At 35.9% G+C, this 144,179-nt stretch overlaps 1 long non-coding RNA gene across 1 annotated transcript; it reads right to left on the minus strand.

Annotated features, from left to right (window-relative positions):
• Window positions 1-12,961: 12,961 nt before the first annotated feature.
• Window positions 12,962-113,124, minus strand: LOC138702198 (uncharacterized). The gene is made up of 4 exons (XR_011332798.1): window positions 112,872-113,124; window positions 72,007-72,202; window positions 41,101-41,204; window positions 12,962-14,219 (listed from the first exon to the last, which is right to left on the minus strand). It is a non-coding gene; the product is annotated as an uncharacterized lncRNA (long non-coding RNA).
• Between the last annotated feature and the right edge of the window lie 31,055 nt (window positions 113,125-144,179).

Below are 144,179 nucleotides of genomic sequence, written 5' to 3' on the forward strand. Positions count from 1 at the left end.
ATTCTCTAATTTTTCTAGGATGTAGTGCAATAATATGGAAGAGGCATTAGTAAATTGAGCATTATGGAAGCAAATACATTTCAAAATGTCCGGTAATCTTTCTGGAAAATAAATATGAAACATTTTATTTGAACTTATAATTAACTAAATTTGCAGCATTTGTTGCAAAGCCACTAGTAATAATTTAAAATTAAATTTAGATACCAGTAATGGTCTTCCTACTCTATTATCTCCTGACTTAGTTGTCTCATGAGTGATGCCTTATTGGTGTCACTTGTGAGGTTCAAACTTGTCTACGTACAGTTGACTAAACAACAATGGATGAAATAATGTATAGCACGCGAGAGTAAACAGATTTATGCGCTCGTGGAAATTATCACCCTTCGTTTGCCACGGGGGCTAAACTTTCCACTCACGGATAAAATCTAGTTTTACTCTGCCATAAATATATTTAAAAAATTATACTTCTGAAAAGTTACATAAAACACAAATATAGTCTTCCCAGAACAGAATATCAGTATGAAATAATTATTTTTTTTATAGTTTCTACCGAATAAACAATAGTTTATTTTCTTCAAGCCACATAATTTACAGATTTTTGTAACCGATCATCTAATCTATAAATTTATAAATCGAAACGATTTGATACGATAAGTGTCTGTTCCCAAGACACGTTTTCAGAGTTGTGCAAGTAAAGATTATACTACTACGTACAATTTGACGTAGCATATGTGAACAGCGCTTTATGACTTCATAATTCCAACGGTAGCCTTTTTGTCTACCATTGTACAGAGTGTTCTTTTGACTCTGCGTTGTACCTCTGTGATAGTTGGATGCCTGTATGCTGATTTTTAGTTTTATTATTTTTAAAAAGTAATAAATAGGCCTAATCATTGTTAATTAATTGCTTTTATGCTCGACCATGCCGAAATGTAGTAATTATACACCTGGTAGTAGCCCTTTAATGCACCTCATTATAATTCAGTTGTTCAGCCAATGAGAAATCACATTGTACCATTATAAAACCGCAAGTATCGATTATTCTCGGATATGCAATCGAAAGACAATTAGCGAAAAGTCACGGAGGCTGGAAATCCAATACTGTCGCAGAAGGTTATGTTCTGTTACTATAATAATTAGCGTTAATTGTAAATAATATTGAAATAAATTCAATTTGTCATCTCGTTTTTCAATTCTAAATCAATTTCCAGGTTATATCAAGACTAATCTTCATGTTATTCTCTAGATTATATCAAGGTCAATGACATTCGTGCCTCGGAAAAAAAATCAATACTTTCGCGTCTGCGCACATCTCACAATTCAGGTCAGTTCCGCTCCTCATTTACATAACCATAACATGAATACTTATGAATAATTTCAAGTTAGAAATATGGTCGAGCATAAAAAGTCATATGAAACTTGCCTATAATGGTAATTAAGACGCTCGTATGAAAATTATGAAACTCGCTTGCACTCGTTTCATAAACAAACATACTCGCGTCTTAATTACTACCATCATAGGCTCGTTGCATAATGTACTATTATATCAATATCATGAATTAAATAATTAATATTCAGCCTTTTAAATTGTCTAAAAGTTTATTTAACTTTCATATGATAATTTAAAATAAGATAAATTGAGGCGGTAGCGGAAAATGGGTCCATAGGTCTATAGGCCCTTCTTCGGGAGAATGTTTAATTCGATTTTTCGTTTTAAAATCTGCTTGCTTACGTAGTTTCGTTTCAGTATCTTGTAAACAGAGGGCAGGATAGCTAATTGAATGAATCCATGCACCTTTGCGTAGTTATGGAACTCAGCAACATTAGTGAAGATGATCCTCAAAGTGAGTGTGAGTCCATCCAGGATGTGCACTAGAGTGTAAACTGCAGTCTGAAGATAAACTTTGAAGTGAGTGTGAATCCATTCTACATTAATACTAAATAACCTGTATTCCATATTCTGTACCCAACAGGTATTCTTCATTTTTACGTATTCGGTACAATTTATGACGTAACTATGAGATATATGTAATAAATATAATTTTACCAAAATGATTTTGAACTTTTAAACCTCTGCAATGTGTGCCGTTCAATGCTGATCTTTAAATTGTGCTAAAATATTTTCATATTGAAAGTATTTTGATAAAGTAAACTTGTTCTCTGGAAAAAGGGCCTATAAATGCCCTAAATATATATTTATGCTCGACCATGCCGAAGTAATTATACACCTGGTAGCAGTCCTTTAATGCATATCATTAAAGTACACCTATTCATTAAAGTTCAGGTTTTCGATTATTCTCGGATATGCAATCGAAAGAAAACGAGGGAAACGTCACGGAGACTGGAAATCCAATACTGTCGCAGAAGGTTATGTTCTGTTACTATAATAATTAATTGTAATAATATTCAAATAAATTCAATTTGTCATCTCGTTTTTCAATTCTAAATCAATTTCCATGTTATACCAAAATTAGTTCATGTTATTCTCTAGATTATATCAACGTCAATGACATTATTGTTCCTCGGAAAAAATCAATACTTTCGCGTCTGCGCACATCTCACAATTTACGAGCTATGCACAAGGTCACTTCCCCTCTTCAGTCAGATGCGAATAAAATGAATACTTCTGAAATATGGTCGAGCATAAAAAGTCGTATGAAACTTGCCTATAATGGTAATTAAGACGCTCGTATGAAAATTATGAAACTCGCTTGCGCTCGTTTCATAAACCAACATCCTCGCGTCTTAATAACTATCATTATAGGCTCGTTGCATAATGTACATGCTATTATAACACTATTAAAGTTGGAATGCATTATTTAGCAAAATACTTGTAGACAAATATTATTGTAAAAGTATGCAATTATTATTTTGATAAAAGTGCATTCAAATCGCAATTACATAAAAATAAATCTTTCAAACTTTGTTTTCTCGAAACGTGACTTTTGCTTATGGGCCTTTTTTCCGGCTATCGCCTCAATTGTTCAAAAACGAAATCATGTCTATCAGACGCAGCGTGACTTTGGGCTAAATCTGAATTGCGCGCGACTAAAGTAGGCTTAATTTAAGTTTTGCAATTATCATTATTGTATGGGCTTCTCTTTTTAAAGCTATGGTAACTCACCTGGTAGGAAGCCTGTGTAGCGTTTAACGTTTTGCCATTATGCAGACGATGTGTTAATGTTTCAGCTTTCAACATCTTTGTGTCTTTATATTCAGAGCGATTAGTATCACGAACTCTGCGAAGTTCAGCAGGAATAGAATTGCTTGATAACACTTTGTTGCACAAGACACATACGGCTCTGGGGGAAATTTTATCACTGTAACCGGTATGTAAAACCCAGAGACAAATAGAAATAATCTTATTTATGGTTTTTGTTACCTTGTACATAATTGCCGATACTTGGAATACTAAGACGTCTGGTAATTCATAATATTCGGTTGTGTAGTTGAATGAATAAGCCCTTTTGTGTCCCACAAAGTGCGAGAAGTGCCTTCTAACAAAGGGGGAAAGCTCAACATGGTGAGAAACTCGACGTAAGTGTGGTGATTATACAAGCTTTTGGAGTCTTACTAGTACATTTCACAGTTTTTTTGACGTGAATAGCCTACGTTTTTAAAATCAGGTCGATATATGAGATAGCAAGACGGAAACGGCGATGATTTTCAAAGTATCTTTTATCCCTTTAAAGCATTTACTGTAGGGGAGAAGTGGGTACAGTGAGACAGGGAGAACAGTGAGACATTTTTTATTAGATGGTAAATTTTGATGTTGAAATGTTTGTAACAGTGGAGTTGCATGTTGCATGAGTAAAGTAACAGTATTTTCATACTCGATTTGATTCTAGTTATAAAGGTGAGTGATGAAAAAATAATTCGTAATTTTTCACTCTAGAAGTAAAATTTTGACTTGTGTTTCATGAAGGTTATATTGGATATACAAATTAAATAGAAATATGAATGTTTTGTTACCTAATACTATGGTATTTTACGTTATGTTTTGCCAAGTTTCGTCTTTCTTATTTTAATTTTGAAGTGATGGCGCAATTTTTAAACGAACTATCCGTAAAGGGAACAGTGAGACATGCCATTGAAAGGTACACTGAGACGTCTCACTGTTCCTATTTACCAATGATTTGTAAAAATAAACTGTAATTATATTACATTTACCGGTAACTAACATTATAAATGAACAGACTAGTAACCAATTTAGGAACTATAGCTTAAAATAATGGATACATTACATTTTAATGGTTTTTTAAATAAAAAATTATTCACAAAATGAAAAAAAATATTAAAAAAATAATAAAGAATTAAATTAAATTCTTATAATTATAAGCTTTGTTGTGACCAAAAATTCATTTTATTTATTTTTTTTTTTTTGCAAAAGTTTTAAAAGTCATGGAAAATTCACTTTTCTAAATGTTCCAGATATTTCAATGGTTTCGAAGTCAGACATCAAAATGATTCTAAATAAGTCTACAGAACGTGGCAAGATAAAGAGACAGCAAGCTTTCTTTTCTTTTGAAATAAATGTAAATCATTTCAATGTCCGTTAATAGACACTGGTGTCTCACTGTACCCTCCTGAATGGGAACAGTGAGACATTTGCATTTTTTTGACAAACACGCATTGTATATTATGTCCTTTATCTATTAACATTTCTGTTTATGTATTATTGTACTCCATGTTTTAATGTATATTTCTATTGCACTTGATTTTAAAAATACTTGAAATTTCACTTGCATACATATGTCTTAATATTTTGTGTCTCACTGTACCAGCTACTCCCCTATATGTGTGATCAGGGATATTAGTCAATGACATACTGAATGAAGAAAAGTTGTCTAGAAAAGAGGCAAATTAACTGTTATTTTTTTAAATTATAGCCCGACATTGTGAGTTCCAAAATAATTTTGTCCCTTCAGTAAAATATTCGTACAAAATTGCGTACGACTTAGAGTTCGGTCGTACCTCGTACAATTAGTCAAAATAGTCGTAAAATATAGGTTTGAAGTGAAAAGACCAGTGGGAAGACGCAGAGAACGGTGTATGGATGAAATAAGAAAGAATACTGCAACACTACTAAAAACTAAGCAGTGGATGGGGATAGTAACATGGGACAGATAGAAGTGAAAGCAGATAATACAGGAGAGTAAGGCTCGATTTGGACTGCAACGCTATGAATTGATGGATTTATTTTGCGCTCATATGCAATATTTGCGACTTTATTGCATTATTCCAGTATTATTTTGTATAATTAGAAAATAGCAGTGTTTTGTATCCAGTTTAGAGGAAATTTAGAGATTTTGTAAACAGTAGTGTCTCGTTAATCCGAACTAATTGGGACCAGACCTATTCGGATTACAAGATTTTCAGATTAACCGAAATATTTCCTGTAATGCAATGCATGCTATTCACGAGCGCTGAGAGACGGTGGTGGGAGTACCCTGTTGCTATTTTTAGAACCACAACCAACAGATTCACTTCATTACAACAACAGAAAATTACTGATTTTATGAACATGACATGTGTAAATTATGTACAGAAAACACTAATTGAAGGGTTCAGAACCATAATGGACCAAGCGCCATTTATTAAATCCGTAGAAAACAAGGGTTAAAATGAAGTTATTACCATAATTCAATGAAAACATATAGCAAGTGATATAAAGTATACACATTAAAACTAAATGATATGTCAATCTTCATTAAACTATGGTATTCACTTAACTTTTACCCTTGCTTTCTCCGTTTTTAATAAATGGCGCTTGGCCCACTATAGCTCTGAACCCTTCAAGTACCTTTGAATGTGCTGTTTTCATAATTTTTTAAAGTAAAAGATATTGAGTGAATTTATACATTTTTTTTTTCTTTTCGCTACTTTGTACTATTACAATAATTTTAGTTTTTTTTTCTTAAAATAATTTTGTTCGGATTAACCAGATTTTTGGATTAGCGTAGTTCGCATTAACGAGACTCTACTGTACATTATAAGTACTACTGTCTGGTCATTATGAGGATGTGGAATTATTTTTATAATAGAAATAAGAATAAATATCGGATATTTAGTGTAGGGCTTAATATTAATATTTACAACTTTATCACTGAAGTTCTTTAACTACGGTTGTTTGCCTTACCTGAAAAGATATGCAAGTCTACTGCCTATTGTATTTTGACAAAAACATTTTTACTGAACGAAGTTTACAAAAATGTAATAAAATAGGTATGGCGGATGGGGAGCTTGTTTACGCACGTCAATGGCAGACCACAGAATGAATGGAGAAATTAATGAGCTGACGGGTACTGGAAAAAGACGTAATATCAGAGTCTAGTATATACAGTCACGAAGCGTGAGTTGTGAGGGTGCTAGGAACAATAGACTGTGCTAGTACTATTTCACATTGTCTGTAATGAGGCGATATTAGCGATCCTAGTGGTTAGCAACTATCTATGGATGCATATTTACTACGTATTGAGCTTCGTGACTGTATATACTAGACTGTGATAATGTACTGTTTATATATTTTTTTGTTCAATGGCAGGACCCTTCACTTCGCCGTTACTCGTCCTGATTCTGCGAACGTGCTCACAGATGTTGCTAGTGTCGAGAAGCTAGACCACTCAGTTCGTTAGAGACCATCCAGAGTGCACCACAGGTGGTGGGTTTACGTTGAACCCGTAATGGATGATGATGATGACGATGATTATGAGTTGGGATGTTGCAGAGGAACCGAAGTGCTCAGAGAAAACCGTGTTGCCTGGACCACAGGCGTACCAACACAACTTATAAATTCACGGTCTTACTAATAAAAATATACAGACGTTTAACTGTCTTATATTTATACAATGAGTAGCTCGTTTATAAGTCGTGAGTAAATTCCTTACTAATAATCACTACATACGTCGTGTATAACAGTATAACTGTTACACAGCTACGTCATAGTTTCGTCATTACTTCGTTATGAAAGGTAATAGAATATCTGAGGTTCTCTACTGGATCCGGTAGAGCGCTCTAGTGTGGCGTGTTAAATATCGATAGTACAACTGGCTCTAATCGATTACCACACTACATTTTGGTCAAAGAGTACAAGCTATAGCAATATTATTATAATAATTCTATGAACTTTGGTTTGTTCTTCTGTGGTTACAAGGTAAACATCATCATAAAATGACAGTCGATACGAACAGCTGTTAAAGGGGCGGCCATTTTTTACCTATATACAACGCTTAAACAAGGGGTTTCGTGTATATAACTACTGCAAAGCAATTCCCATTGTATAGTTACAGCCTGTTTATACGTCCATAGCTTATTCACGGTTTATTAGTAACGTTTTCTGTCTCAACTCTGCATAAGTCTCGTATAAAAACTATGCACGGTTTATTAGTAAGACTGTCAGGGTAGAGCGGGATTTGAACTCGAACCCATGACTTATAAGCCCAACGCGCTAGAATTGATCTATCGTGGCGGATCGCAATCTAAAATTATAGTGACAGTTTTGTATCTTGCAAATCGCTCAGATAGCTTTAAGAACAGTCTAGCATTAAAGGGAACTTTGTCATTACAAGAACGCACTTAACGTTGGTTTGCTTACTTACGCAACTATAGGAATTCCCAGCTCGTTGCATGGCGTGACTGAAGCAATTTAGACTTTGACATCAGTGCTTGTTTCCGTAATGCTTAAAGATCAATCGTCTTCTCTTCGCAATAATATTTTAAATATCAGGAAGTAAACAAGTTACTCTAACGGAATCGTGAATGCTACTTTCATTCGTTAGTATCACTCTGAAAGAGGTTGAAAAATGGAATACGACTACGCTTTATACAACCCATGGGTGTGTACTAGTTTTCTCACCAAGACTTGGCCAGGAAGATCTCCGGATCTGAGTGGATGGGAGTGTTTAAATTTGTCTTCCAGAATCGCCCGCGTAAAACAGAAAAAGTTAAAGAACGCATACGAGAAGAAATAAGGAACATTAAATATGAGGTATTGCAGAGTGTAATGCACAGACCTACTTAAGTGGAAAGCTACATAAGCTTTTAAATTGTAATAGAGGATATTTAACTTAAGTTATTTTAAAAAAGTGAACAAGATAACTAAATTGCACATTTTGAAGGTTTCATTTTTAAAATACAGTTTACTTTGTTCAAATCAAGCTTTCAGGTATAACTTCCTGTAAAGTAGATTTGAATAATTTCGAGGGAAAAATTGTTCCGGGGCCAGGCATCGAACCCGGGAGCTTTGATTAAACGTATCAACGCTCTACCAACTGAGCTACCCGGGAACTCTACCAGACAACGTACCGTTGGTACGTTTAACCAAAGGTCCCGGATTCGATGCCTGGCTCCGGAACAATTTTTCCCTCGAAATTATTCAAATTTACAGGGAGTTATACCTGATAAATTGATTTGCATAATATACATCACTGATAGTTAACAGAAAACCACAAATTAAGTCACACAGAATTAGTGTGCACTCAATGTTGGTTGTTTGAAGGTTGTCAGCCCACTTTGAGGTCTGTGGCTATAGAGGGAACAATTGGATCGGTGTCTGGTAGAGTTTCCGAGTAGCTCAGTTGGTAGAGCGTTGGTGCATTTAACCAAGGTCCCGGGTTCGATGCCTGGCCCCGGAACAATTTTTCCCTCAAAATTATTCAGTTTACTTTGTTTGAATTCCTATGGTTTTAATGAACTATTTAAAATTCATATTCGTATCCAGTTGCTAATTCTGTATAACAAAAGTAGGCCTACGTGTTTGTTACAAAACTCGTTGCAGGAAACAGTAGGCATGTTGCTAAGCAACAAATTCATGAATTTGTTTATTAAATGAAAACGCACCTTTATAAAATAATAAATTGAGAAGCTTATTTTCAAAACGACCCTGTCGATTCCCATAACTTTGTGGGAAATCGAGAAAATTTCTTACCAGCTAGGCAAGAGGCATTATGAAACCAAAGATGTTGGGTGGATTTAGAAGCAAATGGGAATGTGAGACTCTTTGATTCCAAAGTTGGAACTAATATTTTGTCGCAATTTTGATGAGACAAGAGTCAGTTTGATTCCAATAGTCACTTTTAACGCAAGATTTGAGTGGTTTAGAGGGCGTTCTGAAGCCAAATCATGACATTTGTGTGTACAGTTATACCTAAAGAATGCATGGACACAGGAAGCTCATTTTCGTTATCAGGTGGACAAGAGACGGTTTGAAAGTGAGCTCCTCAAATTATCGAATTTTTTTACTTGGTTATTTAACGACGCTGTATCAACTACTAGGTTATTTAGAGTCGATGGGATTGGTGATAGCGAGATGGTATTTGACGAGATGAAGTCGAGGATTCGCCGTAAATTACCTGACATTCGCCTTACGGTTAGGAAAAACCTCTAAAAATCAAACCAGACAATCAGCCCGAGCGGGAATCGAACCCGCGCCCGAGCGCAACTCCGGATCGACAGGCAAGTGCCTAGCCGGTTGAGCTACGCCGGTGGCTTATCTAATTTTAAGTATAGTAGTAGCAAAGAAAACCGGACTGACCCTTGTAGCTGATTTCAGAGCCTTGTTGACTCCGGAGCACGATAGACTGGTAACTAAGACTTTCGTGGTTCGAATCCTGCCTGGAAACTTTTTTTTGTTCCTTATTCAAATTTATTCCCAATACATTTCGATTGCAGCGATATTTTATTATTTAATTAACTTATTATTCCCAGAACATGAATTTTACCAGCACTCGAAAAGTATTGGGAATAAATTTGAATAAGGAACAAAAAACGTTTCCTTCCCAGGCAGGATTCGAACCACGAAAGTCTTAGTTACCAGTCTGTCGTGCTCTGGAGTGAACAAGGTTCTGAAATCAGCTACAAGGGTTGGTCCGTTTTCTTTTGCCACTACTGTACATATTGTAGGTTTTAGTAGGCCTACATAATACTGTTGATCTAAATGAGGGGTTCGAAAGCAATGGTGAATCATTAATGTTTAGGTGAGGGGTTTGGACTTTTTCCATTGCTGGTTGTCACAATAAAAAAATTAAGACACAACGTTTCGAAGGGTGGTTCTCCCTTCGTCTTCAGGTGGAAGGAAGGAGAGAAAGGAAAAAACCTACTGTTGGAGATACTGCTAATGACTTCGGGTTTTTCTTAATTAGAATCAACACCGAAGCCAGGAATCAATCGATCAGTCATACAGAATAGCTGTACGTAACGATCCCAACAGTAGGTTTTTTTCCTTTCTCTCCTTCTTTCCACCTGAAGACGAAGGGAGAACCACCGTTCGAAACGTTGTGTCTTAATTTTTTGATTGTGACGACCAGCAATGGAAAAAGTCCAAACCCCTCACCTAAACACTACATAATACTGCCTAAAATTTTATTAAGCAAAGATTAAATCCTTCCTATATTTCATTCCTAGAGCGCCAGATAATTGCGTCGCTTCGGATTCGATTCCCTGCATCTGGATTGACATTTATGATGGACGAAGCCTGAGGATGAGGTTCTTTGAAAGGATTTTCTTCAACCTCGCAACATCACAAATTTAATTCTAGCAATTCGGCTCGGTTAGAAAAGCCAACGTACTATTGTAGGAACGATCATGATTTTAAAATCAAATGTAGGAAACAGAAAACGGATGTAGGTAAATTCTCATTTTTAAATAGAACTATAAATGATTGGAATGACCTACCTGCAGCGGTCTTTGAGGACTGTCCTTCCTTAAGGAGATTCAAGAATAATTTAAAGAGTTGTGTATAAAGTGAAAATTAAAATTAAGGTGACATTCAACATTTAATTTTTTAAGGTGGCATGTATTTATCTAGCCTGACGAGTTTACTTCCTTGGTTTGAATTGTAAATTATTTAAAAATAGCGTGTAAGAGGGCCTTAGACTAGAAATGTTTAGTTTAAATGTAGTTCTGTTTATAAGTATGCATAAGAATGCAATTATTTGACTTATTTGAACTGTTGTATCAGTGAAGCGAGGTGAGTCAGTGAAGTTATGGTTTTACAGTGCAGTGAACAGTTCCGATCAGTGATAATTTATAGCGTCAATGAAATGTGTTCTATAGTGTCAGTGAAATGAGTTACAGAGTGTCAGTGAAATGTGTGCTAAAGTGTCAGTGAAATGCGTCATAGTGCCACTACAGGGAATGAGATGAGAGTAAAGTGAAAGACTATTCAAAATTATGTAGGACCTATACATAATTATGTAGGTTGTGTTGTAAAATTAGGTGTTTTATTTTATGTTTTATTATTATTGTGTTAAATTGTATTGTGTATTCTTATTGTATTGTGTGTAAAATTGTATATGTGTTGTAAATTTTATTATGTATTGTAAATTTTATTGTGTATTGCTTATCATTTTAACTGTGTATTGTTAATATTGTATATACCACTGCCACCGGGTGCTTGCCCACTTGCAGTGTAAATAAATACATACATACAACACTATCCAAGAACCCATAAAATTAAGTAGTCTAGCTATAATTTGGCACTTCCACTGTGGTTAACGTGATTCGAAGTTTCTGGATATTTGTACTATCTCAGATATAGAGACAACCAACGTTTTTTCGGTCACCGGCGTGACTCAGGCGATAGCGCATTTACCTGCTGATTCGCAGTTACGATTCCCGTTTGGCCTGCTTACCTAGTTGGTTTTTTCCGAGGTTTTTCCCAACCGTTAGGGGAATGTCAGGTATCTATGGCGAATTTTCGGGCTCATTTCGCCAAATAACATCTCGCTATCATCAATTCCATCGACGCTAAATAACCTAATAGGCCTAGTTGATACAACATCGTTAAGTAACCAACTAAAAAACAAGAAAACAACCAACATTTCGGAACTATTTGTCAGATACACACGCATTCACTCGAATGTTATGCGCATAAACGTTTCACCTTGAAAAAAGTGAAATGAGCGAAATGAAATGAGACGAGACAAGTTTGAGTCGATTTATGGCACAGAAACATAACGTCGCCAGATAGACGAACAACTCTCGTATATCGTCCTACAAACTGAATACTCCATCTAGCAATGGTACTTAGTCATGAGCAGGCTTCAGTCCTGAACACAGAAACACATGAAGTTCAGAACGCACGGACTATAGTGTTGTGTTGGTCGAATGGAGTGGGAGATGGAGCGCGCTGTTACTTCGTGTCTCAACATGTAAACAGTCCGTCACAGTACGGCACAAAATATATTTCACTCTGTACAGATGTAGTATATAAAGTACATTCCTAGTGTAGACAATAAATGTCTACCATTAAAGTATTAACGTGAGTTGTAACCTTCAATCAGGTGTCCCTACGCCGAAGCCTGTTACACGTACCGCAGCCAAGCAGCAATACACACAACGGTAATGCACATTACGGACCCACCTGTGCTGTTGCAGTCGGGTGACTGCACACGGGTCATGACGTCATTTATACTCCGTGTACTCTAAACCTCATACTGGTTACTCTTTGTCCCTAGGCCGAAGCCTGGTCACGAGTTATATAAAAAGAGAAAAACGTGTAATCTGACTGCCACTTTTTGGTATAACACAAGCTCGCTATTCAGTGCCAGTTTCGCTTTTATGATATAAAATAATGGGAGAGAAAGTTTGCATGGGAAGGTAGGCAAAGGAGTACGGTGAAACCCACTTATGGGATTCTTCAGGACTGGACATGTAGAAATCTGATCACATGTTCTATTAAGTGAGATTGTCATACATTTTTGAACTCGTCTTAATGTGTGTAATCAAAGTAACACGATTAAAGTATGTATGTATGTATTTATTCACACTGCAGTGGGTATATACCCGGTGACAGTGGTAACTAATTACACTCAATAATGACAATAATAAACTTATTAATTAAACATACAATTAATAATAATACTAACAATAATTAATAATAATAATGATAATAATAATAATAACAACAACAACAACAACAGGGAATATACTAAATTAAATGAAACGATCACTTAAATATAATAAATTTCTAAATTATAGACATCAGCTCAAAGAATTTTGAGTGACCACAAGGGTCCTGAATACAATAAACATGTACAATAATGTGATGTGATACATTAAAGAAAAAAGAAAGTTAATTGTTGAAGGCAAATATAAGTTGATTAATTGAAATAGAGATGATGATGTAAATAAATCTAATTCGTATCTTAAAACTAAGATCGAACTAAAACCCACGAGTATGATATGTTCATATCTGCACAAGTACCTTTCAACATTACACTCATTTCGCTGTCAACTCACTCACTGCAATGGAACTACTTCACATTTCACTGATTCTATCCTGATTTCACTAACACTTCAAAAACATTTCACTGTTCAAATACTATGCACTGCCACTATAAACTATAAAGCTTCACTGACAGGAACACGTTTCACTTACACAGCACACTTCACTGACACGACATACTTCTTCACTGATACAACACACTTCACTGACACAACATAATTCTTCACTGATACACAACACTTCAATAACAACATATCATTTACACCCTTTAAATACTGTGTATAATTACCGTCTATTAGTAAGGTCCTTAAGCCTATTTTTAAATACATTTTTGGTTGTTGGTAAAGCCTTTAGTAAGTCTGCAGGTAAAGCATTCCAGTCCCTGATAGTACGATTGAGAAAAGAAAACTTTCCAGTGTCCGTCCTCTGCCTAGTGCTATTTGAAAAATTGACGACGTCACGTGTATCTTGTACCATAATGTAGTTAAATGCACCAAATCTCCACACATGTTACTCCCTCGTTCTAACATAACGCTCAAAAACAAAAATTCCAATGATGAAAAGCTTCACTGACACGACATACTTCTTCTGGAATGCCTATCCAAACAAAGTTGTAACAGGTGCACAAGATAAATGGGACCCTGTATATAAAATGTGTTTAGCAATGTGAACAGAAACATTTTCATAGCGTATATTATACTTATGCTAACATGGACAAATGAGAATTAAATACTAATTCGAATGAGATTTTTTATATTTGGTAGGGAGAGACTGTAAATATTTCTAAGCTGAAAAATTCAGATATGCCACACGCGATATATAAAGTGCATATGAATTGAAGCTTTTACGTTGTACGGAACCCCTCGGTTGTGAGTTGGAATCTCACCTGGGACATACATGTTTCTCTGTTAAGTGATCCCGCGTCTTTGTCATCGTGTCAACCACGTTCTCGGTAATCTCGCCACACGTCCGTCCACTGCGAGAACGACATTATCTGAAAATACAAAAGGCCTGTTTGTAAGAAGGGTAAGATAACAAAGAAGTAATAATATAGATAGGAGATGATGTGTTTAACTTAGCAAATACTCTAGGTAATAAACTAATAAGCATAATAACAAGATACTTTTAATGAAATAGGCCTAAAATGGAAATCCAGACCACAGTCTAGTATATACAGTCACGAAGCTTGAGTTGTGAGGGTGCTAGGAACAATAGACTGTGAAGATACTATTTCGCATTGTCTATAATGAAGCGATAATAGCGATCCTAGTGGTTAGCAACTTTCTATGGATGCATATTTACTACGTATTGAGCTTCGTGACTGTATATACTAGACTGTGTCCAGAAGACATCATCCACTGGACTAGAGAGAAAGAATTCTCTTGCAGTTGAGAACAGGGCAATGAACTTAAGTTTTGATGCAATTAGTTTTAGCCCTTAAATTGGAAGGACTGTAATGCCTCACACTGATATTTCTAAAACCATGACGGACTGCAAAGAAAACAACTAACGCAATGTCCGTATTATATTTGTTGTATAATATTATTTTGTAATTTTGCTTAACTTTATATTTTCCTGCCAATTTATTTTCTGTTATTTTATTAAAATTATAATATAGATGAAAATGTTGTATTCTATAGGATACTTCGTCAATTTAAGAGTTAATTAGTGAGTGCGAAATCTAGGGAATCGTGTACAACCATTTTCAAAATTCTACAAACAATGCCTATGGCTTGTCAGTATATTTTTTTCATTAATAAATCTTCCTCGTATATAATCGTTAAAATTTTGTAACTAATTCAACAGTTCATAGCATAAATACGCGTAAAAATGACTTTCGCACACCATCGGCAAGTCTATCGTGCTATCAAAAAGGAGTGCGTTATATGGCAGTAAAGATTTTAATAGTCTCCCTATGGAAATAAAAAATGAAACTCAAAACATATAATTATTTAGGGCCAAATTAAAGAAGTGCCTAATTTCTCACGCCTTCTATTCTATAGGTGAATTCATGACATTCAACAATGCTTCATGAATATTTCTGTGTTTTAAGTATTGATACTAAAACTTTGTGTCATACTAGAGTCGACGGAAATTCGGAAGGCGGTAGTCTGCTAGCGTTTGCGTCGAGAGAGAGGGAGAGAGAGAGACAGAGAGAGCAAAGCAGCGTACAACATTGTCACATCGTACTTCACGCGCACGTGCAAAACAAATAGCACAAGAGAGAATTTGAATTCTGAAAAGACAGTAATGACCTTAGCCGTTGACTACAGTAAGCATGACACCAAACAAGCCCTCTTTCCTTCATTAACATTCTTTGCACGTTTCTCAATCACACACCACATGCTTCTGCAGTCGTTTCTTGCGCATTGGCAACGTTGCTGCCAGCATCAAGATGGCCGGCAGCGTTCTGCTCGTCAACGTTTTTAAAATAATTATACATCTTAAACACTATTTTCCGCGTCTGCCTGTGCAATATTTGTCTTTTTACAGTCTCTTCTTCCATTTATTTATCTTACACACACGCAGTAAATGTTAGCTTTGTTATTTAATGTATTGAAACACTCACACGTGAACACACGAACTTAGGAAGTACTTGTTATAGACTGATTCCGATTGGTTCTACTGTACAAGCTTGTGACGTCACATACCAGAAATGCTACGGCGCATGTAGCAGCCGAGCGCTTCGGAAATGCCGTCTAGTCTAGTAGATTATATTGTAAAACTCTTCTGTGCATATTTCAACTAGACTTGTGACTATAATTAAGACTTTATAGTACTATTAAGATTTTTTTTTTTCGTTTGACATCTTCCATATTCTACCTGTGAAGTGATGTACGAATATCATGTAATGTAAATAAATACAATACAATACAGTACAATACAATTTAGATTTTTGTCCGTGAAATTTCGTAGAGATCTAAATACAGAGTTCTGGAGATAGGCATTTGTAAGCTGAAAAGTAAACGTACCATGCATGAGATTCTTTACGCGTGGAGTGTGAATGTACTTAAATGTCTTAACAGTCTGCCGTTAATGCTCAGTGACAGTGTCGTGTTGAGAGCATTGACATTTTACTATTTGTGTCGGATAAAAATTCAGATACACGATAGCCCACTTTATCTGACGTGTAGTAGCATTGAAATTATCATAATTTAAATATTGCAGTCGAGATTATAATTGAATCTGGATCTGGGTTATTACGTGAGTACACGTTGAATTATTTATGTTGAAGTAGTGCAACCGATTTATTATTAGCTTCATTTCTATGACTTCTCTGTTGCATAAAATATTGGATTATTTGGATGCAAACCTGCTCTTTTTAACACACACTTAAGCATCGATCTTTTAAAACAATATACAGCGATATCTTTTATTTTTATTTCAATTTTTATTATACCTGAGTTTTTGAATGTATTTCACTCCTACTCCTTCTACTAATGAAGTTCAACCGTCCTCCACACAGATCCAAGACCGCATATACAGTCATAGTAAGTAGCCTTACGGTCATAGTAAACAGTACGTTCCAAAAATATGTTCGCGTTTTCCAGTGACGAAAGAGCTTTCAATATTGAATCATTTTCGCACAGGTACTGTCGTCCATTTGCCTACGTCGTATCCCGGTTTCCCCCACCAGCTTTTATTCGCCAGCTAGTGGCTGGGCTGTCTTAGCTCTTTTCTGAGAACATTAATTTCTGTTAGGAATTGGACGTCTAAGTAATATTTTACAACTGTTGAAAAAATAACTTAAATAAAAGGGCTTCGTTAAGTAATTAACTGTCACGTGATTTCCTCTCTTTCTACGACCCTACGACATAACCACTTGGACGGACAGTAGATAGTATGTCTGAGTAATTTTATCATTTCGGATCGGGCAGAAGTGAAGATTGAATTTACAGTACTTAAGGTACTCTCTTAAAGAGTAAGTACAGAATTATTTCAACATGAGTTACTAGTACGAAGAACGAAAGTGGTAATTGGGATTAGGTACAATAGTCTATAGTGCGATAATATGCACATTTGAACTGAAGCCTGTATCGAAATGAGCGGCCACCATTTTAAAAAAAGTGTATAAATATCCATATTATGATTATTTTTCAATTTAACTTCATTCTCTATATTGTACGTTAATGTGCTGTAGACGTATAATATACACTGCATAATGAATACGTCCACATGGACAGCTCAGTTCGTGAGTAAAAACACTTATTGTTAATACAGTACTGTATTTGATTAAACAAAAACCTAATGAAAAAGATCAAACTCAAAAGCGCAATATTTCCTAGTTTACGTAAATGGATGAACTACTTTTCTTCCCTCCTATACCTAGTAAAGTGGTTTGTTTGTTTATTACATCAGTATCATCGAGCTCCAGTCGTGGAAGGGGGTAGCAAACGGCGTTGATCCAGAGGTATAGGCAAGTTAATGTTAAAAATGTTAGTAAAAATAAAATGATGTCCCTGTAGAACTATATCGTGCAATTTTAGACGCTGCCATGAATAATTTCAATTGTAGGTATTCTCATACTTTTGAATAGCCCTAATTATTCGTTATATAAAAGAAGCTTTTGTATGTGTAAGAATGCTACTTAAAATAGAATTTTCTTAATTTTTATTGACTCACTGAATGAAGTATAAAAGTATTGTGATTCTGTCTCTCTTTGTTTTGCTGCAAAAACGGAAATAGGCTTACACGTTTTTACTGCGATAATGGAGTGACTATTTTGACATGCCTTTTGTCTGTCTAGCCATTTATTTAAAACGATTTGCCCTAAATACTGAACTATTTGATGGACTTCTTGTTTTATTATCCAATGTAATGAACCGTATTTCACCCTGAGGTATATTAGGGTTATAGTTGGCATCAAGATACATATTTTAGACCACACCTGTGGAGTAACGGTTACGCGTCTAGCCGCGAAACCAGGTGGCCCGCGTTCGATTCCCGGTCGGGGAAAGTTACCTGGTTGAGGTTTTTTCCGGGGTTTTCCCTCCACCCAATATGAGCAAATGCTGGGTAACTTTCGGTGTTGGATCCCGGACTCATTTTACCGGCATTATCACCCTCATCTCATTGAGACGCTAAATAACCTTAGCTGTTGATAAAGTGTTGCAAAATAGCCTACTAAAAATATATATTTTATAACCAATAAACATTAGTAAAGTGGCAATACAAAATAGTGGTCACAGTTACAAATTACATGGATTATGTAGAAGTATGTTCATTAGTGAAAGATTGACTCCTATTAAAGATTAATTAGATATTTGAGGAATAATCAATGCCAAAGATATACAAGAATGTCTAACTGTTTCAAAGTACTGTAAATACACATCTTTAAAAAGATAATCAATAGCAGACTGATAAAACAATGTCTGGCTTTCAGTTTCATATTAATGCATAATTCTTGAACAATAAAACAATTACGAGTAGTGATGGGATATTAAAAGCGTTGATTTACGGTTACAAATTACATACATGATTCAGGAACATTTACAATAAATAAACACTAAACTGGAGAATTTGCTACGGTAGCTTTGAACCGTGCCGTTACGGTTACGACCAAATTTAACTAAATACACAATGTCGCCAACATAAGGACACGACGTTGATCTGTGGCGTCGTTAGAAAGAGAATTTTTTTCTACCTCCTTCGTTCTGAAATTACTTAGAGATAGCAGCACTGTTAGCAACTATATATATTTGCGTAAATATTGCTAGTAGATTACGTTTGTGAGATGAGAGGCCGCTATAGGAACAGTTTTGCCCTGGTGCATGCGCGGACCTCTCATGCAGTGGCAGCGTGATCCTTCACTTTATTTTGGTGTGTACATTCCAGATCAAATCAAGAAGATCCCTTCTTGCTCCGGTTACACATCTTGCATATACGAAGGTTAGGTTTGGTTAGTTTAGGTTTTTATTAATCAAGTCCGCGCATACGCAGACAGCCAAGATGATCATGTCGGTCGTGGCCCTTATGATAGTTTTTGTTTCGTAATATTCATAAATAATAATATGATGAAAGCGGTGAATAATTTCATGGCCGCTAAAAGTTTTCTTCGTAAAAGACGAGGTATTTTCTATAGACCACAAATAAAACGGGAACGCGGTCATAATTACGTACTTAACGCTTTGGCGAACATTAACCGGAAATTTACTTTTCTTCATTTTAATGATAGGACTATTCTCTAAAATACACCTCCCCCCCCCTTTATTTCGGTGTGATAATCTCCTTTATGATATTACTATATCTGCATTTTCTTTTGCTGCATTCAAAACACCGCCGCTGTGCTGCACAAACCTTACACTTGACTAATGGAGTGAATTATTTAATAATATAGTCGCGAATTTTACTACCACCATTTTGATTGTCTTTTGTTTGACACGACTCGGTACGGCCCGGTGACGAGTGGCCAGCGAGCAACGTCGACTGCCGACGTTGGTATGCCGTGCGTATTATCCAGTTGTTCCTAAATAAAATATAACACAAATAGTGACTTATAGCTAACGAATTTGATTAATTTTGTTGACATTAAGTTTCAAAAGTTAATAGTCCTAAAATTCTGGGTGTTTATTTAAAAAATAATAAAGGTTTATTGAACATTAGCTACAGCAATGTTCTTGTCAATTATTTTACGTTGAATAACGTGATCGTATTCTTCCAAAATTGTTTGTGTTAGAGTATTGTGTCTTCAATCGAAAATTTTCTAAAAAAAATGTTATGTTTTCAAAAATATTTGCGTCATTCACGATAATAAAATTATTAATATGTAGAGAGTTTCAACTCCAATATAAATTTCATACAGAAATATTAGAATTTAAAAATGCCTGCATGAATTACTTATAAAATAAGTTTGTTTAGTCCTCTATCATAAAATGAAACAAAGGAGAATAAGGGTCACATAAGATAGTTTCATAAAAGAGTCTTGATTATTTTGGGCGATCTTCCAGGTGACTTGGATCTGTAAAAAGCCATCTCTCTCTTTCTCTTGCGTTTTATGGTAGACTATTTCACTCATACTCTCATTCACCAATGGTGTGTAAGAATCTTCAAATCAGAGCTGTGTAAGACAATGCAAAATTATGGCACATAACTGGCACTTTTTAAAAAATCATAAGCAATGAAAAAGCCCATTACAGTCATAACACTCATTGAATTGTAGTGATTTACAAAACAAATATGGCTGTCCGATCGGAAGAAGATAAAGAAAATATATTTACAAGCGCAAAGCCTTCTCAATTTACATTATTTGTTGCTTATTTACGAATGGTTTTACATAATTTCTTGTTATTTATGAATTATCTTCCTGCAGTTGTATTTCAATAGCTTTTTTTTATCGAGTTCATTTGAATGTATTGTTGTTACGTGATATAAATTAAATACTGATTTTCCTGCGTTGTATATTAAGGTAGATCAGTTGTAGCCAAAGACTCAAGATCAATTGAGGACCGTTTTTGCAAAACTTGCTAACTTGAAAAAATTAAATTTTACAGGAGAGACAAAAAACTGAATGGAGACAAGTAGGTTATAGGTGCAACCATCAAACTTTGACACACTACAATGAAGAGAAATAATTCAATTTTACTAAGATAACTTTAACATCGTGTAGAGGCCTGCTTTATGTTAACGAATCCACCAAAATCTCAATTTTACAAATTTTACAGTTAGCAAGTTTTGCAAAAACGGTCCTCAATTGCACTTCACATCTAGACCTAACTACCTAATATTGTGATTAAATAGAACAGCTTTCGGCAATGCCATATGAACTTCTGAACAACGAAAAAATAGTGAGCTAGGTTATTAAACATGTTTACATCTGGTGGCGTCTGACATCACAGAGACACGAACAAACTCGAATCATGTAAGGTCGGCGACGATAAGTTGCATTGAAAACAAAATGAACGTAAAGGAAGCGCGTGAGTTTGTTACTGCACTTAATTTATTGTTTTAAACATTATTTAGGCTATATGTCTTGCTTATTACTGTTGTTATATATTATTATAGACCCTATTTGTGAAATAGTCTAAACAAATACCACTGCACTGCTCCTAAATTTATCGCCGAATGAACAGCACTCGTGGTATTGCCTATGATTATTTATTTATAAACAAGTCGCCTATTATATATAGTGATACAATAATTATTTGTAAAGGAAATTAGATGCTACTGAAACCATAACTTCCATATGCAAATCTGGCTTTCAGGTAGAAGTTCCCTGTGAAGAGGGCTTGAATAATTTCAAGGGAAGAATTGTTCCGGGGCCGGGTACCGATCCCGGGACCCTTCGCTTAGCGCACGAATGCTCTACCGACTGAGCTACCCCAGAAACTATACACAACACCGTCACAATTCTTCCCTTTTTATCCACACAACTCAACTGAGCTGACAAGACGCCAGAACCCAACTTTGAGTGCACACAATTTTTCCCTTGAAATTATTCACAACTTCCATAGTTCAACATCGACAAAACTCGAACAACCATATAGCAAAAATAAATGCTCTAAGTCCAACCAAATTAATTCTGAAATACTTGTCAAAAGGAACAAGAAATTTAAGAATACCCCTCCTCCCAAGGGATTGAAGGAAGTATATACGAGTAATAAAATTTTGTAATATAACAGCTCCACAGACTTGTCAATCGACAGGGTAAAGGTATAATCATAAAAAAGGATTGTAAAATAATGAATACTTACAGTTTGACTAAATACGAGATGGTTCTAATTACATTTTTACTTATTAGGCTGACCAGACGTCGTCGATTTCCGTGGACAGTCTCCGTTTTTGTCCTCAGAAATTAATTTTGTTCCCAGAAGTTTTGATTTTGTTTCAATGAGATTTTACACGTAAATATTTAAGTATCGCGATGAAACTGCTACGATTCATGCACGTTTCTGAACGGTTCTCAGTATGAGACACAGTAGGCGATAAGAAGAACATACCATCTTTGTCTTCATTCGCGTTCTGCGGAAGCGTTAGAACTGCCGCAGCATCCATTTTTAAGTATTTCAAAAAATAAGAAATTTTGTGACATACCAACAGGTGAAAATTGGTGTGATGTTTTTCAACATCTATTCCATTTGAAAATCCTCTCTAAATAGTGTCATTAATCATGTGTCTTTCAGTCAGTAATTCAACAGTTGAAAGACTTTTCTCCACAATGAACTCAGTCTGGACTGATGAAAAATCAAGAATGAAAATTGAAACAGTTTTGTTATAAGTGAAGAACTTAGTGTGGAGCTGTATGGGAATGAACAGATCCTTAAAAAGATATATTCTTCAGACCAGTACTTGTAAAATGTGTGTATTAGAGTTCAGTGTATACAATATTATGTGAAAGACTTCCATGCATGCGTCAGTAGCTACTGAAATTGAATTCTTAGTGGCCATAATTATGTATAAGAGTTGTGTGTTTATTCATTTAATAAAGTTAAGATACTGTACAAATTTAGTGTGCAAAGTTCTATAATTATATCTACTGTTACATGTATTGTCTGCAACATTTCAACGGATAATGATTAGAGAAGTGCTTGTGGTTTTTCTTGAAATTGCCGATGTCCCCTGCTGGACCATAAAAAACCTGGTCAGCCTAAAAGTACCAAATTTCTTATAAGGAAAATAATATTACAGCAAACTGTTGACTTTGTCCCTTGATCCCTTGCAAAAGCAGAAGGTTAGGACTCCTGACCTTGGACTATCCTGTAGACTGCCGTGTAGACGTAGCGTGATGGAAGACACTTCACTGTTCCGCGACAGAAAATTTGAGAAAATAGCCACCGTACAGCAGGAGAATTTTTGGAGTTTTCAAAAGTGAACTGGTAGACACAGTGCAGCATGAATTTTCGTCGACGTTACGAAATACTTGTAGATTCACTGTGTACTGAGAATATCCTTCGGTGATATCAGCAATTCAAGGAACAGAGATCTGCGTAAAGGCAACAGCACAGGACGGCTGCATGCATCTGAGTATAACGTGCAGCTAATCAGAGCATCCAACGTAGTCCGATGAAGTCAACCAACCGCACTAATCGAGAACTGGAAATTCTTCAGATGACTGCTTGGCGTGTTTTGAGTTGGCGCTTGATTATTAAGCCCCACAGATTGCAACTCTTTCAGGCTCTAAGGCAGCGACGACCAAAACTCGATCTGCAGTGGTTACATGCGACAGACAGATTATGAAGTAAGGAGACGGAGGAAAGGTACTTGGCATGAAAACTACAACCAGTGGTGGTTCTGTACTAACATCTTGATCAATCCCGCGGATAAAAATCTCGAGCTTTGCTGTATCAGTAATGTCACTGCTGTCATCAAGAGCCAGTGAATAATATACGATTTTTCTTGCTTCTTTTTTTAACCTTCCTCTTGAATATAATTAGGAATTTTCTAAATTCTTCTCTAGATACTTGGTCGAGAAATTCGTAGTTTTTCAAAATTAAAAACTTCTTATGTACAAGTTATTTAAGCTGTTTTAATCATTACTCTTTTGTGAAATTTTGTTCTATTAAAAGGCTTTAGAGCATGAGATATTTCAAACCTCATTAGGTAGCTGACTTCCTTACATTTATTTATGTTATCTTTCTCCTCCTGGCTATGATTTAATACATGTCAATTCCTGGCGTTTAACAATTCGTTAGCATATAATATTGAATCAGTTTTTCTACAGTATTATTATTAAATGAATAATTAATAAATAGTTATCATCTAAAGATTAAAATTGAGATAAAACCTGATAATTTTATCCTGCTAAGGAGAAGATCTAAAAATATCAATATTCATGCACGTACAGAAGAATTATAGAAACACATACTTAGGGGTCAGTAATAATAATAATAATAATAATAATAATAATAATAATAATAATAATTATATATATATATATATATATATATATATATATATATCCGGCTTCACAACGAGAAGGGTCGCTCTCCGGACCCTAGTTGCCATCTTCTTTGTCCTCCCAATCTCCGTCTTGTAACTCTCTCTGTGACATAGCATTTTTAACTCCTTTAATCCATGTATCTCGCGGTCGCCCTCTTCTTCTTCTTCTTCTTCTTCTTCTTCTTCTCCTTCTCCCATTTGGAACCCATTTCAAGATAGTTTTCGGCAAGTCTTTCGTTTTCCATCCGCTGAACATGTCCGTACCAAATTAATTCTCATAATAATAATAATGCATTATTCAGCGTGGCAATTAATGTTTCTATATACTCCTAATTCAACCGCTGAGCATAGTAAACATATTACATTTTGTCGGACAGAACAACAAAAAGTTCTCCTTCTCATTCGTTACGAAACCACCTCTTACTGCTTATAGAGAGAGAGAGTTTGTAGAGCGACATGATACCGCCACTGCTTGCCTTCAGTACGTGAATGAAAGACACAGCAGTGTACAGGATACTCGTCGTACCCATTTGAATGTCTGTGGTTGCACGATGTAATCACGATACCCGCTTTGGTCACCGCTGCTCTAAGGCCAAGAGACAAATTACGAGTGAAGTGACGGAACTTTTGCAGTCTCATGTAAAAGAGCATCGAGAACTATGATTTTGCTTCCCGTCTGGTGTTCAGTGACGAAGCATCTTCCATTTAAGTGGCAAGGTGAGCCGTCACAACCTTCGGATATGAGTTAGGGAAAACCCACATTCACCAATCGAGCACGAGTGCATCTTCTGTGTCATTTCCTCGCTTTATGGCCTTTTCTTTTTATGGAAAATACAGTGACTGGTCACTCCTATCTAGATATGCTGCAGAACTGGCTATTTCCTTAAAGGAACAAAGATTCCGGCGACATTTTCGAACACTGGTGGCGTCGCCTCATTGGCCTTTGGATGTTTGCCACTTCCTCAACGAATACTCCCTCGTCAATGAACCTCATGACTTGGTTCTCTACAGCTGACTCTACGGCTCTTAAGTTGTTAGGCTTCTTCTTTTGGACGCTGTGTACAGTCCACCGTTGACCATATCTCTAGATGAGCTCAAAAATCGCAATGTTACTGCTGTGGAGACAGTGACAACGGATATGCTTCAGCAAGTTTGGGAGAATTTTTATAATCATGTCGACGTTGCTCGTGTAACTATGGGAAGTCACTTTAAGCACATGTAAGGTGTAGGACAAAACTCGGAAAGTTTTTCTTTTGGTTGATGTAGGTCTATTATTAATCACTGTGTATTTGTAAACTTCAATGAGTGTTTATTCAACTGTTCGAAGACAGGTCTGAACCTCGTAAGTGATACCAACATGACACCAATTATGAGGCAACTAGGCCAGGAGCTAATGGGGTAGGGTGGGTAGTTACTTTCCCCCTCCATTGCCTACATCGCCGATTAGCTACATATTACACTAATCAGACATCAGATGTATACAAACAATTGTTCTTCCTCTGACACACATCTTCAAGTGAGATGTAATACCTGATAATAGATGTACGTATCAGCCAGAACCTCAATCAGAGGTAACTTCAATGATTTAGTAGGTTAATTTGGAATCGGAAGAATTATTTTGAATAACCTTGTATTTTCTCATCATACATCGTGCAATGAGAAGGCAAACATTAATTTTTTCAGATCTAAATCAAGAATTTGAAAGAGTATTGAAGTTTGTGGACACAATACTTAATGTTATGTTTTATTTAACGACGCTCGCAACTGCAGAGGTTATATCAGCGTCGCCGGATGTGCCGGAATTTTGTCCCGCAGGAATTCTTTTATATGCCAGTAAATCTACTGACATGAGCCTGTCGCATTTAAGCACACTTAAATGCCATCGACCTGGCCCGGGATCGAACCCGCAACCTTGGGCATAGAAGGCCAGCGCTATACCAACTCGCCAACCAGGTCGACTAATACTTAAGTAAAAGAGTATGAAATCACTAGGCTTTGTATTAAAATTTCAAAATTGATTTTTTAAAATAAAATAACACTGAATAACCTGAGTTGTAAGGTCACGACGATTGTGGCAATCTGATAAATAATTATTGACGACTGCTGGGAAAGGTATAGACATTCAAAATGCTTAATTTGTTTTGTTACCTCTGAAGTTTAATTTCATTATCTGAATTCCATATATTTATACAGGATGAACCGTAAGTAATGTCATTAATTTCAGGGGGCTATTCTTTCAGATATTTCAAACAAAGAAGTTTAATACAATTTTGCTTGTTTTTGCTTCCATTACGAGATAAAGTTGTTTTATATTAAACATTTCATAGGCCTAGTGTATTTCAGGAAAGTCATTGATTTAATTGCCAATATACTCAGTCAATTTAAGAGAGCAGTGTATTATGATAATAAATAAATAAAAGAATTTTAGTTTTGTCCTTTAAATGTGCATAAATTTGATTCGTACAAATGTAATATTTTGAAATTCCTTTTCAGAACGAAAAGTTAATTTATTCGGATCAAATTTCTGCATATCTAAAGGACAAAACTAAAATTATTTCAATTATTTACCATAATACATTGCTCTCTTAAACTGATTGAGCTTATTGGGAATTAAATCAATGGCTTTCTAAAACACGCTATGAAATGTTCCATATAAAACACTTTTTTTATCTCTCGAAAAGGAAGCAGAAACGAGCAAAATGTATTAAACTTTTTCTTTGAAATATCGCTGACTAAATGTTACAAGGGTGTATGTAGTAATATTTCTGATATAGACACAGAACCTTGTAATATTGAGCCAGCGATATCTCAAAGAATAACCTCCTGAAATTAATGACATTACTTATGTTTCACCCTATATATAATGCATGATTTACAGCATGCATTTTGTCAAGACTCTCGCGATGCGCAGTAGGGAAACAACGTTTCTGTGGAGGGGGTAGGAATAGAAGGGAAGGTCGGGCGTGTGTCTACCGAGTTCAAGGCAAAAGCTAACCCATTCCCCTATAATTTGTTAGTAGACTCATCCGATCTCGTGCGCAGCTTTGTAGGAAGAGGGGGGGAGTGTCTGGACATAATGCATGAGCTGTACCACTGAAATTATTGCTTTTCATTTTATATTTTGATTTTTCTTTTACTAAACTTCACGAGCCACTGTCACTGGTGGTATGCAAAAAAAAGTCTCAAATTAATTTTTTAATAGTTACATTAACGTTGTTGAGAGATTATTTTGTAAGAAATAAAGTTTCAAGATATTAGTATACAAGGACATAAGGTTAATCGTTGTGCTAAATAAATGAAGTTCTTGTGATATTTTCTTTGCGAGTGTTTCAGAAATATTTATCTAGTGTAGGCCTACAGTAAACATTTCAATTACTGTATTAATGACTGTGTCCGCCGCTAAGGCTCAGTGTGTAGAGCGTGCGCTATATAATCAAGCGGTCCGTGGGTCGATTCCCGGCGTGGGTTAATATTATCTACATTTCATGGGACTGGTTGTTTGTCTCTTGTCTTATGCTTGCCCTATTATGTCTCTGTCACGGCCTTGCAGCGTGCTGGCCACACTGTCAAGGAGACCCAATATGTGAGATCGTCTGAAGCTGATTGAAAAAATGCCAAAACTTCTAATTATGGTGATGATGTAGCATTTCAAGAAGTACTAGTGAATGAAATACTAACATTGACGGAGTATTTAAAGAAAACGCGATGCATGCGTTAAACGTCTTTATTCGAATTAAAGGAGGGCCTAATGAAATACAGTGTGTACTTTCTTTAACTCTGTAGTGTATTTTATTTCATATTCATATAAATATGTAACACATATACTTAGTATTTATATTACTGTTGTGTAGAAAACTTCACGAATAAATAAATAAATAAATAAATAAATAAATAAATAAATAAATAAATAGATAAATAGATAAATAAATAAATAAATACATAAATATTTATTTTAGTAGGTTATTTTACGACGCTTTATCAAGATCTTAGGTTATTTAGCGTCTGAATGAGATGAAGGTGATAATGCCGGTGAAATGAGTCCGGGGTCCAGCACCTAAAGTTACCCAGCATTTGCTCATATTGGGTTGAGGGAAAACCCCGGAAAAAACCTCAGCCAGGTAACTTGCCCCGACCGAGAATCGAACCCGGGCCACCTGGTTTCGCGGCCAGACGCGCTAGTCGTTACTCCACTGGTGTGGACACAAATAAATAAATAAATAAATAAATATTTATTTATTTGCTTCTTTGCTTGTTTATTTATTTATTTATTTATTTATTTAAAGTACAAACAATACTCTTCGTCCGGGTTGTTACGTTACAGGGTCATTATAAAGAGGGAAATCACGTGACAGTTACTTAGAAGGGTCATTTTCTTTAAATTATTTTCAAAAGTTGTATAATATTACGCGGAAGTTCTATTACTTACTTACAGATGGTTTTTAGAGAACCCGGAGGTTTATTGCCGCCCTCACATAAGCCCGCCATCGGTTCCTATCCTGAGAAAGATTAATCCAGTCTTTACAATCATATTCTACCTCTCTCAAATCCATTTTTATATTGTCCTCCCATCTACGTCTCGGCTTCCGAAAAGGTATTTTTCCCTTCGGCCTCCAAACTAACACTCTATATGCATTTCTGGATTCACTCATACGTGCAACATGCCCTGCCCACTCAAACGTCTGGATTTAATATTCCTAATTGTCAGGTAAAGAATGCAATATGTGCATTTCTGCGTTGTGTCACTTTTTCCATTCTTCTGTAACGTCATCCCTCTTAGACCCAAATATTTTCCTGTTTTATAAATTCTAACTTTCAGCTTTTTTAAGAGCTGACTGGATGACAAAAGCTTCTCAATCGAATAATAACAGGTATTTCCCATATTTATTCTGCGTTTAATTTCCTCCCGAGTGTTATTTATATTTGTTACTCTTTCTCCAAGATATTTGAATTTTTCTACCTTTTCAAAGCATAAATTTCTCATTTTTATATTTGCATTTCGTACTGTGTTCTGGTCACGAGACATAATCATGTACGTTGTCTTTTTGGGATTTACTTCCAGACTTATCTCTATACTTGCTTCAAGTAAAATTCCCGTGTTTTACCTAATAGTTTGTGGATTTTCTCCTAATATATTCACGTCATCCTCATAAACAAGCAGCTGACGTAACTCGTTCAATTCCAAATCCTGTCTGTTTTCCTGGGAAATTTTGATATTATCTCTAATGTTTTCCCCACACGCAATTAACATCTAACTCCTTCTTAACTTCGTCGGAACTTCCTAAAACGGGAAGCCTATTTGAAATTTCGACCTGATAATGTTGCTTAGTTTTCTCGTCTTTTAATTTCTGAATATTGAATCTCCTAACATTAACATATTACTCTACTCGCTTGGCTACTCATAGTTTTTTCTTAAGTCTCTAATTACCAAATAGTGGTCAAAATTACAGTCTGCCCCTCTTCGTAGTTCGAATGTTTACTATACTAGTATGCCTTCTGTTATCTATCAAGACGTGATCTATTTGGTTGTATGTCATTCCATCTGGAGAAGTGCAAGTATATTTATGTATATAAAAGTCCAATTCCGAACAGCAAATGTTTTCAGAAAATACCTAAAATTGGCCAGCACTAGACTTAATATAGGGGTCAGCAGAAATGGGTGGGGAAAAGTGGGTTGCGATATAACCAGTCGGACGGACAGTAGAATCAGGTAGCCAGCTATGAAGCCGTTAGTCCTGGTATCTTGCAGTTCATTTAATCCCCTGATTGAATGAATGAATGAATGAATGAATTAATTAATTAATTAATTAATTAAAGAGGAAATTGGAGGAGAAGCGTTTAAAAGTGCTCGATAGCTCGTCCTTTCAAGGGAAATTGGAGCTGAAAAGAAGAATCTATGATACTTCAGGCCTGTTGGCCACTTGTTTCATTCCTATTTTGGCCGTTTCGTTTGAAGGAACGAGGAGGGAAGGATATCGAAAGCCCGACAGAACAGCATCAGGGAGAATTGCAGAAGTTGTTAAATGCCTGGGCAGAGCGAGTGGAGAGAGGGGGAGGGCACCGCAGTCCTCTCAAGAGAAGGGCTCCGAGTCCTTGCACTGTACGAGAGTCACTTGAGTAAGCTCGCCCTGAAACCGGCTTATTCAAGGCGACATGTGAAAACCAAGGCTTTAAGGCTTTAATTTGAAAAATGCCGAAATTTGTTTTGGGGAAGATGTAGTAGGTCTGTGGCCAGTTTCTTTTAGGACTCATTTCAACATTTGTCTTACTTATCAAAGCCAAGGAGAACCACAGGCAGATGAGTTGTCTCAATTTAGGAGACTGGCCAGTTGACTGTGAGATGATTTTAATCGCGTTGAAATGTCTGTTTCCATGGAACTACGAGTGACGTCAGAGTGAAATTTTCATATGAAAACATTACAATTTTTTTTCTTTCGTACCTTGAACATAGACATTTCACGTGAAGAACTGGAAAAAAAAAGTGATGAATACCTTATTTTTGTCATTAAGCTTTAGCGCTTTTGCAACTACAATGTTGGTTAAATAGTTTTTTTAATTCATTTCAATTATTTCCCTTAAGTCGTAGCAAAACATGGGTTTATTAGTGAATGTGAATGTACGTAGCTATAAAGTTCAGGTCAGTCCGTATTGCTTTTATTGCTTTCTGGATTATTTCTCTCAACTAAAATCTCCAAAACTATTAGTCTGTTATTGCTATCGTTTCGTTGCTTTATTTAAAATTAATTACTTCAAATAATTATGTTTAATGATTATTATTAAGGGACTGAGTGGGCTAGCGGCGTGGTAGAGGGCTGGCCTTGCATTCGGGAGGTCCGGGGTTCGATCTCAGGGGCCGGCAATCCAACTGAGGTTTTTCATGGTTTCCTCAGTTATTTCCAGGCAAATGCCGGGATTGTACCTCTTGAAAGTCCGGCCATGGACGGCGATCCTTCCCTTAATCCTTTCATATGTGTGAGTGAATGCTGTGTAATGTCTTAAATGTTTGTGTTGTATCGGAGGTGGCCCTGGCATTGAGCTAATCCCTCATCCGGGGAGGCCCTCCATGTCCTTGTGTGGTCAAAAAAGTATGTATGTGATCCATAGATTAATTTCTCTCCCGACAGGTCGCGGCCCTGTAAGGCCCGGGTGGCGTGGGTCGTGTAAAATGAACCTAAAAGGGAGAGATTAAACTAAGGGAAAGAAGAAGAAGAAGATTATTATTAAGGACATTATTTAATTTCAACAACAAAATTCATTACTACATAATCTAAACGACTGTTCTAATTGTCTGAATTCTAGTTATCAGTGAAATATATATATATATATAAGTGTAATAAATTGTTAATAACCTGACATACGAATTAGGAACATTAAATCCAGACGTTTGAGATGGACAGGGCATGTAGCACGTATGGGCGAATCCAGAAATGCATATAGAGTGTTAGCTGGAAAGCCGGAGGGAAAAAGACCTTTGGGGAGGCCGAGACGTAGATGAGAGGATAATATTAAAATGGATTTGAGGGAAGTGGGATATGATAATAGAGACTGGATTAATCTTGCACAGGATAGGGACCAATGGCTGGCTTATGTGAGGGCGGCAATGAACCTCCGGGTTCCTTGAAAGCTATTTATAAGTAAGTAAGTTATAAGTAGTTACTTTATTAATTACAACTGAACCAGAGAAAATGCCAACATCCGTTGACTTGTTTGCGACACGATGCTAGACAGAGCCACATTTTTAAGTAATCTCAAAGAATGCTTATGCAACGAAAGAGCCGCGTTCACAGTTATTCAAGTAGGTGATTCGACTCATCAAATCATGTCACCCACTTCGACTCGAGGCACTGAATAAGTCCACCATGCAGTAGGCAACGACCTATTGCATCACTCAACGCACGGTCAGTGACTTTAGAGGAAAGTTTACATATTAATTAATACACGGATCACAATCATACAGAACAGAAGAACAGAATCTCAATGAATATAGCGACAGGGTAGAAAGGCGCTGGTTCGACTTCGGTCAAAGTAAGGGGATTATTACAGGAATCATCAGAAAAGGAAAAAAAAAAAAAACCGTAGGACGAAAGCGTGATACTAAAGAATCACTCGTTTTTTGTCAAGCGTGGAAATTCTACTTTCGTGGCTCCGAACACCTTCATATTATATGAGTAACTTCTACTATTACTACTATGGTGCCCACACCTGTGGAGTAACGGTTAGCAAGTCTGGCCGTGAAAGCAGGTGGCCCGGGTTCGATTCCCGGTCGGGGCAAGTTACCTGGTTGAGGTTTTTTTCCGAGCAAATGCTGGGTGACTTTCGGTGTTGAACCCCGGGCTCATTTCACCGGCATTATCACCTTCATCTCATTCAGACACTAAATAACCTAAGATGTTGATAAAGCGTCGTAAAATAACCTACTAAAAAAACTACTATGGCGCTACAGTCCGATTCAGCCCTTGTCCTCCTGAATCTAGCCTCTTCAAATCTGTCTGTGCAACGTCTTCATTTTTCAATTCCTCTACATCTACAGACTTTAATATGATTATATTTCATCTCACTTGGTGGTTGTAGTGACAATAATAATCATAATCATTATCGCAGCATCTTTTTAATCATTGTAGCACCCCCTTAGTCATGTCGTACTTTGATAATAATCATAAAACCTTCATAATTATCGCAATGTCTTCATAATCATTGCTGTATCTTCACATCATTGTAACAACCCCGTAATAATCGTAACACCTCCATAATGATCGTAGCATCTTCACATTGGTCTTAGTATCTGCATTATGTCTCGATATTCAGTTTTAGGCCTATTGTTTTCCCGATAAGTTACTAAGTGTAATTTTTATTGTAATTTTTATTTACACTTGTGCTTTTTTACAGTCCAATAACTTATCAAGTATTTAAAAAATCACATTAAAATAACGAACGTTTCACCGTTTCATGGCATCTTCAGATCGTAATATAAGATAAATCTTAGAATACACAATCAAAATACATTTTTTTTAAATATATCAGTTACAAATGAATTACATTATTACCACATTACCAACCTCTATTTATGTACACCATGGCTCATTTAATTAAAGAGTTGAATATACATATTTAACTTTATCATAAAACAGTAATGTATTCTATAATGTTAGCACTTATGCACATTAGTAGGTAAATTTTATTAAATATTATTATCAGTTGTATTAACTATATTTGTATATTGAGGTATTCATATTTTTAATGCTCTTAGCATATTTATAATGGTCATAGCATCTTCATAATGGTCGTAACACCTCTATAATGGTCGTAGCATCTCGACAATGAGCGTAGAATCACGGCAATGGTTATAGCATCTTCATAATGGTCGTAACTTCTCGATAAAATGGTCGTAACATCTCGACAATGACCGTAGAATCTCGATAATGGCCATAGCATCTACATAATGGTTGTAGCATCTCGATAAAATGGTCATAACATCTCGACAATGGTCATAGTATCTTCATAATGGTGGTAGCATCTTGGTAATAGTTTAACTTCTCCATAATGATCGTAGCATCTCGATATTTGTCATAGCATCTTCATAATGGTAGGAGCATTATGATAATTGTCGTAGAATCTTTATAATGGTCGTAGCATTGTCGTAGAATCTTCATAATGGTCGTAGCATCTCTATAATTACTGTAGAATTCTTATAATGGTCGTAGCATCTCGACAATGGTCATCGTATCTTGATCATAGTCGTAGCATCTTCATAATGGTCGTAGCATTTCGATAATTGACGTAGAATCTTCATAATGGTCGTAGCTTCTTCGTAATGGTCGTAGCGTCTCTGTAATGGTAGTAGCATCTCGATAAATATCATAGAATCTTCATAATGGTCGTAGTATCTCTATAATGGTCGTAGCATCTTCGTAATGGTCGTAGCATCTATATAATGGTCGTAGCATCTTCATAATGGTTGTAGGATCTCTATAATGGTAGTAGCATCTCGATAATTATCGTAGAATCTTCATAATGGTCATAGCATCTCTATAATGGTCGTAGCATCTCTATAATAGTCGTAGCATCTCTATAATGGTCGTAGCATTTCTATAATGGTCGTAGCATCTTCGTAATGGTCGTAGCATCTTCATTAGGGTAGTAGCATCTCGATAATTAGAATCTTCATAATGGTCGTACCATCTCTATAATGGTAGTAGCATCTCGATAGTTGTCGTAGAATCTTCATAATGGTCATAGCATCTCTATAATGGTCGTAGAATCTTCATAATGGTCGTAGCATCTTCTTAATAGTCATATCATCTCTATAATGGTCGTAGCATCTCTATAATAGTCGTAGAATCTTCATAATAGTCATAGCATCTCTATAATGGTCGTGGCATCTCGATAATTATCGTAGAATCTTCATAATGGTCGTAGCATCTCTATAATGGTAGTTGCATCTTGACAAAAGTCATAGGGATTTTCATAATGGTAAAAGCATCTCCAGAATAGTCGTAACTTCTCCATAATGGTCGTAGCATCTTCATAATGGTAGTAGCATCTCTATATCTTCATAATGGTAAAAGTATCTCCAGAATAGTCTAACTTCTCCATAATGGTCGGTGCATCTTCATAATGGTAGTAGCATCTCTATATCTTCATAATGGTAAAAGTATCTCCAGAATAGTCGTAACTTATCCATAATGGTCGGTGCATCTTCATAATGGTAGTAGCATCTCTATATCTTCATAATGGTAAAAGTATCTCCAGAATAGTCGTAACTTATCCATAATGGTCGTAGCATCTTCATAATGGTAGTAGCATCTCTATATCTTCATAATGGTAAAAGTATCTCCAGAATAGTCGTAACTTCTCCATAATGGTCGTAGCATCTTCATAATGGTAGTAGCATCTCTATATCTTCATAATGGTAAAAGTATCTCCAGAATAGTCGTAACTTATCCATAATGGTCGTAGCATCTTCATAATGGTAGTAGCATCTCTATATCTTCATAATGGTAAAAGCATCTCCAGAATAGTCGTAACTTCTCCATAATGGTCGTAGCATCTTCATAATGGTAGTAGCATCTCTATATCTTCATAATGGTAAAAGTATCTCCAGAATAGTCGTAACTTCTCCATAATGGTCGTAGCATCTTCATAATGGTAGTAGCATCTCTATATCTTCATAATGGTAAAAGCATCTCCAGAATAGTCGTAACTTCTCCATAATGGTCGTAGCATCTTCATAATGGCCGTAGCATCTCTGTAATTGTTGTAGGATCTGCATAATGGTAGTAACTTCTTCAAAATAGCTAAATTTCTTAATAATCGCTGTAGTATCTTCATAATACCCGTGACTTCTTCATAATTGTCGTTGCACAATCACAATCTTCGTAGCGTGTTCATCGCAACATTACAAGTGTAATCGTCATGTTTATTATTAAGGATTGAACATATTGGTCCGTTCGTCTTCAATCTTCTGAGGTATTAATCAACGTTATACATTTATAAATAGTGGCAATCCTGAACAATATGGTCAGCAGAGCGCAAGGTTATCACTTGAATACAACATAGGACAAAATAATATACTAATGAAGGATGCACGGATGATTTCCATGGAAACTTCTTATTATGAGGTCATTATAGTGTAAACAAATACAGTTGAACAGAAGATACTGTTACGTCTAGTGATTTAAATTTAAATTATGGTTTATTTAACGAAGCGCGCAACTGCAGAGGTTATATTAGCGTCGCCGGTGTGCGGGAATTTCGTCCCGCAGGAGTTCTTTTACATGCCAGTAAATCTAGACATGAGCCTGTCGCATTTAAACACACTTAAATGCCATCGACCTCGGCCGGGATCGAACCCGCAACCTCGAGCATAGGAGGCCAGTGCTATACTAATTGCGCTACCGAGGGCGACACATCTAGTGATGAAAGATGTATTATGGACATTATAATTAATTCACAGTAAAAGTCATTGTATATAATGTATATGGACAAAATTTCTTGTAGACATATTTGTTTGTGGATTAAATGGACGTTATGTTCAGTGGACAAAACGGTTGTGGACTTTACGTGATTATGGACATTTTTTCTTTGGACTTGATGAAAAATGGACGTAACTGTAGTGGACCAATCATCCTGGAGCCTAAAGAAGTATTTTATAGAGTACAGATAAATGTGCAGTTTGGAGCCATCGTCTACTATATTAATTATTGTAGCTGAAAGGGCTATCACATAACTAACTGATGGATATAATTTATTCGAATTGTATAATTTTCAGAAATTCATAAAAGTCTTCTGTAAATAAAGATTAAACCTGAAATCATTCTCAAGAAGTGTGAGATAATACATACCAGTAGGACTGACAACCCTTGGCTTTACCAGGGCCGGATCCTTGCACTTAAGATTGCTTTGACCCATTTATGGCTCTATTTTACAGTAGGTTCGTTCCAACAAGCGATTCATGGATCAGTTCATGTACGGTTCCTTTATCATCTTATGCGCATGCGCTAGTTGAGCACCTGCTATGGGATTGAAACTGGACTGTACGCTGTTGGAATGCTTTCGCGTATCGTTATGTACTAAATCCAGAGATGCTATAACTGTGATTATCTTTGCTAAGAACGGGATGCTTATTATTCTCGTTTCGCAACTAATTCTAATTTCGAACATTTTCTATTAAAAGATGACAAAAAATATGGAAGGCAAGAATTCCGCTAATTCAATGTTGTGTACTGGGGGACTCTCATCTAAAAATGGTTAATTTTAAATTATTAATGTATGTACGTTATTTATTACACCTTCAATCAAAGCTGCATGTTGAAATTGTAATACACTATTTCAACACCCAAATAATTTCCATTCCCTTTCTTTTTGGCGAAAATTTAAATTAAATCTCTAGTTTTATTATTCGTCTGTACTGTCACTTTTCATCTTTAAACTCATTGATGTGAACAGTCGATCATGTCTTTCTTCAGTGTCCAGGAGACGTTGGTGAGCTTATGCGCATGCGCGTCTTGCGTACTCTTCCGTACATGCCTCAATCCGCGGACTATTTCTGACCGTTCCGAACCTGTGTCAAAAGCTTGTTGGAACGCCCGATTGCAGTACATGTTTCCGGTTCAGGACTGGTTCGGATTGTGTTGGAACGCTTTTTCTGTACTGCGCATGCTCACGATGGTTACGGACGGTTCCTGACTGTTGTTGGAACGAACCTAGTATATGCGATGACACAAGTTGATTTGAAACGGCGAAAATCGGAGCGATACAGGTGGCCAATAGGCTTCGAGTTAACATAGACATTCTTCCCAACCCCTATTTCCTTTTCAAGGACGCGTTTCCATGATTTTTTTAAATGTTTCTTCTCCCATCTCCTTTGTTCGTCCGTCCCTCCAACCGTCCATCCATCCATCCATCCATCCATGAGCAAATTTATTCTCCCATGAATACCGGAACCAGTGCTCATTCCGTGTCCAGGCATGTCGCCTTAAACCACGATCCTACAGCATCGTGCCAGAATACAGTCTCTTTTTCGACGGTGGACACTACATCGTTAAGGGGAGAGGACGACATTTTTTAAAACTTTTTTCCTATTTGGTGTAAAATATAATTTTTTTTTTTGTATGTAGAGAGCTCATGGCCTAAGAGTTGAAAAAATGTACCAAATGCAAGATTTTACTAAAACCGATATATCTTAGCCACTTTTAAAGATAAATTCAAACAGTTTGTTACAATTTACTTATAAAAGCATGCTCTACAAAGTGTCTGTAACAGAATTTTGATATTAGTCCCTACATTTCTAAAATAAATAATTAAAATTTAATGACACTTTTTTTATTTTCTTTCTTGCAAACAGACAGACATATTTTTAAAATGAAAGCAATTAGGAAAATTCTGTTACAGAGAAAAGTTTCCTAATAGTCTAGAGAATATGTGTTCTAAATTTCACGCATGTATCTTTAATAATTCAGAAATTATATCGATTTTTGTCTGGAAATGTAGCAAAAAAAAAATGAAGTTCCGGAAACAACAATCAAAGGGTGATGTGATTTAAAAATCCAGAGTGCAGGAAATTTAAAAATAGCGTCTCGATGTCCGATAAGGGCGCAAATACCCACAAATGTTATAACTTACAAGTATTCTACACATAGCCTATCACAGAGTATTTTAACGTTTTTTTTTTTTTTTTTTTTTGAAAATTTGCTCAAGTTCCGGAAACAGCGATTAATGAGAGGTGTGATTTGAAAATCCAGAGCGCAGGAAGTTTAAAAATGGCGTCTCAACACCCTATAAGGGCACAAATACGTCTACCCACAAAATATTATACGATGTATTCCACATATACCACAGAGTATTTTAAAGACATTTATTTTTTTGAAAATTTACTCATTTTTTCACCAAAAAATACCGTCCTTTCCCCTTAAATCATGAATTTTAAAAATTAAAGGCTGGTTCACAATAAATCGAGGACGAAAACGACAACGAGAACGAGAACGGAAATATTATTAAATACATTTATTTTAATATTATTTCCGTTCTCGTTCTCATTGTCGTTTCCATTCCCGGTTTAATAATTTTACGAAGAGTGCTATAGAAATTAGTATCATAGTATAAAAGTTCAGTAATTTATAGTGGTCTCCTATTTTTAATATTACATAATATGATCCTTATTTTGAGAATTATGAGAAACTCTTGATTAAGGGAAACTGTTTATTTCTGTAGATTGTTGTTATGGACGATTAGACATAATAAATTTGAAGGAACGAATGCGATAGATGCGGATAAATGTTACAGTCGAGTTAACATTCTGACTTGATATGGCTCGAGGCAGTTATGTTGAATAAACAGACTCATCTGGAAAATGTTCGTGAATGTTAAATATAGGACTACTGGACTCTTACTTCTTATAATTTCTTTCCGTTTGACCTCAGTTGTCGTCTTACTTATTTGATTCATTAAAATCACGCATGCATTGGGTCACAGTATATTCGTAGCATATTATATCTTGTTTGATTTCGCTTTTAGATGTTGCTACAAAGTCAATCTGTGATCTGTTACTGTTACTAGCAGAATAATACTACCTGCCAACACGTAAAATTAAAAATAGTAATGTTTTAACTATATAATCAGGAATTAGCAGTTGTGTGTGTTTTCAATATAGCCAAGTGTGATAATACAGAGACTGGTCAATCTTCAGGATTTTTCAAGTTGATGGATGATTTCCCTTATTCACCTTGAACTGTATTGGCTTTGACCAACAAGTGGCGGAATTTTGAACCTTCGTTGTATAGATAGGTATAGTCGAGAAAACATTCGAGATATTCAATTGTAAGTAAATCTCCGTTATTTCGGGAGATAAAGAAAAATCGTTCCAATAGATGTTTCAGATGTTGCATTTCACGATACCAAACTTCTCGGATTCACCCCAATTACATGTCAATAATTACTAGTATTAAATTATTTGAATGAATAAGCAAAAATGTTTTCAATCGAATTAAATTGATAATAAATTGTTATAGGAGGTAAAATAGTTATTTAGGGTACAAGTGTTAAAAATGATATTTTATCTTTAAATGGGGATGTTGGCGAAACGAGGCCGCAGGCCGAGTGTAGCAAACCAACAAGCGAAACATCATTATTTCTAACATGTGTGTCGTACACTATATTTTAGACAGTCTTTCGTCCGTGCTGGTAACATAGAGACAATTATTCTATCATCTTATCCACTGCTGTATTCCCTCCATTGTAATAGTGAAACTTTATTACATTAAAATTAGGCGGTAGTATAGTTTAGTGGTAGAGTATTCGACTGCAGATCGAGAGGTCTCTGATTCAAACCCGGATACCTCATAATTTGTTACACTCAACAGTTATATTTAATTCTTAATTGGTTTATGTAATTATTAGTCAAATAGTTGTTGAAGCATTTTATTTAATTTGTGTACCTACTTTTCTTAATCAAAAATAGACATTTTTAAAATTAGGTCTGTAAAGGCTCATTCACAATGAAAATTAAACATAACGTAAGCGTTAACTTAACGTTACAGTAAAATCAAGAAGTCATACCATCATTCACGATGGGAACATAAACATAACAGCAAACATACTTGGTAACCATGGAAACATAACAACGATGCCATTTCCTCATATTCTGTCGTATACTTCAGCGCTCCACGATTGTGTTCTGTTTGCAAATCACGTAAACATAAGCATGAAAGTTTGGAGTTTGCAAACTTTTATGTTAACGTCTTACGGTAATGTTTATGTCAATGCTTATGTGAATCATTGTGAATGATTCCATTTGGTAGCCTGGGCGCAAACTTCTGTGTTTATGTTACGGTTTTGTTTAATTTTCATTGTGAATGGGCCTTAATGGTTTGAACCGCTTTATTAATCGGTTGCGATTGCTATTGTGTGATATCTGGTGGAAAACAATTGACAATTGGCTCAAACAGTTGAAAGTCAATGTTAAAACTGCTTTTTGCACTAGTGTTAGAAGTAAGCTACTTTTCGCATGCTAACATACAACAAATTCCACAATTTGGGACATCTGGCCGACATCTGCGGCTGACCACTAGGATCCAGAATACAAAGCAGAGGTTAAATTAAAAATACAATATAATTGCGGAGAGAATACGAAACAATGATAAATTTAAAAATAAAGTACAATTTGATTTCGGAGAAACATGAGATGAAAGTACATTGAAGAGTAATGAAATGAAGTAATATATATATATATATATATATATATATATATATATATATATATATAGCGTAGTATTATACAAGTGATTGTGTAAAATGGATAATGACTCTCTCAATACCATTAAACAAATTTTGTTAATGTCCTCATTAGAAAATTTAAGAGAAAGGAGAATGGTTTTGGTTAACTTAAATTAAGTTCGATTTTTAACATGCTTGCCTAGCGTTAAAATATCTACTTTAGGAAATGGCTGTCTAAAAATTATACTTGTGAGGCCTAATATTCATGCTTAAGAAAAATTAGTGTGAATTACCTTCTTTTCTTTGGCAAGACTGGCGCTTGTACTTCGGTGCACAATGAGGTACGCAACACTCCGGCAGAACTTTCGTCCAGTGTGGTAATTTTTTGCCGCTGTTTCTGAAATTAGGATAGAAGTATTGTAACAGAACATTCGGCACCACAATCATCATATATGCTAACAGCTAGATAGTTACCGCCTGACAAATAATTAGCGCTATGAGGATGACGCCCGAAGCTGCAACGTGATCAGGCTTTATATTATTTTCTATAAATCTATACCTTATTCACGATGTGGGTTGACCAGGCGTCAATAAAGATGAGTAAAGCGTAGTTCATACCGGCCTACACCGTCGTCAGAACAATCTGTAGCAAGTAGTGGAGTGCGTAAGCCACGATTATATGTCAGGTTGCTGTCTAGTGAAACGCGCTGGCTCAGAGATATTCGCTCATGAGTGTGGAATGTTTATGTCTGCTCTGTTCGTGTCGATATTTAGGTTGAGATGGCTGTGGTTTTGAATAATACAGTGGCTTTTGTTCATTCAAGTAAATTTTAAATGCGCATAATTTTTGTTATTTATAAATTTTAAGAAATATACAAAGGTTGCTTACAAAGTCATGAAAACTTTTTCTGCCGGATCTCGAGCACCCGCCGGAATTTTGAGACATGTCATTGGGACATCGAAATCTCTAGTATTTATTGATACCATTAGATGTCTAAAGGCGGGGAGTGCAAATTCATTAAATTTTCGGTCTTCGTTGTATAGGGATGTTAGTTGGCTGGAAGTGTTCTTACATAAAAGGATTGTTTCGTCGCAGAAATGCGAAGGAATCTCATTCAGAATTTGTGGAAGCTTTAGGTGATCATTAGGGTCCGGAAGTTCATGCATTTACTTATACATTATCTGAACGAATTATCAATTTTTGAGTTTATTAAGTATGGTTTTATGTTGCATATAAGTGCATACTTTACTAATTTTTTATAAATGCATAATATTTTCAGTTCCTTACCTTAAGGTCTATACGGTACATTTATAAGTTTTACAAGATTTTTTCCACAGGAACGCAAAAAATAGGGAGCTGTGTGGGAGATAGAATATGTGAGTCACAGTAATGAAATACGAACATTTTGTTAAATATCCATCGAAGAGTTCAGTTGTTTAGATCAATATCACATAATATTCCACCTGCACCAGTGTTAACCCAAAGGGGAACGTGATTCGTGGTTAATTCGTTGGACTCGAATAATGTGCGTCTATTGAGACAGCTTAAAATATACTGGCAAACAATGAGTTAAAAGGTAATCTTGTATGCATATCTGCTCATTTTTCCGGTTTACCATAAGCAATCACGTCGCTGGACACTCTTGGCACTCCCTTACATGTGTCACTAGCCGTTTTTTAATAAACTAAATTTAGTTTGGGTACTGTTCCTGTGAGTGTAGTGTAAAAATTAAATGAAAAAGTAGTTAACATTATTTGAAAAATCCTGGGTGTCAATAGTTGTGCAATATTCTACCCAGACATTCTCGTGAAGTAGTCATGTTTTCCTCTATTAATATTCATTCATATCTGCATTAACACTGCTAATAAATATCATGACGTATATTGTAAATCGGTTTCTCATGGTGTATCAAAGAGAACAGTCTAGTGGCAAAATCTACAGTTCTGACAGCTTACTCTAGAGTACTATTTCTCAAACTTCGACCTACCTCGTACCGCGAAATGAGCTTTTCATTCCCTAGTCGAGTATCTACCAAAACTAGTTCAGATTTTCTCGAACACATTTAAATGAGTATTTCGGATATATATATATATATATATATATATATATATATATATAGTGGTTATACATTTAATTTAAACTGATAAATCATTACCAGGCTTCGGCCTAGGGACACAGAGTAACCAGTATGAGGTTTAGAGTACACGGAGTATAAATGACGTCATGACCCGTGTGCAGTCACCCGACTGCAACAGCACAGGTGGGTCCGTTGTGTATATTGCTGCTTGGCTGCGGTACGTGTAACAGGCTTCGGCGTAGGTACACCTGATTGAAGGTTACAACTCACGTTGATACATTAATGGTAGACATTTATTGTCTACACTAGGAATGTACTGTATATACCGCATCTGTACAGAGTGAAATATATTTTGTGCCGTACTGTGACGGACTGTTTACATGTTGAGACACGAAGTAACGGCGCACTCCATCACCCACGCCACTCGACCAACACAACACTATAGTCCGTGCATTCTGAACTTCATGCGTTTCTGTGCCCAGGACCGAAGCTTGATCATTACGAATTCCTTTGGGGAGAAATATGAAATATATTAGTAATAATATTTTTGGCATAATTGATATCTATAATACCGATCGTGCTGTGTAACATAAGATGCAGTTCCGATTTTTGCCAGCATTGCCTACAACATTCCCTTATAAATTTCAATAGTCTCTCGAAAGTATACGTTGAATTGGAGATCTTTTTATGTTATTTGTCTATGGTTAATAGTTATTTACATTAGAAAACCGTGATGTAGAACTTAACATGCGAGCATGTTGAGTTCTTATAACGGTCGTGTATTGTACAACGTTTTATGGTATTTTGAATCGTATATCTTAAGAGAAAATAAATTAATAATTGTATTTTGCATGTTGTTGGAACATACAGTATTGAGAATTTGAAGATAAAATAACAATTGAGAAACGTCTTAATCAGTTGCTATAATAGGGAAACGTCATAATCGGTTACTATGGTATAAAAATAAAAGAAAAATGTTTACTACAAATAGGTATGTCTGAGATTAATAATTTGTAGAAATGGATTGCATTTAAATTCCTAACAAAATACATACTAGGTTCAAAAAGTTCCCGGAATTTGCTAGTATCATAGAAACAACGTACCTTAAACACTATTCTACAGCATTCCCTTCAAAATAGTTGCCTTCCGCAACAACACACTTTTGCCAACGCGTGTAGAGTTCCTGGAAGCAGGCCTGGAAGCCATTTTGTGAAACCCGTCTTAGTGCTCTCGTCGCGTTTGCGATAACCTCTTCAGCATTGAATCTCCGTCCTTTCAGATGACTTTTCAGACGGGGAAACAGAAAGTAATCAGGTGGTGAGAGATCAGGAGAGTATGGTGGGTGATCCAAAGCAGTTATGTTGTGCCTGGCAAGAAAATTCTTTACAATAATTGCGCGATGAGCAGGTGCATTGTCATGCATAAGGAACCAGTTGTTTTCTACCCACTTTTCTGGACGTTTCCTTCTCACTGCGTCCCGGAGGCGACGGAGGATTTCTACGTACAATTCTTTCGTTACAGTATGACCTTCTGGAATGAACTCATGGTGGATGAGACCCTGAGAGTCGAAGAAAACTTCCAACATAACTTGCCTTTGGAAGTGTCCCTAGGAAACTTTTGCTTCCGAGGAGATGTTTTCGATTTCCACTCAGATGACTGTCGTTTGGGGACTGGGTCGTACAAGTAGCACCAAGTTTCATCACCAGCAATAATTTTGTTTAAGAAATCACCATCTTCATCAGCCATACTGATCATGTCCCTGCAAGAGTCATTCTTGTTTCTTTCTGTTCTGCCGACAACATTTTCGGAACTAACTTCTGAGACACGTAATGCATGTTGAGATGCTTGTGAAGAACATTGTGTACACTTCCGACCGATATTCCGACCTCTGCTGCTATCTCTTTTATGGTTTTACGTCGGTCGTCCCTCACAACATTACGCACACGCTGAGCGATTGCTTCATTTGTTGCAGTTGTTGGTCGGCCGCTGCGTACGTCGTCTTTGATGCTATCGCGGCCACCAGAAAAGCGTTTGTGCCAGGCATATACTTGAGTTTTTTTCATTGCTGCTTCGCCATATGCTTCTTCCAACAATCTTAATGTCTCTGCAGGAGTTTTGTGTAACAAAACACAGAACTTGATGTTTGTACGTTGCTCTGTGGACATAATTACAAAATGCGACGAACAAACAAAACACTATGATAAACAATTGCCTACAACTCAAAACGAACAAGCGCCATTATCAACAAACTTTAAGGAAATGACATCATGAATATTAGCAACAAAACAAATGTATAATATCCCTTGTTATATATTAATACGAAAAATGGTAGTAAAATTCCGGGAACTTTTTGAACTCAGTAGTATTAGTAGAAGCAAAACAAGCAAACCAAAGAGCTATACCAGGAAAATCCCGAGATCGATATTATAAGGAGCTGTCACTATTTAATTAATGGCGAAAAAAGAAGGCGATGAATAAGATGTTAAATGAAACGGCTATATAGCCCGTTAAGTGTAAAATAAAAGGTGCTAGCCCGTTAAGTCGTACTTTACTTACTTACTACAGATGCACTTCTGTTGAAAATCTTTACGATTCAAAATAGTATAAAAGTACTTTTCGGACTAGTGTTAAAAATACTTTTTGTACGATACGGTATAATAGACGATGTTTAATACGCGTGCCTAGTGTTAAAAATCTCTCAAGGAATGGCTTCTAAAAATATATCATTTTTAAACATGTAGTTAATTAAATTCACTGGTATTTTACTGGAAGCAAGTAAAGAGATAGGTTTGGAAGTAAATCCCGAAAAGACAAAGTATATGATTATGTCTCGTGACCAGAATATTGTATGAAATGGAAATATAAAAATTGGAAATTTATCTTTTGAAGAGGTGGAGAAGTTCAAATATCTTGGAGCAACAGTAACATATATAAATGATACTCGGGAGGAAATTAAACACAGAATAAATATAGGAAATGCGTGTTATTATTGGATTGAAAGCTTTTGTCATCTAGTCTGCTGCCAAAAAATCTGAAAGTTGGAATTTATAAAACAGTTATATTACCGGTTGTTCTTTATGGTTGTGAAACTATGACTCTACTTTGGGAGAGGAACATAGGTTAAGGGTGTTTGAGAATAAGGTGCTTAGGAAAATATTTGGGGCTAAGAGGGATGAAGTTACAGGAGAATGGAGAAAGTTACACAACACAGAACTGCACGCATTGTATTCTTCACCTTACATAATTAGGAACATTAAATCCAGACGTTTGAGATGGACAGGGCATGTAGCATGTATGGGCGAATCCAGAAATGCATATAGAGTGTTAGTTGGGAGGCCGGAGGGAAAAAGACCTTTAGGGAGGCCGAGACGTAGAAGGGAGGATAATATTAAATGGATTTGAGGGAGGTGGGATATGATGATAGAGAATGGATTAATCTTGCTCAGGATAGGGACCAATGACGGGCTTATGTGAGAGCGGCAATGAACCTCCGGGTTCCTTAAAAGCCAGTAAGTAAGTAAGTTAATTAAATAATAATCACTAAATCCGCACACAGTCGGATATGTTGCCGAGAACCGCTGGTAGTCCGTGGAACAACACATTTTGCCGAGAACCACTGTAAGTCCGTGGACCACATTAAAAAAATTCTAGAGAGAAATACTTGGGTCAAAGTGTCAGCCGTTAAAATGTATTCCTAATTAATAAAAAAAATACGAAAGCTGATATCGAAATATGAATTTGATGCTGTGAATAGTCGTCACATATTTTGAAAGTTTAACTGAGAATTTTTTCGCTCACTTTTTCACCATTTCTTGATACTGACTTGCCCTGCTGAAGTGCTAAAATACAACTTTCTTAAAGCAGACAATGACTATAAAATCCTTCACCACACTGAGATATCAATTAGTCACATTATTTATCAATCTAGAACCGCTTGCCACCACCATGCGTTATATTTAGCACAACACAGAAACAAACGAACATCACTGGGCACTTATCCACTCACGACGTCACATTTAGCGGCGCCGGCGATCGGCGCGGTGCTGAAGAATGCCGTGGAATGCCGCTTGATTGTGCATGTTGGCTTTCCGGTCGAGGACTGCCGAGTTACCGTGAGACGGAACTGAGGAGAGACGCAAGTATGTAGGCCACTATCACTACCAGCTGCACCGCTATATGGATAACTGGACGTGTTCCTCGAGTCTCCGATTTGCAACGATTCACTACTCGCCGAGACAAGAAGCTCATCGGGTTCGCTAAATCTGCAGAGGATTGCGTCCCTACCAGGTGCACTGCTGCGCCACTAAGGCCCGATTGTATAAACCATTTAATCTTAGATCAGAGGTTAAATTGATCCTTATTTCAGCTGAACTTGGAATTTTGTGTTGCATAAAGTCTAATCTGAGATTAATTTGTCTCAAACTAAAGTCAACTTTGACTGAAGAAATTTCTCCGATTAAGTTAGATGATCCAAGTTCAGTTATTTCTTTTCTATTTGAAATATACGAGCGACAGATTGTGCAAATAAAATATCCATTATTATTAATATTAATAGATATGATAGGTACATTTATATATATTTCTTGTCCACACCTGTAGAGTAACGGTTAGCGCGTCTAGCCGCGAAACCAGGTGGCCCGGGTTCGATTCCTGGTCGGGACAAGTTACCTGGTTGAGGTTTTTTCCGGGGTTTTCCCTCAACCCAATATCCCAATATGAGCAAATGCTGGGTAACTTTCGGTGTTGGACCCCGGACTCATTTCACCGGCATTATCACCTTCATCTCCTTCAGGCGCTAAATAACCTAAGCTGTTGATAAAGCGTCGTAAAATAATCTAATAAAATAAAAACATATATATTTCTCTCAATTTCTTGCCTTAATACACAAACAATCTTATATTTTATAAGGCTCTATCATGTTCAGCAGTATCTAATAACATAACCTATAATTATATTATGTTTATAACAACCATTAATTATTAATAGATATGATAGGTACATTCATAAATGTTCAATTAACTGTATTACTAAACGAAAATTGTCGTTTTATAAAGCTTTATTATGTTTAGCAGTATCAAACACCATAATATGATAACAACTTGGAGAACAGTCAACCTTGTTGTTATTATCCGCCATTATTTACATTACAAAAAAAAACAGTGTCTCCAACAGAGTGTAATACGGAAAGTCGCCAAAAAGTAGTTGTAAAGTCGCTAGATTTCTCATTATCAACAAAGAAAGATTAAATTTGGTCACTATGGGGTGCTAAAAAGGTCACTAAAGCCCTATTTAAGCAATATAAAAGTTAAAAGAAATTGTTGTTGAAAAAGAGTTAAAATCGCTAGATTGGCAACACTGAACAAACCTGTATAACATGGTCCGCGCATCACGTATTTCACCTGTTTATGCGATCTTGCCAAATCCTTTTCACGTGAACTTAGATTGCATTTGAACCAAGGTAATTTGATCGCAGAAAAGGTTTATACAATAGAAGAAGTGTCTGAACTCGGTTCACTTTTCGATCTTCGATCAAAGTTGATCTTTAGTCAGGGAGTTTTATACAATTGGGCCTAAGAGAAAGCGTCATGTCGTGTCAACTGATCTTCGTTTAACTAACATCTCGTTTTTTCGCTCATTTCTGCAAGTTCTTAGGCCTACGTATAAATCTAACAGAGCAACGAGGGAAAATTCGTAATGAATTATCGTACTTCATAGAAAAAATGCACTTACAATACAGCCGGCGGGCCCGGTTTCAAATTCTGGTTGTGACAAACTGCTTGGTTGAGGGTTTTTTTCCTTGATTCCCCGCAACCAATTGAGGCAGAATTGCTGGGTAACTTTCGGCGTTGGACCTCGGACTTACATTGGAAGCCCGAAAAATCGTACCGGGAAACACGTACCGCGACAATTCGTCCCAAGAATATACAATTGAATCAGGGATTTGCAAAAGGGACCAAGTCAATATGTTTTGCAAATTGAGTTTATACCCGTTTTTGGCTCTCCATACACTCTTCTTGTATTTCAGCATTAAAAGAAACCAATTTCTAGAGGATGTACACATTTAAATTGTGTATCAACATATCGGCAGAAGAGTGGGACGCCAGACGACTAGATGGGCCGATTTCTTCAAGAAGAAGGCAGGAGCACAATGGACGAGCAGTACAAGAGACAGACAGCTATGGAGAAATCTAGAAGCCACCGTCCTCAGTGTGCAGTGCGGTGCGAATCTTACAAGTGCATATAGTGTCTGTGTACATAGAAACGAAGTAATGCAGCCAAGTACGCTGATATCACTCTTTAGGACCAGCTCACCTAACGAGTGAAGTCTACTAAGCCAAGCCCTGTCAATCAGGAAGCCCTTGCCCTTACGGGATCTAGCAGGCTAAATTTATTTTCTTTTATTTTTTTATTATATTTGAACTCTTATACATCCAGATCCATACAAAAAAAGGTTTGGTTTTGTTATGTTTTCTTAAAATTTACTTTTTCGGACTTGGTCCCTTTTGCAAATTCCTGATCCAATTTGTACCGCGACAATTCGTCCCAAGAATAATAATTCGTCCCACGATAAACTGTTCCAAGAATATTTCGTCCCGAATCTACGACGTACCACGATATATTGTCCCATTGCGAAATTTTAATAATTTAGAAATTTCAGTAATTAAGCAATTGTCTAGCAATAATCCTTAACAGTTGCTTAACAACAGGCGGAAATTTAAAACAATATCAAAATTCGTTGTACAGACTGGTTAAACATCATGGAACGACCACATCTCACCATATCTCAGAAAGGCAAAACCAAATTAATTTGGAAAGGATATTTGTACACCAAGCATAGGGAAGGAAGGGAGAAAACAGGATTGAGATGTGAAAGAAGAGGAGAATGTTCTGCTACAGTTTATTTAGAAGTAGGGTCACATCAAGTTCTGAAAGAAAGTGATCATACGCATGCTCCTGATTGGGGCAATTGCAGAGCAATCGAAGTTTTAGCAGAGATCAAAGAGTGAGCGCAGTCATTCAACGAAGCAACAACTTCAATAGTGAATCGTCATTTCAGTGCGGTGTCAATGAGACGTACTTAAGACTTCAAAAAAAAAAAAAAATCATAAATCGCTTGGTGCAAAGGGTTCGTAAAGAAAATTTACCTTCCGATCCTAAATCCCTGGATGATTTGGAAGTCATACCAGACCGTTTCCAAATTGATAACGACGGCAGACGGTGGCCCTTTCTTTCAATGCCGACAGTAAAGTCGCAATATCTATGACTTATTTGGCACAAACATGGGACTAAAACATGTTGGGACAAATACTTTGGAACGATTTGTCACGGTACAAATCTTATAGCGGTACCAAAACGCGTTGTGACAAATAGTTTGAGACAGATTGTCGCGGTACGATTTCTCCGGGACGAATAGTCGTAGATTCCCCGAAGGTTCATGTCCGCCATCACATAAGCCCGCTATCGGTCACTATCCTGTGCAAGATTAATCCACTCTCTATCATCATATTCCACCTCCCTCAAATCCATTTTAATATTATTCTTCCATCTACATCTCGGCCTCCTCAAAGATCTTTTTCCCTCCGGTCTCCCCATTAACACTCTATATGCATTTCTGGATTCGCCCATACGTGCTACATGCCCTGCCCATCTCAAACGTCTGGATTTAATGTTCCTAATTATGTCAGGTGAAGAATACAATGCGTGCAGTTCTGCGTTGTGTAACTTTCCCCATTCTGCTGTAACTTCATCCCCTTATCCCCAAATATTTTCCCAAGAACCATATTCTCAAACAGCCTTAATCTCTGTTCCTCTCTTAAAGTGAGGGTCCAAGTTTCACAACCATACAGAACAACCGGTAATATAACTGTTTTATAAATTCTAACTTTCAGATTTTTTGGCAGCAGACTAGATGATAAAAGCTTTCAGTCCAATAATAACACGCATTTCCCATATTTATTCTGCTTTTAATTTCCTCCCGAATGTCATTTATATTTGTTACTGTTGCTCCAAGATATATGAATTTTTCCACCCATTCGAAGGATAAATCTCCAATTTTTATGTTTCCATTTCGTACAATATTCTGATCACGAGACCTAATCATATACTTTGTCTTTTCGGGATTTACTTCCAAACCGGTCGCTTTACTTGCTTCCAGTAAAATTCCCGTGTTTTCCCTAATCGTTTGTGGATTTTCTCCTAACATATTCACGTCATCCGCATAGACAAGCAGCTGATGTAACCCGTTCAATTCCAAACCCTCTCTGTTATCCTGGACTTTCCTAATAGCATACTCTAGAGCAAAGTTAAAAAGTAAAGGTGATAGTGTATCTTCTTGCTTTAGCCCACAGTGAATTGGAAAAGCATCAGATAGAAACTGACCTATATGGACTCTGCTGTATGTTTCACTGAGACACATTTTAATTAATCGAACTAGTTTCTTGGGAATACCAAATTCAATAAGAATATTATATAAAACTTCTCTCTTAACCGAGTCATATGCCTTTTTGAAATATATGAATAACTGATGTACTGTACCCTTACACTCTCATTTTTCCTCCAACATCTGTCGAATGCAAAAAATCTGATCAATAGTTGATCTATTACGCCTAAAACCGCACTGATGATCCCCAATAATTTCATATATGTACGGAGTTAATCTTCTCAAAAGAATATTGGACAAAATTTTGTACAACGTCAGCAAAAGTGATATTTCTCGAAAGTTACTACAGTTAATCTTGTCCTCCTTCTTAAAAATTGGTACAATTATGGACTCCTTCCATTGTTCTGGTACAATTTCGTTTTCCCAAATAGCAAGTACAAGTGTATAAATTTCGTTAGATAATGCTCTTCCACCCTCTTGTATTAATTCTGCTGGAATTTGATCGATACCTGGAGACTTGTACTTTTTCAGATTTTCTATCGCAATTTCGACTTCTGAAAGTGTGGATTGGGGTATAAATGGCTCAGCAGTTTGTATTTGAATTTCGTCCCGATATGTATTTGGCCTATGTACATTTAGTAATTGTCCAAAATAGTTTTTCCATCTAGCTTTTGTAATATTCGAAAAAAAGTGTACATAATATTGCATTTGAAGCAAAGAGGTGATTTTAAATACGACGAAGTGCTGTATATGTTATATTTAATAATAACATTACTTAACCATATATTTATTGCAAGCATAAACAGTAAAGTGCAATATTTTCTCATTATCTAACCTTCTCAATCCACATATTTTTAAGTTAGCTGAAAATAAAGACTCTGTTTTGCACTTAACGCAGCAGGTGATTCGATAAGCCCCTGTGTTTATAGCAGTATACAGCGATTCATACATACTCGAGAGTAATTTCATGAATAATTTAAATCTGGATGAGTTGAATCTACGCCAAGTCACTCCCCTTTATGAAGAACGGCTTGTGTACAGGAAATGCTTTCACCAATTGACCCGTGCTTTTCCTTCAGTGCAAAATGCAGATCACACTGATTTTGACATAGAGTTTTCCTGAAGAGTTTTGTAAAGACAAGGTATATTTAATTTAATTATTTATTTTGAGAAGATTAACTCCATATGTAGATGGAATAATTGGGGATCATCAGTGTGGCTCTAGGCATAACAAATCAACTATTGATGAGATATTTTGTATTCGACAGATTATTTACTTACTTACTGGCTTTTAAGGAACCCGGAGGTTCATTGCCGCCCTCACATAAGCCCGCCATCGCCCCTATCCTGTGCAAGATTAATCCATTCTCTATCATCATATCCCACCTCCCTCAAAGCCATTTTAATATTATCCTCCCACCTACGTCTCGGTCTCCCTAAAGGTCTTTTTCCCTCCGGCTTCCCAACTAACAGTCTGTATGCATTTCTGGATTCGCCCATACGTGCTACATGCCCTGCCCATCTCAAACGTCTGGATTTAATGTTCCTAATTATGTCAGGTGAAGAATACAATGCGTTCAGTTCTGTGTTGTGTAACTTTCTCCATTCTCCTGTATCTTCATCCCTCTTAGCCCCAAATATTTTCCTAGGCACCTTATTCTTAAAGACCCTTAACCTATGTTCCTCTCTCAAAGTGAGCGTCCAAGTTTCACAATCATAAAGAATAACCGGTAATATAACTGTTTTATAAATTCTAACTTTCAAATTTTTTGACAGCAGACTGGATGATAAAAGTTTCTCAACCGAATAATAACATGCATTTCCCATATTTATTGTGTTTAATTTCCTCCTGAGTATCATTTATATTTGTTACTGTTGCTCCCAGATATTTGAACTTCTCCACCTCTTCAAAAGATAAATTTCCAATTTTTATATTTCCATTTCGTACAATATTATCGTCACGAGACATAATCATATACTTTGTCTTTTCGGGATTTACTTCCAAACCTATCTCTTTACTTGCTTCGAGTAAAATTCCCGTGTTTTCCCTAATCGTTTGTGGATTTTCTCCTAACATATTCACGTCATCCGCATAGACAAGCAGCTGATGTAACACGTTCAATTCCAAATCCTCTCTGTTATCCTGGACTTTCCTAATGGCATACTCTAGAGCAAAGTTAAAAAGTAGGGGTGATAGTGCATGTCCTTGCTTTAGCCCACAGTGAATTGTAAACGCATCTGACAGAAACTGACCTATACGAACTCTGCTATACGTTTCACTGAGACACATTTTAATTAATCGAACTAGTTTCTTGGGAATACCAAATTCAATAAGAATATCATATAAAACTTCTCTCTTAACCGAGTCATATGCCTTTTTGAAATCTATGAATAACTGATGTACTGTACCCTTATACTCCCATTTCTTCTCCATTATCTGTCGAATGCAAAATATCTGGTCAATAGTTGATCTATTACGCCTAAAACCACACTGATGATCCCCAATAATTTCATCTGCATATGGAGTTAATCTTCTCAAAAGAATATTGGACAAAATTTTGTACGACGTCAACAAAAGTGATATTCCTCGAAAGTTACTACAGTTAGTCTTGTCCCCCTTCTTAAAAATAGGTACGATTATGGACTCCTTCCATTGTTCTGGTACAATTTCCTTTTTTTATTGGGTTATTTTACGACGCTGTATCAACATCTAGGTTATTTAGCGTCTGAATGATATGAAGGTGATAATGCCGGTGAAATGATTCCGGGATCCAGCACCGAAAGTTACCCAGCATTTGCTCGTATTGGGTTGAGGGAAAACCCCGGAAAGAACCTCAACCAGATAACTTGCCCCGACCGGGATTCGAACCCGGGCCACCTGGTTTCGCAGCCAGACGCGCTGACCGTTACTCCACAGGTGTGGACCAATTTCCTTTTCCCAAATAGCAAGTACAAGCTTATAAATTTCGTTAGATAATGCGCTTCCACTCTCTTGTATTAATTCTGCTGGAATTTGATCGATACCTGGAGACTTATAATTTTTCAGATTTTCTATCGCAATTTCGACTTCAGAAGGTGTGGGTCTGAGTATAAATGGCTCAGCAGTTTGTATTTCAATTTCGTCCTGATCATTTCTATTTGGCCTATGTATATTTAGTAGTTGTCCAAAATAGTTTTTCCATCTGTTCAGTACTGAATGAGCGTCTGCAAGCAAGTCACCATTCTCATCCTTGATCACGTTTACCCTTGGCTGATATCCGTTCTTAAATTCCTTTATACCCTTATATAAATCTCGAATGTTTTTATTCTTACTATTTGTTTCTACCTCATTCAGTTTTTCCTTCAAGTAACCTCTCTTTTTATTCCTAAGTGTACGACTTGCTTCCCGTCTTTCATTGAAATAATTATCTCTCTTCTCCTCAACTGGATCCTGTAAGAATGTCAATTTTGCCTGTTTCCTTCTTTCTACTACCATGCAACAATCTTCGTGAAACCACGGTTTCTTTTTCTTAGTCTCATAATATCTTATGCTCTGCTCAGCTGCAATTTTGATATTATCTCGGATATTTTCCCACATGCTATTAACATCTACTCTTCCTCAACTTCGTCGGAACTTGCTAATACGGCAATTACCAAGTAATGGTCAGAATTACAGTCTGCCCCCCTGAAGGTTCGAATGTCTACTATACTAATATGTCTTCTTTTATCTACAAGATGTGATCTATCTGGTTATATGTCAATCCATCTGGAGAAGTCCAAGTATATTTATGTATGTCCTTATGGGGGAATGTTGTACTTTTGACAATTAAATTTTTTGATGTGGCAAATTTGACTAACCTAACTCCATTGTCATTACTAGTTGTGTGTAGGCTCTCTTTTCCAATAGTTGGTTTAAAAATATCCTCCCGTCCTACTTTAGCATTGAAATCCCCCAATAAAATTTTCATGTGATATCTAGGTAACTGATCAAAAGTCTGTTCCAATTCCTCATAGAAGCTATCCTTTATATGGTCGTCTTTCTCTTCTGTAGGGGCATGAGCGTTTATAACTACGATATCGCACCATCTACCCTTAAGTACTAAATACGATAACCTATCACTGATAAATTCGACCTTTTTTACTGCTGATTTTATTCTTTTATGAATAAAGAACCCTGTTCCTAATTGGTGATTATCGTTTCCTTCCCCATAATACAGCAAATAATCTCCTATTTGTGTTATGCCATTCCCATTTAACCTAACCTCCTGTACTCCTACAAAGCCTATTCTGTATCTAGCTAGTTCTTTTGCTACTAATGTTACGCCTCCTGTTCTATATAGACTTGTAACATTCCAAGTACCAAATCTCAAAACCTTATTCCTTTGCTGTGGTCGTGCTAGTGAATCAGTCCAATTCCGAGGCTTATTTGAAGGATTCGTAACAAGCTGTTTTTTACGGTGATGGGTTGTTAGCCCTTCGCCCAACTCCCAAGCTGGAGGACCACCCCTTATCGGCTGTCCGCGACTGCTTATTCAATATATTCACAGCTACCCTCCATATCTGGAGGCCGTCTCCTCGATCCGCAACCTGAGGACGCTCTATGTCGTGGTGATAGGGACCCACAATACATTCGACAGATAATGGAGAAAAAACGGGAGTATAAGGGTACAGTGCATCACTTATTCATAGATTTAAAAAAGGCATATGACTCGGTTAAGGAGAAGTTTTATATGATATTCTTATTGAATTTGGTATTCCCAAAAAACTAGTTCGATTAATTAAAATGTGTCTCAGTGAAATGTACAGCAGAGTCCGTATAGGTCAATTTCTGTCAGATGGGTTTCCAATTCACTGTGAGCTAAAGCAAGGAGATGTACTGTCACCTTTACTCTTTAACTTTGCTCTAGACCAGTGTTCCGCAACCTTTTTGTACTCACGGCACACCCCAGATAGGCCTAGACTCAACACGGCACACCAAAATGTTAATCCCCTCAAAAATATATGTTACTCTCCTAATATAATTACGTAATGTAATCAAATTTACTATTATTATTATTATTATTATTATTATTATTATTATTAAACAAAAATCGACTCTTGCATTTATTTACAATTTATGAACTGTAATTCACTGTAGAAAGTACACATTTTTATTACTAATATTAAAGTAAATAACTCAACTCATACTTTCAATGTGATACTTGGGCCTGCTTAGCTGCACAGCACACAGGTGGCTGATCCGCGGTAGAATCGTTGACAGTGCAAGCCTAATTTCTTCATCGATGGATGCGAGTCTCTTCCCCTTTAATGTTTTAATTTCGGTTAACGTCGAGAAGCCCAGTTCACGCATATATTATGTAGTTGAAAATGGCAATAACATGTCATATGTATTATTTTAATGTACCGAAGTACATATGATATTTCCATGCAGATCAAATAACATCAACATATATCATCAAATAACATATTAACTGCCATGTCAGAGACAGCCAAAATATTTCCAAAGGTACTTAGAGAAGTTCTAATTTCAATGTTCTTATGTAGGAGGGATGTAGTGTGCTCTGATCCCATTTCCTGACACAAAACGGAAAAAAGCATCATATTTAGGGACTGCGATTTGATGAAGTTCACGACTTTTACTACTTCGCCCATCACAATGTTCAGAGGAGATAGCAAAACAATGGCTTCGCGGTGAATGAGACAATGGTTATGATATAGGCCTGCTTGACGTACTTTAACCATGAATTCTTTCACTTGCCTGTCATATAATAGAAGCGGCTCCATCTCTAAAACACTAACGCAATCCTCCCATGTTAATTCATTACGGACGACATATTCATTAGATGTACGAAACATTTCTTCTCTACCTTTCATAGATTGTGTGATAAAAATAAATTAATTTAAAAAAATGGTCAAATATCAATATTTTCTTTTAACACAAAATTAATAGTACATTATGCAACGATCCTATAATGGTAGTAATTAAGACGCGAGGATGTTTATGAAACGAGCGAGTTTCATAATTTTTATACGAGCGTCTTAATTACCATTATAGGCAAGTTTCATACGACCTTTTATGCTCGACCATATTTATAACTTGAAATTATTCGTAACTATTTATGTTATTGTTATGTGAGTGAGTGCAATAGCCTACATCATAAATTGTGAGATGTGCGCAGACGCGAAAGTATTGATTTTTTTCCGGGAAACGAATGTCGACGACCTTGATATAATCTAGAGAGTAAGATAAACATTAATATTGATATAACCTTGAAATTGAATTCGACATTGAAAAACGAGATGACAAATTGAATTTATTTGAATATTATTTACAATTAACGATAATTATTATAGTAACAGAACATAACCTTGTGCGAAAGTATTGGATTTCCAGCCTCCGTGACGTTTCGATACTTGTCTTTCGATTGCATATCCGAGAATAATTGAAAACCTGAACTTTAATGAATAAGTGTACTTTAATGACATGCATTAAAGGACTGCTACCAGGTATATAATTACTACATTTCGGCATGGTCGAGCATAAAAAATATATATTTATTAAGGAATATAGTTGAAAGAACATGATATTGTAAACATGAGTTTCAGCAATAAAATGAAAGATAGAGAACATGAGTTTGGAGGGAAAAACGTCATCACTAGACATTGAACTGACAGCATTATGAATTTAAAAAAAGATATATATATATATATATATATATATATATATATATATATAATTTTTTTAAAACGTAAAAATATTTTTTTCATATAGCAGAAGGACAGAGTTTTACACGTAGCAATTTTTATTATTGTACAAGATACAGTAATGGAAGAAAATAATGTTTAATATTTCCAAACATTTTACTGCTGTAAGCTGTACCTAACCTCTTAATAAAATATACAATTAATTAAATATCTGTATGATTATTTTACTGGAATGTTTTAAAGACCTACATCAACAACATAGTCTAGGATATTTTACCTATTCCTTCAAGAAATATATATATATATATATATATATATATTTTAATTTGTGCTTACCTGAAGTATCTGTTGCACTGATGCTTGCTGCAACACATGTGCAAGAAGAATCTTATAGTGTATGTTCGGCCGCTAGTCTTATAATGCATTATTTCGAAATTGTTAATACAGTAACATGCAAATCATGACACTATATAAATTACTATCGAGATTGCAATGCTTGCAAGGTCGTAGTAGTGTATACTGAAGGTTGTTAACAACTGACATACCTGACTGTTACTGCACACATACGCATTATGATGACCGCCACTTGATCTTGGAAAGCAATAATTTACATCTTTCAGCTTCCTGATTTATCTATACTTCCAGTAATGTCAATGCAAATATAAAAATTTGTACGAATTTAGAGTGTGATAAATGCGACAGGTTACTTACGACACTTTGAAGTTCAAAGGAAAAACTTAAGTTTTGTTTTTAGTAGATTATTTTATGACGCTGTATCAACATCTCAGGTTATTTAGCGTCTGAATTAAATTAAGGTGATAATGCCGGTGAAATGAGTCCGGGATCCAGCACCGATAGTTACCCAGCATTTGCTCATATTGGGTTGAGGGAAAACCCCAGAAAAACCTAAACCACGTAACTTGCCCCGACTGGGATTCGAACCCGGGCCACCTGGTTTCCCGGTCAGACGCGCTAGCCGTTCATCCACAGATGTGGACAAGTTTTGTTGATATGTTTAATTCAAATCACGAAAAATAATCCCTCACTGTGACTCAAATGGTTGCGTTTCTGTCTAATATCCTGTGACTCAGGTTCAATTATTACCGGCAAGGAAGTAGAGGTTAACGCTCTCATATGGTAGTTTTACGCCAATGATCACTACATGACTAAACATTTTCATTCTTTTTTTTTTTAATGGAAAATGCAGTTTCGAAGTTCCTACAAGCGGACATACTTAGACGCAAGATTGATTTATGATAATATAAAGTCATTGTAAAAATGTACGTAGGTATGTTTAGTGTGGAGATTGCATTAAGGGAATGTTCAAGACATAGGCTAGTTTCCTTCTGGCTTTTTATGTAGAAAATCGTGCTGTAAGTTTCACAGAAATATCTTTCGGTGCTGTATTACATGATTAATTAGGCCTATATTATTTTTAAGAATGGCGTTAACATAATGCAGCAGCAAAAATATTCCTAATTTATTTATATCTGTTTAAATAAATTCCAACATGTGTGGCACCACAAGGAGAACACTTACAAATGAAACAAGGTGAGACACACAGATGAAGTTTATGTCTTTTGTAGCTGTTATGGAGATGTAGAGGTGCCTGTCGGTTGGAACATGGAATAAACCTGATCACATAACCAAAATAAGCTTTTTTACACCTGTGATGGAACGAGTTGCCAGCCGACTGTGCTGCCCGAATAAGGCGAGCCCACCTTCGCCACACCATGCATTCCTCTCCAGCATTCAAATTCTCTGGTGATGGTCCCTCGTGACTCACAGATCTATGTCAGCCATCTTTCCGTCAGAAGGAAAGTAACATTCTGAGGGCTCCACTGCTACTGATGCAGATCTTCTAGAGTCGCCTAGAATTCACCACCACTGCCACGTACTAATTTTTCAATAAACAGCGAAGAACATCCACCGTGGCAGACAGCCGATTCAGCGATATGCACATACAGGAAATATTCTATTTTTCGAGACGGAGATGATGATATGGAATTGTGGAGAGTGTTGTTGGCATGAGAGAACTCTAAGGAAAATTCGTAAAAAACTTGGCTTTGTTCACCACAAATACAACTTCGCCATTACCGAGATTTGAACTCGGGTCCGCGGCTATTCGATAGAAATTTCCCTGGGAGATGGATTGGACGTGATGACCCAAGTTATATAGTCATACACGTTATTATAGTAATGCGGAGCCACTTACCACTACAAAAAGTGTTTAAAATGACCACCTTCAGCCTCAATGAAAAAGCCTACAGTCGTCGTGTCCTAGACTGCCGTATTCTGAAAAAAAAAAAAAAAAAAAAAAAAAAAAAAAAAAAAAAAAAAAAAACACAAGCAAACTACTAGGTGTTTATTTGGATAAGTTGGCAACCGTCTTGGATACGCTGATGAGGTATTTTAATGTTGGGAATGAGTTGTGATTAAAAATTGTTTTCAAGTGACTCCTATACTTAAATCTATACTAATAATAAATCTGTAGCCGAAATTTTCTGGTAATTTTCGATTTTCCAAAAATAATTGGTCCTGACATATATAATTAACCACCCTGAAACCGAAAATCGCATTTTTGAAATTTTTGTATGTCTGTCTGTATGTTTGTTACCTTTTCACGCAATAATGGCTGAACCGATTTATATGAAAATTGGAATATAAATTAAGTTCGTTGGAACTTAGATTTTAGGCTATATGGCATTCAAAATACTTTATTTAAAAGGGGGGTTATAAGGGGGCCTGAATTAAATAAATCGAAATATCTCGCTTATTATTGATTTTTGTGAAAAATGTTACATAACAAAAGTTTCTTTAAAAATGATTTCCGATAAGTTGTATTCTTTATAAAAATTTTGATAGGACTGATATTTAATGAGATAAATGAGTTTTAAAATTAAAATAACGCCATCTAAGACGGTGCAATGAAATAACAAATGACTTCGTCTATAAGGGGCCTTGGGCAACAACAATCGAAAAAGCAACAGTCGAAAGCTATTATACTATCCCTATGCACAGAAAATTTGATAGGCTTTTTTGTACATTCGTTTTCTGTATTTCTTAAAATAATATTTAGGTACACACTCATTTTAATCTCAGAGAATTAATGAACAACGAGAGTGTATTGATTTAGTATGCAGTAATAGTACGTTAGCTTAGCAATCCATTATTTTAGAATTCAAATTTTAACTATGCTCAATTGAATCGTGTTAAAATACATAAAATAGACTATATATGCAATAAATGCAATGCAAAAAAAATTGGGTAATGAGCCAAGCAGATTATGTTGCGCTGTTGTAAAGGTTGTTGCTTCTGAGATTTAAGAGCCCCACAACAAATTAAAAACTTTCTTATCGGAGTACATCCGTTATCAACGCACTTTTTATATAATATAATATATAATATAATATAATATAATATAATATAATATAATAATAAATATGTAGCCGAAAATTTTCTGGTAATTTTCCCTTTTCCAAAAATAATTGGTGTTAACACGTAAAATTATTCATCCTGAGACCGAAAATCGCTTTTTTGAAATTTTTGTTTGTATGTCTGTCTGTCTGTTTGTTACCTTTTCACGCGATAATGGCTGAACGGATTTCGATGAAAATTGAAATATAAGTTAAGTTCGTTGTAATTTAGATTTTAGGCTATATGGTATTCAAAATACTTCATTTAACGGGGCCTGAATTAAATCGAAATATCTCGCTTATTATTGTTTTTTTTTTTTGTGAAAAATGTTACATAACAAAAGTTTCTTTAAAAATGATTTCCGATAAGTTTTATTCTATGCAAAATTTGGTAGGTCTGATAGACTTTTAAAATAATAATACAATACGTTTTCACCGCCGCCTCAGATTGTAGCGTTGTTGTTCCTGCAGTAATTCCCATGTGCAAGATATAAAATTTTTGAGTAGGAAGAAAAAACACATTTATTCATTCCATGGCAATGGTACATAGGAGATCGTGAATTGTTACATTTTCGAAAGAAAGAAATATAATTACAGATCACTGTTTATGCTGTATCACTATTTAAGTTATTTGGAGGTTTCAGAACCATAGTGGGCCAAGCGCCATTTACTGAAGACGTAGAAAACAAGGGTTAAAATTAAGTTATTATCATAATTCAATGGAACCATATAGCAAGTAATATAAAGTATACACAATAAAACTAAATGATATGTCAATCTTCATTAAACTATAGTTGCGTGTAATAACAAATAAGAAACACGTTAAAGGAATTGTCATTGCACCAAATGAGTGATCTCTGGACCAAAATGATCGCAATTTAATTATTTAAATACAATTTAAATTAAGTAACATATTAAACGATTTATCCTTCTAACAAACACGAATGTTCCCTGGATCAAACGTCCTATTTTAATTACGTAATTATTTTATATTTATTTCTAACAGGTGCAGCGAAGCGCACGGGTACGGCTAGTTTATCTATAATAATGTCACAAAAGGTCTGAGATTTGCCGATGAAATATCAGACCTCGAGTGACATTTATTATGACTATTTCGTGAATATAATGAAAATGTAAATAATATATCCCTAAAATTCGCTCACAAAATGTTAATAATTGTATATTTATGAATACTTAACCTATTCAGACATTGTGAAGTCGAAATAGATGAATAACGATTACTGCAATAAAGAAATTGAATGTTATTCAGTAATGCCAATTGAGAAAAGCGAAATACAGTTTAAAAATGTTACTTACATGTACTGCGCTTTTCTCTTGTTATAACAAAAATACGTTTCATTATCTGCTGAAATCATAATGTAATTTAAACATTTTATATTATAATTACAAATAATCTGATTAATATATTAATTAAATGAACAATTGTTATGAAGGAGTGTCATTTTCTTTAGATACAATGGACATGGAATTAGAATTAGAAGATGAAGATGTAGATGTGGAAGTAGGATTTTGCACTTTATTTAGTACAATGGATTCATGCTCATCGATTTACGTGGAAGAGTTGGCGACACTAAACAAAAGAACGACCATGCGATAAATTCTGCAGTGCGCGGGAAAAGTGACATAAGTCAGTTTCCACAAACCTTTTTTGATAATTTATTGATAACTTACACTGGTTTATGTCGATTTGATTTTTTTCTGTATGAATTCTTGTAATGAGTGGAATACTTATGTATTTTTTCCAAGCGAGCAGATGTTCCGTAAGTTGTCAATAAATTATCAAAAAAGGTTTGTGGAAACTGACTTGTGTCACTTTTCCCGAGCACTGCAGAATTGATAGTGATAAATCGACCTGTAGAAATTATCGCGATGTATTACTGTGATTGGTTGGAATTTAAAATTGAAGTACGCTTCACTGGTCGAAAATGGAATGACGTCATGTAAACGAAATAGTTATTTCAAAATAATACTGTTTTTCCCATGCACCAAATGACTTTTTGTCACATGGTACATACGAGTACTTTCGCTCCCTTTATTGAATCCCCCTAAATATTATATTACAAAAAATGGACAAGGGTATAGTTGAGTGAAAAGTGTTATCCATTTTAAGATAAATAAGATGTTTCGTGCAGAAATGTAATGAAGATGTTTGCTAGATGAAGAAAGCGTCTTTTCAGTCTCTAATATTACTCCATTCTCCAACCTCTATGTAAACATATCTGAACCGGTCGACACTCATCCGCGTTTGTGTGCGACGTTTGGTTGGGTAGAAGAATGAATGTCTAATTTGTCGAGTCGAGACATTCGTGTACTTTACGTGTTTATTTTTTGAAGTAACTAATGACTCTGTCTTCTTTTAAACGTAAACTCTTACGGAGTGTTTGTAGATATAGTTGTTTCATTTACGCAGGTATGCCTTTGGAGTAAATGCAGTCCTACTACTGTACATACCTTAAGTAGGCTATAGGCCTATATTTAAGGACACAGATGACAACAAATGTACGAAGTAGGGGTAGGGTAAAAGTTAGAAGTGCTGAATGGATAACATATACAAAATGGAAAACTAAATATATCTTCTATTTCGAATGAAAGGAGAAATGTAACAGCCAAACCGAACTGAAGAATGTCGTAATTTTTAGTGAAGTAAGTTCTAAATTTGTAGTCTAAATGACATTTCTAACATAACAACAACACGAAGTAAAGAAATTAAATATAGCTTAAACAAGTAAATGAAATTAAAACCAAGAGTATTCATTCATAGTGTTCTGTCCAAGGACAGGTCTTTCACTGCAAACCCAGCATTCTCCAGTCTTTCCTATTTTCTGCTTTCCCCTTGTCTCCTCATAGGATTCATATATCTTAATGTCGTCTATCATCTGATACCTTCTTCTGCCCCCAACTCTTCTCCCGTTCACCATTCCTTCCAGTACTTCCTTCAGAAGACAGTTTCTTCTCAACCAGTGACCCAGCCAATTCCTTTTCCTCTTTCTGATCAGTTTCAACATCATTATTTCTTCACCCACTTTTTCCAATACAGCTTCGTTTCTTATTCTGTCTGTCCATTTCATACGCTCCATCCTTCTCCATATCCAATTTCAAATACTTCCAGTCGTTTCTCTTCACTTCGCCGTAATGTCCATGTTTCTGTCCCTTACAATGCTATACTCCACAGAAAGCACTTCAGTAGTCTCTTCTTTAGTTCTTTCTCCATAGATCCGCCGAAGATGCTCCTTTTCCTATTAAAAGCTTCCTTTACCATTGCTATTCTCCTTTTTGACTTCTTGGTAGCAGCTCATGTTACCGGTACTGCTTATTGTATACCCCAAGTATTTGAAGCTATCCACTTGCTCTACAAGTTTGCTTAACTTGTTACCGTGAACTGTATACAAACCCTCTGACTTAAACTGTTTAACGTTTTTAGTTTCTCCATAATGTAAAATTTCCTTGACTCTTTCTTAAACAATAAACTTAAAATTCTCCATTCCAACTGAATTAAATCTATTTCTTTACTGGAAATGCTGCTCTAATAGTAATATGCGTTACAAGAGAGGTATGTTGAAGTTTTCATGTTCGAGGAAAAGTTTGAAAAAGCGAAACGTAGTTGAGCTTTTTTAATTTCCGAGAATTGAAAGAAAACATACCGCTCGTGTATCGTACATTATTTTGTGCGCAGATCGTTTATTACATATCTGAAAGAGGAATTTATAATTAGTTGCAATGAAATCTCCATCTTGGTTTCTGTTCAATGACGGCAAATTTGCAAAACAAAAATATCTATCTTCAACATTGTTGCTTTAAAATGTTTTCTGTGTTTACTGTACTCCAGCAGGCCGTGATATACGTCTGTCTTTTTTTCCCCGAGTCTATGATGAGCCTGGAATCTTGTTGATTTTTTCACGGCTTCCTTAATGTTACTTGCATCACGAATGCAGTAACTTTAGTGGAGTTGTAGAGTTTACTTAATTTTTGCAAATATTTAAAAACAATAATTAACAGTGCAATTTAGGTGAAATTGCAGTGGTAAGTTTCCAATTTATAATTATTACTATATTGAACGTCTCTAAAAATAATATGTTAAAAGCCTAAAGCAGTAAAATCAATATGTCACTTAAGCGGTAAGAAGAGGGAAATTGTTGTGCGTGTTAGGTTGGGAATACTGAATGTGGAATTTTAGACTTTCCGCGGATTGGTTTTGTGCGGAAACCAAGCAAATGCGCACGATCTCGCACAAACTAGTTTTATGGTTTCTTTAAGGTACACTTGGTCAAAATGAAAGTGGTCGATCTCTTGAGCAGCGAAAATTTAGACCCTTCGGGTGAGCGCGCAGTTCACAACCGTAAACCTCCGTGCGCCGCTTTAGTTAACTCCATAATACAAGGCGCTGATTTGGGCTACCTCCACTGCATGCTTCGAATCTCCGTAGAGAATGTTTTGTTTTGTCCTTTCTTTTATTTTTTAAAACTCTTTTTAGTGTAATATAATCAAATAATTTTTCTTATGTTAATTCATGTTACTTACAGATAATTACAAAATTGATGAAAATTTGTGGTTATAATTACAAGAAATCAGGATATATTTTGTCATCAAAATTATGGTTTCTCTTCTTGTTTACTATTACTACGTTTAGGCCCTGATGATCACGGATTTAAATTAGTATAATAATCATATTCCGTGTAGCAGAACTTGCAAATTAATTATTGCCAATTATTTAACCGTCAGCATATTATTTACTGAATGTTCCTTAGGCAATAGAGTGTAAAGCAGCAGTGATTAATAAAATAATTAACACAGCATTTTAATACCTCACAGCATGCTTGGCGTGGAGCAGTGGTAAGCTACTTAACTTCTATGCAGACAGTTCGAGTTCGAATCTCCGTAGTGAATTTTTGGTTTTGTTCTTTCTTTTATTTTTTACAACTCCTTTTAATGTAATATAATCAAATAATTTTGCTTATGCTAATTCATGTTACTTACAGATAATTACAAAATTGGTGAAAATTTGTTGTTATAATTCCAGGAAATCAGAATATATTTTGTCATCAGAATTATGGGTTTTCTTCTTGTTCACTATTACTACGTTTAGGCCCTGATGATCACGGATTTAGATTAGTATAATAATCATATTCCCTGTAGCACAACTTGCAAATTAATTATTGCCAGTTATTTAAGCTTCAACATATTTACTGAATGTTACTTAGGCAATAGAGTGCAAGTTTTTAGTAGTTAGGTTATTTTATGACGCTGTATCAACATCTCAGGTTATTTAGCGTCTCATTGAAATGACAAATTAATTGATACTGAAGATAAAACAAACAGCAATAAAAATCCGTGTATCTTGATTGCTTCGATGTGAGAATTGCAGCGCACTAAAGATTGTGCGATTAGGCAGTATAGAAAGTTATTTACAGTCAGAAGACCTGTTCTCAGGGACACAGCAACCAAGCAGCTATCATAGTTGATATTACGCCTTCGAGGGGAGCTGATGGTTCGTCTGCACTTCTAATAAGGGAAGGCAAAGTACACGTGGTAGAAATTACGTATGAGCAAATGGTTGATGAGTGGCATATCTTCTGTCTAGGAAAGTGACCCCTACGGTCACATACGCAACACGTCTCACATTTTTGTAACTGTGATGTAGTCTAAGTACAAGGCGATTTCTTTAATACTATTCAAAAGCAGGAGACTGTTTGAACAACTGTTACAACGGAAGTGACATGAGAGCCAAAAGAATATGAAGCAGATCAATAACACTTCTTGACCTTAGCAAAGCTTTCAACTCTGTAAATTTTGACATGCTCACCCATAAATTGAGAAATCTGCATTTGTCAGAGACTGCTGTGAGTTGGTTCGAATCCTACTTACGGGAAAGACAACAATGTGTTGTATCCGGGAATCGAAGCTCTTCCTGGCTTAACATAACATCAGGTATACCACAGGGTTCGGTACTCGGACCATTGTTGTTCACAATATATATCAATGATATTACATCTCATGTAAGGCATTGTAACTATCACTTGTATGCATTGTAACTATCACTTCAATGCTACATCTCTTCCCGCTTAGATCGAATAAATGACGCTATAGATAAATTGAACGAAGACATTGACTCGATTGTGACATGGACAAAGAAATTCCATCTTAATATCAATCGTGGAAAGACACAAGCAATCATATTAGGACACAAACGGCAAACCGACGCTGTAAAGCACCTCGACATTTCCCCCGTTAAAGTAAGTACAGTACATATCCCTTTCAGTTCTTCGGTAAAAAATCTTGGCATTCACATGGATAATAATCTCAACTGGGACAGGCAAATCACAGAAACCTGCAGAAAAGTATATTCTATTATCCATGTGCTAAAAAGGATAAATGTTCATCTTCCCTCTTGCTTAAAAAAGTCCCTTGTGCAGACCCTTGTATTTCCCTATTTTGACTATGCTGACATTTTACTGACTGACCTTTCCAGCGACAACAAAACGAAACTTCAACGTGCTCATAATTTGTGTGTACGTTTTGTAAGCAATGTTCGTAAATATGATCACATTACCCCAACCCTAGAAGCAATAGGTTGGCTTAAACTAGATAAGAAAAGAAATTTACATTCACTTCTCCTTCTATTCGAAATCTTGAACTCTTCTATTCCTTCGTACCTGTCGTCTCGCTTCACTTACCTTTCTTCCCACCACAATCTGAACACACGCTCTCGCCATGAAACAATACTAACAATACCATCCCATCGCACCTCCTCATACTCCTCCTCTTTCACAATAGCCCTGCCAAGACTCTGGAATTCGTTACCTGCTAGCATCAGGGACTGTCGAAATAAAATTCAATTCAAACGCAAACTTACTAAGCACTTGGTCAGTAATTGAGACTCGTTCAGACATGGTAATTTCATCACTATAGAATTTTGTTATTCTAGGTTTAATTTGTAATTCAGTAAATACAAAAAATTCTTTGTTCTTAACTTCTATGATAAAATGTGTAGCTTTCATTAATCAGGTATTCTTGTCGTACTTTAATTTTTATTGTAATTGTAATTGTAAATTTAATATTAATTGTAATCTTATTGTTCATGTTATAGTTGTAATCCCCTGGTAGAGGGGCAGAGAAGGCCTGACGGTTAAATAAATAAATACTAAAAATACTAATACTAGTATGCAATCTTTTTTACTAGCGTACCTCCAAAATACATTTCTTTTATCTTCGTATCCTCAAACTGCATTGCAATTAGCCTATATAACAAATAAAAAAACACTATGATTGATTCTGTATGCAAAATAAGTTATTATTATTATTATTATTATTATTATTATTATTATTATTATTATTATTATTATTATTAGAGAAGTTTCATATAACATTTTTATTGAATTTGGTATTCTCAGGAAACTATTTCGATTAATTAAAATGTGTCTCAGTGAAACTTACAGCAGATTCCATATAGGCCAGATTCTTTCTGATGCTTTTCCAATTCACTGCGGGCTAAACCAAGGAGATGCCTTTACTTTTTAACTTCGCTCTGGAATATGCCACTAGGGAAGTTCAGGATAACAGACAGGGTTTGGAATTGAACGGGTTACATTAGCTTCTTGCCTATGAGGATAACGTGAATATGTTAGGAGAAAATCCACAAACGATTAGGGAAAATACGGAAATTTTACTAGAAGCAAGTAAAGCGATAGGTTTCGAAGTAAATCCCGAAAAGACAAAGTATATGATTATGTCTCGTGGCCAGAATATTGTACGAAAAGGAAACATAAAGATTGAAGATTTATCCTTCGAAGAGGTGGAAAAATTGAAATATCTTGGAGCAACAGCAACAAATATAAATGACACTCGGAAGGAAATTAAACGCAGAATAAATATGGGAAATACGTGTTATTATTCGGTTGAAAAGTCGTCTGCCGTAAAAAAATTTGAAAGTCAGAATTTATAAAAGAGTTATGTTACCGGTTGTTCTGTATGGTTGTGAGACTTGGACTCTCACTTTGAGAGAGGAACAGAGATTAAGGGTGTTTAAGAATAAGGTAGTTCGGAAAATATTTGGGGCTAAGAGGGGTGAAGTTACAGGAGAATGGAGAAAGTTACACAACGCAGAACTGCACGAATTGTATTCTTCACCTGACATACTTAGGAACATTAAATCTAGACGTTTGAGATGGGCAGGGCATGTAGCACGTATGGGCGAATCCAGAAATGCATATAGAGTGTTAGTTGGGAGACCGGAGGGGAAAATACCTTTGGGGAGGCCGAGACGCAGGTGGGGGCATAATATTAAAATGGATTTGAAGGAGGTGGGATATGATGATAGAAACTGGATTAATCTTGCACAGGATAGGGACCGATGGCGGGCAATTTTTTGGTATTGTACTGACAATTTTCTAGTGTGTACTAGAAATTTCCTGGTATTTTGTTGGCGGTTTAATGGTATTTTACTGGCGATTCTCTGATATTTTACTGGAAGTTTCCTGGCATTTTATTTGGCAGTATCTTGGTATTTTACTGGCAGTTTTCTATAGTTTACCTACAGATTTCTGCTATATTGCCGGCAATTTCCTACTATTTTACTTGCAATTTACTGCTGTTTTACCTGCCATTTCCTAGTATTTTACTGGACGTTTACTGCTATTTTACTGGCCATTTGCTGGAGATTTACTGATATCTTATTGGAAGTTCACTAGTAATTTATTGGCAAATTACTGGAAATTTACCGGTATTTTGCTGCTAGTTTCGTAGTATTTTGCTGGAAATTTTAGTACCCTAGAAGTATCTTTCTAGTATTTCATTTAATAATCTACCTACGTACTTAATAAGATTTTACTTGTATTTTAGTAGTATCTTATCTGATGTAAGATACATTTGATATTTTCTGGAAATTCAATGGTAGTTTAAAGGCAATTTCCTGGTACTTTACTAACGACTTACTGGTATTTTAATCATAATTTACTATTATTTTACCGGAAACTCACTGCTACTTTATTAGTGTCTTGCTAGTATTTAATTTAACAATATACTTACGCCTACTTATTGTAATTTTATTAATATTTTAATACAAAGTTGGTAGTATTTTACATTTGTTTTAGTAGTGCCTTGTCTGTACAATTGTCTTTACATTACTGGCGATCATTGGTATTTTATAAACTTGCAGTTGAAATATAAATCTTACTAAATGTTAATTTTTTAAATTAGTGAATTGATTTGAATTATATTTACTAGTAATATATATTTCACTAACATTTTTTAACTTTCACTAATATCAATTAATACAATAATATATAGTCATTAGTTCATTATTGAATGTTAACCTATCTCTATTGTTTAAAAGTGACCTAATTGACTAACTTACTTACTTACAAATGGCTTTTAAGGAACCCGGAGGTTCATTGCCGCCCTCACATAAGCTCGCCATCGGTCCCTATCCTGTGCAAGATTAATCCAATCTCTATCATCATATCCCACCTCCTTCAAATCCATTTTAATATTATCCTCCCATTTACGTCTCGGCCTCCCAAAGGGTCTTTTTCCCTCCGGTCACTCAGCTGTATATGCATTTCTGGATTCGCCCATACGTGCTACATGCCCTGCCCATCTCAAACGTCTGGATTTAATGTTCCTAATTATGTCAGATGAAGAATACAATGCGTGCAGTTCTGCGTTGTGTAACTTTCTCCATTCTCCCGTAACTTCATCCCTCTTGGCCCCAAATACATTCCTAAGAACCTTATTCTCAAACAACCTTTATCTCTGTTCCTCTCTCAAAGTGAGAGTCCAAGTTTCACAACCATACAGAGCAACCGGTAATATAACTGTTTTATAAATCCTAACTTTCACATTTTTTGACAACAGACTAGATGACAAAAGCTTCTCAACCGAACTTATTGACTAACGTAATTCCTAATTCCATAAGCAATCTATAACCAGAAGAATTTACAGGGGGTTATACCTGAAAACTTGATTTGCATAATACACGTCGCTGTTCGTTAACAGAAAAACCACAATTTAAGTCACACAGAGTTAATATACACTCAATGTTGTTTGCTTGACAGTTGTCAGCCCACTTTGAGGTCTGTGGATATAGAGGGAAAAATTGGATCGGTGTCTGGTAGAGTTTCCGGGTAGCTCAGTTGGTAGAGCGTTGGTATGTTTAACCAAAGGTCCCGGGTTCGATGCCCGGCGCCGGAACAATTTTTCCCTCGAAATTATTCAAATCAACTTTACAGGGAGTTATACCTGAAAGCTTGATTTGCAACCCGAAGGATTATTGTCAAAATGAACAAAATAAAGTAAAATATAGCTTGATAAGCTGTAATAAAAATAGATGACAGAAATAAACTGAATTAGCTGTAGTTGATTTCATGCCAAAAATTATTATAAATTTTAACATTGTTTAAATTACAAATAGCTTAGTGTTTTGTTCACATGAAATACAGCACTTAAAATGTATGGCTGAATTTAGCACAAATATCGTAACATCGAACGGGATGAACCTATTTTTAAAGAAGGGATAATGAGTGACAGAGTAACTTGTTTTCCACGTCATGCGATGTTATCCACATTACTGTTATTTGATCTTAACCTCTCAGCCTTCATTAGCGCGACTCTATCGTTACTACATACCTGCATAGCGAAGTCCGTGGTGATTGAATCTCGCCGATCGAATCGAAATCTTTTGAAGACACGGAAATATGTGAAGGAAGCCGCAGAATGAGAAGATCGTGGCACTCCCACACTAGAGGCATTGGCCGGCCGCCAGCGAGGCTCCTAGGCTCTCAACACTTCCCGGCATTCTTGCATCCCGTTTCCTCAGACGAAGCTGAAATAAAGAAACAGAAACAGAGGTGAATACGCCAATCTCTGTTATGCCCGCACACGCTCGATTGGGTAATACTCTGTTGTGATTTAATTGAACGCATTCATATTGCAATAAATCGTTTGCCACTCACAATATGCCGCGCCGGGCGAATACTGAACGCGCACTACTTAAACTGTCGCACGGGAGGTTATACACGTATACACATGTTTCAAATGCGGACGACATTACGTTGCTTGGGCTGCCAATTAGGATTCTGAAACAGTTGGACTGCCATACGAGCATGGTAGAACCAATTAGACACGTGTAGCATTGTTCAGTGTTATGTTCTCACTTGTACACCCGAAGTTGGAAAAAGAGACTTCTGAGCGCTTAAGGGAACCAGGTAGTGATTAGTAGGGACCGGATTTTTATGTAATATCAAGGTGTGAAATATGTACATATTTATGTGAGAAAAATATGCTGAATATGTACCAAAATATGTAAAATCATAATAGTAATATGCGTTACAAGAGCGGTATGTTGAAGTTTTCATGTTCGAGGAAAAGTTTGAAAAAGCGAAACGAAGTTGAGCTTTTTTAATTTCCGAGAATTGAAAGAAAACATACCGCTCATGTATCGTACATTATTTTGTGCGAAGATCGTTTATTACATATCTGAAAGAGGAATTTCTAATTAGTTGCAATGAAATCTCCATCTTGGTTTCTGTTCAATGACGGCAAATTTGCAAAACAGAAATATCTATCTTCAACATTGTTGCTTTAAAATGTTTCCTGTAGTTACTATACTCCAGCAGGCCGTGATATATGTCTGTCTTTTATTTCCCCCAGTCTATGATGAGTCTGGAATCTTGTTGATTTTTTCACGGCTTCCTTAATGTTACTCGCATCACGAATGCAGTAACTTTAGTGGAGTTGTAGAGTTTACTTAATTTTTGCAAATATTTAAAAACAATAATTAACAGTGCAATTTAGGTGAAATTGCAGTGGTAAGTTTCCAATTTATAATTATTACTATATTGAACGTTCTAAAAATAATATGTCAAAAGCCTAAAGCAGTAAAATCAATATGTCACTTAAGCAGTAAGAAGAGGGAAATTGTTATGTGCGTTAGGTTGGGAATACTGAATGTGGAATTTTAGACTTTCCGCGGATTGCTTTTGTGCGGAAACCAAGCAAATACGAACGATCTCGCACAAAAATATTTAATATCAATATCTGGCAGGTATAGGATAGGTAAGACTCTCTAGTTGTGATTTCATAGAGCACCCGATTTTTTTACCGCACACTTGTCACGTTACTATTTTTCCATCTTTAATGAAAGCTTCGTCCATCGCAATCCATGATTTCATTTTTGTCATTAGGGTTGAAAATACAGGGCCAGTTTAGTTAGTTAAAAGCAGTAGATAAACTCACACTTTATACTGTAAGTACTAAAACTAGAGAACTGAGTGAAATGAATGACACAGCAGAACTGCAAGCACTGTTTCGCTTTACTGGATTAGGAAAAAATAAGGGAAGATGTGGGACACATGCATTTTAGCTGCTCTCTGTAAGAAACAAAGTACCTACTAAACCTTAAACTATAGACATTTACAAACTGTTGTTTGAAAAGTGACATTCCTGTCTCATTCAGAAGGGTGGGATTATTCCAGCCGAGAACCATACTTTCTAATTGCTCGGAAAATCCCTTTTCCGTATAGGTCTACTAACTTTAAAGTAAAGAGGTCAAGTAATAACCTGAAAAGCTATTAATTTAATCTTTCAACAGCTTTCCAGTTGTTCCTTTACTCCAGCTTCTTTTCAAAATTCGGCTACTTTATTACGGCTCATGTCAGACTTGACACGGGTTTTCTCTGGAAGGATTAGGAAGAGGGTGGGTAAGGTTACAAATTGCATGCGAACGGCTTGTTAAGACATGTGCAGAACAATTATAGTTGCAGACAAATCATGTAGTCCTCGTCCTACTCCACCGCATGAAGGCAACGTTACTTTCTGAGTGATTTTTAAAACACAATATACTGTCTTCCTCCGACTAGTTTAGTGCTGGGACCTGAGGTACTCTTGCCATCGGTGCGGGGGGGTTTCAGGTAGATTCTTTTGTTGCTACAGCCAAGTCGAGCCGAGCGGAGTGAGAAGTATTAATCGTCCAAAAATATGCAGACTTCAGTTTGTAGTAGTGTGTGAATATTTCATATACATATTGTTTACCTAGGTCTATATGGTTTTGTTATTAATATATTAAATATATTGTTGCAATTTTTGCTCAAACGTCTCCCTGATGTTAGCTATGTTAATATTATACGAATTTATTACTCATGTTAAATATTTCACTGTTACAAGTCATTTTTAAGGAAACATGCTGCGGAAATTTTTTTGGTTTTATTCTATTGGAATTTTAGAATATGTGTGATTGGTATCGTGAAAAACAGATTCCTATAATGTCATGCGAAAATCATTTGATGGTAATATCTTAAAATACAAATCAAGCAGTTTTACTTCTCAAATGAGTTCAGCAGTACAGTATATTTAAATTGAATACTTTACTAATTTAATTCAATTCTACTAATCACTAAATTTTATAGTATGATTCTTCTTTTCATTTATATTATTGTAGTTGTATTACGATTTTTCTTTTTATTTATTTTATTGTATTTGTATTTCTGGTGGTGTGATGGCCTTAACTTCACCAGAATAAATAACTAAATAAATAAATATATATAAATAAATAATAACATTTTCTACAATAATTGCATCTCTATCTCGCCAAAAATACGTTAGAAAACTAATAGGCATACTGCTCTCGTAAAGTGGACGAATGTTTTCAGTATGATTGTACCTCCTTCCAGACTGCCGCTGTCACTGTTCCCTCCTACTCCAGTACCGCGCTAGACTAGTCGGAACCGCATTCCTCTCAGCACTAAACTCCTCAGAGGATGACAGTAGTTATACGAGAAGGGTAGCCTCTTGTTCACATATATTTACAGTGGACGGTATGGGGTGAGTGCTTCTATTACTACCTGGAACTAAGGACGTTATATTTCGTCCCGAAATATGTCCTTTCTTGGGTAGGTAAAAAAAAAAAACTTTTTAAATCTGTGTATTTCAAATTGTAAACTTCCCCAGCAGAAGTATTTTTTTTTCCTTTCAGAGAAGTAAAAATGAATAAAACCCCTAAATATGTAGATTTATGTAATACCAAGCCATAATATGTAATGTGGGGTAAATATGTAAAAATATGTAATATCAAATTTTAATATGGTAATTACAAGATTCGCAAAGATTTGTTTTTTTATATACGGTTAGGTTGAAAGGAATATAATATGTAATTACATAAAAGTCCGGTCCATAGTGATTAGGGGTCAAAATTCCGATTTTGCCTCTGCTCAGCCCTTGACCATAGCGTTAGGAAGTTTCGGAGAGAAACAGCAGACACAGGTTGGGTTTTATGAAACTTTTAGCAGCGCCATGATCTGCCTGCCGTCGAACTCATGTTCTGTCTGTTGAGGTGTCGTCAGTTTTCTAAATTTGCAACGGTTTCAATATGACTGATACATTCTTGTTAAGTAAATAAAGGGACATATGACGAAACCATGAGAGTATCCACTTACGAATTCAGGTACATGGTAAGAGGCACGTAGGTATTCGAGGAATTCAGGCTAATGTGTGAATAAGTTTGCAGATGACTCCCGTCTTTGACCCAACATAGACTACGAGGACGTACGAAGATTTTAAAGTTCACTTCTTTCAATATTTTTCTAAATTAAAATCACTGCTATGAGAAGACTTAATGAGTTTTGTAAGTTAATATGTATATATGCCACAGTTGTATAAATCATTTTAATTCTCGTACGATCACTGTATAGAGACATGTTAACCTCTAACAGTTGAGGACATTGTTTTACTATGCTGAAGAAAGTAAAACATTTTCTCTCAGAAAGCGTATACAATATTATAACTTCCCCTCAGTATGATGCCAAATAAATATAAGTTCTCGCTGTGATGTCTTATGCCAGTCATGTCAATTGATGCCCGTAGGAGCAAGCGAGTGCTTTAGAGCTCAGGAGAGCCTGAGCGCTTTACAGCGGAAAGGAAAGAGACAGACGAAAGAGGTAGTATATGCCGCTTGGTCGAGCTACATTCAGGGATGGCTAGCACTGATTCAATAGATAAAGGGAACAGAACTTATTAAAACTGTATCCATGTTAATTTTTAGATTTGTCTGAGAAGTATAAGTGCATTAATAAGAATGTAAGTTTTAATTTTAATGCTCATTTTTCACAAGTTTGATTTTTTTATTCAAAAGAAATATTTTCTCAACTTTTTTTTATAGAAAAGTGTAATTTTCAGATATAGGCCTATTTATTTAGTAGCCTTACAGAATGTTTTCGTAAATCGAATATACTGTAAATACGTATTACTGAAGAAAGTCTATTGAAATTTTTGAAAATATTCGCATGGAAATTGCTTGTAAGGAAATGAATTAACAAAGAACTACTGTTACATCATAAGCAAAAGATACCTGCCCATGTGTTGTAAAAATGTCAGCTCTATAGCTTCAGCAGATTTCGAGAAAATAATTTAATATTCTGATGATAGTAAGTTGCTCACCAATATCATCTTAAAAGCATAATGCGATAAGAGTTTTGTTATGTAATATTAGTTACACTTAAAACATATATAGCACCTAGGTAACTTTGCTTTGTACTGTAATATTGTTTTGATTAGTGTATTGATTGCTTTTATAAGGCTAAAGGTACCATCAATATCAATTCCAACTTATATCATACGCAATCTCTCTCTCTCTCTCTCTCTCTCTCTCTCTCTCTCTCTTTGGGGGATATCACTTTCTTTATGAATGATGTGTTTCATCCATTTAGTACAGTATAGTTGTACTACTATGAAATTTATGTGAATATTCCTTCTTAACTGTTTATTATGTTATTAACATTTAAAACACAACAGCAAGATTAAGAAATTGGTATTAGTACTTTTGTTTTACAGACAATATAAATAATATCAAACAGAAAGAAGCCATATAAAAATAAAGACATAAAATTTCACGTTCCGTTTGAAGTTTGTGCACCACTGTTTTCTTAATCCAACAGGCTGCTTATTCATATGCATAACCCTTCCTCTTTCCATACTTAGCGCTTGCTGCCCGCGCACGACGTCAAGTTCAGAAAAATGCTCTTGCTTTGACATCACTGTCTTATGCTATACAGAATGGCTCACTTAATTCTTTCACTTCCGATAGCTTGTGAAATATTTCTGATATACACAAACCGACAGTTACAAGTTAAATTATACCGAAGGGGACATCTGATATACGTAATGTATTTTTTGTACATGAAATAATTTTCAAATATTAGACTCAACTTTCCTTTTTTAAATGGAAACCAGCTGTGTTTTGTATTGCAAATGTTGCGTTAGCTCTGCCTAATAACAACTGACAATGGTGCGACATAAGATAAAATATTAGCTCATCTGATGCCATATAGGGTGAAACAATCGCTTACTGTTGTATCACATAAGATACAACAATCGATAACTTTGGCGCCACATACAATGAAACATTTGCTAATTTTAGTGTCGTATAATACCCACATTCGTACATCGTGATTCCATATAAAATGAACAATCGTTCATTGTAGTGCCACATAAGATAAAACATTCCGCATTGTAGTGCCGTATAACAGCCGTGACGAAAATGTGACTCGCGAGCACATTGTGGTTCGCAATGATAGCTATGCATTTCTCTTGCTTCCTACCTCCCCCAACCTCTCACTCACTGGAGTCAAACTTCATTCCATTTGTATTTGTCTCTGACCTGCGAGTGGCATATCGTCGCAATGTCTCTATCAAAACCATGTACCTCTACAAAAACTAAAGTTTCAAGTAGGATGGGAGGACGCATTTTTTTGCTGCCAATATGATGAGAATATTAAATGTATGATTTGTTCACAATTATTACGAGGAAAACGGCTGTATAACATAAAACGACATTATACTACATGTTAGTGATGAAACATTAACAGGTTAAGTACGAGTATTATTATTATTATTATTATTATTATTATTATTATTACTACTACTACTACTTACTGGCTTTTAAGGAACCCGGAGGTTCATTGCCGCCCTCACATAAGCCCGCCATTCATCCCTATCCTGAGCAAGATTAATCCAGTCTCTATCATCATATCCCACCTCCCTCAAATCCATTTTAATATTATCTTTCCATCTACGTCTCGGCCTCCCCAAAGGTCTTTTTCCCGCCGGCCTCCCAACTAACACTCTATATGCATTTCTGGATTCGCCCATACGTGCTACATGCCCTGCCCATCTCAAACGTCTGGATTTAATGTTCATAATTATGTCAGGTGAAGAATACAATGCGTGCAGCTCTGCGGTGTGTAACTTTCTCCATTCTCCTGCAACTTCATCCCTCTTAGCCCCAAATAGTTTCCTATTATTATTATTATTATTATTATTATTATTATTATTATTATTATTATTATTATTATTGTTATATAAATTTCCAGACTCTAGACAGGGAACTTTTCTTTTTTAAGAATTTTTTTCTCAAGTACCAAGCCCTGGAATCGAACACGGTAATCCAGATCTAGAAGCCAGCATGCTGACACTGACTAGACCATACATATATAGTACATACGGAAGCGTTCACAAGAGTAAATGAATACAGAGCATATCCACAAACTTTATGACAACCGTGCTAAAGACGAGGATTATGCCACTATTGCTAATTTCATATTGTTCTTAAGCATATGTCACATTATTAGCGCTCCACATGACAAGACGATTAGTATAATAATCATTCGTGTGACGTGTAGGCGCCTAGCTCTGGCGGCTGGTCCCAGCAACGCGGTATCGTGGGAGGAACGAGAGGAAGCGCCTCCAACTCAATTCCATTCACAGACCAGCACCCCACGTATTGCGGAAGGTGGTTATTCTGACTCAGATTCTATGCGCATTACGTCATTCAAGGTGTAGAGTTGGTGGCTCAGAAGGAAGCCTTTGGCAAGTAGGACCGCTTTTTATTACACAAGCACACCTTCGACTTCAACATTGTAGGCATTCTGCAGGAGTCTCCCACATTTCTTGTGCGAACCTTATGAATAGAGCCCGGATGTTAGGCAAAATGGCTAGCCCTTTAATGCACCTCATTATAATTCAGTTGTTCAGCCAATGAGAAATCACCATTGTACCATTATAAAACCGCAAGTTATTCTCGGATATGCAATCGAAAGACAATTAGCGAAAAGTCACGGAGGCTGGAAATCCAATACTGTCGCAGAAGGTTATGTTCTGTTACTATAATAATTAGCGTTAATTGTAAATAATATTCAAATAAATTCAATTTGTCACCTTGTTTTTCAATTCTAAATCAATTTCCAGGTTATATCAAGACTAATATTCATGTTATTCTCTAGATTATATCAAGGTCAATGACATTCGTGCCTCGGAAAAAATCAATACTTTCGCGTCTGCGCACAGTTCCGCTCCTCACTTACATAACCATAACATAAATACTTATGAATAATTTCGAGTTAGAAATATGGTCGAGCATAAAAAGTCGTATGAAACTTGCCTATAATAGTAATTAAGACGCGAGTATGAAAATTATGTAACTCGCTTGCGCTCGTTTCATAAACAAACATACTCGCGTCTTAATTACTACCATTATAGGCTCGTTGCATAATGCACTATTAATGCATTGAAAATAAACCGCACATAAATTATATCAAAAAACAAGAGAGAACGGTTGTACAAATTAAAAATATATATTCACCTCACACAAATATTTGCTGAGAATCTTATTCTCGAGCAATACATAATTATGTTTCCAGGAAGTCGTAAACTTTTCTCCCCTACCGATTCCATATTTTGTCACTTAACAAATATGTTTGAACAGTACTGTATAACTTCCGTGCTCAGGTCACTTCGGGGTTTACCAGCGAAAGATAGGGATTGAGGAAAGTATTAAAAGCAAGTCTTCAGGTCGCTTTACTGTTGTCGCTTACATGCACAAGTCACGCGTACTTTGAAGTCTCTAATCCCTTCTCACACCCCTCTTTTTGAGACAATACACAGTCGGTTTTTCCCGATTTCTGAAAGAAAGTAGACAGTCCTTCTGAAATAAGTTGTTTTACGTTTGCTTCAATCACTTCAGTAGAAGTAGAAAGATCTTTTTCCACCATGAAAAACGTTCTCTCTGACAGGCGGCTCACTATGGCAGTTGACAACTTTAAAAAGCATCTTGTTGCGACATGTAAATTAAGTACAGTATTTGCCTATTTTTTGTCTGTTTCCATGAATAATAAATGCCTATTTCACTCCCTATTTTTATTATTTCTAGTGCCTATATGCCTGCGTATTGTAACAAAAATAAATGCCTAAACATCCGGGCTCTACTTATGAATGACGGGAATGCCTTTACAAATTAACAGCTAATTTTTTACTACGAGTAAAAACTTTCAAGGGTTCAAAGTGGTGTAAGAATGCTTAGTTTTTGCGTCTTGTCATAGATTCAGAAGGATACAAGTCTTCGCAGCTACTGTATGTATTAGCTGCATCATCAGTAAATGTAACGAAAGAGGAACCTTACCGAAGGATGTTCTCCACTCCTCGATATAAATTTTCCATTTCTTGCCTTTCCTGATAATAGAGTCGATACGTAAAGTATATACTGCACCAGTGGTTCCCAACCTGTGGCCCGCGGATCTCCAATGATCCGCGAGTGATTTAAAAGGGGTTCTCTAAACGAAGGTGTATTTTCAAGCGGTATTTTAACAAGACTCAACTTTACAACATTCTCTGTTTTTTATCAGCTTGCTGAAATATCTTTTGTTTTTATCTCAGACTTTTGAGATAGAGTTCAACAGGAATGAGTTATTCACTCGGAATTTTGAAATATTACATATGGAGTTCCCCAGGAATAAATTTTAGGCCCAATATTGTTACTTACTTACAAATGGCTTTTAAGGAACCCGGAGGTTCATTGCCGCCCTCACATAAGCCCGCCATCGATCCCTATCCTGTGCAAGATTAATCCAGTCTCTATCATCATATCCAACCTCCCTCAAATCCATTTAATATTATACTCCCATCTACGTCTCGGCCTCCCCTAAGGTCTTTTTCACTCCGGCCTCCCAACTAACACTCTATATGCATTTCTAGATTCGCCCATACGTGCTACATGCCATGCCCATCTCAAACGTCTGGATTTAATGTTCCTAATTATGTCAGGTGAAGAATACAATGCGTGCAGTTCTGCGTTGTGTAACTTTCTCCATTCTCCTGTAACTTCATCCCTCTTAGCCCAGATATTTTTCTAAGAACCTTATTCTCAACGCCCTTAATCTCTGTTCCTCTCTCGAAGTGAGAGTCCTAGTTTCACAACTATACAAATATAGTTGTCCTACAATACTAAATTTTATAAATTCTAACTTTCAGATTTTTTGACAGCAGACTAGATGACAAAAGCTTCTCAACAGAATAATAATAGGCATTTCCCATATTGATTCTGCGTTTAATTTCCTCCCAAGTGTCATTTGTATTTGTTACTGTTGCTCCAAGATATTTGAATTTTACACCTCTTCGAAGGAAAAATATCCAAGTTTTATATTTCTATTTCGTACAATATTCTGGTCACGAGACATAATCATATACTTTGTCTTTTCGGGGTTTACTTCCGAACGTATCGCTTTACTTGCTCCAAGTAAAATTTCTGTGTTTTTCCTAATCGTTTGTGGATTTTCTCCTAACATATTCACTTCATCCGCATAGACAAGAAGGTGATGTAACCCGTTCAATTCCAAACCTAATATTGTTTCTAGTTTATATTAATATTTTAATCTCAACTATAAATAATCTTATTTCCAAATGATGTAAGTGTGATTATTTCTAAGCAACACGACCACTTTATAAACGCTTCCAATACGGCGTTAAATTTAATGAATGAATGGTTTAGTACAAGCGAACTAGCACTGAATGTTGATAAAATAGTGTAATCAAATGTAGTACACAGAATAGTGCTGAGTTGCCCTACAGTAATAGATTAAAAAGAATTGATCCCAAAGAATCTATAAGTAGACCTGCGAAGATTTTCGGTTTGTAGTTGCATAATGATTGAACTGGAAATCACACATAGAACATAAGTTATTACAAGGTGCCTCAAAGAAACTTTTTTTTTTTTAATTTGTTGAGAAAATTTTTGCTTTTGATGTTGCCAACAATTTTTGACTGTCATTTGTTTAACATTACTAAGCTATTTGCAGAAACGTTTGACGCTGGTTTGACCGTCATCTGTTTAACAGTACTACGCCAGAAACATGGATCGATGGAATGGATCTCAACGACCAATAGCAATAGAAATTTCATCGTGTGGTTTGCGATCTATTCAGTGGAGATAATCGGCTCATACTTTTTCTAAGATGACCAGGAACGAACAACCACGGTAACATCTGTCAGGTATGCCAACATGGTAAACACATTCTTTGTACGGGAACTTGCTAGATACCCTACACAGAGGTCATATTGGTTCCAGCAAGACGGGGCTACGTAGCATTCAGCGAGAATTTCTGTGCAAGTAATGCGCCAAATTTTCCACAACCACATCATCTCCAGGCATTGTGACACTGATTGTCCCCACAGGTCCCCTGACTTAACTGCGTGTGATTATTTCCTGTGGGGGCACTTCAAAAGCAAAATGTGTGCAAGTCGGCCACACACCATTGAAGAGCCGAAGAATAACATCAGTGTTGAAATCGAATCCATCCCTATTGCGATGTTGGAACGTGTTTATGATCGATCTCCATCACAGACTCTCTTGAGTGTGTACATCGCCAAGGTATAATTTTCAAAACTTGACTGTGATCGACGTGGTTACGAAAATCGAATATGTAATGTTACAATTCTTGTATTTTTATTTTCTGCCTCATTATGCTTTTGCTGTATTTATAAAAAGTCCGTTTATTTGAGACTTTTTCCTACAGTCTAGCATATACATTCACGAAGCTTGAGTTTATGAGGCTACTAGAAACAATAGAATGTGCAGGTACTATTTCGCATTGTCTGTAATGAGACGATAGTAGCGATCCTAGTGGTTAGCAAGTATCCAGGGATACATATTTACTACGTACTGAGCTTCGTGACTGTATATACTAGACTGTGCTTTTACTTCTACATTGAGCTCTGCTTGTTATGCATCAAGATCGTTATCTTCTATTGGTGATATAAACACACTTAAAATGATATTCTTTACATATTTTAATCCTATAATGAAACATGGGTTTAGGCCTATTGTGAGTACATTCTTTCCCTGATGATGTTTTATTTTAAAACTAAAATATGCGTACATTTAGCACTAATTAAAACATTGATAATTTTAACCCCTTCAGACCTGAATATATATTTAAAACATTTGAAAAAAACTGGTCACATAATCATTCTGGGGATCTAAAATTCCCAAATCAATTCTTCACAGAAAATCAAAATTTGGGGACAATTTTGACCCCTGAGGCCCAAAATTTTAAATTTTATTTTTAATTCAGGTATAGAAATGTTTCAAAAATAATATTCTCCATTTCTATCACATTGAATTTTTCAAAATATTTAAAAGTAACGAAGACATTCCAAAAAATAAAAAAAGAAACAATGTACAGTATAATGTACAGTAGTGGCAAAAAAAAAACGGGACCGACCCTTGTAGCTGATTTCAGAGCCTTGTTCACTCCAGAGCACGATATACTGGTAACTAAGACTTTCGTGGTTCGAATCCTGCCTCGGAAGGAAACTTTTTTTTTGTTCCTTATTCAAATTTATTCCCAATACTTTTCGATTGCAGCGATATTTTACTACTTAATTAACTTATTATTTCCAGAACATGAATTTTACCAGAAATCGAAAAGTATTGGGAATAAAAAAAAAACTTCCTTCCAAGGCAGAATTCGAACCACGAAAGTCTTAGTTACCAGTCTATCGTGCTCTGAAATGAACAAGGCTCTGAAATCAGCTACAAGAGTCGGTCCGTTTTTTTTTTTTTTTGCCACTACTGTACATCAACATCAGGCCTGAAGGGGTTAATACAACACGCAAGACAGATCTTTATCTACCTTCTGTTAGTCTCAGCTGTAATGAAAATGGAGTTCGCTAGTCATGTATTACGGACTTCAATGCACTGTCTATTCGTCTTAAAGCTCTGAAGGGCAAAGAAAACAAGTTTCCGAACAGAACTCACAAAATTTCTACTCATACTTTCTACTCAAGTGATGAATGGATTATGCTTGTAAATTGAATTAATCTGCTTGCTATGAGTTCCATATTTTTGTACAATTTTGACTTGTTTCCACATCTTAAAGCTGCAATGCTGATGAATACATAAATCAGTGGTCGTCAGCACTCGCTGAAATGGGTAAAGGGTAAGCGGAGCCGTCCTGTGTGCCCCGTCGTGCAGCAGGAAGAGAGTGGACCATGTGCATTGTGTTCTCCGCGGGTAAGGGACGCTAGCCCCAGGGTACTCTGTGCTGACGACCGCTGACATAAATGAAATAGACATTCAGAATTTGGGTCTGTGGCTTGTTCTTAGGCTCAAAAATGGAAACTGATCTGATAATTTTTCTGGTATTTCTACTGTTACTACCATCCAGGCTCTCACGAGCTTCGGTTTCCACTCGACCGGTGAGTAGCGCCTCATAACATTCCTCATTTACAGGACAATGTATTGCACTGCGTCTTCTCAAGAACTCGCAAAACATTTTCTTAATAGCGATGATTGTACTTCATCTTGCTAAAAAGTGAACCTTCTTGGATTTGTATTGAATGTAATATGAACAAGTAACATGTATTGTATATGCCCGTAGCTTGAAATATACTCTTCAGACTTACAACTTGGTATATTTTCTTTAAAATATAGCGATATTTCCTGTGAAGTTGAAGATGTTTTCAGGTTTCTGTTTTATTGTGTGTAATAATTTTTATTGCCCATTATTTTTTTTCATGTGAATAAGTTGTAAACAGTTACTTTTTAATTGCCAAGTACCGGCATTCATAATACCGGAAAAATTACTCGGAATCTGGTGTCTCTGTTTTTATAAATCCTACTTCAATTAATTTTTAATCAAATTGTTACTTCTTATGCAATTAGTACGTAGGGAAGTTATATGACAGAAGTTAACTCGCAACATTACTGTTACGATACGTCAACGTCGGCGAAGGCTATTATTATTATTATTATTATTATTATTATTATTATTATTATTATTATTATTATTATTGCCGAGACGTAGATGGGAAGATAATATTAAAATGGATTTGAGGGAGGTAGGATATGATGTTAGAGACTGGATTAATCTTGCTCAGGATAGGGACAGATGGGGGGCTTATGTGAGGACGGCAATGAACCTGCGGGTTCATTAGATGCCATTTGTATATATTACTTACTTACTTACTTACAAATGGCTTTTAAGGAACCCGAAGGTTCATTGCCGCCCTCACATAAGCCCGCCATCGGTCCCTATCCTGTGCAAGATTAAGCCAGTCTCTATCATCATATCCCACCTCCCTCAAATCCACTTTAATATTATCCTCCCATCTACGTCTCGGCCTCCCTAAAGGTCTTTTTCCCTCCGGTCTCCCAACTAACACTCTATATGCATTTCTGGATTCGCCCATACGTGCTACATGCCCTGCCCATCTCAAACGTCTGGATTTCAAGTTCCTAATTATGTCAGGTGAAGAATACAATGTGTGCAGTTCTGTGTTGTGTAACTTTCTCCATTCTCCTGTAACTTCATCCCGCTTAGCCCCAAATATTTTCCTAAGCACCTTATTCTCAACCACCCTTAACCTATGTTCCTCTCTCAGAGTGAGAGTCCAAGTTTCACAGCCATATAGAAGAACCGGTAATATAACTGTTTTATAAATTCTAACTTTCAGATTTTTGCATATATTATTATTATTATTATTATTATTATTATTGTTATTATTATTATTATTAAGCCTTGAAAGCTTGTTTTATATTAAGTTTCAATTAAACATATTTCATGGAAAGTACTGGGTCTAAAAGGAAATTTCAACGCTGGTTGATAGATTTGAATCTTGCCTAGACCATGACTACTCCGTTTTTGTTAGTTATGGAAGGCAAGTTCATTATCTTATAGACGGCCGGTTTTCTGTGTCACCACGACATTGGAGTGTTACTCTTCTTATCTGGAGTTTGGATTATACCGCCGGGACTGTATCCGCTAGTTCGTGGCGCAGTAGGCTATACAGCATCAGGAATAGCGATTGCCGAATGGAAGAGGGATTCTGTGGGATGCAGCGGTAGTAGCTGTCTATGCTGCTTCGAGTACTCGTGCGCGGCTGGCTAATTGCCTAGCCATTTAACCCTCTATTTGACAGTTCTTTCTGTTTTCCTTCCCTGCAAAATTCACTTAAGTCCCTTATGTGAGACAAGTGGCATTTAGGCTAGGAGCTCACATTAAAGGTTAAGATAAGTTCCAAGAGCCTTTGCGATTATCATTGTGTACGTTTTAATTGACTATTTCGTTTATATGACGTCATTCAATTTTCGGTCACTGAAGTGTAATGAAATTTTGAATTCCAACCAATCACAGTCATATATCGCGATAATTTTTGCAGCTCGATTTATCACTATCAATTTATCGCATGGTCGCTCTTTTGTTTGGTCAGTGTCACCAACTGTTTCCCCGTAAATCGATGAGTATGAATCCATTGCACTAAACGAAGTGCGAAATCCTACTTCCATATATACATTTTTATCTTCTAATTCCATGTCCATCGTAATTGAATAAAATGACTGTGAAGGGGAACTAGAAAAATGTGGCGAGAAAATAAATGAAGACGTAAGAGGTCAATCGCGTAAGACATTAAATTTAGAAGAAGAAGAAGAAGAAGAAGAAGAAGAAGAAGAAGAAGAAATTACTGTATGAAATGTACACGCAAAAATATATGCAATTTCAATTGTGTACTGATTATTTATTTCCTATTTCATCCGTGCTCGGATTTTAAAGGTTAAATTTTCAAATTATTTGTCAGAATATACGATATTTCGCACAAAAGCGATTCTGCAAGGTAAATGTTTACTAAAACATTTAATGATTACTTGTGAAATTATTTTTAGTTTGCGTGTTTAAATAATGAACTCGTGTCTTAATTGACTTACTTAAACGTCTGAGTGCTTCCTTCCTGTTCTCCTGCACTTGGCTCATTATCTGCATCGGTGTAAACGACCTCGAAAATAAGGTAACCCGAGCGTGGTGATGCCCTCTTCGTCTCTTTCCTCCTTCCGTCTGCACGGATGTACGGATAAAAGTTCTGATGGCTGACGCATAACCACATCCTGTCTTCTGATACTTCAGGAATCGGTAAAACTGCGAGCTAAAAGATTTAAACGCCATAATTTATTTCGAGTGAATACATAATAGACTACGGTATATTAATATGTTATATGAAATATACACTGTAACACAGTTTATTATAGATCTACATAGGAATTTAACATGGAAAATCAATTATTTATAAAATAATACTTTATTTCATGTATGTGTACAGTAAAATATAATAATACTAGTGGCTTGTGCAGCAATTGCTGCAGACTAAGTTCATTAGAACTTTAAATACAGATTTTTCAGATTTATTTTCCAGACAGAATATCAGATATTTTGAAAGTTACTTGCTTCTATAATAATTAAACATGCTCCGCGAAATATGTTACATTGAAAGTAACATAATAGCTCAATGAAGTTTAACCTTGCCAAATGTATCTTTTTTTAAAAAACTTCCCTCAGAATGGATTTTATGCCAAATGCTTTTCTTGGACATATCCTCCTTCATTTCTTTGAGTTTCAATACGGAAGCGCAAATAGGCTATCAATATCAAGACGATCAGCGGTTTTTTCATGTGGGATTAAAGTAGTAGCTATTTCAGGTCATTGCAGATTGTTGGCAAGAATATGACATTTTGGAGTGTATTGGATAACTACGTATTCCATTTTTAATAATAATAGTTATGTCTTACTTAAGATTTGTAGCTTTTAGTAACATATGTATGTATAGCCGTTATTCAGAAAATTATAGAAATGAAGATCTAATGTAAGTTATTCTCTACATTTATTTACATAAATAACCCCAAAAGGTTTCATTTTCATATCATCAATAATAGTATCAATGTGTATCAGTGACAAAATATACCATATTACACCTGTAATATTTCATTTTTAATGGAAATAATTTCAACAAACCTTCTTGAGTTTTGTAGTTTTTAATAACCTATATACACTACATAACTGTACTAATAAAATTACACAACAAAGAATCAGATCTGTAAATTTTATTCGTGGTAATAATTGTAACCTTCGTAATAAGCTTTGAAGTTTTTAGTAACCAATGTAGAGACAAATGAAGAACGACCTATTGACATTATGTCAGAGAATCTGTTGGCAATTTTGGAGTCATGGCCTCCATGATATTGCTTATTTCATTATCTGCCTTATACTGAAAAGCTATTAGTTCTCAAAACTGATGAAAGATGGATTTTGGAAAATAGGAAAATTATGTAGGAAAATTGACATTTCTGTGAAAACTACTATTTTTCTGAAAATATTTGGGTTCCAAGCTTCAAAATGAGGGGTCATTCATTAAAATCCGTTCAGCCGTTTTCCCGTAATTTCCATTACCAGTTCAAATTATATATATAGATAATAATGAATTAATGAATGCTAGCCATGATGTCCCATGTTGGGCACAGGCCTCCTGTGATGGGGTTAGAACCCCCTCGACAGGGATGGCTCAAGTGTACTCGCTTGGCGAGCTAATCCAGGAGAGCTTGTCGTGTATACTACTTTGTGACATGGTTAATAACCCTGTTATACTTTAACTAGTCTCAGCACTCTGTTCTTTGTTCATTTTTTTTTTGCACTGTCCACATAATATTAACACCAGCACTTTGACAAACACTGATTGCTATTTATGCTATTTAACTGACACTTTCTCAACACTGACTTTACTATTTACAAAATTTATCTCACACTTTCATTAATACTGACTTTACTATTTACAATATCTTAACACTGATTACGTTATCTATTTAAAATGACCTTCCCTAGTTATTTTCACAAAACCCTGTTCTTTGCTGTCCTCGACGATTGTTTCCCCGCCTCTTTGGCAAACATGTCAGACCATCTGAGCCGTGGTCTTCCCTGTCCTCTCTTTCCGACGTAGGGGTCCCACATCGTGACTACATGGGTCCATCTTGTCTGGTGTAGTCTCGCCACAATATAATAATAAGGGACTAAAAATATATCGAAATATACTAACATCTAATTTTATTTTGTTAATAAGTTCAGGGGAATTAATTAAATTATATTCTAAAAAATGACTTCATTTTGCTTCATTTAACATTTCATATTTGTTTCTTCTACAGTCAATCGATTTTTATTTCTGTTGTATTTGATATTAAGTTTCACACCATTATATAGGACTGTGGTGAAATAACGCAGTGTTACTTAAAATCAGTAATTCATTAATTCTTAGTATTCTGTCCAAGGGCAGGTCTTTCACTGCAAACTCAACTTTCTCCAACCTTTCATATTAGTAAGGTCGTCTATCATCTGATATCTTCTTCTGCCCCGAACTCTTCTTCCGTTCACCATTCCTTCCAGTGCATCCTTCAGTAGGCAGTTTATTCTCGGCCAGTGAGCCAACCAATTCCTTTCTCACTTCGTGATCAGTTTCAGCATTACTCTTTCTTCACCTACTCTTTCCAACTCAGCTTCATTTCTTATTCTGTCTGTCCATTTAAAAGGTAACATTCCAAAAAATGGAGAACTTAAACTGAAATAGCCATTTTGTATATATTTGCTTAAGCTACCCAATGAGTGTAGAAAGGGGAATATTCTAGTTTCGTATCATTACTAAAACCAGCATTGAAGCTTTAGTTGAGTGGAAGAAGAATGACATTCCAGGAATGTTATACCTTTTCTACTCAATATTGCATTGGTACAAATTCGAGGTCACAGTTTTCTGCCATGTGACAGAACATTTTCAGTCATTAAACGACAAGTTCGAAGATTAGATCGGATTTACTCTCCAAATCAGTGCGATGACTTCATTCGAAATGCCAGGAAACTCAACCCCTCCCCCCATATCAAGAAATGAGGCTTCAAAACAATCAGATACTCAACTTCAAACACTGGTGGTCACAGTATTTCAAGAAAACATGTAAAGATATTGAGAATAAAAACCTGACATTCAACATCAGTAAGTACAGGCAGCCATATTCACTCAGAAGATGAAAGGCTGTGTCACGGCTTCAGAGTACATTGATGGTTTGCACCATGGAACATTCAGGTTGAAGGAACAAGATCATCTGGAGATGCACATTACTGTAGCATATAATAGGGAAACTTGGAATCAACAACAAAAAGTTAGAGGATATCTTAAAAGTCGTTAACTACATACCTGAAGAGTACAAGTAATTCTATGTAGACATCGTTAAGTATCCACCTTCAAATACAGCAGACAGTGATAAGGATGAATAAAGACTCATATTATGGTCATCATCGTATAGAGTAAAACCATTTTAAAGTGTTCTTTGTAGTATTAAACATTTCATGTCACAAAAAATATTATAGTTAATAATTTTAACTGTTGTCAAAACATTGAGTGGAAAAAGGATAATATTCCAACACATTTAATTATTAATCATTATTAAACAAATAAGTATTTGACTTTGAAATTGTATGAATGAACACTTAATAACTAGATCTACAATTGCCTAATAGTAACTTTTCCAATAGAACCCTAAACTTTTTCTGTAAACCAGCGGCGGATTTTTCAGGGGAGGCAAGGCGGGCCGTGCCTCCCCTATTATTTTACCAGAACAAAATATAACAATATTAATTCCAACTGAATTAAGATCACAGACAAGTTATGGGAAAAGACGAATATTTTTCTTTTATATTAATTTTACTATCCACTATGACATCAAGTCGACCACATCCAGTTGTTGATGCCACTCACTATACTGTAGATAGTACAAATAATTCGTACCGAAAAATAACAGATAGCGCTGTAACCTGTATAGTCGACATCTAGCAGCTGCAGTGTCTATGCGAGAGTGGGAGAGAAGAGACAGCTACATCACTCTGCTCCCCGGTAACCATGACAACAGCAGTTCAACCAATAAGATAGCTGGTTAGCGGAATGTTTAAACTTAATTATAACGCGCGAGGGGAGCCGAATTTGAAGACGTCCTACCCATCGCTTACAACTGTACTGCTGTACCGCTAAAGATACCTAATTCATATCAGGAGTACTACTTGAATGAGTGGTTTGCGGGTGTAATAATTCAATAAAGATACAGTGTTGTAAACGTAATAGACTATTAATATGTATTAATATTGGTAAATAGTTCCATAAAACATTTCATCATCACCACGTGAATCAGCAGGCTGTTTTTAGATTAATAGCTTAATGGTCTTACTAATAAAAACTCTATATACAGACGTTTAACTGTCTTACACTTATACCATGAGTAGCCCGTTTATACGTCGTGTGTAAATTCCTTACTAATAATCACTACTTACGTCGTGTATAACAGTATAACTGTTACACAGCTACGTCATAGTTTCGTCATTACTTCGTTACGAAAGGTAATAGAATATCTGAGGTTCTCTATTGGTCCTGTAGAGCGCTCTAGTGTGGCGTGTTCAGTATCGATAGTACAACTGGCTCTAATCGATTACCATACTATATTTTGGTCAAAGAGTGCAAGCTACAGCAATATTATTCTAATTATTTTGTGCTCTTTGCTTTGTTCTTCTGTGGTTACAAGGCAAAAATCATCATAAAATGACAGTCGATGCGAACAGCTGTTAGAGAGGCGGCCATTTTTTCTCTATATACAACGCTTAAACAAGGAGTTTCGTGTATATAACTACTGCAAAGCAATTCCCATTGTATAGTTACAGCCTGTTTATACATCCATAGCTTATGCGTGGTTTATTAGTAACGTTTTCTGTCTCAACTCTGCATAAGTCTAGTATAAAAACTGTACACGGTTTATTAGTAAGACTGATAATATATAGCTAGATATAATAACAGATATTTGAATGTATCTCTAATAGTATTGTAATATACTGTATTAACAGTATGTTGTTTATTTTCATTTATTTTCCCCGTAAAATCATGTAAATTCCCAAACATAAGATTTAAAATCCTAAAAAATTCCTAAAACATAGATTGGAAACCCTAATTTTAGTTTCTTAAAACCTATAAATTCTGCTCTTTATAATGAGGTACGTTACAGGCCTTATATTTTAATACATGTAATGCAAACTCTCATCAGTCACGTCTTGGCCTCCACAACTTTCAAACCCACTATCCCCCACTGCTGTAAACTTATTTTTTTGTTTTCCCACACACTAGAGAAGTTGGAATGTTATCCTTTTTCTACATACCCGTTTAATTACAGAATATCTATGGGAAGAATGCAAGCTTAGCCGAAGTGAATTGTGTAGTGGTGGTGACCACATAAGGGCCAAAACGTAATAATAGTTAAGGAAACAGTTTTGTGATGGAGATCATAAAGTATGTAGGGCGGTAATGCCATCAAGACATTCCGAGTGTGTGAAAGTAAGGGTCAGGTATACGAACACGGGAGGAACGATTGCTCATTGCGTGCCAGAATGAATCACACAAGCTGGGGCACCACTCCTCTGTCTGACGTCATCTGGTGACCGTTCTTTTGTTTATAAATATTACAATATAAATTCAGTCAGTCACTAAGAAACTAGATGAAGTAAATTTTCACAAACAATTTGAGAATAATTCACGATATCTTGAGAAGTAAGATTAAAAAGGAGTTAACTGCTATCAGCGTCAGTTAAACTGAAGCATTAGTTGCATTAGTCACAAATGAGTTTAATAGCAACATCCCTTACATATAAGTTTATTTATATCCCATTGACAGCTTTATTATTTTCGTTTCTCTTTTTCTTGTTTATTTTCTTCCAGTGCCTGTTTCGTTTTCAAACGTGTCTCCGCATGTTTTAGTTCAATATGCCGGTTCTCTACATTACTACAATGATAATTTGAAAGTAGTCTGGAAAATTTCATATATCTTAGGTCTGAAGTCCGGTTACTTTGCTTGATATACAGTCGAACTTGTCTAATTCGAACGTTTAAAATTCGAAATCGTGAAAATTCGAACCTTTCCCGCAATCTCTTGATAATGCTATACAAAGCAATGTTAAAAAAATCGTATATATAGGCTACTATAATTATTAGACTTTTCTTTTTCATAATTGAAAATGAATTATTATTATTATTACTATTATTATTACTATTATTATTATTATTATTATTATTATTATTATTATTATTATTATTATTACCTGGCATTAGTGATATCTGATATTAGTTGGCAACACTGAAGAGACGGCCAAATCAGCTTTTTAGGAACTACTCTTACGTGATCCTAACTCTATATATGTCACAGACTTTACTCTGGTTAAATGAGGTGTCAGCTAACCTTGTGTAAGTAACCGGCGATTATGAATGGTGCACAGAAGTTACGTTTCACTTTTTAAGCCTAGTTTCGTAACTCATGGTTACTGCGTTCTTAACCGAAATTGTTGCACATCGCCATTGATGGTGTAATTGTTATCGGTAATATAAATAATTTTATTTTGATCAACGCCTGTATTCGTTTATTGTGAATGTAACATGTACCAACACATCGTTAAGACCAAATTAATCGCTCCTAAATGTTCTAGTTAATTATTAATAAAATTGACAGAATTTACATTGTTCTAATGAAACCTAATACACTGATACAGGATCATTTAAAATAGTAACTGCGGTTTGAATTGCATAGTACCAGAAATGCAGGTAGTGTAAGATGAAAATCCAATTGATTTAAGTAACACCGAGAGTGAAAGTAGGCAGTAGGGCGCGACTGATTTTCAGAGGGTGTAATGTTCTATTGTAATAGTATATTACGATATAAAGTTGCGAAGTGCTTTTTACAAAATCGAGGAAGAGTTTGGAAACGAGCAGAGCGGATTTTTCAATTTCCTACATTTTATAATGCACTTCATAAACGTGTATTATAAAGTCATTTTGCACGATAATATATTTTGAAAATAATATTTTAAAAAATCGTAATATACAGTACGTATGTTACACCATGAACAGCTGACTGATGTTAGCAGTTTGGCTAACGTTCAAACTTCATTAACTTCAATGTGAAGGAGTAAAAATGATTCAGGTACTTGTATTTAGTGTTCAATTGCAATAATTTTTATTTCTTTTTGTTGAGTGAAGTTTGAATTGTTTAAATAAAGTTCAGTACATTTCAAATACAGTGAGTTGTTTCGTATAATGTATATACTACCTTTTGCGTGTGAATTTTACATCCATTGTAGCATACATAGAAGGCAGTGATTTTCATTACATCACTAGATCAGTTATTTGTAATATTTTAACATACGTGTCTAGGTTGGCAACTCTGAATTCAGTAAAATGAACTTTCAATCGTGCGGCCATTTGCTGTAACCCTATATCATATATACCCAGATTGCTCGGCCTTATAGGCTTTGACGGTAACAACTTTTGTCAGGTTTACTATGCTGCCATCTAGTTGTTACATAAGGAGTCACGTCATAACTCCTACTTAAATTGCATTAGCGACTGTACTGCCATCTCGTATTCGTTTATGGTGACAGAGTGGCGATTCTGGCGGTTGTTATCTTCAAAGTGCTACCGATTTTAACATAGGGATGAACAATCTGATGTATATGTGATCTGGGCTGTAACGACGAGAAAACACACTATTGTGCAAAAAAGTAATTTGTTTTGCAGGACTTCAATACAAATTCACCGAAACATATGTGGTTGTTACTGATATATTCGCTACAACTACATACATTCTGTAACATTGTATAAAAATACTTATAGTTAAAATGAGTGATTTGTATCGGGGTTTAATTAATTTATAACTATCTTCGTTCTTAAATGTGCGTTTTCCATTGTATGCCATAGTTATTGTTTTTGTTAAAGAAATTTCCTTGTTAAAACCTTTCATTATTTTATTTAAATGGAAGGTTTATAGTTTCGAAAGTTAGTTAGTGAAATTGCAGACATGAGATTCAGTACATTGTCATTTATTCCATTTAGAATGGAATGGAATGAACGTTGCGTTTTACATTCCGTTAGACAGTCACTTTTTCACTTCCATTCCAGCCAGCAGCATCGTCACCACCAACACCGACAAACTGCATTCCTTAATGGGTCACTTGGGTGGAAGGCGGTTGGACAAGGTCAGGTGGATGCCGTAACACATTAGCGAATACCAAGGGCACTGTATTTACTTTTCCGCATGTCCTGCGGCCGTATTATCTCTCGTTGCACATTGCACAAAATACAGAGGTTCTCTTGGAATGTATCTATGCTTTTATAAAAAAAAATAGTAAAAGGCATAGTCAGCCGAATGGCTAGAGGTCGGTTTCTCACGCTGGAGATCCGGGTTCAATTGCCGACGATTTTAAATGGAATTTGTTGTGGACGAAGACGGCTTTAGTTCAAATTTTCACGGATTATTCTTATTTTCATAAAGAATATTGAAAGACGAGAATAGAAAGAAGCCACAGCATAGTTAAAGAGTCAGGAACTGTAGTCTCTTGATTCGAGGCTGCATTCGGGCGTGAGTTTGAATCCCTCTTGAGCTGATTACGTTCGAACGTCGATTATCCGAAACGTAAAATATAACATTTTCTCCGTTTGAAATATTAGTCCATTATATTTTAAATGTACAGTTCATCACTCTATAATACATCGAGAAAGACCCAGCTGATAGCAATAACATTTATAGGATTTAACCACAGTCTACTATATACAGCCACGAAGCTTGAATTTTGAGGGTGCTAGAAACAATAGACTGTGACGGTACTATTTTGCATTGCCTTTAATGAGGCGATATTAGCGATCCTAGTGGTGAGCAACTATCTAATGTTTGCATATTTACTACGTATTGAGCTTCGCGACTGTATATACTAGACTGTGATTTAACAGAGTGCAGGATTTCGTTTAATCCTACTTGTTATACCTCCTTCTTGGAAATTCTCAGCGCAAAGTCTTTGTGTTCTCTACTCTAAATCATCTCGCGTCAATATTAAGCCTTGTCAGATGTCATTTGTAAAAATAGCTTAACAGCTCTCTTTTTCTCCCTCCCTCCCTCTCTCTCTCTGAAAGTCTTTATTTGCGTAAAATCTAGTGCAAGTAGACTAACAAGCAAACATTCTCATGGAGGCAGATAAAGAAGTTAATTATTTTTCTTCCACCATGTTAATAATGTCAAAACAAGTGGATATACAAATTTTGGCCACTCCACCGCAATTACGAGGCCGTCCAGAAAGTGATTTTCCCTGGGGCCGTTCACAGAAGAAAACACAATTTAATGGAAAGATTTATTGGAACAGATACAGCATATTCCCAACTAGAAATGAGATTTTGTCATACCGGTTCGGATCCCAGGCGGCAGACTTCTACGACACAAGGATAGAAAAAACTGATCACGTGGTAAGACAAATGTCTCAGTTCCAGTGAGGAACATGTTGAAAAATAGCGCAACAATTGCTGTATCTGTTTCAATAAATATTTCCATGAAATTGTGCTTTTTTGTGTAAACGGCCCCGGGGAAAATCACTTTCTGGACGGCCTCGCAAATGCAGTGAAGTGGCCAATATTTGTTATAAGTACTTGTTTTGACATTATTAACACTGCGAAAGAAAAGAAATAACTTTCTTATCTGCCCCCATGAGAAATGTTTGCTTTTAAGCACAGTACTGATTTCAATAAACACGAAAAAAAATTTCAGTTCGAAAAAGTTATTTGAAGTTTCGTATTGTGTGCTGCAGTTTTATCCTTCTGTTTTGTGGAGCATACTACATACTAGGCCTGGCGTAAATAACTCAGTTGAGGTACTACAGACTACCCCTTAACTGCCCACTCCATATTTCCCGGCAGAGACTGTTAGTATCGGACCAATACGAGTAGATCTGAAGGTAAGCATTGCTAAGTGACGGATTGTATAAGGCATGCGTCATAGCTTTCGGTTCTCAATGGTCACATAAAATCCACCACTGATGAAAAGTGCTTTACTATGTGTTTGTTTCTAAAGCAGTGAAACGGAAAGGACATGCGCGAGGGTATTTTCTTTCTTTTTTCTTTCTCCTTTATGCCCAGGCTGCTGTATATAGTACGAGGCATGGCATCCGCATTTAAACAAAATCGTAAGGTGTTAACAATAGATACAAAATTAGATATTTTAAACTGTCTACCAAATGGAGAAGTGGACGTTATCTATAAAAAATGTATAAAGTATAAAAATATACTATCTCTGGTGTCAAAGGAAGTCAAGAAAACCTTTTACAATTTGCGTCCAAAATTGACTTCGAGGACAGTTTGGAGAAAAAAAGAAACTATGAGCGAAAGACATGATTCCACTCTTGAAAAGACAGTTTACATGTGGTTTGTGTAAAGATGTTCGAAAGAACATATAGTATATTAGGTCACTCATCTCTTTACTTGCTTCAAGTAAGGTTCCCGTGTTGTATCTAACAGTTTGTGGATTTTCTCCTAACATATTCACGTCATCCGCATAGACAAGCAGATGATGTAGCCCGTTCAATTCCAAACCCTGTCTGTTATCCTGGACTTTCCTAATGGCATATTCTAAAGCAAAGTTAAAAGTAAAGATGATAGTGCATCTCCTTACTTTAGCCCTCAGTGAATTGGAAAAGCATAAGATAAAAACTGACCTATACGGACTCTGCTGTACGTTTCACTGAGACTCATTCTTGATAACGATATTTTCATTAATTGAAATAGATTCAGACAAATTAGGGAGCATTGAAACAACAACAAATCATATATAATAAAACATTCGGAGCAGGACATAAGCGCTAAATGACAGAAAATGCGTCATCCCACAAGCACGAAAAATATAATGCTTATGGGTTGGCGTCATGCACTCCGAAATTCGCAGCTATGGGCTGATATTTTCACCGCTAATATTATTGGAATGAAATGTGACAACGTAGGCAAAGGAAAGTACTATGAATTTCCGATAGTGAGCATTTCTGGAGACGGGACAGGAGTTGAAGTCATTAGAAATATTTCGCATGATTATTATGTAAATACTCACAAATACATGTCCAAACAACGCCGAAAACTCGTTCCCACTATTCACAAAAACTTAGATGAAGCTATAAACCAGCTAAAATATCCGGTATCATAACAAGCAAAAATTTTATTGTGGCAGTCTTTTTTTTCAGTATTGCGTCAAGTTTCCTCACTTACTTCTCAGTAATCTCATCTCATTTGCACGAGTTTGATTTCTGCTGCTATTTATAACTAGCCACATTCCTCTGTTTTGGAGATCAGCTGTTACTGTCACTGTTCTGCAGAATTTCAATTGAATATAATTTGTAATTATATTAGTGTTGTTATTAGAGTCTATCAGACATAATTTGTCGGCCTTGGTAGCGCAGTCGGAATAGCGCCGGCCTTCTGTACTCGAGGTTGCGTGTTCGATCCCGGCCCAGGTCGATGGCATTTAAGTGTGCTTAAATGCGACAGACTCATGTCAGTAGATTTACTGGCATGTAAAATAACTCCTGTAAGACAAAATTCCGGCACAACGGCGACGTTGATATAACCTCGGTAGTTGCGAGCATCGTTAAATAAAATATAATTTAAATTTAAAACATATGTAGCCTAATTTAATTTTTATATCTTATGAGCTGCATCTTTTCCTAAACAAATTATATTACATCCAAGAATGTTAGAAGCGTTTACTTGTTCATTTTCAGTTCCTATTTTTACCTTAATGGTCTTATCCAATAAAATTCATCACCTTTGTCTTCTCTCTTCATATGTGTGTACGTGCGTGCGTGCGTGCGTGATATAAGTATAAATAAGACAATTATTTTCCTTCTTGCCACATGTAACGCTTGTTATGCGTAACACTCAAACAGCAGCATGTCTACACGTATTGAAATTTGACACATGCTTACATGATCTTTATAGGCCTACTCTGAATAGCCCATACTACCATACCCTAAAATATTTACTATTCCTCCTGTGTCAACCTATGTATATTCACAGTGTTTCAAAAGTGATGGTTAACAATTCAGGGATGAGAAGTGAAAACGAAAAGAAGAGAAACGTTCCAGTAAACACTGGTCACAAATTAACCGTTTACGATATAATGTACTTTTTTTGCTGGTACCGGCTGCCAGTGAATCGAGCACTTTCATATGGTAGAACAGCAACACTCATGGTTTTATGTATGCTGCACCCTCCCCATCCCATTTCCTTCGAAGTGTGAGACGATATCTAAACCAGGGATACAGAACTGGAGAAAAGAGAGGTGGAAGCATGGGGAAAGAGTTTGTTCCCCCGTCCATAATCTTCGGCATTCAATGACGTATCTGTTACGTTTGGCAAGCACACTGAATACATATATTTTCTCCCCTTACCATGTCCAATGACGCGAGGGTTGAAGGGAAGGGATGAGTTACGTATTCCGGTTTGTGATGTCTGCCACAATATTGTAGCACACTTTTGCATCCCTAATCTAAACAGACTATATGGTGAACGGTGCATTGGTAGAGGAGGACCTGTACCTAGGTCACCGGAATGAAATGTTGTTATGTTTTATTTAACGACACTCACAACTGCCGAGGTTATATCACACTTAAATACCATCGACCTGGCCCGGGATCGAACCCGCAGTCCACATCTGTGGAGTAACGATTAGCGTGTCTAGCCACGAAACCAGGTGGCCCGGGTTCGATTCCCGATCGGGGAAAGTTATCTGGTTGAGGTTTTTTCCGGGGTTTTCCCTCAACCCAATATGAGCAAATGCTGGGTAGCTTTCGGTGTTGGACCCCGGACTTATTTCACCGACATTATCACCTTCATCTCATTGAGACGCTAAATAACCTAAGATGTTGATAAAGCGTCGTAAAATAACCTGCTAAAATAAAAAAAAATCGAACCCGCAATCTCGGACATAGAAGGTCAGCGCTATACCAACTGCGCCAACCAGTCTGACTCCGGAATGAAATCCTTTGAATTGTTATGTATGGGATTATGCAAAATGCCTAGTTTACACAACAGACATCACCACACCTGAAGAATTGCAACATCGAATTGTAGATGCCTTGCAGCAAATGAAGAATGACCCAGGATTGCTCGAGCGCATTCTTGGGTCTTTGCGGATAAGACTAGACGGATGCATTCAAGTGCATGATCAGCACTTTGAACACCTGCTGGAAATTCTTCAGGTACGTAACGTGTTCATGCTGTACTGTACCATTATATCCACAGACTTTACTGTTGTTCGAACAAAAAGTTTCTTTTGTGTATGTTCAATCACATTTCTGTGGGGGGAAAAAAAAAAAAAAAAAAAAAAAAAAAAAAAAAAAAAAAAAAAACTATTCTAAAAAATAATTCGTAATTAAAACCATCCAAATAAATATATAATATTAAAAATAAAACTAAAACAATAAATTGAAGCCAAAATGATGAATTTTACTGTCTCATGATTGATAGATTAAATTAAATTGTCACTGCTTTTGTTAGAATTAGTACTTAGTATTCAGCGGGCTTCAGCCAACACAAAATGGTATTATCTCGTAGGCCTAAACGGTTAATTTGCAGACTCATGTTTACTGGAATTTTTTGTTTCTCTTCGTTTCTACTTTTCATTCCTAAATCTTTGACTACACTTTTGAAACACTCGGTATTGTATGTATGTATGTATGTATGTATGTATGTATGTATGTATGTATCCTCTGCGGAAGGCTGAGTGGTCAGACCTTCACCCTGTCACACAGGTTCAGGTCCTGGTGAGGTCTGCGATTTTTCATTAAAAAATCCATAGTGACACTTGTGGAGGACAAGGTCGCAGTTGGGGATTTTCTCGAGGTCCTCCCGTTTTTCTCCCATATTAGGCATCTACATCATGCCGTCACCATTTGTCCATTTCGCTATCATTCCGTAGCATTCCCCGATCGCCCGGCTGGCGACGCACGGAGGGGGCTGGCCTAGGGACGAGTGGGGTTGCCTGCTCGAAACCTGGGTACACAGAGAACCTTGGTGTGATCAGCTGGTGTGAGTTTGGGAATGCGCCACTAGAGAGTTAGCGCAATAGACCTTAACAGGTCGAAGTGCTGGGCATAATGCCCCCCTCCGTAAATTTCATATATATATATATATATATATGTATGAATGTATGTATGTATATACTTAGTGATTCAAATGGTATTTGTGGAATGTTAGATGATAAATGACAACGTTATTTGGAGTAAAGAATGCAAAGAAACAATTCATTATTTGGAATAGTTTCCGTAGTAATTATAGTTGAAATATTGTAACATACCGGTACTATGTCAATTATCGTGTATAGCAGTCTTTGTTTACCTATCCATACGTCAACACAATGAAAGGAGCTATATTATGCCATTCGTCATAAATCCGACCTATTGACACGAGTCACAACAGCTGTTCGACAACGCTGCCCCGTGTGCTTAGCTATGGATAGAGAATACTTTGAACAGATCTTAGAAAGTAAACAAAGGTAAGGCTTCACAATACGATAAGTGATAGATAATACTGTTTGTACGAACGGATATTTTCTAACAATAAGAAAGCATTTAATGATGTTATCTCAAGACGCTTTATCAATATGATTATCTAGAGTGAGATGAGAGTGATAATGCCGGGAAAAGCTCCATAGTCCAGCGCCGAAAGTTACCGAGTATTTGCTCTTAATGGGTTGAGGGAAAACCCAGGAAAAGTTCTCAACCAGGTAACTTGCCCCAACCAGAAATTGAACTCTGACCTTCTCTTTCACGGTCAGCACGTTCTAACCGTTATTCCATAGGGGTGAACCTGATGTTATTACAACCTTAATTAAGAAATTAACCCCATAATAGAAATCGCATCATAATATCACTGTTTGAAATTACACTTCAGGATATTGTACAGTACCTCTGAGACGAGTATTTTTAAATAAAAGTTATTTATATTTTCTGTTTCAAATAGCATTCACCATCTAGCATTTCACACAACACTTTTAAACACACTGCGCTGAGAACTGTATCCTTCTCTTCCAATTTCAAATGTCACATCATTGCTTGTTTCATCATTTTCATTTTAGTTTGTATGTACATATTATTTCTCTAGGCAATCCTTCCATGCCCACCTTTGAAATATGTTTTTTTTGGTTTCTTTATGAATTTTCTCAATTGCGCAATGCATATATAGTTCAGTTATATCATGAGTGTCCAAACGCCTATGGAACCAGGAGATACTGCACGTCAAGCATGCTCTGTTAACGTCAATAACTTTCCATATAAAATAGGAAATACGACCCTAAAGAATATGCGCTGTGGGTTGCTTACGCCAGGGGTTATTCATTCATTTATTTTATTCCAAAGATCTTACATGAGCAATGAAGCTTTAAGATGTGGAACAAGTCAAAATTTTACAATATTACAATTACAATTTTTACAAAATTTTACAGTTTTACAATTTAGTAATTTTCTACAATTTTTACAATTTTGTGCAATTTTTTACAATATTTTGGCGAGATGTAGTGAGATGAGGTGAGGTCCGAGGAATCGCCAAAATATTACCCGGCATTTGCCTTTTGGTTGGGGAAACCTCGGAAAAACCCAACCAGGTAATCAAATCAAAGGGGGGTAATAAAATCAAAGGGGTTGATGCCGAGGACTCGCTATAGACCATCCGGCTTCAGTCCCACGGCTGTGGAAAACCTCGGAAGAAACCAAAGACCAAAGGGGGATCCAACCCAAACCCGAACACAGCTCCGGATCAGCAGCCCAGCGAGTCTGCCGACTGAGCTACATCGATGGCTCTACTAAAAGTATACAATACATAGCCAATCAGATTATTAAATTTACAAACGCAAACGATCATTCATAAGTTGAGCTATATGTATAATACAAAACAAGTAAGTTAATTAAATTTAAGGCATAAACAATTCAACCAGTACCTCGTACGAGTTACAATTGGACATCTATGAGTTATATGAACATTTGGAGTTTTATGTAATTTTTAATATCCTTTTGCCATTTTTAAAACATTGTTTCTGGATGCTCTTTCAATGCTTAATTTTCAGTCACAACTTAGGCAACAGGTGCCACCATAAATTTATGTAATTCTATATGTTCATCATGAAACCCCACAGCCGGTGACTTCCACAAAATAACGTCATTGGATCTGCCGGTTTTCAAATTCTGGCCCCTCTCATTGAGATTTAATTTATACTTCCTAATAAATCTCATTCCATTCGTGTAGAAATTCGGTTCCATAAAGACACCTATTCATTAAAGTTCAGGTGTTCCACCAATCAGAAAACACCATTGTAGCAATATGAAAGCGCAAGTATCGATTATTCTTGTATATGCAATCAAAAGGCAACAAACAAAAAGTCACGGAGGCTGGAAATCCAATACTGTCGCAGAAGGTTATGTTCTGTTACTGTAAGAATTAGCGTTAATTGTAAATAATATTCAAATAAATTCAATTTTTCATCTCGTTTTTCAATATCTAAATCAATTTCAAGCTTATATCAAGATTAATGTTCATTTTACTCTCTAGATTATATCAAGGTCAATGACATTTGTTCTCGGAAAAAATCAATACTTTCGCGTCTGCGCACATCTCACAATTTACGAGATATTGCACAAGGTCAGTTCCGCTCCCCAGTCAGATAAGAATAACATGAATACTTATGAATAATTTCAAGTTAGAAATATGGTCGAGCATAAAAGCCTATAATGGTAATTAAGACGCTCGTATGAAAATTATGAAACTCGCTTGGACTCGTTTCATAAACATACTCGCGTCTTAATTACTACCATTATAGGCTCGTTGCATAATGTACTATTATTTTCATCGAGCTTAAGCCATAAAACAGCTCCAAATCTTCAATGTCATTATTAAGTATACGTAATATATCTATAATGTATAATTGCTGTATTATTATTTACGAAATTAAGTTATTAAACTGTGCCATATTCAAAGGACATACACTCTTCCATTATGCATTTGACACTGCAAGTAATGGAACTGACATTCTAAGTAAATTGTGTGGAATTATTATTTCACGCTCACCGTCTATCAATTGTTTTTCTCTTCTGAAATTCATTAGCCTCTCGCCATTCAAATACATTTCATCCATTTATTCATAGTTTTCTGCCCAAGGGCAGATCTTTCACTGCAAACTCAGCATTCTCCAATCTCTCCTATTTTCTGTCTTCCTCTTAGTTTTCGCATATCGTTCCATATATCTTAATGTCGTTATCACCTGATATATTTTTCTCCCATTAACCATTGCTTCCAGGCATCCTTCAGTAGGCAGTTTCTTCTCAGTCAGTGGCCCAGTCAATTCCTTTTTCTTTTTCTGATCAGTTTCAGCATCATTCTTTCTTCATCCACTCTTTTCAGCACAGCTTCATTTCTTATTCTGTCTGTCCATTTCACACGCTCTATTATTCTCCATATGCAGATCAAATGCTTCTAGTCGTTTCTCTTCACTTCATCGTAATGTCCATGTTTCTGCCCCATACATTCAATTGTTCGAAAATTATACTTTTTAGTAGGCTTATTTCAATTTCAAATTGTTTCTATACCTAAATAATTATCTTCCTCTTTACTACAACGGGTTCGATAACAGACACTCCTTTCAAGCTGGCATGGATTGGACTTTAGACGGAAGTATTTTGCCTTGTAAATTAGCATCACATACCGCTTTGATGATTCGTCCAGTATTTCTCCACGCCATGTAGTATTCTGCGTAATTTTAAGAACCATTGTCATTAATGCTTATGGAAATACATATACTGTCTACATTTTTTGAAAACATATAGCAATAATTTCTCTTCTTAATATTCTCCTTTTACACCTCGCGGCGTGCAGTGGTGTAGTCTATTTCACGTGTGTCCAATTCACAGGTGTTTCCATCTATTCTGAAATCTGCCCCAGTCTCGCTTATTTCTTGGATTGTAACCACCCACTACTTTTGTAATGTGCTGTTTCCTATTTCTGTCGAATTTTCTGTACATTTCTCACGGTATGTTACACGTTTATAATTTAATTATTTTATTAAAGTTCATTTTTGTATACTAATTTCTTACTTTTTCGTTTTTAGGTACGTACCAACAAAATTTAACTAATAGAAAAATATTTTTGAAGGTAAACCTCTAACAAAGAGAAAAGCAGGACTCTTTATTATTTAATTAATTGGAATTCATATACAAACGTGAACAAATTATTAGACTAAATTAATAATAATAATAATAATAATAATAATAATAATGATTTATTTTAACTGGCAGAGTTAAGGCCGTAAGGCCTTCTCTTCCACTCAACCAGCAAAAAGTATACATACATTTGTATCAACTTACAAAGAATTCAACAATTTGATTTAGATAAGAGCTATATGTATACAAGAGTTATTTACGAATTAAACAACAAAATACTATGAACTATTAATTAAACACTGAAATACAAACTATGTAGCAGAATTAAGCTAAAATACATAGAATGTTAATATATTTCAAATAATGTTAGATAATAGAAAGAGATTATTATGAGACAATTTTGAAAATACAGCACTATCAGGATGTGTCTAAAGGAAGGAGTAACAATGTAGACAGTGATAGTTTAAGTCAGTATGATTGGAGTGAAATGCTAAGAAGGTTAGGCCTATCTTTTAAGCTGTTTTTAAAAGTGTTTATTGTCTTGCAGCCCCTAATACTTTGTGACAGGGAATTCCTTTGTCGCGAGGTGGATACTTACTGTAAAAGATGATGAATGACGAGATGTTCTATGAAGAGGTATACTTAACGCGCCACAGATAAGTGATCTGGTATTTACGTCGTGGTTAGAGTATAGATAAGAGAAACGAGACGAAAGGTAATTTGGTGTTGAAGTGTGCAGAATTCGAAAGAGCAATGACAAGGAGTGTAAATTTCTACGTTCTTTAAGTCGGAGCCACGAAAGACTTGCGTAGGACGGTGATATGTGATCGTATCGTCAGATGTTATATGAAACGAAGCTATATTTATCGGTATAAATAATGAACAAAACTTTATTTTGCACAGAAATAATGAACAGAAAATTGAGTATGGAGTTTACTAATATTTTGTGTACATTCCCTTATTCTTCATCAAGACGTTGATTTTGTCAGGCATGCTGGAAACCAAAGTTAGACACTTTCTTTGAATATCAGCATCATTTAGCCATATATCAGACGTACTTAAATGAGTCCATGTTTGTTGTAAGCCTCTCTTTTTCACTTTCTTCTTCAGTATAGAATACAGATTTTTCAATTTCGTTCATGTCCGGTCTTCTTGCAGGCCATGGGAGAATATCTTATGTAGTATATAATTAAAACATCAGTAGTACCAACATAGCCAGAAAAAATATACTTAACCATTGGAAAAATATACCAGAAGATGTAAAGATTCATATTTATAACAATAGAGACTCTGTGAATTATACTGATGGTTGATAATGATGAATTATATTATGTTTCCAAGAAAACGTTTCAGTCTAATAATTTGTCAACGTGTGTAAATTATTTATATAATGAAATCTTCTTTCCGTGCTTAGTTCTTCCCGTACTTTGAGGTGTAGTAAATTTATGTGCAATTATTGAATCACACATATTGAGTGGATTAAATTAAAATATTTCTACAGAATTGTATAGATATATCATTATCATCAGCTGCAAGAACTAGATGAAACTTGCCAGTTTCATTCCGAGATGTTATTTATCATTCGAATGCCTTTTGTAAAGTTCTGCTTTTTTCACCTTTATGGTTTGTATTCTCGGCCTGTTTTCAGTATCAATTGTGTTGAATTTCTGACAGGTCGTGTTTCAAAAAGTAACTGCAACTCTAAATTATAACAGAATATCTGCGTTATTTGATAGTGTTTAGCCGCTGTTAATATTAGGAACCACATTTTTAACACTATGATTTTTTTAATTTTATTTTTCAAAACTTGGTTTTGTTTATCATAAAACGAAGCATACATGGCCATCACTTCAAAAAAATTAAGGAATGTTTCTCTTCATACGACATAGTGTTCTACATATTTGTCCCAATGTACTTAACTTAAATATATAGGATTATTATAAACTAAGAGTGGGATTTAATTTGTGCACGTGGATTCTACCCCTATTCACTCGCGTAATTTCTCCGCTTTTTTTTTTTTTTTTTTAAGATTTAGGAGTGAAAATTCGAGGGAGGGGGGAAATTATGTGATAACTATAAAAATATCAGGGGTAAACTGGTCATAAATAACATCAAACAAATAGTGTACTGTTGAAAATCTAATGTAATAAGCTTAAATAATTTCAGTAATAAATAACTATAACCATGTATTGTGGGTCCCTATCACCACGGCCTGGCGCGTCCTCAGGTTGCGGATAGAGGAGACGGCCTCCAGATATGGAGGGTAGCTGCGAATATATTGAATAAGCAGTCGTAGACAGCCGATAAAGGGCGGTCCTCCAGCTTGGGGGTTTAGAGAAGGGCTAACAACCCATCACCGTAAAAAAACAGCTTGTTACGAATCCATACAATAAGCCTCGGAATGGATGGCGGGCTTATGTGAGGGCGGCAATGAACCTGCGGCTTCCTTAAAGCCATTTGTAAGTAAGTAAGTAAAAAAATAACTATAATAAGTGACAATTTTGCTAATTAATTAAGCGAATTATTAAAGTTTTGCGTTTTTTTTTCCGTCCTGTATGCTGTGTCTTGGTTACATTGCCGGGATCTTGTGACCGACTTCGGACTCATCCGTGCCAACTTTCTCCCCATAGTTGAGTTTAACGATACTGTCGCTGTGACAGAATAACACTATAGCCTGCGCACAATGATACCTAACCATATTCTGACTTACTGGCTGAAAATCAACAGATGCATGAGTGACGGAGATTGACATTAGGTCTTTGTAGAAGGGGATGGATTCGACCTTGGGTTTTGCACGAATTCCGTTGTGCTGTTCTTGAAATCTTCATAAGAGGGTCCAAAGTTATAACAGAAAAATTGTAGGCCTAGGTAATCCACATTTTTATCAGAGGAGGAAATCGCGCGAGAAAAAATATGTTTTTTTTTTTTTTTTTTTAAATTATATAGCCTATGAAAACTCTAGGGGAGGAAATTACGCGAGGGGGGGAAATTATACGAGTAAATACGGCATGAATAATGACTCCATCATTGAGAGTAAACTGGGCCACAGAATTCGAGATGCCTAATTCCGGTTAAATTTCCATCCGAATTAATACACTTAATGAAAAGATGTATGTCCCCTCATATCAGCTTCCTTCTGTTTCAGATATAATTTGCAGTTTATAAGAATACATTTTGAGAAGTTTGAGTAACATTTTCAAACGGTGCTTTATGGCATTTGCTTAACACGTTAGCAGTGCTGATTGATAACGTCTTTCCTTTAGCTAGGTGTTGGCTTTCGTGACGTATCTCTGCAACCTCAGTATCATTAATTGTTGGTCTTCCCGATTTAATTTCTCATGAACTAAATCAAGATTTTTTTTAATTAATGCACGATAAGAAAGCATGGCACAGGGGCGCCTCTCAGATGCATTTTTGTCCGAACTCTATATTCTTAATCTGACATTGAAGATTTTATCACATTAATGACAAAATTGTACCAAATCAATTCGTGTTTGAAGTATTAAATCATTCTGTCAAACTTGGAAATTGTGTGTACTAAACAAACCAGTTGGTTAACAAATTTCTGTTTATTTTTCAAAAGTATATTTGTTGTATTGTTACAATAGAAGCATTTGTTTTTGCAATGAATAACTACAAAGTAAATCCCGTTTTTTCACACATTTCAAAGACGCTTAGTTAATCTAATTGCTCAATTTGTTTAGACATTATATTCAACTATATTTGTTTTTTTATCATAATCACCAGTGAGGGAAGTGGGGAAAAATAGAGGTGGTATGCTACCCCAATATTTTCCCATGGCATACCTCGTTTTAAAAAAAGACTTACCCCCTTCCTTACAACATATACATACATGATGTATACAATAAATTGTTTCGTGCAATCAGTAAAGCGAATCTTTGAATCTTACGCAACACATAAATTTCTTAATAAAATAATTTCAAGTTACTTCAGTTATTTACTAGATTATTTTGCAATGTCCATTGAGATTTATCATTTAAAATAATGTTAAAGCTTCAAAGTGCCTTACTTAATTGTAAATATAAAGTTGAATAACAACAAAAATGACAGTCACTAAATTGGTAACAATGGCCACCACAAGCTACAGACCACAGCCTTCTATAATTGAAAGCATTCCAGGGGTTGACTTATCAAATAAACGTGTCTAAATACACGTTGAATACAGTTCCTGAAGGCTGTGGTTTAGATTTACGAAGCAAACAGGTAGCAGGTCTACTCTTTGCTGTGAAGAAATGTATAAACAAATTTTTACGGATCACATTTTTTCATGATGGTATATCATTTTTCACTAACGGTATGTCTTCTGACCATAGAAACCAGTGACGGTATTCCATACCGGAGCATACTGTCTAACTTCCCTCACTGATAATGACCATCATCATCCGCCTTCCAGGTATTTGGCCAAGTGGTCTGTTAAGTTTTCACTCCAACGCTTCAAAGGTCTATCCAAATTTCTTTTCCCTCGCGATTGGTGAGTGGGAGTTAATTTTCTCTTGATGACCTACACGATATTTAAAAAAAAAACTTAAAAACAATAAATCTCCAGAAGAAGATAAGTTTAATTTTGAATTACTTAAGTAGGGGCTATTCTAGTTTAGACTTAAATTACGTTTTATTCACTTTTAAAAATAATTTACCAAGGATGTACCCCCCCGCCCCCTCAGGAGTTGGCAGAAAGTCATGGTAATACCGATATTTTAAAAAAAAAGTGACATTAAAGACTGCAATAATTATAGAGTTATTTAATAATATAATACTACGTTTCTAATGGATGTCAAAAACTTCACATCCAATACGATTAAAAGAATTCGCTTGTTAAATTGAAGTATTACATAAAGGGTGATTCACGATGATTTACCGTCCCTTACGGAGCTTATTTCCGAAGACATTCTGAGCAAAAAATGTCATATAAACATTTGTCCTAATCTCAATATTTTCAAAATTACATTAATTTGAAGTTGTTAGTAAAATACCTTTTTTCTTTAGTTTTAAGGGTAAAAAAAATATTACAAATAGAAAATGAACTATTCAGAAGTGTCATTTCTTTAATTGGCTAGTGTTCTGGGGCTAAAAATGTGTTGTTGGTTGTTTTGTTCAGATTTTATTTTTCAATTTTTAACTAAAAATGATATTATTCTTACGCACTTATCACAAAAATTGTTACAAATCATACGACTTTAGGAACTTGATTATTTACAGTTTAATTATGCATCCTAATGTACAGTAGTGGCACAAACAACCGGACTGACCCTTGCAGCTGATTTCAGAGCCTTGATCACTCCAGAGCACGATAGACTGGTGACTAAGACTTTCGTGGTTCGAATCCTGCCTGGAAAGGAAACTTTTTTTTGTTCCTTATGCAAATTTATTCCCAATATTTTGAGATTGCAGCGATATTTTACTACTTAATTAACTTATTATTCCCAGAACTTGAATTTTACGAGCAATCGAAAAGTATTGGGAATAAATCTGAATAAGGAACGGAAAAAAGTTTCCTTCCCAGGCAGGATTTGAACCACGAAAGTCTTAGTTACCAGTCTATCGTGCTCTGGAGTGAACAAGGCTCTGAAATCAGCTACAAGGGTCGGTCCGGTTTTTTTGCCACTACTGTAAAGTCTTAAAGAATTTACAAGAGTGGCGTGATTTGTAACAATTGTTGTGATAAATGCGTAAGAAAATGTAATTTTGTAGTTAAAAATCGAAAAAAAAAATTCTGTACGCAGCAACCATGGAATTCACAACACATTTTTATTTTCAGAATACTAGCTAATTAAAGAAATGATACTCTTGAATAGTTCATTCTTTATCTGTAATATTCTTTTATTCTTAAAACTCAAGAATAATGGTATTTTACAAACAATATCAAATTAGTGTAACTCTGAAAATATTGAGATTAGGACAAATGTTTATATGACATTTTTTGCTCAGAATGTCTTCGGAAATAAGCTCCGTAAGGGACGGTAAATTCTCATGAATTATCTGATAACGATTCCCTTATAATATTTGCGGTACCTGTAAATACAATCTCTCTTAGATTTTCTTTTATGATATTTTCATATTAACCCCTTCAGTCCCGAATTTGTATTGAAAATGAAAAAAAAAAAAGAAAAACTGATCACATAATCATTCTGGGGATCAAAAAATCCCAAATCAAGTCTTCACAGCAAATGACAATTTGGGGGAAATTTTGACCCTTTGGGCCCCACAATTTAAAATTTTATTTTTAATTCAAGTATAGAAATGTTTAAAAAATAATACTCCCTATTTCTATTACATTGAATTTTTTCAAAATATTTAAAAGTATCGAAGACATTCCAAAAAAGAAAAAAGAAACAATGTACACTATAATGTACATCAGGCCTTAAGGGGTTAAATCGTTGTTTAGACACTCCACATAAAACAGTGTTGTGATAAATGCGTAAGAAAATGTAATTTTGTAGTTAAAATCGAGAAAAAAAAAAAAAAAAAAACAAATCCTGTACGAAGCAACTATGGAATTTACAACACATTTTTATCTTCAGAATAATAGCTAATTAAAGAAATGATACTCTTGAATAGTTCATCCTTTATCTGTAATATTCTTTTATTCTTAAAACTCAAGAATAATGATATTTTAAAAACAACTTCAAATTAGTGTAATTCTGAAAATATTGAGATTAGGACAAATATTTATATGACATTTTGGCTCAGAATGTCTTCGGAAATAAGGTCTGTAAGGGACGGTAAATCCTCATGAATCACCCTGATAACGATTCCCTTATAATATTTGGGGTACCAGTAAATACAATCTCTCTTAGATTTTCTTTTATGATATTTTCTTATTAACCCCTTCAGTCCCGAATTTATATTTAAAAAAATGAAGAAAAACAAACTGGTCACGTATAATCATTCTGGGGAACCAAAAATCCCAAATCAAGTCTTAAAATTTGGGGGAAATTTTGACCCCTTGGGCCCCACAATTTTAAATTTTATTTTTAATTCAGGTGTAGAAATGTTTAAAAAATAATACTCCCCATTTCTAACACATTGAATTTTTCAAAATATTTAAAAGTACGGTATCGAAGACATTCCAAAAAAGAAACAAAGTGCACAATAATGTACATCAGGCCTGAAGGGGTTAAAATCGTAGTTTAGACACCCCACATAAAACAGTGTAAGTAAATGTTGGAGTATTAAGAGCATTGCTACATTGAATCTTAAGCACATCGTTATCGCGATTAGATGCTGCACTTTACCTTGGGTTTCAGAGCAACACCTTGTCACTATGACATCGAATCTATTCTTAGCGGAAGGTAGCAAATGAGTTCTTACCTCGCTAGATCACCAAGAGAGTTCAAGTTATCCACAGCACTGCCTGCAATTGCTATTGAACATCACTATCAACATCTTGACACGTTTTACTAAGCACTCGAACACACACGACACGACACGACACGACAGTCGGACTTAGCTCCGTCTTGATCTGAAGCATCTCACTTCACTCGAGTGTGGTTAGTGTGTCGTCGCCGCCGAGCTTGGCCGTCCTCTTCGCTCTAGCCGTGTTGCTTGGTAACTGACGTAAGATCTCGACACGGTTTGCAGTGGAACTGAAAAACACGTACATACACTTCACCAAATGAGACACTCCTCAAGAGGAAATGCTGCCGCGTACTCTCTAATTGCGCCAATCACGGAACATGACACTTGACTGACCAGCCAATCGCATTCAATTCATTCAGGCAGTTTAGTTTTCCCTCACTATCTCTTATGCGAGTGTAATGAATGCAGTTTTTTTGATGAATAGTTTGTTACATCTCACGTCGAAAGTGTCAGCGAGTTAAGTAGCAACATACGACACTGGAAACAAAATTTCGATAATGCAGTCCTTTGCTGGTTTTAATTTAATTTATTGGGTTTGCCCTGCGACACAGAACAAAAGAGATTAAGACATAAGAAAGAAAAGTAGAACCTATTACAATTTAAACTGAGTGTACACCATAAAGTTGCTGGCGAAATATCGCTACAGAAAATTTTATTATGGTGGTGACGATGACATCTTGAAGATCTCTCTTCAGCTTGTATTTTTCCCTCCACTTTACAAAGATTTTCGGAATGGTGCCTCTCGCTCCGAAGAAGAGACCGGTAACTGTGATTTTTTCAATGTTGTATTTCGCTGATATGTACAGTGGAAGCTCTTAAGTTCGACTGCTTACGTAGGAGAATTTGACACGCAAATATACGAACACTAAGAAATGGGTTCGCCATTTGAATGGGAATTGGTTCTGTGTCTTGTAGTGATACTTTTGTTAAAGGAAAACATAATATTTTATTGATTAGGACATCCGTATTGATCACTGATTTTAAATTAATGAACTCTTCTTTTTCTATTTGTGCCATTTGTGAGACGGAATTGTCGAAACCCACTGTCGTACTAGAAGCGCATACAGAAGTCTCGGGGCGGGCAGGAAATGCAAGTACAGTACTGTATTCGTTGATGGATAAACAATAAGAATTTGTATCCATTTCACCTGCCACAGCTACTACACTTATTGGATTGAACTTTCAATTCTGTTCTGTCGAACTTAGGTGTCTGTTTATTCCTATTTACAGCTATGATATCGATCCTACGATTGCTCCCACCATCAGCAATACAGTGAACTTCCTCGTGAACGTCTAGATTTATGGATCGAAGTGAATCTGCGATCATAGAACGTATGGTGTTGTGACGTTTCATTCTAAGTACTCCTCCCTGTGGGCAGCTCCCAAGCACATGTGGTAAAGTTTCATACTCACTGCAGTGCTTACAGTGGGTTGTACCTGTAGAGCGACCAAGGAGAGAACGTACTCGTGCATTTCTCTCCACTCAGAACTTAATAATCCTTCATGCTTGGTGATCCACGAGTTGGCTGCAGGTACTTCTTCAAATAATACAACTCCTTTTCCTTTCTGGAGGTATGCACACCAGGTTTTAAATTCGCGGTACCGAAGATGTTGCCTTAATTGCTTCACGGATCCTGTAGCCTCATCTCTGCTCACTTGTAATTCCGACAAGCAACGGGTTCTTATAGTTTCGTAGTCTCGTATAGCATTAACGTGCTGGTCATTTAGGTTTTCTAGCTTGATATTGATGTTGAGTTGCTGCAGATAGGCTTCCCATGTAGCGCGCATCACTGACAATCCTTTGGATTTGGTACTTGTATACAGCAACGGCCACCGTCCCTGCTTGCACCCACGAACTCACAGCGCTTCGCCACATCAAAACTTACATACTACGTTACGTGAATAACATTCGGTATTCATCCTCCACACAGTAGATGCTGGAAGTGTTGCCCATCTTATATGACATTTCATTCACATCACATCATTCACAAACCTGTTTCATTAAATATATTCACTAAATTTTGCATTTTTTCTACGCGGCGGCAAAAAAAAAAAAGCCTAAATCTTTCTCTTGTTCTGTACACAATTTATTTTTACAAAATGCATGCACGTTCAAGCACTGAATATGTAGTAATTTCAAACACAACACAAAGTAATAAAGTGCACTTATTTTTAGCTGAATCACTGCGTGCCTTTATTACAGACTTACTGACACAACGAAATTGGGGGAACGTAAATTCACCAACCATTCAACTTTCACATTGCACGTACTCAATAAGAGCTTATTTCTAGAAGGTAAGATAAATACCAGTCAGGAGAGATGATCTGGCTTCAAATTTATGTTGAAACAATTTCTTGATTTAGAGGATTCTCGTGGTTTCTATACCGCTGGTCTTCAGATTAGTTTGGTCAACGTCATCATCTGTAAAAACTTAGTCTACTTCTAAAACTTACGTACTGTGTTATATTAATGATTTTAATATATTTTAAAAATTGGACATCTCTGTTTTATGACTAACCAACTAAAGATACCGATTCGACTACATTCACGAGTTTGTCTTCCTTTGGTTCCATGGTTGGTTAATTTCTTAATGCTTAGCTTATTTCATTACTCCTGACTGGTGTTTATGTTATTCTCCATGCAAACGGGAATGAGGAAAAGAGAGATACAGATCACCACGTGAAAGTTGCATGGTTGGTGAATCCCCTTTCCCGAAATTAGTTGTCAGTCTGTCTGTAGTAAAGGAACGCAGTGAGTCAGCTGAACGTAAGTGCAGTTTATTACGTTATGTTTTTTGCAATGGCTACATATTCAGTGCGTGAACTTGTAGGCCTACACATTTTGGAAAAAGAAATAGAGTGCAGAACAAGGGAGGGATTTAGACGTAAATTTTCTGGCCGTCATGTAGAAATAAAATATTAAATTTAGTGAACAGGTTTAATGAAACAAGTTCTGTGAATGATGTGATGTAAATTAAATATCACACGAGATGGGCAACACTTTCAGCAGCTACTGTGTGGAGGGTGAGTACCGAATGTTATTAATGTAACATAGTACGTAAGTTTTAATAATAGACCAGATTAACTGCTTCAGTTATTTCGACTGTCTCATTTCCTTAGGACAAGAAAGAGATATGGACAATATATATATATATATATATATATATATATATATATATATATATACTAAAAAGTAATTGGACACTGTTTTGCCCCTTTAGGACCTCGTAGTACCACCTCTTGTTGCTATAACAGCAGCCACCTTGTCAGGCATGCTCTCCACTGATTTGTGTAGGATATCCACTGGAATGCGTCGCCATTCCTCTTGCAATATGGCACTCAGTTGGAAGTTGGCCGCATGTTTCGGCGGTTACTATGCAGTGGTATGCAGACAATAATGTTCACCGGTTGGACTGGCCTGCACAGAGTCCTGATCTCAATCCCATTTAGCACCTTTGGGCAGGGGCGTATTTTGCGGGCTACCGGGGCTACCGGCGGTAGCCCAAGGAAATTACAAAAGAAAAAGTTTATAATATAACATAATGTAATAATTTTGTATTATTAGTTTTACCATAGTAATTAAAATTAAAGTAATTGTTAGATATATTTTGTGTAATAATAGGGTCAGCGGTAGCCCAAACCCTTTAACCAGTATACGCCACTGCCTTTGGGACGAATTGGACTAGCGATTGAGGTATCGGTAGATGCAGCCAACTTCCATTGTCCAACCGAGTGCCATGTTGCAAGAGGAATGGCGACGCATTCCAGTGGATATTCTACACAAACTAGTGGAGAGCATGCCTGACAGGATGGCTGCTGTTATAGCAACAAGAGGCGGTACCACGAGGTTCTAAAGGGGCAAAAACAGTGCCCAATTACTTTTTCGTAGATAGTGTATACTGTATATATATATATACATATATATATATATATATATATATATATATATATATATATATATATAGGGGAGAGTCGGGTAGTGTCGGACATCGGGTGATATCGGACAGTGCGTTTCTTTCATTTACCACCATATGGTAATACCTGAATGAAATGGTTACGTTTCTCTATGCGACATCACAGAAACGTAACCATGTCAATCAGGTGCTATCATCGTGTGATAGATGAAAGAAACTCACTGTCCGATATTATCCGATGTCCGATACTACCCGACTCTCCCCTATATATATTTCTGTGATTATAAATGAAACTATTTAAAATAATTACTTGCCTATTGTATTGTCATGAATTTTTATTAATTTATTCCCCTGAAAATAATTTATTACTCTGCGTGGAAAATCGAGTAAAAATTAGTTTTTCTGTGTGACATAAATCACGTGTAATTTAGTGAAATATGTATAATATAATTTACACGGCAAACACTGGTTGTAGAGTTATTAGTGAAGATGAGATCATTGACTGCTTCAAGGTGTGATTCATAAAGAGTCGAGCGACAAATACATACACCGTCTCGCAAACCTAACCTAGGTAATGAGTTGTAGTTGTGGAACTAGAAAAGATAGGGAGTTGATATGTCATAGATGTGAAACCGGATGCTGTGGCGAAAGTCGCGATATTTATCATAACGAAACGTGGTATAGCGTGCTTAGTGCAGGCACTGAATAATGTTTTGTTTCTTAATACAATGCGGTTTCTGTCAGCGGAAAGCAGCCATCAATGGACCAGCTAACGATTTCGTATTTTATTTACCAGAGACAATGCCTTAAAATTCCGTTCATAGGCTTGAACAATTACATTAGTAATAAATCATGAAAAAATTAAGTTTCAGTCTTACATCCTATTTATACCTGTTTAAAGATTAGTTCATTTAAAATTCTGCTATTGGTTCAATGAAGGCAACAGGGTTCTATGAATGGACCACCATGTTCCCATAAATGGACCAAAAGAAAAATGTAAAAAATATCTCAAAATAATGTCAACAAATGACAAATCATAACAATGAAAGACTTAGGATCAATCGTGACGGCAGATAATAGTATGGATGCAGAAATTAAAGCAAGGCTATTAGCTGCAAATAGAAGCTATTATGGATTTATTTTTTTTATTTTACTAGGTTATTTTACGACGCTTTATCAACATCTTAGGTTATTTAGCGTCTGAATGAGATGAAGGTGATAATGCCGGTGAAATGAGTCCGGGGTCCAGCACCTAAAGTTACCCAGCATTTGCTCATATTGGGTTGAGGGAAAACCCCGGAAAAAAACCTCAACCAGGTAACTTGTCCCAACTGGGAATCGAACCCGGGCCACCTGGTTTCGCGGCCAGACGCTCTAGCCGTTACTCCACAGGTGTGGACGCTATTATGGAATGGCAAGACTATTTAGATCTAGAATTCTCCAAAGGTCGACAAAGATCCAACTATATAAAACCCTAACAAAACCAGTGTTATTATATGAAGCAGAAACATGGACCATGACGAAAGCAGAAGAAAATTCTCTTAGATCTTTTGAAAGAAAGATGCTACGTAGAATATTCGGTCCAATAAATGACAGAGGTTTGTGGCGAAAGAGATACAATAGCGAAATAGACAGAATGTATGGTGAACATAACATAATTGCCGCCATAAAATCCTCGAGAATAAAATGGTTGGGGCATGTAATGAGGAATACGGAGAATAACATCCCAAAAAAGGTATTATTCAGTGAAACGTGGGGACCTAAATTGAGATGGTTGGATGGTGCGACAGATGATTTGGCAAGAATGGGTATAAGAAATTGGAGAAGAAAAGTACAGGAGAGAGATGAATGGAGGAAGATTGTTGAAGAAGCCAAGGCCCATTTAGGACTGTAGCGCTGATGATGTTGATGATGATGATGATAACAAAAGAAAAAACATAGATTCGATTAATGGATGTTGAAGTTACTTTTAATCCAATTGTAACCGTATTTTGAAACTGGAAATCATAAAAAAAATCACAGTCCTTGTTATTTCAATGTTTTAAAGTTTTAGGCTATTTCAGATTAGCTAATACAGTAGTTAAAAAGTGTTAGCATACAATTTTAAATTACATGACAGCAACATAATCATGTGATTGTACATATGAAATTATTTTCTGGAGTCTGAGATTATTCTTATTCTGTAAATAAAACAGTCTTCCTTTTCAAGACACACATGCCACACAAAGTATTTCTTTTGACTCCGCCTAACATTTGCACAAGCTTCATGTACCCATTGCCTGCAATACATGCACTGAATTATATTATGTTTCTTCATACATGAAATAAAACCAGGAGTCTTGATTTTGATTGCTTCCTGAAGGGAATTGGTTTCCGTGAATGATCCATTTTAAAATGCAGTCCATTCATGAGAACTCCAGCTGGTCCATCCAGAGCGACATCGCCAATTCATAATCACACTTCAAGAGCGCTGAAGAGGTTATACAAAATTTATGAATGTACAACTAAAAAGGAAGCAGACAGAACACTGCTTCCAGCTATAACTTAATGTCATTAAGCCAATGTGCTCTGTACTTAAATTTACTTAAAATTACAGTAAAAATAACAAAAACGTATCTGAGCTTCTTGTTCAGCCCACGTGTTTGCTGCCGCCACCAAAGACAACTCAGGAGTGACATACACGAGGGGAAACCTTGAGGTGACGTTTCACGGATACTTGGTCATTAGACCAAGAATGTGGCAACGGTCCATTGAAAGGAACGGTTCATCGATGGCTACTTTCCCCAAATTTTGACAATGCAAATTTCATTTCAAGTAGAATGGGCCTCTTATGTTACTGGTCGACAGTGATTTTGTTAAATGTACTAGAATTTATTAAGAAAAAAATGGATTATCATACACGCCTCATACACAAAGAATTCAATGTACTGAATATTAAACAAATATACATATATATCCTGTTAGAATACTACCACAAAAACAATAATAATAATTATCATGACCATGGTTACAGTACATGAAGACAAATTATATCATGCCCTTTGTTTGAACCCAAATGCAATTCTGAAGCAGGACTAAGGCATGCCTCAAATTTCGGCCCGAGATTGTATAATAACTTCATTAAAACATTCAAAATTAGCAAATTTCAATAATAAATTATTTAAAAAGCAAGCACTTCAACTGAGTTTAAACACTGATTAGTATTCTATTATATATATATATATATATATATATATATATATATATATATATATATATATATTCACTTTTGTTATTTTTCATTTTTTCTTTACATGAAATTTTTGAAAAAAAAAATTACTAAGTTAGGTTAGGAATCTTTCAATCTTTCAAAATTCAATAAATCAATTAAAACTAAAATATCATTTATGTATATAATAATTATTACTCCATTATATTATTGCATAATATTTTGCATTTATTTTAAAATTGTATTATTTAATATTTTTCATTTCATTTTATTATTTGTACTTTCTAGTTAACCGAATCTTCCATGTTTTACCTGATATAATTTCATTGTATTTCTTGTATTATTATTGTGATATTCATCACTTTCATTTGCTTACATATATTTGATATAATATCATTGTATTTCTTATATTATTCTTTCTTGTATTATTGTTTTGATATTCATCACTTTACTTTTCCTTACATATACATATTTGATTATTTAAATTAAACAATTAAATAATTATTTTAGTGTAGGCTTAAACTTGTAATATTACTTTTTCATTATTCGATGTAAACTCCACTCCAGGCCACAAGCTTTTGCTTCATCGGGAGTGCGAACCAAAAGTGTGCCATTATTATGATCGTTCAAATAAATTATTATTATTATTATTATTATTATTATTATTATTATTATTATTATTATTATTATTATTATAATCATTTCTTCTGTTTCTTGTGTATTTTTATCCGCAGATTCCAGAAATGAATTCTTATTTATTGGAATATATTGTTCTTATCATGCTAATAGCGAGAAAAATACTTTAATTAGTACCATATTGGTTTAATTGTTACTTTTAAATATAGACCACCTTTATCTGTAAATCAGAATGCACAACAAAGGTTCACTTCTCATATGATTGTGCTAATTTATTTATTTCTTCTCAGTTGAATTGAAACCATCCTTCTTGAAACAGCCTTCATTATGAATAATTTCAAGGGAAAAATTGTTCCGGGGCCGGGTATCGATCCCGGGACCTCTGGTGTCGGGTGGAGTTCCCGGGTAGCTCAGTGGTAGAGCGCAGGTACGTTCAACCAGAGGTCCCGGGATCGATACCCGGCCCCGGAACAATTTTTCCCTTGAAATTATTCAAATCTGCTTTACAGGGAGCTTCACCTGAAAGACTAGATTTGCATAGCCTTCATTATGTTTGTTTTCTTCAGTACTTAGCAATGAAATATGCCTCTAAATTGTGTAAATCATTCAAAGAAATGTTTGTTATATCTGCGGTGACTTAACTTTTGAGGAACATAGTTGAAATATTATTGATTTAATTTAAAATATGAGAGACATTTTGGATGAAAAATAAGGACACCAAGATATTCAATGTGTAAGCTTTAACTCTAACCTGCTGGCTAGTGTCGCCAAACACCAACTCGCTATCATCAATTCCATCGATGCTATAAACCTAGTAGTTCATACAATGTCGTTAAATAACCCACTCAAAATACGAACTTTAAAAAGTGAGAAATTAATAAGTACAATAAATTTGGAGGCCTTCAACTATTGTTTGGTATTGCATTGTATTGTATTGTGTTTATTAACATTCCATGGTATTCATACATTGCTTACAGCTAGAATATGGAACAAGTCAAAAAACTTAATACTATTATAAAATCTTAATTCATAGTCACAGTCTAGATGAAATATATACAGATGAGATTTACAATATTGTCTACTTATACAAGACAAAGTTTTAGTATCATTTTCATAAAGTGTTATTGAATGTCATGAATTCACCTACAGAATAGAAGGAGTGAGAAATTAGGTACTTCTTCAATTTGGCTCTAAATAATTTTATGTTTTGAGTTTCATTTTTTATATCGATAGGGAGGCTGTTAAAAATTGTGTAATATGTGTCTGAGATATTATTTGGTGCCAAAACTTTAGCTCCGAAAAATCGGACAAAGAAACGCTGCTTGATAGTGGCATACTTGTGTAGAGGTCCCGCCATCTTTCAACTGCCGCTTCTTTGTTTCGCTTCTGCATACTCCGATATTACTACAATCTAGCTGTGATAGCTTCATGCGCGTTATTAAAACATGTAGGTTGCTACTTCAACTTGTAGCTTACTGACTCTCCTAGTACCAGTAATACCCTCCGCATGTGTTTGCTTTAGATGGAAATTTCACCTAATTTACTTCATTCGTAAAAGGCAAAGTGTTATGCCGGTATTTTAAATTTTCTTTCATAATAAAAAAATGTCAAAACATTTTAGGCTGGATATCTGCAAAAATATAGGACATGCCATACAAAATGCTACAAAAGAATGAGGTATGTGCAGAATACCAGTAGTAGACTCCGTCCGTGAAGATTGGTATTGTGCGTGGGACAAGTCGTTGCAGGCCGTTTGCCGTAATAATGATATTGAAGACTGATTATTCGTGGCAGGTGTCAGCGCTCTGACGGTTACAGAAAGCCAGAGATGGAAACGACCACCTTTCTGAAGTCTCCACTGAACGTGTGATTTTCATCAACTATCACTGAGTGTAACTTCTAGCCCTATATTCTTTGTAATTATTATTCAGTATGTTTACATTATTTTACTCAACTTGTGCTTGTATGACTATACAAATTTTTTTACTAGTGTTCTTTAAATATTAGTCTGTAATCATTAACTTGTATTAATGTAAATTATATCAGCTTCTTTTGTTTCTGGCTAAGTGGAAGAGAAGGCCTGAAGGTCTTAACTTCACCAGAATAAATTATTATTATTATTATTATTATTATTATTATTATTATTATTATCATTATTATCATCATCATCATCATCACTCAGAATGTGTATTGGGTTTCGCCGTAAACATTAACTTTAAGCTCATTGATTCTTTGCTATTGTATGAATGACGGATTTTATCTTTACAGGCGAGATTCGTCACTGCTTCGTCACTTCGAACAACTCCTACAAAACACAGGTTAGTACTCATGGAATAAAAATTAAACAATGTGCATGCCATTATTGATCAAATAGGGAGGAAACCAATTTGCGCCAGTTACCTCAAAAGGTATAGTACGATTATTAATTAGTCCTGACAGTCTCCGACCATGTGCGTCTGGGTCAACCGAGTCCATTAAGTTACGCCAAGGGGTGTTCAGGTTAGTCATCGCTTGCATTCAGAGCGATCGGATGACACGCGTGCGGTAGAGTGGTGTGTTTCCAGTACAGTTAAGCTATACTGTATTTCTTTACCGACCGCTCGCCCTTATCTCTACTCCGGAACTCTCCCCACTACTTCTATTACTTTTCCTCTTTCGCGTCGCCGAGCTGTCAGGACTAAATAATCGGTCTGTACCTTGTTTTTTACACCGGAAATTACAAGGTCTTTATATACTACAATGCATATGCGCTAGTTATAACTAGCAAGAAACATATGTAATGACTTTTCAAAAGTTTCAGTTGATACTGCATAGTTCTCCGTCTCACATTCCGATAATAATCTCCATATTGGCTTCATCGCCAATGAGACCGCGGACTGTCGGATTATTATTTACGTAACTAGGGCTAGAATCTATATGCTCGAAAATTTCAAGTGTTATGAAGTCCTTGAACTTCCTAACATAATATAACTGTAATATACTGATGTAATGTGATTAATAATTATGCTTTAATAACAGTGCTTCCTGTTAAAAAACACAAAAAAGAGTCTGTATTTATAGAAGAAAATATTGGCTTGGCTTTTACGTGGACTGGAACCCACGGTTTGGCCCATTATGCACCCTTATGTGCGATGATTGCCCGAATCCGACGGGTGCCTGGGTGGCAATCATGAATCCGACGCTGACAAGTGGGCTGCTCTGCCTCAGCCTCTTGATAGAACTAGGTCTGCCTCACGAACGAGTAGCCTGATAAGCCCCAGGGGCCCAGAGTCCCAAGCCATTCCTGATCAGCCGACGCTGACAGCTATACCATTCTGTTTCAGCCAAGAAGAAAATATATAAAATTTGTGATGGTTTGTCCTCGGTCTTTATCCTCGTTTAGCGTAGGCTGAAATATACGTTCTTATTGCACCTACTTCTAGGCAATATCGTCGCTTGAGAGTTTCTCGTGTTACATATTTTTAGGGATTTTTACCTATGTGATAAGCGTCCACTTACTGTAGGGACATAAATGATATGATTATAATTGGAATGATTACAATTAGTATGATTGTAATTAATGTTTAGAGTGACATTATTAATACTGTAAATCTAAAATGCATTCCATCCTCATAACTCGTGCTGACTGACCTAAAATTTACAGTTTGATTCATGTTTGAACTGGGGTTAATGACTAAAGGATTATCTGTCAAAGTCCAAAGGCAGGCCATCGCACTGGCCACGGCGTGGGTACGCCAGCGAGTAGACGCGAATCACCCGGACTTCGAAGGTCACAAGCTGATGAAACGGCGCGGCGATCGTTTGAGAATCATCATCATTATTATTATTATTATTATTATTATTATTATTATTATTATTATTATTATTATTATTATAGTCTGCAGTCAGCAGAGGTGCTGGGGAGGGCGACGAGTGGTCCACGTGGCAACGAGTAATCATCATCATCATCATCATCATCATTATCATCATCTGTACCACGTCTTGTATTTCAAGATTGATTAATAAACTTATGTATTGGCAGCCCTTGGTTGTTTAAAGGACTTCGGTCTTTTACTAATCCACCTACAACACACTCCAATAGAAGTTATTCCAACAAATTCATCACACATAAAATTGTTGCTACCTATCCTATGATATATGACAATTCTTATGTATTCTGAGCGTGATGTTTTTCTTCGTCTAAACAATTCAATATAAGATCCTATGGTGCGACAGCCCATGAAGGACAGGGCCGGCCAGTCGACATTTTGCCTCACATCCACATACCTTAGCAGAGGTGAACTATAATCACTCTCAGCCAGATATATGCTCTAAATGTTAGTAGATTTATTTTTTGCCGAAAGGGAGATATTTTGTTGTCCAATGCATAGGCGGAGTTATGAGGGGGGATGGAATAGTGGGGGACTGTCCCTCTCCCAAACTTGTCTGAACTATTCTTTTTTCTATTAATGTTAGACAATATTGAATTCAAAAGATGTTTCTTGCTTTTCATGATTAAGTTTCTGTGCTTAAATTGACGAATTAATGTCGTCAGATTATGTGTCTGAACTATAATATTTATTTTAAATTTCTGAATGTATAATAATTTCTATACCGCATTTGAGGAATTGAAACACTAATGTTTCTTTTGTAACAGCCTGTACTGATGTGTTAGAAGTCTGCAGGTGTTTAGGCCGCCACTTGGAGAAATATGAATAACATACTGCACAACAGTGCAGAAAAAAGAGAAGTGATCCCAGTATAATGTGTAAACTTAAAGACGAGAAATTAAGTAAAATAATTAGAATTTACATTTCATATGATATCTTCAGGAAGGTAAGCTTCAGATAAAAAAAAGTTTCTGTTAGCCCTGTTACGCAGTGTTATTGATGTGTACATGTGTTTGTGTATGACAGAGAAAATTATGGAGATTGTTTTAAGTTATGCCCTATTATAATTTGTAGTAGATCTACAGTTCTAGGCCTATACAACTTGGTCCGAAACATTGCGGATATGGATGTAACACTGTAAGAAAGTATCTTTATTAAATTATCATATTCCGATATACTGTACCATGGTCAAGCTATAATGGGGGGAGAAGGTAAATGATTTCCTCCATAACCTTATTATATTGGGATTCTATGGTTTTGCTTTGCCCCCTCCCCCAAGGCAACTGTTCTCTCTCCGCCTATGGTTCAATGGCAGATACTTTGCGTCATCTACAGATGAGGAGGTGAGACCTGGCATCTGAGCTGTCCGATAGAGGAAAGAATGTGGTATCAGAAAGGGGGTTAGTTTCATGATCGTTAATATTACACGAATCTACCGACACGGAAGTTCATCTCAGACCAAAACCTATCTTCTCCCTCCATATCAATGGTTGATATAGCCAGGGCAAATGATAAGGTCACAGGACAGGTCTTGCCTCCTCTACTATACCAAGCGTTTCTTCGCCCTCTAGGAAAGAAGTGCCGTAACTGTAGATTTTTTGCAGCTCTAGCGGTGCACCATGAAGGCGATCTACTGTACACAGTACCAGTGGATGATGAGTGATGATTGTTATTGAAGCAATTACGAAATGCCCGTAAGTGAAACGAGAGTACCCAGCGAAAAACCTACCTTCAAAAACCGTCTTTGCTCACCTCAAAATCTACATGGATTTATCGGGCCTCGAAGCCGGGTTACCAGAGTGGAAAGCAGACACTCTAGCCGCTCGACTAACGGTGCGTTCTATTTTAAGAGACAATAGTGATTTACATTGATATTTTAAGGGTATCCTCTTCTTTTAAAATAACCAACAATGCTAATCAATCAGACCGTAGTAAAAGTAATTGCTTCTGTGAAAATTCACCCGCGCATAACAGGGGGCGGGCTTAAAACTATATAGTGGCTGCTATCCATCATCAAGAAAGAGTGATCATTTGATAGGGCAGGACAGATAGCACGTCACATGGTGAGTCTTCTGTGACTCGGGACGATGGGCTGGGATTCGAAAACTAACCAAGAATAGAACTAATCCTACAGAGTGATTCAGAAGAAAAAGCAAATATTTTAGAGTGGTAGTATGGACTGTTCTGAGTAAAATTATTTATGTAGACATGTGCGCAATTTTAGATGGCTGTGAAGATACAGATGTTTGAATGTTACGAATAACAAGCCTTACAAATGATGAAGGAACGACAAATAACAACGTAATATTAACTATATATTGACTATGTACATAGGAATAATACGTGTCGCCCTTCTGAGATTGTCTGACGACAGCACTGTCCAGTGTTGTTGCAGAAGGTTTACCTTGGCTACAAGGATGAGCATATTTTTGCAGCAGATGACAGATCATATACATCTCACATTCCCCGAACGATGGATCGGCTGTGGTGGTCACGTGTATTGGCCACCAAGGTCACCAGACCTTACTCCTGTTAATTTTTGTCTGTGGGTGTGGATGAAAGTTAAAATTAACAAAGCAAAGTAAACCCTCCGCTGCTTTATAAGTGGTGGTTAAGAGGATTAAAGACCCTTAGCGCTAATTCATGGAAGTACTGAATGACAAGTATAAGGAGTGGGAGGCATGGGTTACATGTTTATGAACTATACTGACTAAAAATATTAGCTTTTACTACATATGAACCCTAGCTTTAATTATAAATATACATAAACTGGAAAACGAAATGTTGGAAGACCTAGAAAACGCTGGAGAGAATAAGTTTGAAGTCAAAAGTTTGTGGAACAGGAACAGGCCAATAGGTCTAATCCGTTTAGTTTACCATGATAATTGTTAATAAAAATGTGCATCAAATATGAACATATGTTTATGATGTTTTTTAAATTGCCGCTCAGAACACCACGAGATATTAGCGTTTAAACATCGTTGCTTAGCTGTAATGTTGAGATTCAGTCGCTGTTAGTTGTGGTAAGCTAAATATTGCATACGCCCAGACATCGGATTTATAAAATAAAACCAGTTGCCCTTCAATAAGGGTGACCACAAGGATGCAGAAAACAAATACATATATAAAAGTTTACAATGCAAATACATACAATAAATTTCAAAAGAAAATTAGAGTGAATCATATTACTTGAAAAAGAGATAAAATTGTAAAATTTGAATTGGGTCCTTTAGAATTTCTCTAAAGATTTTCTCAATATTGTAAAATGTGAATTTTCCTTTGAAGGCTATAGGCCTGGGTGTATTTGGAGATGGTACCACGAACTCCAAAAAGAAGTCCGTGTACCGACCAACGATGAGCCATGATGTTACACTGCTTGCTAAAATAAGGAATGCAAGGTTCATGATTCTCTTTTCATAATCATTAAGTTCTGGTTGTTGTGCATCTCAAATCTGATAGTCGGGTCTAGTATTGTCCCTGTGTTCTTTTTTCTATCAATGACAACAATATCTGCTCGTCTTGTTGAATCATCTTCCCAGATACAATGCACTTTTTCATGGACTTCTAATCCTTGTTGTCTTAGGATGTCAGCAAGCATTGTCCTTACTCTGTGATGGCGGTTGTTCCGCAGTAACTCAGTCTTTCGGCAGAAACCCAACACATGTCCTAGTGTTTCAGTCTCGTCACAGCCTGTGTGGCGGCAACGGGTTGTGTTGAATGCTCTACCTGGGACTGACCGTACTGCAGGAAGTTTGCGTGACATCTTCACCGCATTAATATATTCAGATGATGACAGGCCTTTTTTTAATTGAATATGGGCTATTGTGGCCATGAAGAAAACGAGACGTATGAAGTAAGTCGCGCGAACAACATTATGGCCCATGTAATCACTTTGCCTTCAACCCCAGTTATATTTTTTTTGTCAGACGTGCCATTTCAATTTTTTCTTAGAGGGAGGGGGGAAGATTTTTTTTTTGTGGAAGACTTTATATAAGGTATAGAGCGTGGTTTACTCCTTCCCTGTTTCCTCTCACCGAAAATAGATATAAACTTGAATATAGAGAAAAAAGGATTTAAACCATGATATTTTTGAAGTTCATAATTTTTTTTTGTATTTCTTAAGATTTTTTTTAGTATTATAAGTCACAAATAGGGCTGATACCACGGTTTACTTTCTTTTATTTTCTTATAGTTTATGGTAAAGTTTACCCCACTTTACACAATTTCCACACATGGCCTAGTTTTAATCTCTTATCCTGCTTGTACTATACGTCATTTCCATACATTTGCTTTTAATATAACGTAGGTGCGAAAGAATGAACACACACAATTGTATTGAGAAATATAACAAAAAGTTGTACTTCTGTATACAATAGGTAACAGCCACTAATGTAGTACAGGTAACGGGTTCATTTCATTTAAGGGGTTAGGTACAGCTTGCAGCAGTAAAATTTTGGAAATATTCAACATTTTTTCCCTCCATTACTCTATCTTGTACAATAATAAAAAATGGTAGGTGTAACACACTGTCCTTCTGCTATATGAAAAAAATATTTTTACGATTAAAAAAAATTCGTTTTTTTTTTTTTTTTTTTTTTTTTTTTTTTTTTTTTTTTTTTCCCAAAATTCATTTCATTTGCAGTGATGAAGCATTTCCCACATAACTAAAAAACTATGGAACATTGTGTGATGAAATTTTTTGTGTTTATTTATGCATGTTATATCTACAATATGATGTAAGATCACTTCTCTATCTTTGATAGATTGTCTGACAAAAAATAAATTCATTTTAAAATGGTCAAGTATCAGTACTTTCTTCTAACACAAAATAAAAAAAAATATATTTATTAAGGAATGTAGTTGAAATAGCATGGTATTGTAAACATGAGTTTCAGCAATAAAATAAAAGAGAGAGAACATGAAAAAGTTAACAAGTTTATGAGTTACGAGGGGAACGCTTCATCACTGCACAGTAAACTGCTACCATTTTGAATTTTGAAAAAAAAATATATAAATAATTTTTTAAATCGTAAAAATACATTTTTTTTTTTCATATAGCAGAATGACAAATGGAGAAAGTTACACAACACAGAACTGCACGTATTGTATTCTTCACCTGACATAATTAGGAACATTAAATCCAGACGTTTGAGGTGGGCGGGGCATGTAGCACATATGGGCGAATCCAGAAATGCATATAGAGTGTTAGTTGGGAGGCCGGAGGGAAAAAGACCTTTAGGGAGGCCGAGACGTAGATGGGAAGATAATATTAAAATGGATTTGAGGGAGGTGGAATATGATGATAGAGAATGGATTAATCTTGCTCAGGATAGGGACCATTGGCGGGCTTATGTGAGGGCGGTAATGAACCCTCGGGTTCCTTAAAAGCCAGTAAGTAAGTAAGTAAGTAAGTAAGTAAGTAAGCAGAAGGACAGTGTTTTACACACAGCAATTTTCATTATTGTAGAAGATACAGTAACGGAGGAAAAAAATCTTGAATATTTCCAAAAAATTTACTGCTGTAAGCTGTACTTAACCCCTTAAACAAAGTAATTAAATAGCCCGTCTTTTATTCCCTAAGCGTTTCTAAAAGTGGTATATTTTAATATTAAAAGTACATTTCTCACCTTTTTCTTTAATAATACTGCCCAATGATTGATTTTTTTTAAACTTAATCTTAATCTTAATCTTAAACTCCCCCTTGAGCAAACCCCAAATTACGCCTCTGTTTTTCGTCCATTATTCGTTGAGGAATTTCGCAAAATAATGAGAATGACACTTGAAACCAGTGAACTACCTGCGAAACGTCGCTGAGCCGAAGCTATCAATAAAGAAGGGAGACAAGAGAAGAGGGGATAGCAAGTTCATTGCACTCCTGTGCCGCCGGCAGCACTGGGTTCACGTGGAGACGTCGAGAAGTAGGAAGACCCTGACCTAGATACCGGACTGAACCCAAGGCCGCTGCTCCGTACATCCGCCTTGCTATCCCGGTCATCGGCTCGCCACTTTCACGAGAACCGTGACGTAATGAAGAAGAAAAAATTGACCGACCGGGTCTCTAGCTAAAAATAAACTCGGCTTTGGGAAAAATTCTTCATGCTCTTATGCAGATCATCCGCAAGATACTCGAACCGCCTCGCATAGCGCGGTCACTGTGACTTGTCAAGGTCACTGCAGCTCTGTGAAGCCGCAGATGTTTCTTGGATCAGACATTATGATTAATTAGGATTATCGACTACCAGAATGTTGCTCTGTCAGATATTCGTTCTGTTAATGTACTTTCATACCAGAACAGCTTTGGTTTTGTTAGCTACGTTTAAAAAGTATCTTCTTAGGAGATTTTATGAGTATTCGTCAAGTTCATTCTGTTCGAATGACGTCAAATTATCGACTGTTGTTACTATATCCTGTTTCACCAACACTCGTTATATTTTGCTGTTTGACAACCATCTTGTAAGCGGTCGTAAATTTTTTTGGAGTTACTTCATCATCATCGTACATACGGGCTATTCCATCTCAAATGACCGAAATATAGAGAAAATTTACCTTGCAATTTTTAAATACAATGAAACTTTTTCTGTCCGTAGACAACTGTGATACAATGCTTTGTACAAAGTTTGAGGCATCAGAACTTCATAGTGTTTAAATAAAAAATATTTAAATTTATCGTATTTTCATAAAATTAGCAACTTTAAACTGTTGTGGCTCCGAAATCCTTCCACCCAATGATAAAAACCATGGTTTATTTTGATGCTGAGAAGTTAAAGTTTATATTGACATGTAAACAGTTTCTCTTACTTTTTATGAAAATGGAGAAATTTAGATTTTTCTTCATTAAGACGCCTTTGCCCACGAAAAAATATTTTTAATATATATAGTTAGATTCCGCATTAAAAGTACAAATAAACACATATTTTTTACTGGTGCACCATTGATAAGAAAGTATTGAAAATATCAAATAAAGAAAATAAATATTACGCGCGTGAACTAATCAGCTGACTGTAGGTAGTCGAGACAAGCAAGGCCAGAAGACATAAACACGTGATGTTTCGTCTAGTAGCGCATAGCTGGACTAGCTTTATCACAAGTTTTCATAAACACAGGAGTAAAATGACGCCCAACGCTCGCTTATCTTCATCTCTCGGCCAGTTCGTGCGGTACTGCGCCGTTCAAGTCTAGGCGTGTGAATATAATTTATTTAATACCCTCGAAACTTATTGCCGAGCCACTAAGCAAACCATGCCGAATCCCTCTTAATAATGCAAGGTTTTTTCTCAATATTTTTTACATTTTTATAAATGGGCAAAAAGCCTAAAAGTAAGTAAAATCAGATTATCTGTCTCTCTGCGTACAATAAAAATAAGGATTACTTCTTAACATGATCTACCAAATGTCAGCTTCAAAATGAGCTCCCGTTCAATGTTCTGCAGTAAACGTTTCCAGAGTTCTGAGCGCTGAAAGAGGCTTGTTTTTCTAAAATACGCTAAATTTGTCGCTCAATAGTACAAAAACCGTTTGACTTTCGATAGTATATTTTTGAAAATGCGCTCTCCTCAGCACCTTGTGCTGAGGGAAAAAATTAGAGTATTAAAAATGCGAGGTTTTTTACTGATCGATTTCATATGGAATAGCCCATACATAGTGTTATGCGAAATGGCAGGTCTATCACTACAAACCCAGCATGCTCCAATCTTTTCTATTTTCCATTTTCCTTTTAATCTCCCCATATGATCCATATACGAGGGCTGTTCAATAAAAAGAGTGATCATAAATTTTTTTTGGTCATAATTTATCAACAGTATTCTCACTAGAGGTTTTGATTTCTCTAGAGAAAATCAAAACACGAGTGGGATATAATTGACTATTACACGATTAGAAGAAAGTATGTAAAGATTAGAAGTAACAAAGTATCTACTCCAAAACAATAAAATATTAATTGACTTACGAAAATACAACTGTCTTCAAAAGTATTATTGTACCATCTCAACATTACAAATATTACGCTATATGGCAGTAGTGTGTTATGATTAGCTGTTTTCTTGTTATCAGTTGTGTCAACTATGGAATCTTCATTGAACTCTGTGGACGGTTACTAGTCAAAAAGGCTTTGTTGATTTAGTTTCATTTTTATTAAAACAGTTGCATTCCACTTAGAGTGTTATTTGGGAGGCCGGAGGGAAAAAGACCTTTGGGTAGGCCGAGACGTAGGTGCGAAGATAATATTAAAATGGATTTGAGGGAAGTGGGATATGATGTTAGAGACTGGACTAATCTTGTTCAGGATAGGTATCAATGGCGGGCTTATGTGAGGGCGGCAATGAACCTCCGGGTTCCTTAAAAGCCAGTAAGTAAGTTGCATTCCACTTCAACTATCCGGATCCCAGCAATCAACGTCACTTGACAGATGATTTTCAATAAATCTTAATATTAAACAATCTCTGATACGTGACTATCCATAATATCATAAAGCAGAAGCTATAACATAATCTAAATAATATAAACAAGTGTTCGAAAAGTTTTAATTAGGAATGATGAAATAAACAAGAAAAGTTTTAATTAAGGATGATGAAATAAAAAATAAACGTGAATATTTTTAAAATAAACAATTATTGAAAGTACAATTTTTAAATTTGAATGTTTTAGAGATTGGTGGTTCAGTTGTGTTATATTAGACGTGTGCGTAAAAGAAGTGGAACTCGTTGATGTACATGGTTTATTCCTCAACTTATTCAGGATTTCCGAATGGTGCTCTTCATTTATTTGTAAATAGGGTTTCAGGGAAGATTCATAGCTATGACCAGTGATCTTTATTAATTCTTGTTCTTGAATGCCAATGCGAGTCATATTTGAAACTGCTGTGCATCGACTGGAGTGGTTTGTAATTTTCTGTTTTTTGACGTCCAGACCAGTGCAGTTTGAAATGTTGGCAAACAAAGAAACAAATGCTAGAGTAGTGATAAAAACAAACAAATTCTAGGGAAGCGGTAAAATTAAACAAATGCTAGGGACGCGATAAAATCGTGCGATAAGCAGACATGATTGGTTGAAAGACGTCCTTTCGTACTGTTTTATTGGTCAAAAGTAGTATGACGTTCTCTGATTAGTAACAACAATGATATTCGTGAGCGCTGGGTAAGACATTTTGACTGTTTATTAAACAGGGGCAGTGTCGAGCAAGTAAGCACAATCACAGTAGCAAACAAATCTGCTTTGAATGTAGTAAATGATGAAATAGAACCTATAACAATGGAAGAAATTGAGACAGCAGTAAACAAACTTAACAATAATAAAGCATGTGGATCAGATAATTTAGCAGCTGAACTGTTAAAGAATGGTGGAAGAGGATTAAATCAATATCTGGAGCACATTTTCAACTTAGTATGGAATACTGAAATAATCTCAAAAGACTGGCTCATAGGAATTATATGCCCACTACATAAAAGTGGAGATCAATTGAAGAGTCCACTGCAAGAATGATGGATGTCATTTGGAATACATTTTGCAGGAGAAGCAATTGAAAGTTTGAAACGCTTAGCGCTCAAAGCTTAACTGTGATATTCCGATCATTACTGGACAATGACTATCAGTGCTAAAGCCACATAACTCTGTATGTACATTCTATAAGTCTTAAGCTATGAATTGACAGTCTTGGTTCATTTTCGACAAGAAAGTGACATCCATCATTCTTGCAGTGGACTCTTCAATTAGTGTGTGCAAATTTTAGAGGTATCACTTTGTTAAATACAGTATACAGAACGTTGTCTAATATGCTATATTACAGGCTTCGTCCTTACGTAGAGAACTTATTGGGGGTCTATCAAACAGGGTTTCGTACCGGAAAATCTACAATTAACCAGATTTTTATTTTACGACAAATTTTAGAAAAAAAATGAAGAAATTTTGTATCCCAATTCATCTCCTTTTTATCGATTTTAAGTGTGCCTATGATGGTATTAATAGGGAAAGGCTCTACGTGGCAATGGAAGAATTGAATATTCTAACTAAATTAATTAGAATGGTTAAATTGCTAATGAGTAACACATACAACCAACTTAAAATACAGAACCTTACATCGAAACCATTCCAAATACACAATGGAGCTCGTCAAGGAGATGCATTAGCATGCCTCCTATTCAATATTGCATTGGAAAGTGTCGTTAGGAAGTCTGAAGTGCAAACACGGAGCAACATTTTTTATGAATCCACACAAATATTGGCATTTGCGGACGACATTATCATTATTGCCAGATCCATGAAATATGTAAAGGAAATGTTCCTTTCTTTGGAACAGGCTGGAAAAGAAATAAGCCTCACCATCAACGAGAGGAAAACAAAATATATGTTGGCAGATAATGGAAAGATAGTTGACAAGATAGACAGCCTGCAGATATCAGATTATAATTTTGAGAAAGTTGACAACTTTACATATTTAGTATCAGTGGTCACTAGCGATAATAACATGTCCAAAGAAATCTCTAATCGATTAATGAAAGCAAACAGAGCATATTTAGGCCTGAAATATCACTTTAGTTCGCATGCTCTATCCAGGAAAGTAAAAATTATTCTTTACAAAACATTAGTGAGACCAGTTTTGACATATGCGGCAGAAACGTGGCCAATCTCCAAAAACGATGAAAAAAGATTGGAGATTTTCGAAAGAAAGATTCTGCGAAGGATCTATGGCCCAACATTTGAGGAAGGTCTCTGGAGGAGGAGATGCAACTATGCATTATATAGACTTCTAGGAGAGCCAAATATAATCGAAATTATTCAAATCAACTTTACAGGGAGTTATACCTGAAATCTTGATTAGCATAATATACGTCACTGTTCGTTAACAGAAAACCACAATTTAAGTCACACGGAGTTAGTGTGCACTCGAAGTTGGTTGCTTGATGGTTGTCAGCCCAGTTTGAGGTGTGTGGATATAGAGGGAAAAATTGGGTCGGTATCGGGTAGAGTTCCCGGGTAGCACAGTTGGTAGAGCGTTGGTACGTTAAACCAAAGGTCCCGGGTTCGATGCCCGGCCCCGGAACAATTTTTCCTCGAAATTATTCAAATCAACTTTACACGGAGTTATACCTGAAATCTTGATTTGCATAATCAATACAGTTAAAACAAGCAGATTGAGGTGGACAACACATGTAATACGCGTGGACTTAAGTGAACCTTGTAAAAAAAATTGTGATAACAAATCCGGGAGGTCAGAGAAGACGAGGTCGATCGCACTTGCGGTGGATTGATGGAGTGGAAGAGGATGCCAGAAAGTTGGGGTGCAAGAATTGGAAGCCTGCTACACAAGATAGAGACGGATGGAGACAATTACTAAGGGAGGCCAAGGCCCTGCAAGGGCTGTAGCGCCAATGATGTGATGATGAGTATGACGTAGTAGAAGTGTAATAGTCACTTTAAATTTAATTTTACAATATTTTGTAGCTTAATGCGTAATAAACACGTGGTACAAGAGTCAAGGTCGTCCCTCGCAGGCAAGTTGAGATATGTTGAGTATCGCCTACGGCAATATGGAGGTGACACGCGACGAAAAATATACTGCTTTGAAATTCTGCTCTCGTCTCAACAAATCTTCAGCGGAGGCCTATGAAGAATTTGTTCTTCCTTACAGCACAGCTCGAAGATGGTTTAAATTGTTTAAAGAGGGGAGACAATCAATTTCAAAGGAAGGTGCACCCGGCGCTCCAGTTAGGCCTACTGCTCTTACGGAAGAAAACATCAACACCGCTGCTGTGAGTGAGCATCGACGAATAACCTTAAGAAATTCATTCCTTAGCACCACTTCCGAGGGCGCTTCGACACCTTGAAAGGGCCGTTGGACTAAAACCTGTACTGCTTGGTCACCTCGGCGGGGTGAACTTAGAGCGCGGGGAGGTTAGAGGGCTCCATTGGATGAGCGGGTGAGGCGTCACATGCGGCCGGTAGGCTGGTACACTCTCATCCTCATTCATCCCATAAATTCGGGATGCACAATAGGCCTCAGTATGGCCGATGTGCAAAGGGTCGTCCTAACCCGCCCGTAGCCACAGTGACCTAACTAATCTAACCTTAAGAACATCTGAAATGCTGAAAGAAAAATTGTACATGAGACGTGTTTGTGCGCGGTAAGTTCCAAGACAGCTGATTCCCGAACAAAAAGACGTTCGGTGCTGGTTTGCATGCAGTTGAAGATGATGTTGCTAGAAGATGAGTTTCTTTCAAAGGTGATCACTACTGGAACGCCGTCCATTTCAAGTTATACCGTAATACACTAGCATGGCTCACGTGTTATGTGGGTTGCGTTTCTAAGGATTGTCAGGGGTGAAGAAAGTAACTTTTAATTAAAGTGTACTAATTCTTTTAAGAATCAAAAGCTGTTAAATCAGCACATTATCCACACGATTAGAAATAGGAATGCAATAATATTTCATGTAATGAATTAACATAGCTCACGTGATATGTGAGTTGCGTTTCTAAGGAGTGTCAGGGGTGATGAAAGTAACTTTTAATTAAAGTTTACTAATTCTTTTAAGAATCAAAAGCCGTTAAACCAGCATATTATCCAAACGATTAGAAACAGAAATGCAATAATAGTTCATGTAATGAATTAACAAATAATTGTTGTAATTGCCCACATCTAACACCTTCCACACAAGTAAAATATTTAGGAATTATTATAGATCAGCATTTACGTTGGGATAAACAAATTGATTTTATGTGTACAAGTATAAGAAAGACAATTTATAAATTCATAATACTTCGAAATTTGATCACTAAGGAGACATTGAGAATAATATTTTTAATTTTAGTACAATCATTAATACAATATGGTATTATAAATTGGGGTGGAGTAGCGTGATCTATACTTAATCCATTAATTTTATTACACAGAAGATTAATAAAAATTTGTCTAACCAAAATATGGATTACCCAACAAATTTAATTTATACAGATTTTAAAGTATTAACTATTGAAGAAACTTATAAATATAGTTTACTAACTTACTACCACAGAAATCAAATAAAGCGTAAATCTAATCGATATGAATATCGTACTCGAAGACAAAAGTCTACTTTCCCATTAATTGAGCCTAAATGTCATACAAGTGCAGCTCTTAAACATGGTGCTAGTTTCGGCCCAAGACTTTACATATAGTCTAATAAAATTACAAATCATTTTTCAAATTTGAAATATTTTAAAACTGAAGCTTTTAAAAAGGAAATTTATAAAATTATTCATTATATATAATATTAACAAATGTGTGTATTTTTTACCTTTCATATCTGTCGACTATATTCGTGTTTTTATTGAATATCACTGGCTTCTGTCTGATTGTCAATTTATAAGTTATTAAATGTGTTTTTCTCTCTTTGTCTCTTTCTTCTTCTTTTTTTGCTGTTGTGTGTTATTTATCGTTTTGAATTAAGTTACTTACTGTATTTAGTAAACTGTCCTTGTAAATTTTATGTTATATTATTGGCTAAGCCCACACCGTACACGAGCCTGGCTCTTACGGTAGTGGCTAGAAACATTTTTGTTTTATAATTTTAATTTGTACTCGTTAGTAGCTAGCTAGATAACTTGGCACACTCAGGCACGGAGGTCTGTTACGCAGTGTTATGGAGGGCAGAATAGAAAGGACACGACCAAGAGGACTCTCTTGAAACACTTGGATAGAAAAACTGACAAAGATGCAGGATGCATCAACTATCAACACTCGAAACAGAATGCCAAGACAGGGATGCATGGAGGGCACATGGCGGCGAACCAGTCTCAGGACTGAAGCACTAACCAGCCAGTAAACCAGCATATTTACTCATCCCTGATGGCGTGATTTGTGTTTTATATTATAACTTTTATTTTTTTTTTTACCTTGGGGATTTAGTGAAGTGAATTTTTAATGGCAGGCAGAGTAACTATCTCATGCCCCCATGTTAGATTGCTACCAGTGCACTTCATTAGAACCAGGTACCCAGCTTCGAAGCCGTTAGCCCTGTGAACTTACAATATATTTATGTTCCCCTATTATCATAATTCAGGGTTGGTATCTAAGAAATTAGCAAGTTCTTTGTGATAGTAGAACTTTTTAATTCAAACAATAATGTAACTTTTATTCAAAACAACAATAATCACTTTCTATAATTTACTTTAAACGATCCCGTCAACAATGGGATTTCCACTCCACACAGCAACCCAGTATTCGTTATTGCACTCCACAGTCGACAATGACAATTCACTTGGATTATTGAAAACAACAATGTACTGCTAATCTCAACTAATGTTCACAAAACACTATTTACAAAACAAAACTGTCTGTTCTCAGTTCACAGTTCGTTGTCTTAGCTAGTTCGTCTAGCTCATTCACTCAAGTTCACAGTATATCGAACCCAAGTCTTCATTGAACTTCGAACTCAGGTCACCCAACTGCAGTCCATTGCACAACGAACCAAAGACTTCGGATTCGCCGCACTCTCCAGGACGCTCCCCCAGTTGCGGACACACACAAGTCGAACTTCAGTCTCGAAGCTGGCTTCACTGCTACACTGACTGGCTTGCTCCAAAAACTAGCAACGACTGCAACTAACTAACTCAGGTTCACTCGCGTGTCATATTTATAACTAAACCACAGTTTCCGGAAAATACGATGCTGGAAATTTCTACAGATGTCCAGAAGATGGCGCCTCTCGATTTCTCTGGATTTCTTCCCTCAGTCGCAGGCGCATTACTTCCCTCTCTCTGCCTTCGTCACGTCCGCGCCGGCTCCTCGCGCCCCCCTCTCCTGCCTGATTCGCACGAAATTCCCCGAAGCGCCGAGAGTATTCGGCCTGCCGTCACAGTATTTTAATAATGTGGACGGAGTTTCTGAGACAACCTGTATATCATAGTAACACAGTCAGTGATTGTATTAAAACTTAATATTGTAAAAGAGTTTATTGTGTGCCAAATGTATGTATGTATGTATGTATGTATGTACTTTTTTATTTTATTTTACTTGGTTATTTAACGACGCTGTATCAACTACGAGGTTATTTAGCGTCGATGGGTTTGGTGATAGCGAGATAATATTTCGCGAGATGAGGCCGAGGATTCGCCAGAGATTACCTGACATTTGCCTTATGGTTGGGGAAAACCTCGGAAAAAACCCAACCAGATAATCAGCCCAAGCGGGAATCGAACCCGCGCCCGAACGCAACTCCGGATCGGCAGGAAAGCGCCTTAGCCGACTGAGCTACGCCGGTGGCTTGTATGTATGTATGTATGTAGTGTAATGTAATGTATGTGTGTATATTGTCATCAAAATTACGTACAATTTGTGTATCATTCGTTAATTGTGGTTCTGATACATTTCTGTTTTCCAGGAAACTGCCCTTAACTACATTTTACTGTTCATAACTATTACTATATATTCCATACTACAATTAATTATTATAGTTATTTATTAACAAAAATTCTTTCCCTTTAATTAATGTTTCTTATGTACATATGTTTATACTTTAGTTTTCTCTTTCCCTTTTTTCTTTACTCTATACAAAAATTTTCCGAATTCATTCAATTTTCTTCCGTTTACTGTTCTATACAATTTCGCATTATACAAATCTGTCTTTCAGGTAGTAGCTCCCTGTAAATCAGGTTTGAATAATTTCAAGGAAAAATTGTTCCGGAGCCGGATATCAATCCCGGGACCCTTCGCTTAGCGCGCAATTTCGTGTATGCTATTTCTACATTTAGTTTTAGTAATGCTTCCTGAATAAAAAATTGTCTTGTTTTTTCATTCTCTGAGCAAGATAGAAGAATGTGTCTTCTCTTTTATTACATGAAGTATGTACTGTATATCTTTTCCTACGTCTCCTCTTCTATTTTTTAGCTTCCAAATTCCAAATCTCCACCACGCTAGTCCCATCCTTTTGTCCCTGTTGTTAACTTTTGTATACTGCATTCTTCTTGTCTCCATAAGATTTTCATTTATTTTTAATTTATTAATGATTTTAAACTATTTAACTTGCTAAATATTTCCTGTCTTACTATGTCGTTACTCCTCTCCATTATAATTTTACCTATCACATTTATATTAATTTCACCAATTTCTTGTCATAACCAATTTAGTCCTAAACTTTTTACACTATTTTCTAATTCTTTTATCCAATTAGACTTAGTTTTCATCGTTTGTAGGTATCTTAAACATTTTTTCAAGATATCATTTTATTCTTTCTCTACAATATAACCCAAAAATTTAACTTTCCTAATTAATATTGTTCCCCTATTACCCTCCATCCCTATTTCTAATCTGGCTGCTATATTTGAGGCATTCCATGGGATCCCCAAATATTTCTTACAAAATTTAGATCTTATTCTATCTGTATTTACTTCTGATAAGTCATTTCCCCAATTGTGCGCTAAATAAAACAAAAAATTAAAATTTTTAATATGGTCGAAGAACTTTAGAATCGTGGCGGAAAGAGACAGTGCGCAGTGTGTTTGACTGTAGGAATTAAACTGTAGAACATAACATGACATAATATTTCTATCCTCAGACACAAGGACTTGTTTACTTTAATGACTAAAGTTGTAATGGTGATGGTAGGTGATGATGATGGTGGTGGTGGTAGTAGTAGTAGTAATAAGCAGTAAGTAGTAAATAAATTGAGACGGTGTCAGGTGAAGTTCCTGGGTAGCTCAGTGGTAGAGCGTTGGTGCGTTAAGTCAAAAGTCACAATTTTTCCCTTGAATTTATTCAAGTCTCCTTCACAGAGAGCTTTACCTGAAAGCTAGATTTGCGTAGTAAGGAGTAGGGTAGACCAGGGTACTTGTAAACACTTTTCACTGATTTGAAATATATTTCAACATTACACAACCCTCAGTAACGGTAAGCATGACAAAGAAACATTGTACTATTTTTAGATCTTTCTTTTCCCTGAAAATGGGTTTAAAATAAAAAAAATAAGATTGAATTTTTTTCATCTTTTAATTGCTAGTTTAAATTTACCCCACCTGTTTACATTTACCCCTTTGAGAGGGGGTAATTGTAAACACCAATTTTCGCACGGGCTATCAGACACTGAACATTTTTTGTTCTGTTTCAGAAGAAAGAGCTGTACTCCTTCCAACTCCAATTTTGGTCACTGGTACATTTCGTCCCTTTAACCTATGATATATGACGATATAGGAACTCACTACCTCTCCTGAGCTTCACGATAACTGTAGTTACTATTTTTCACATCTGTGACAATCCTCTACAGTGTAGTTGGGTGGGGGTCTTTTTGATTACCGAAAAGTACCATAGTAAAACATGTTTACAATTACCCCCACGCAATTAAAACTATGGGGCAAATGTAAACACGTCATAATTTAATGAACTGAGGTTATGGGGGATCTCAAAACCATTGTAATAAATATTAACTACTATACGTTACTCATAAAAACATCATATTCTTAACAAAATAGCACTGTACGTTTACTTACAATGACAAAAATGAAGATGAAGCAAAATTCTTTCTCAACTTTTTTTGTAGACTCTTACAAAACATTCGTTCACAACTAAGCAGTTACTCCTATTTGGTGCCAAACTGCCTTGTAGGTGAGCCAACATGTTAATTTAAATATTCCCCCCGAATTAAAATTTTTATATTGACAGTTTTGTATTTCTCACAGCATTTGTTTACAATTACCCTCATCTACCGTAGTAGTAGTAGTAGTAGTAGTAGTAGTAGTAGTAGTAGTAGTAGTAGTAGTAGTAGTAGTAGTAGTAGTGGTAGTTCATTTAACGACGTTCTCAACTGCAGATGTTATTCAGTGTGGAAAATGGACCTCATCAATAAATGGCGTCTCTTACTTGTACGTGTGTGAAAATTTCAAGGTTACATAGCTCGAGCAAGTGTGATTATCCTACTTTTAAAAGCAGTAGAATTAACGTCTGAGGTAACTCTTCTCCTGAACAATTTCAATGGAATGCGTGATGGTACTGCAGACTTCCTGAAGTTTGAGGCAGCGGCTTTCTGACGTGCTGGTCATGAGGAAGAGGGCGTTGACCTCCAGCAACATTCCTTTTAAATATTATTGAACTCAGCGGTGATGCAGATCTGATGGCCGCGAAGGAGTCGACCTGCAAGAATCACTACCAAACTGATGGAGCGCAGTGATATGCTATTCTGCTATATGGAGAGGTGTTGCGCTAGTGTTTTGATTCTATTCGTCATGACGATTTTCATTATCTAGTTTTTTTTACTATATAAGAGCATAATAAAAAGTTACTTTTAATAATTCTTGTTTAAGAATATATTTATGATGATCACTTTCACGTGTTAAATATAAAGTAAGTTTATAAATACCTAGTTGACTAGTTTCAGCTTACAAGCAAACATTCTGATGGGGGCAGATAAAAAGTTAAATTTGTTTTCTTCCACCATGTTAATAATGTTAAAAGAAGTGCTTATACAAATTTTGGCCACTCGATCGCAATTACGAGGCCGTAAAAAAATAAGTTCGCCAAGGGCCGTTAACAGAAAGCAAACACATTTTCATTGGAAAAATTTATTGGAACAGACACAGCAATTGTTGAGCTATTTTTCAACATATTCCCCACCGGAATTGAGACATTTGTCATATCATGGGATCGACAGAGAGGTGCAGACGGCTGTCAAACGGATCTCAGGCGGCTGATTTCTACGACACAAGGATACAAAAATTGATCCAAAACCTGTCCTTATGTCGCTCAGTAAAACTGTAATAAATTCTCAAAAAGAACTATCACAATATTACTCGTATCACAATATTGCAAACCTTTACCCTACATTTTTTTCCGAGCTAAAATAGGTAGAAATGCTGTGACTTTTGAAATAAAAAGTTTAAAATGTTTCATAATTCATAAACCTATCATGTTTTCGGTTTAATTAAATGCTTAAGCATATTTTTCTGCGATATGTTTTTTGTGTCATAGCCATCAAAATTACTGCTGCCTTCCTTAAAATTCAAATTGTTATAGCAGCATTGTTTTGAGAATCGAACCCATTTTTGCATGAATTTACTTTCCTGAATGAATCATAAAATCTCTATTTATTTCCAATAAATTACGAAAACTTATATGAGAATTGCTCCGAAAACATTTTTTTCTCTCGAACACTAAGGAAACTTGAGAAATAAAATTTGCTTTTCTCATTGTTTAGACAGGGTTTAAGCTAGAAAATAAATAACTGTCTCAAAAATGGAGAAATGAAAAATTATATTTGTGCAAATTGCGACATGCTTGTGCAATATTATAAATCATTGTGCAGAAAGATAAAATTAATAAAGCATGCAAAAACAAAGAGTTATGTAATTAGTTTCTTGGAGTTTTATTACTTTTAATCCATCTTATCACACTCTAGATATACTTATGTAAGTGTCAATTACTGCTGGATTTACATCACGTTAAAATACGTTATTTTATGGGCACTCTAAACATTGAAATTCTTTACTAGCAGGCCCTTCAATATTTATTGTTAGCAGAGTGCTCTTTTTACTGAAAGGCGGTTTCTAATTCCAGTTTTTACAAGATTCATGCAACTAAATCCTCGCTCACAATTTACAGCATGCGATGGAATTATATAAATCAATTAGAAGAAATTGTTCACTTAACTTACATGAATTGCACCAACGCTTTGAAATC

This window comes from Periplaneta americana, chromosome 6, assembly GCF_040183065.1.
Source record: "Periplaneta americana isolate PAMFEO1 chromosome 6, P.americana_PAMFEO1_priV1, whole genome shotgun sequence".
Taxonomy (NCBI): domain Eukaryota; kingdom Metazoa; phylum Arthropoda; class Insecta; order Blattodea; family Blattidae; genus Periplaneta; species Periplaneta americana.